Source organism: Pseudophryne corroboree, chromosome 4 (genome assembly GCF_028390025.1).
Source record: "Pseudophryne corroboree isolate aPseCor3 chromosome 4, aPseCor3.hap2, whole genome shotgun sequence".
NCBI lineage: Eukaryota > Metazoa > Chordata > Amphibia > Anura > Myobatrachidae > Pseudophryne > Pseudophryne corroboree.
In genome coordinates, this window is record NC_086447.1 from 925,640,099 (window position 1) to 925,784,277 (window position 144,179).

Genomic DNA, 144,179 nt, shown 5'->3' on the forward strand with positions numbered 1-144,179 from the left:
AGGGCCTTGTGGGGGAACTGTCTTCAGAAAAGAGGATTCCCTGAGTGTGTGGTGTGTCGGTACGCGTGTGTCGGCATGTCTGAGATAGAAGGCTTTCCTAGTGAGGAGATGGAGCAAATAAAGGTGGTGTCTCCCTCGGCGACACCGACGCATGACTAGGTGGATATATGTGGAATGTTTTAAGTGCTAGTGTAAAGTTATTACACAAAAGGTTGGACAAAGCTGAGTCCTGGAATTATGCAGAGAGTCAGGCCCTGCCTGCCCCTATGTCTCAGGGACCCTCGGGGTCTCAAAAGCGCCCACTATCCCAAATGGTAGACACTTATGCCGACACGGATTCTGACTCTAGTGTCGACTACGATGATGCAAAGTTGCAGCCAAATATTGGCTAAAAAGTATTCAATATATGATTATTGCAGTAAAGGATGTTTTGCATATCACAGAGGAACCCCCTGTCCCAGACACGAGGGTACGCATGTATAAGGGAAGGAACCCTGAGGTAACCTTTTCCCCTTCTCATGAGCTGAACGAGTTATTTGAAAAAGCTTGGGAATCTCCAGACAAGAAACTGCAGATTCCCAAAACGGATTCTTATAGCGTATCCTTTCCCGTTCAAGGACAGGATACGGTGGAAATCCTACCCAACGCTAGACAAGGCGTTGACACGCTTACAAGCAGGAGGCTACATTAAAGTCCATTTACACGCACTCTGGTACCTTACTCAGACCGGCGATAACGTCGGCTTGGGTTTGTAGCGCTGTAGCAGCGTGGACGGATACCTTATCGACAGAATACCCTAGATAAGGATACCATTTTATTAACCCTGGGTCATATTAAGATGCTGCCTTATATATGAGGGATGCTCAAAGAGATTCTAGAGTCAACGCTATGTCCATTTCTGCTAGACGAATCCTATGGACCCGGCAATGGACAGGTGATGCTGACTCAAAGAAGCATATGAAGGTTTTACCTTACAGGGGTGAGGAATTGTTTGGGGACGGTCTCCCGGACCTGGTCTCCACAGCTAGGGCAGGTATATATATATATAAAATTGTTTGCCTTATATTCCCTCACAGCCTAAGAAAGCGCCACGTTATTAAATGCAGCCCTTTCGGTCACAGAGAAACAAGGAAGCACGAGGATCGTCCTTTCTTGCCAGAGGTAAGGGCAGAGGGAAAAAGCTGCCAACCACAGCTAGTTCCCAGGAACAGAAGTCCTCCCCGGCCTCTACGAAATCCACCGCATGACGCTGGGGCTCCACTAAGCGAGTCCGCCCCTGTGGGGGCACGTCTTCGACTTTTCAGCCACATCTGGGTTCGCTCACAGGTGGATCCCTGGGCAATAGAAATTGTCCCAGGGTTACAAGCTGGAATTCGAAAAGGTACCCCCTCGCCGGTTTTTCAAATCGGCCCTACCAGCTTCTCCCCCAGAGAGGGAGATAGTTTTAAACTGCAATTCACAAATTGTGTCTTTCACAGGTGGTGGTCAAAGTTCACCTGCTTCAACAAGGGAGGGGGTATTACTCAACCCTAGTTGTAGTTCCGAAACCGGACGGTTCGGTCAGACCCATTTTAAATTTAAAATCCTTGAACCTATACTTGAAAAGGTTCAAGCTCAAGATGGAATCGCTCAGAGCGGTCAGCGCCAGCCTAGAAGGAGGGATCTTATGGTATCCCTGAACATAAAGGATGCATACCTTCATGTTCCCATATATCCACCTCATCAGGCGTACCTGAGATTTGCGGTACAGGATTGTCATTACCAATTGCAGACGTTACCGTTTGGGCTTTCCACGGCCCCGAGGATTTTCACCAAGGTAATGACGGAAATGATGGTGCTCCTGTGCAAGCAGGGTGTCACAATTTCCCATACTGGGACGATCTCCTGATAAAAGCGAGATCACGAGAACAGTTATTGAACAGCGTGTCACTTTCACTGAAGGTGTTACAGCAACATGGCTGGATTCTTAATATCCTGAAGTCAGAGACCTATTGAAGCCAAAACAGGTGTCGGTGCATCACTGCACTCGAATCCTGGGAAAAATGGTGGCTTCTTACGAGGCCATTCCATTCGGCAGGTTCCATGCGAGGAATTTCCAATGGTACCTACTGGACAAGTGGTCTGGGTCACATCTACAGATTCATCAGCGGATCACCCTGTCCCCCTGGGCCAGGGTATCTCTCCTGTGGTGGCTGCAGAGTGCTCACCTACTGGAGGGTCGCAGTTTCGGCATTCAGATCTAGGTTCTGTTGACCACGGACGCGAGCCTCCGAGGTTGGGGACCAGTCACAAAAAGGAAAAAGCTTCCAAGGACTTCGGTCAAGTCAAGACACTTGTCTTCACATCAACGTCCTGGAACTGAGGGCCATATACAACGCCCTTAGTCAAGCGGAGACTTTGCTTCGTGACCTATCGGTTCTGATCCAGTCAGACAACATCACCGCAGTAGCTCATAAAAACCGCCAAGGCGGCACAAGGAGCAGAATGGCAATGGCGGAAGCCGCCAGGATTCTTCGCTGGGCGGAAAATCATGTGGGCGCACTGTCAGCAGTGTTCATTCCGGGAGTGGACAACTGGGAAGTAGACTTCCTCAGCAGACACGATCTACATCCAGGAGAGTGGGGACTTCATCAGGAAGTCTTCGCACAGATTGCAAGTCAGTGGGGCCTGCCCCAGATAGACATGATGGCGTGCCGCCTAAACAAAAAACTACAGAGGTGTTGCGCCAGGTCAAGAGACCCTCAGGCGGTGGCAGGGGACGCCCTAGTGACACCGTGGGTGTTCCGGTCGGTCTATGTGTTTCCTCCTCTTCCGCTCCTCCCCGAGGTGTTGAGAATAATAAGGGAAAGAGGAGTACAGACAATTCTCATTGTTCCAGATTGGCCGCGAAGGGCCTGGTATCCGAATCTGCAATGCTTGCAGATGATCCGTGACCTCTTCCTCTACGACAGAACCTGTTACAACAGGGGCTCTGTCTGTTCCAAGACTTACCCTCGGCTGCGTTTGACGACATGGCGGTTGAACACCGGATCCTAGCAAAAAAGGGCTTTCCGGATCAGGTAATTCCTACTCTGATAAAGGCTAGGAAGGACGTGACAGCTAAACATTATCACCGTATATGGCGGAACTGTGTTTCTTGGTGTGTGGCCGGGAATGCTCCTGCGGAAGAATTCCATCTGGGCCGTTTTCCTTCACTTCCTACAAACGGGAGTGAATTGGGGGCCTAATATTAGGCTCTATCAAGGTTCAGATTTCGGCCCTATCCATTATCTTTCAGAAAGGCTTAGCTTCTCTCCCAGAAGTACAGACTTCTGTAAAGGGAGTGCTGCGCATTCAGCCTCCTTTTATACCTCCGGTGGCGCCTTGGGACCTTAGCTTCCTTAAGTCGCACTGGTTTGAACCACTTCTGACAGTGGAATTTAAATATCTCACTTGGAGAGTGGTCATGTTGTTAGCCTAGGCTTCGGCTAGGCGAGTGTAGGAAATGGCGGCTTTATCTCATAAAAGGCCCTATCTGGTTTTTCCATATGGATAGAGCGGATTGCGGACCCGTCCTCAATTCTTGTCTAAGGTGGTTTCATCGTTTCATATGAACCAACCTATTGTGGTGCCTGTGGCTACACGTGACTTGGAGGATTCCGAGTCCCTAGATGTGGTCAGGGTTTTGAAAATTTACGTGGCCAGAACGGCTAGAGTCAGAAAAACAGAATCACTGTTTTGTTTTGTATGCAGCCAACAAGGTTGGCGCTCCTGCTTCAAAGCAGACTATTGCTCACTGGATCTGTGGCACGATTCAGCAGGCTCATTCAACGGCTGGATTGCCGTTACCAAAATCAGTTAAGGCCTATTCCACTAGGAAGGTGGGCTCTTCTTGGGCGGCTGCCCGAGGGGTCTCGGCATTGCAATTGTACCGAGCTACTTGGTCGGGTTCAAACACCTTTGCAAGGTTCACCAAGTTTGATACCCTGGCTGAGGAGGACCTCCTATTTGCTCAGTCGGTGCTGCAGAGTCATCCGCACTCTCCCGCCCGTTTGGGAGCTTTGGTATAATCCCCATGGTCCTTACGGAGTCCCCAGCATCCTCTAGGACGTAAGAGAAAATAAGATTTTGAACCTACCGCATACCCTCCAACATGACCCGCCCCACTAGGTACAAAATGCTCTGTTTCACTTTCTGGACTTCCCTCTTCATTTATTATTGCCATCACCTGTGAAGAAACAGCTTTCTTATCATTTAACTAGTTCAACACAAGTGATGGAAATCATAAATTAAGAGGGAAGTCCAGAAATAGAGCATTTTGTACCTAGTGGGGCGGGTCATGTTGGAGGGTCTGCTACCGGTAAATCTTTTTCTCCTAGTCCGTAGAGGATGCTGGGCGCCCGTCCCAAGTGCGGACTACTTCTGCAAGACTTGTATATAGTTTTGCTTACATAAGGGTTATGTTACAGTTTTCATCAGTCTCGGTCTGATGCTGTGTTGTTTCATACTGTTAACTGGTTCGTATATCAAGTTATACGGTGTGATTGGTGTGGGCTGGTATGAATCTTGCCCTTGGATTAACAAAAATCCTTTCCTCGTACTGTCCGTCTCCTCTGGGCACAGTTTCTCTAACTGAGGTCTGGAGGAGGGGCATAGAGGGAGGAGCCAGTGCACACCAATACCTAAAGTTCTTTCCTAAAGTGCCCATGTCTCCTGCGGAGCCCGTCTATCCCCATGGTCCTTACGGAGTCCCTAGCATCCTCTACGGACTAGGAGAAAAAGATTTACTGGTAGGTTTAAAATCTTATTTTTTACGCCACAAGGTGTAGAACCGGCCCTGGGTGTAATGTATCGCCGCCAGGGGCTATCTAATTAGCCCCAATAAGCCAGCGCGTGCCGCGGCTTATCTGAGATTTTGTTTCACCTGCCTCCGGCAGGCGAAGCAAAATCCCCGATAACAGCCCCTTTTTCATCTGAAAACGGGGCTATTTCACCCGAAAACACACAGGTTTCACTGAACCTTTGTGTTTTCGGGTGAAACCGCACTTTTTGCCGGCCGATTAAATCAAATAGGCCGAATGCAAAACCCGAAGTAATCCTTTAATTTAATATTTGTTTGTAATGACCTGGATGCAGTAGAATCTGATTCTGCATATGCTGCACGTGTTGCTGTACAGATTTGATTGTGTACACTACCATCAGAGAATGGCTGGTAAGAGTGATGGGTCAAGACTGACCCAGACGACTGTATAGCAGACGGACCCTGATATATGGTGGCCTTTGTTACAGCGGATCGCTCTCAGCGATGTGACTAATAAGGAGCCAGCACTAGTCACCACTGCTGACATTCATATCACCTAGCTACATCTGACTTGACCCAATATTGAAATACAGACAGTAGAAAGGAACAGGGCGTTGATCTTGGGGGTTGCACACAAAATAACATTAAATCTCAAATATTGTTCTGCTTAAATACTAATAAATTAATGACAAAATCAGCAAAATGTTTACAAACACAGACACATATAATTTCTGTACAATAAAGAACAGTTCCCTACATTTTTTACATGTGCGTATTAAAGATAGCTCCAAAAAGAAAACTTTGTTACACTTTCTCCTTTCTCAATTCCCGCCACACCGGCCGGTTTCCATCATAACAGCGCCACTTTCACAACCGATTGATTGTAAGTTGTGGACAGGGGAGTTTTTATTACGCCTGGGGGTCTTTTATCCAACACGAAGGGAAGGCAGGAGGGCGCAACAGGGCAAAGCGTTTATTATAACTGTTTTCTCTCTTCTTGTAAAGCTATCAAGTCACCTTCAATTTTCTTTTTGGCTATTTATACAAAGGGCTTCTAATGGCTTTTAAAAATTGTTATTGTGTTACTTTATTCTGGTTTCCAAATAATTTACACAACTCCTAACCTCGGCCTGGCCTGAAGTTGATATAGCTGTCCTGGAAATCCCATTATGTAAATGGAAGATGTAAATGGGAGAATCCTTTTGCACACAGCTGCTATGTGTCTACTGTCAAGTGCTAATCACAATGGGGGGGAAAAAATGTGTTGAGAAATTTAGCCTTGGATTTCCGAGAGGTGCAGATCTACTAAACGGCCAGTAGATGTCACTCACAACACAACAAAGACGCTTTCTCTCATTTAGTTGTTCACATAAAAATAAGGTTTAATTCAAATCCATTTGTCATTCTGGGGCAGATGTATTAACCTGGAGAAGGCATAAGGAAGTGATAAACCAGTGATATGTGCAAGGTGATAAAGGCACCAGCCATTCAGATCCTAACTGTTAATTTACATATTGGAGCTGATTGGCTGGTGCCTTTATCACCTTGCACTTATCACTGGTTTATCACTTCCTTATGCCTTCTCCAGGTTAATACATCTGCTCCTCTGTTTCTGATCCCATAACCAATAGAAATGTTTAGTTATGTCATTAAATAAAATTATGAGTACATCATTGTGTGCCAACTGGTTAATACATATTGGCCCTCATTCCGAGTTGTTCGCTCGGTATTTTTCATCGCATCGCAGTGATAATCCGCTTAGTACGCATGCGCAATGTTCGCACTGCGACTGCGCCAAGTAACTTTACTATGAAGAAAGTATTTTTACTCACGGCTTTTTCTTCGCTCCGGCGAACGTAATGTGATTGACAGGAAATGGGTGTTACTGGGCGGAAACACGGCGTTTCAGGGGCGTGTGGCTGAAAACGCTACCGTTTCCGGAAAAAACGCAGGAGTGGCCGGAGAAACGGTGGGAGTGCCTGGGCGAACGCTGGGTGTGTTTGTGACGTCAACCAGGAACGACAAGCACTGAAATGATCGCACAGGCAGAGTAAGTCTGGAGCTACTCTGAAACTGCTAAGTAGTTAGTAATCGCATTATTGCGAATACATCGGTCGCAATTTTAAGAAGCTAAGATTCACTCCCAGTAGGCGGCGGCTTAGCGTGTGTAACTCTGCTAAATTCGCCTTGCGACCGATCAACTCGGAATGAGGGCCATTATGCAGTAATTGGACCTCCCAATATATTAATTCCTTGATAGGGTTCATGTTTGGGGTAAACTGCTTATGAAATGCAACAGATACTGTAGCTATGTTTTCTGGAACTGTGTTTGGAATATAGACCCCCCTCCGCTGTAAAACTCTGGGTGGATTCCCATTTTAATTGCTCTCTTGGGAAATCTGATTTGCGTTATTTGTTCCATATATTTTGTGTAACGTCAGACTTTGAGGAAATAATTGTGTGAGCTGTAATGCTCTTTCCTCCATTATTTAATTCATATGAAGATAAAATGACAAACTATTAAAAATTTATACATGTGCCGCAAGGGTGACGCAGTTTAAAATGCCAATCCGTTTTGTGGAGGGGTCTTGCGTATTTTAGCACTGCGCATGAATGTAAGCCTCTAGGTGTGTATAGAAGTCTATGCAACCTTAGGCTGGAAGGGCGTCACCGTCAGTCGCTGGTAACGTTGCGTAATTAGTGGTGTCAGGGCACTCCCACTTAAAATAAGTTTAACAAGGGCTGTGCAGAGATGTGCGTACGCTGGCTTTCGTCTTTCTGATTTCAGACAGATTTCTTGCACCCCGGATAGGGCAGGTACAAATACATACAGACAGAGACGATGACCAAACATATGTGTAGAGGCAACGCGGTCACATATGTGTACAACTCTGCCTAAGGGCAAATATACACAATAGCGTTCAACTTTGTGTCAGCCAATGTATGAGATGGAGAATTACCAGACTGCGCGCAAAAGCCACTCAATGGGATCGTAAATGAGCAAATCATGTTTTTTTTACTATAACGGTGTGAAATACAGAATAATGCCTTATGGGGGTCATTCCGAGTTAATCGCTCGCTAGCAACTTTTTGCTGTGCTGCGATCAGATAACCACCGCCTATGGGGGAGTGTATTTTCACTTTACAAGTGTGCGAATGCTTTTGCAGGCAATGGCACAAAAAGTTTTTTGCCGTTTCTGAGTAGCTCTGGACTTACTCAGCCGCTGCGATCACTTCAGTCTGTCCGGTCCCGGAATTGACGTCAGACACCCGCCCTGCAAACGCTTGGACACGCCTGCATTTTTCCAAACACTCCCAGAAAATGGTCAGTTGACAGTTGACACCCATAAATGCCCTCTTTCTGTCAATCTCCTTGCGATCGGCTGTGCGAATGGATTCTTCGTTAAAACCATTGCCCAGCACCGATCCTCTATGTACCCGTACGACGTGCCTGCGCAATGCGGTGCAAACGCATGCACAGTTTTGCTGGGAATTAACCTGATCGCAGTGCTGCAAAAAGTTTCTAGCGAGCGATCAACTCAGAATGACCCCCTATATGCGGTAAGGTTCCTAATACTGAGATATGATTTGTGAAGGTTGAAACTTGGTTTTTTGGCCATCAATTAAATTATATATAGAGGAAGACGAAGGGTTGTTTCAAAAACTGGGAAATAAAATGTCGGGCACTAGGAAAATATGATCTGCTCAGAGACGATCAAATTCATAATTTTTTTCTATGAACAACGACTGTACCTCCCTGCTAATCAGTTTATGAGAATACAACTTAGAAAAATGAAAATAGAAAAAAAAATATTTGGAATTTGGAATAATGTTGACTTTTAATACTTTTTCTGCGAAATAATAAAATAATGTTTCACAATAACACATTTTATAACGTAAAACCAAAAAAAGTAATTGTACACGAGTTTCTTTTAAATAACTTTTTTTGCCCTTAAAATATTTTTGGTTAAATCTTCTTTGTTTGAACAACTTATAAAATATTTGTAAAGTGATTTGCCAACAATAGAATTTTTGGCCGCCGTTATGGCAAATCGTGCCATGAACCAAGGTGTTGGAGATACACAGGAGAGGTTACAGAAAGGAAGTGCAGTAATGTGCACTAGTTATTAATTGGTCTGGGACTATAGATTAATACATTTACTTTACTTTCTTACTCTTTATTATTCATAAACTTTGGCCAATAATAATACTCTAAGGGCACAATTTCAGTGATTTGCTTCTGAAGATCTTACATACATTGAGGCTAATTCAGGTTGGACCGCAAATCGCGATCCAAACGGAATTTTGACGATAGCCCCACGGGCCGCAGAAAATGTGATCGCTTCTACCTGTCAATCAGGCAGAGGTGGTCGCGGGGTGTGGGGGGTGGGTACAGCAATGCTCTGTTTCCAGGGAGGAGATGGGGCGTTGTGGGGGGCGGATCGACATGGATGGTGTGCGTGGTGTCACAAATGGGGGCATGTCGGGGGCGGGTTGTGGCGTCTGCCGCGACAAGTAAGATGGTGCCGGGTCTCCTGCGGGCGCAGCTAAGCTGTCCATAATTTCTGCTAACAAGCAGCTGCCTAGGGAAGGGGGGGGGGGGGGGGTGCCCAGCAGGTGCAGAGGTCAATACTGGCATAAAGGAGAGTACTGGAAATTTGCTCTATTTCAAGTCAATTAAAATATATTTTTACCTGGAACACTTTTAAGCTCACATTCTATTATTTTATGTCTGGCACTTCGGGAGCTGTATAAAAAAAGGTTAATACTTATTTTGATATATAAATATGTATCAATTATATAAACATTTATCAGTTATTTAAACATGTATCAGTTTTGCAAATTTTGCATAAATGATACGTGTTTATATATCAAAATAAGTAATAGCCTTTTTGTAATACAGCTTCTGTAGTGCCAGACTTAAAATAATAGTAAAGTGAACTTAAAAGTGAACCAGGTAAAAATAGCCCTACAGGGTTCATGTTACCGTAGGTGACTGTGAATTAAAACAACGTAATGAAAATTCAGATATCCACACAGCCACGTTGCTGTAGAGAAAGCTGCCTCTCACTGTACTGAAGCCTGTTAGTGCTGACATTACGTGTATCCTGCACTGCTGGGGGCATTACGTGTATCCTGCACTGCTGGGGGCATTACGTGTATCCTGCACTGCTGGGGGCATTACGTGTATCTGGCACTGCTGGGGGCATTACGTGTATCTTGCACTGCTGGGGGCATTACGTGTATCCTGCACTGCTGGGGGCATTACGTGTATCTGGCACTGCTGGGGGCATTACGTGTATCCTGCACTGCTGGGGGCATTACGTGTATCCAGCACTGCTGGGGGCATTACGTGTATCCTGCACTGCTGGGGGCATTACGTGTATCTGGCACTGCTGGGGGAATTACGTGTATCCTGCACTGCTGGTGGCATTACGTGTATCTTGCACTGCTGGGGGCATTACGTGTATCCTGCACTGCTGGGGGCATTACGTGTATCTGGCACTGCTGGGGGCATTACGTGTATCTGGCACTGCTGGGGGCATTACGTGTATCCTGCACTGCTGGGGGCATTACGTGTATCCTGCACTGCTGGGGGCATTATGTGTATCCTGCACTGCTGGGGGCATTACGTGTATCCTGCACTGCTGGGGGCATTACGTGTATCTGGCACTGCTGGGGGCATTATGTGTATCTGGCACTGCTGGGGGCATTACGTGTATCTGGCACTGCTGGGGGCATTTCGTGTATCTGGCACTGTTGGGGTCATTTCATGTATCTAGCACTGCTGTGAGCATTATGTGTATCTAGCACTGCTGTGAGCATTATGTGTATCTGGCACTGCTGTGGGCTTTACGTGTATCTGGCACTGCTGTGTGCATTATGTGTATCTGGCACTGCTGTGGGCATTACGTGTACCTGGCACTGCTGTGGGCATTACGTGTACCTGGCACTGCTGTGGGCTTTACGTGTATCTGGACTGCTGTGTGCATTATGTGTATCTGGCACTGCTATTGGCATTATGTGTATTTGGCACTGCTGTGGGCACATGTATCTGACACTGCTGGGGGCATTATGTGTTTCTTGCACTGTTGGGAACATTATGTGTACCTGGCACTGCTAGGGTTATTATGTGTATCTGGCACTATACTGGGAGCATTACATGTACCTGCCACTATACTGGGGGCCTTACGTGTACCTGGCACTATTCTGAGGGCCTGATGTATAAGCGGCATTACTGGGGACAGTATGTGTAAGCAGCTATTACTGTTGTCATTATGTGTAATGAGCACTACTGCGGACATTATGTGTAAGGCTGGTAATTGTGTGTGTGTAGAGGGGTGTGTGATAATATATATATATATAGTTTGTTGACAATATAAAGTTGTGAGGCCATGCCCACTTTTTCATTGAGAGGGGGGTACTTCAAAAATTCTCACTCAAAGTGCTAAAGACCTGGAGCTGGCCCTGATTGTATCTCCATATATGAAGGAGCCTTCCTAGGCTAGGATATAAGCCCTCCCTCTTGGTGCCGCTGATCATATATAGGGGCATATTTATTAAGCAATATTTGCAGGATATCCCCCCAAAACACCAATTTTGGGGGGGCTCCTGTGAATATTAAGATTCCCCTGGTAGCAAAGCAGTTGGATATATAGATTTCCCGCTGTAGCTTAATGCCATCTGAAGATAGCGTTAGCCTTCAGTAGCCTATGGGCTGTTCCTCAGATTCCTTGGGAGAGAGATCCTCCAGATCCCTCTCTGACGCCCCCTGCTGACATATGCCCCCACTGCGCATGCGCAGTCCGTGCACAGACGACAATCCAGGAAGCAGAGTAATATGGTAGCCTAAGCTATTGCTCTGCCTGGCTCATCGCAAGAGTCTATTTAACATATTTGCTTGAAAATGGTTATTTTCACATTGCAAATTTAAATGTCAAATACTGATCACAATCCACATTAAAAATGTGTTATACTTTGGCAGTTTTGGCATAACACAAAGAACACAATAACAGTTACCGATACAGTTAGCCGCCACTGCTATGAGGTGACTTATTACTGTGCAAGAAAATGTTTTCCATACAGTCTGCAGTATTCATAAGAAGAATAGCGGACAGCGGACAGTAACAAATACTTTCTGTGCTGCTGGAAAACTTGTGTGATAATAAAACCAAATAACTAAAACAAGGAATCATTTTAATAACTAACAATGACAGATTACAGAGCTGGCCTCTGGGACACCGATGATAACTTTCCAGGCAAGTTTACGAGTTTCCTTCATCGGGCCGCGTTTCATCGGTATGGCGGCCTGACAACTAGGCCTCTAGTGTCATATGTTTTCTTGCTGACAACTAAAAGTGTCCCTTGTATATGACTTGTTTATTGACATATATACACATGCAGTGCCACACTAACTTGTTCTCAAAGGGTGCCAAATAGCCCCATTTTGCACAATATCAGTGCCCGCCCCCACTGGCAAATATGCTTGCACAAATTTGATTAGGGGTGGGGCTAAAATGGCACAATTAAAATAGAATCACAATACTAAGCCCCGCCCTCTCCCAACGGACCACAGGAGGGGAATGCAGGAAGAAAGCCCACTCTTCCAGGGATGCGGGGGACTAGCCAAACAATTGAGTGTCTCCTGCAGGTTCTGGGAGAGTATGTAAATAGGAGCGGCCTCTCCTTGCACTGAATGGACCCTGCGCACATCCAAGTGGCCTCCAGTCACCGCTGCTGCTCTGCAGCTTGACCAGCGGTAACAGTGTCCTCAATATACCAAATTAAATGCTCTGCATGCCTATATGTGGCAGAGCACAGTTGACATTTATTGTCCTGTAAGATGTCAAATTACTGCATGAAGTAGCGTCATGCCCTGAAGCTAGATTCTGTAGTAGAGATTTTGGGTGGCAAGGTTGGGCACAGTCACTTATTGCACGGATCTCAGACCCGCTATGCAGGTACCGATCAACCAACCATTGCTGAAGGGAAGCCAAATGATGTTCTGTGCAGCCTTTTGCCCCCAAATGAAAACCAGGGATGTATAAGGCTTTTGGGGGTTGGGTAGAAGGACCTATGTCAGGCATGGTGGCTTCACATTACACCTCCCGCTCCCACACCTGTCCTGCAGCCATTTTAAAGTGGTAAAGGAAAATGTTCACTACACTGGCAGTTATTGTACATCCAATGGATTTGTATGCAAATTAATGTAACTAGACCTCTAATTCCATTAATTTGCAATGATTTGGAATCATAGCATTACTCTATGTCCTACATCTAGCATTCACTTTCATCAAAACCACTGGCTCTCTCTCCTTGATATGACACAATTTTAGTTATCCATATTTTTATTTCATAACTTCAGTTGTGACTCGAGAACTAGGATGTGATGTGCGCTCAGGTTGAGTAGACCCAGTGCTGGGAGCAGCTGAATTCTCGACATGTTCGGTAGATACGTAATGTAGCTGAGAAATTTATATCCAGTGCTCACCTGTGTCCTGTCGGTGCATTCACAAACTATGACAAAATGGTCCTTCGGGAACAGTGTAATTACCCTAATGTGATGACCTGGTATGAGAGAGTGACTCCTGATGGGGGAGCCACTTATAGTAAGAGTACATATGTATGCCTCACCCTGGTGTAGTGGTTACCGGGGTGTACCAGATAGCAGTGGACCTGCGTGAGTGCAGTGGCAGTGCAGTCACCAGTAAGTGTGGTAAGTGTTAGCAGGGATCCTGCAGTGCTTGGTGGGTAGTGGGTTGAGTCCACACCTCCCCTTATAGAGCATCCTTTGCTGGATACTCAGTGTAGGTCTTGCACTATTCAAGCAGGGGCCTCTTGAGTCCGTGGGGTCCAGTAGTTGCTTCAGATGTTGGCGCAGTGGCAGTATCCATGCTGTGGCAGTGATGGAGGATGTGCAATGGCAGCTTGCTGGTGATCGATGCATTTCACCTAATCAGAGCCTCTCTTTGTTGTGACTCGACAACATAAGCTCCATCAGTCATCATCCTACGCCTCTTGTCTCTGAAAGCCAACAAGTCCCATATCTTTTAATTTTTCCTTTTTTATGTCATGGTACAATAACCTTGCTGGTGACCAACGCGTTTTGCCTAATCAGAGCCTCTCTTGATTGTGACTTGACAACACAAGCTCCTTCAGCCATCATCCTATGCCTCTTGTCTTTAAAAGCCATCAAGTCCCATGTGTTTTCATTTTTCCTTTTTTTCATGGTACAATAACCTTGCTGGTGACCAACACGTTTCACCTAATCAGAGCTTCTCTCGGTTGTGACTCGACAATACAAGCTCCGCTCACTCTACATCATACACCTCATGTCTCTGAAAGCCAACAAGTCCCATGTGTTTTCTTTTTTCAGGGTACAATATCCTTGTTGGTGAGTGGTGACCAACGCGTTTCACCTAATCAGAGCCTCTCTCGGTTGTGACTCGACAACACAAACTCCATCCACTCTACATCATACACCTCATGTCTCTGAAAGCCAACAAGTCTCATGTGTTTTCTTTTTTCAGGGTACAATAACCCTGCTGGTGAGTGGTGACCAACGCGTTTCACCTAATCAGAGCCTCTCTCGGCTGTGACTCGACAGCACAAGCTCCGACCACTCTACATCATACACCTCATGTCTCTGAAAGCCATCAAGTCCCACATGTTTTCATTTTCCATTTTTTTTCGTCATGGTACAATAACCATTATAATGCAATATGATGTTGCGTTTTTAATGAAACTTACTTATATTCTGGGCGCTCCACCTCCCATGAGCCCATGACTCACGCTCGCTCAGTAAGGTTCTCCGGATTGTCTGGATATTTTGTCCCTGAGAGTATATGAGAAAGGAAACGTGACATGTATCAATACATCCTCCGCATAACTTTGAAAATGCCGGTGACGTGGATCCTCAGAAGCTGTTTTTAGTGAGGATATTCTGCTTATTATTGATTTGACATGGACTTGGCCTGAAGCCTTGAGGGTACGCTCCGTATGCATAATTTGCTTTTCCTGTAATTGTCTATTTAGCTTGGCAATCCAAAATAATTTTTTCCTGTAAGAAAGACGGAGACGTCAGTGAAGCATTGCTAGGATTAATTAATGAGGCATAATGAGGCGCATAATAAAAACTCATGAGCTGATACCTTTCCCCGCTGTTTCCTGTCTACTTCCCCAGAAGATTTACATCATGCACTCTGTATCGTGACTCATATTTCTTTAAGAACCGTTTAATCCCCTTTTATTTGACGTAAACAACCTGACCGAGAAAATAATAACAGTATAACCATCTGCTCCGCCGGGTCCTTGACATTTCATTTCATTTCCTAACAATAGGACTTAAAGGAAGTAAATATATATAAAAAAGGGACTAATTATATTGTTCCAGCGTGTTTACGGAGGAACGTTTACAGTTTCTTCTACAAAATGTTCCGTGCTAATCGCCCTCATCTAGTCTACACCCTTGTTGTTTTACCTTTTAAGTTATAAATTCTGATGACAGACAGGCTCTTTTTATTATTATTATTCTGTTTTAATTACGGACGAATGTTCTCAAGAACCCGCCTTTAGAGTTTTATTTAACTCATTAGTGTTATTTATAGCGTATTAAAAATAAACTATCCAATTTATGGCTTTTTTAAAAAAAAGAGGGTAATTTTACACGCCCTAAGGTAACGTCGGACCTGTTGGGTCCATATTTTTTAAATGCTAATGTATTCATAATGGATATGATAAGATGTAAAAAATGACCTTTAACGGGAAATGCACTTAGATATTGCGGATTGTTATCACTTCACTTCTGTGGGACCCTGCGGCGCTATTGTGCCCACGGTGAGTGGCCATTACTGGGGAGGGAACCTACTGATCCCTCTCCCGCCGTCACAAGACCACTGCGCAAATGCACAGTGCGACTTATACACAAGCGTGATCACATCAGGGAGTATTACATAATGACATCATCACTCAACAGCAACAATTATTTACTTTTTAGATCTTTTTTGATTTGGAACGTTCCAGATAATGGTTTTCTGAATGGAAGATCTTATAGCTGTGTGTGGACTGCGCAAGACAGGAAGCGTTACCTACAATCCCACTTGCCTTCTGAGTACTGTACATTCCGCCTGCGCACACCACTCCCGTACTCACTGTCACATCGCCGTGCTCAACTAAATGATTTCACTGGAAGATTAGTCGCATGGAATGAAGGGAAATAAACCGCAGTTGCGACTTTTATGGCTAATGGGTTAGGCATCTACACAGATAAATGATCTGGTCTATATTGTGTAAGGATGACAATAAAAATCCTTTATCAGCCTCCGAGCGCTCGCAAAAACCGCTTTCCAGATGTTGTTTGTTAATTGGGTGTTTTATTGCTTCTCGATCAGAAAACGAAATAAATGACCCAAGAAGACTTCGTGGTATGTACTTACTCCTGGAATCTATATGTTCTGCTGTACACAAGCTGCACGGAATGTGATACAGTATGCAGTATCCTCTGTGTGTAGTTTTATTTTCCTATGTACTTGTTCTTGCTTCAATTCTGGCGCCGGGGTGTGTGTGTGTGTGTGTGTGTGTGTGTGTGAAGGGGGGGTGGAGGGGGTTCCCCATTCTGTGTGGTTTTCAGGTTTTCTTAAAATTTGCCTGGAGAGTTGTTTTATAGCAGAAGTTTTAAATACGTTTTGTTGTTGTTTTTTTTTATTCTGAACAATATCGCCCAGCCACATAATATCAATGAGAAACAGCTTGTTGCAAAGGTTTTCCCGAGGCAGCTTCCTGTATTGCTTGTGCCAAATATTGCTGAATATAAAGGGTATTGAGCATATTGGGTATTGTATCTGAGAAATGCGTTGGTGTGTGAATGCGTAGGGCCGCTGTGGCAACGTTTCTATAACCGCTGCGCAGCCTCTTTCTCCAATTATAGGTCTGGCAACATTCTGAAGCTGCTAGTGATTCACCCGTTTTGCCGCAGGTAGCATGCTGATACGCAGGGTATGGTAGTACAGTCAGTAGCACTGACTGTTGCAAGACCTGCAGCTATCCATTTTGACAGTTGCAGGTGTTGTTGCACATACACAACAGCCAGAGCCGGCCCTAACTAATATGGTGCCCTAGGCAACATTTTGGCTGGTGCCCCCTTGCACAGACGCTAGTTCCGCCTCTCACCCTGTACCCCGTTCCCAGCACCATCACCAATTACCCATAGCAGTCCTCATTTTGGTGATCCTGCCCCCTATATTTTACATAGCAACAATTTGCACATTCAGTGCGCAGTCCAAAACGGGGCGTGTTCTTGCTGGGAAGGGGCCTGGTCACACAGTAATACCCCCAGTTGAAATTACGTCACCCAGTACTGCAACTTTATTCACATTATATCATGCAATAGTGTCTCTTATTTATCACACAGTAGTACCACGTTACTCCTCACAGTAGTGCCCCTTATTCACATTACACCACACCATATTGTTCTTTATTCACATTAGACCACACAGTAGTGCCTTTTCTATACATTATGCCACAAAGTACTGTAGTACACCTTATACACATAATGCCGCACATTAGTAATGCATTTTGTATGCAGATAGAGCCGCAGTCACACACAGAACATAGGCATGCTGCATATCATTTTAATCAGCAGAAGCTGCTTGTGCCCCTAGACATTCCAAATGCCCTAGGCATTTGCCTAGTTTGCCTATGCCTATGGCCGGCTCTGACAACAGCAGAGGTGGCTCTGTCCCTGGATGTTGCGGCTGCCGGCTCCGGGCTGCACAGGAGATCTCGCGATAGTAGCGAGATCTCCCGCATACCCAGTTAGCCGGTCGGGGGAGAGACACAGCACATCAGTACTAGGCTAATGCGTTGTGTGCTCTGGCTGCGATCGCTGGAGGGGGGAGTTTTCACTCCCCTGCTCCGGCAGACAAGATGTTAATACACACACCAGGCATCTCACGCTGCGTGACGTACTGAAGCTAGAAGTATGAGGACGCAGCTGTATGTACAGCTGCTAATAACCTCAATCGGGTATGGATCACAGGGTCGACCCTAATTAGGTTGACAGTCGGCACTGCGAAAGGTCAACAGGGACAAAAGGTCGACGCCACATTTTTTGGTGTCGTTTTTGCCATCACAGCACATGGAATCCCAATGAGGTGCCTCGCTGGTTACTATTCCCAATCGTAGTCACGTGGATGTAACTTTGAAATGGGTGAGGTTAGAACCAGATTGCAGTACATTGATATATTAGAAATGATCACCAAAAAGGTAAGAATAAATGAGGGCTATATAACCAGAAGGCTATTAAATGCATAGATTTGGGAGTTTTTTAAATCCATGTCAGCTTGGACCGTTATTAGATAATTAGTTGTGGTATTCCTGGTCCGTGGCACAAGGACCACCGGGGTGAAAGGAGGGAGGGGTTTTGTAGGGATGTTATATATTGCCTGGCGGTTCTGTTTGCTGCCTCTTTGAATTTCCCGCCCGCCTGCCGTTTTAGCTTTGTTGCTGTGTGTTGTGCTGTAGTTCTCACTCCTGTTCCTTGCGGACTGGGCACAGCTTGCTGTCAGAAGTCACTGAGGACACTATAGATGGTCAGAAGCACTCACCTTAATAGTATGCAGCTGTATGGTGATACCACCCTCTACAGGGAGCCACTTTGGGCATCATAACTATGGGGTGCCCATTTCTTTCAGCTAGTAGGTTCTGCATGACCTTGGAATACTGTGCTTTCCCCATTAATTACTGATTTATTTAGGCTATAGCTGATTGCTTGTCTGTGCCTTCATGGCATCCATAATTAAGATAATGATAATAAAAGCTGCAACCTCTTTCACCAAATACAGGAGTCTGAGTTTTTTTTATAGCTATTGATGGGGTATCAGCAGCACCGGATTAAGGGAGGGGCATCGGGGCGGCTGTCCTGGGCCCCCCACACATTAGGAGCCTGAACACAGTGCATTTTTAATCTGTTGATAGCAAAACCAAAGAGGTAGGGAAGACCATAGGAAGTCATCAATGTTTCAGATCTGAGAGGCTTTTCTACTTGATGCCAGAGTTGCATTGGAAACCAGTATGCTACAATGGAAACCAGTATGCTACAATGGAAACCAGTATGCTACAACGGAAACCAGTATGCTACAATGGTAACCAGTATGCTACAATTGGAAACCAGTATGCTACGATGGAAACCAGTATGCTACAATGGTAACCAGTATGCTACAATTGGAAACCAGTATGCTACAATGGAAACCAGTATGCTACAATGGTAACCAGTATGCTACAATTAGAAACCAGTATGCTACAATGGAAACAAGTATGCTACAATGGAAACCAGTATGCTACAATTGGAAACCAGTATGCTACAAATGGAAACCAGTATGCTACAAATGGAAACCAGTATGCTACAATTGGAAACCAGTATGCTACAATTGGAAACCAGTATGCTACAATGGAAACCAGTATGCTACAATTGGAAACCAGTATGCTACAATTGGAAACCAGTATACTACAATGGAAACCAGTATGCTACAATTGGAATCCAGTATGCTACAATTGGAAACCAGTATGCTACAATTGCAAACCAGTATGCTACAATTGCAAACCAGTATGCTACAATTGCAAACCAGTATGCTACAATGGAAACCAGTATGCTACAATTGGAAACCAGTATGCTACAATTGGAAACCAGTATACTACAATGGAAACCAGTATGCTACAATTGGAATCCAGTATGCTACAATTGGAAACCAGTATGCTACAATTGCAAACCAGTATGCTACAATTGCAAACCAGTATGCTACAATTGCAAACCAGTATGCTACAATGGAAACCAGTATGCTACAATTGCAAACCAGTATGCTACAATTGCAAACCAGTATGCTACAATGGAAACCAGTATGCTACAATTGGAATCCAGTATGCTACAATTGGAAACCAGTATGCTACAACCGGAAACCAGTATGCTACAATGTAAACCAATATGCTACAATGGAAACCAGTATGCTACAATGGAAACCAGTATGCTACAATTGGAAACCAGTATGCTACAATGGAAACCAGTATGCTACAATTGGAAACCAGTATGCTACAACTGGAAACCAGTATGCTACAATGGAAACCAGTATGCTACAATTGGAAACCAGTATGCTACAACTGGAAACCAGTATGCTACAATGGAAACCAGTATGCTACAATTGGAAACCAGTATGCTACAATTGGAACCAGTATGCTACAATTGGAAACCAGTATGCTACAATGGAAACCAGTATGCTACAATGGAAACCAGTATGCTACAATTGGAAACCAGTATGTTACAATGGAAACCAGTATGCTACAATGGAAACCAGTATGCTACAATGGAAACCAGTATGCTACAACTGGAAACCAGTATGCTACAATTGGAAACCAGTATGCTACAATAGAAACCAGTATGCTACAAATTAAACCAGTAAGCTACAATGGAAACCAGTATGCTACAATTGGAAACCAGTATGCTACAATGGAAACCAGTATGCTACAATTGGAAACCAGTATGCTACACTGGAAACCAGTATGCTACAATGGAAACCAGTATGCTACAATTGGAAACCAGTATGCTACAATTGGAAAACAGTATGCTACAATGGAAACCAGTATGCTACAATTGGAAACCAGTATGCTACAATTGCAAACCAGTATGCTACAATGGAAACCAGTATGCTACAATTGGAATCCAGTATGCTACAATTGGAAACCAGTATGCTACAATGGAAACCAGTATGCTACAATTGGAAACCAGTATGCTACAATGGAAACCCAGTATGCTACAATTGGAATCCAGTATGCTACAATTGGAAACCAGTATGCTACAATGGAAACCAGTATGCTACAATTGGAATCCAGTATGCTACAATTGGAAACCAGTATGCTACAATGGAAACCAGTACGCTACAATGGAAACCAGTATGCTACAATGGAAACCAGTATGCTACAATGGAAACCAGTATGCTACAATGGAAACCAGGATGCTACTTTTGCACAGGGAGAAACACTGAGGCAGCTGCAGCTCTCCATTAGACATGCACAAGCCAGACCTGCCTTCTGTACATGCCCCAAACTGCACCTATAATGGCTTAAACCATTGAATGGTTTAGAATCTGTGGTCGCACGCCATTGCAATGCATGTTCCGATGGCTGCAAAGTCTTGATAATTTAATGGCAAATTTCCAAGGAACATCCCTACAAATAGGCGAAACTTTTGCCACTGCAGGTTTCACTGCCTAGGTTAGGTTATACTAGTCTCTGATGGGTCTTAGAATCAGCCTCAATAGAACAACCTGAGGATTTAGGGACATTTTCCAACTATAGTCACTAAAAGCAACAAGCCTCTTAAAAACACTGAATTATGGGTAATGACGGAGACTCTCGGCTTCTGTGTACTGTCCCATACCATGAAACATTAGACAGTCCCTGAAGATATAATATTCCTTTACTTACCGTCAGCTGGGTAAACAAAAATTTGAAGAGCTTCCTGGACCTCCCCTATTTCCTATGTGCGCGCCACGCTTAATTGTATAGCGGCGTCACGCTTACAGCTCACTACATTTGCAGTCGGTTCACCTCCCCATACCAAACATCCGGAAAACCTCTCAGTTTTATATTTTACATGCGGCGATTGCCTTGTAAAAAGCTCGTTTGTACATCATGGTCCTAATCTACCTACCATTCCCCCAAATTTACCATCACAGGTCGGCAGCTGTTAAACATGTGGCACCTGCGCGTTACACACAGAGGGTCCGGGCGACCAGCGGCTTTTATTGGCAGCAGAGCTAATGGTACACTTTAAAAGAGTCCTTGTTGAAATGAATGTATTTTCTTTACAGTTTCAATGGGGCGTAGAGGTGCCACAGTAAAACTTCCTTATGAAATCTTCCAGGACGCTAAAGGGAAACAGACTGACCTCTCTTTAAAAAAAAAACAAAAAAAAACCCTGACTCCATTATTTAATGAGCGCGGCAGACCTGTTTTCGCTCCACGCGCCTGTTACTGAGCCAGGCATGAGATCTACAAGGAAAATCGCACCCGACGTTCTCAAGATGTTGCTGATCCAGGGACTTTGACGTGAGACAATTAGGGATCGCTGCTGCGGCTTACGGCAAATTCTAGAAAAAAAGTTTTAATGGCAAACATAAAACTTTAGCAGCCGCTTCTTGTAGCAAAGTTCATAAAAGCCGAAATAAATAGGAAAAAATTATTATGTGACGACCGGAGGCAAATTCTTCGCTGGAGTTAGCGACAGTAAGTGAATAGGACTATAAACAGCGCTTGTCGTAACTCAATTCTACAGGATGAATATGGCTACTTTGCTGCAGTGTCCGTAATGATAATGTTTCCCTAGCACTAAACTTTGCAAGTGTCAATGGTGCGGCCACCGGCGTATTTATAAACAGGGTGTGTGAGGTGCACACACTGCACACCCTGCACCCATCATTTGCAATACCCTCCGGAATCCCGCGGCGCAGCAACAGCGCTGCAGAAATCACTGGGAAAATGGCGTGCAGACATTTTCCCGGTGTTTCGCGCATGTGCAGTAGGAAAATCACAGGGAAAATTGCTGTTGCGCCATTTTTCCGGAGATCTGTAATCTGTGCTCTAGACTCTGGGACAGCACTGAGAGGAGGGGGCTCAGATGGAGCCTGGACACAAGCCTCTTCCTCTTATATAGTTACGCCCCTCGGTGCGGCCAATGGTGGAGTCTAAGGATGCGCCACTAGATATTGTTGGGTGTATAGACATTAAAAGCGGGGTGTCCTAGTCCTTGTACACTGAGACGCACAGATGTACGCCAGAGAAGGGCTTTGTAGCTGCATCTGCATAAAGTCGCGGCCGGGCAATTGCCAACAGACGCTGCAGCGCGCACGTCTGCGCTCCCACGTCTGAGTCTGCCGCATCAGTTATATAAATAAATATATAAACATAATGGGCCTTACTAGTTCTGGATGCAATTCTGTTGGCACCACCCGCTTACAATTATCAGTCGTATACTGATGGCCAGTGTCACACTGGGGCATAGTGTTGTTTTTTTAGAAGTGAACCAAGAACCCATGTTCATCAGTGGCCCTGCTCCACTAGGTAACTGCCCATCTAATAGAGTAATATTGGGGGTAATTCCAAGTTGATCGCAGCAGGAATTTTGTTAACAGTTGGGCAAAACCATGTGCACTGCAGGGGAGGCAGATTTAACATGTGCAGAGAGAGTTAGATTTGGGTGTGGTGTGTTCAATCTGCAATCTAAATTGTAGTGTTTATATAAAGCAGCCAGTATTTACCCTGCACAGAAATAAAAGAACCCACCCAAATCTAACTCTCTCTGCACATGTTATATCTGCCCCCCCTGCAGTGCACATGGATTTGCCCAACTGCTAAAAAATGTCCTGCTGCGATCAACTTGGAATTACCCCCATTGTACAATATGAGTCTGGAACCAATGGCGCTGGGGAAGAGGGAAGGGGGGGGGGGGGGGGATACTAATTACCCGGGCCCAGGTCTGATGGAGGAACCCAGTGCAGAGGTCATCAGGCCTCACCTGTAGTGCAAGTTCTATTCGGAGACACAATTTGCTGCCACTTGTGCAATAACCTTTCCTGAACTGTTGACTGAGGTCACCCTAGCCTCATACGTCTGTTTTTAGAGGTCTGCCGCCATCTACAGTATCGGGGTTACTTCAGGAGGTGGGAAAACAGAACACATCAGAGATACAGTACCCCTTGTTGATGACCACAGGAGCTATACCCATACAGTAGCTGTGTCTATGATGCCAGACTTACCAAGCTCCAAACAACTTTGCTTCTCAGATCTTGCCCCCGTTAGTTAATGCCATTAGATGGCGCTAGCCGCTGTAACCTACAGTATACCCTAACACTGGCTGTGCAGGCACATTAGGCAAACCTGGCCCGAACCAACAAGTAAAGTTATATCCTTCGATGGGACAGGCTCAGTTGGAGGCATGTGTGACCGGAGCTCTCCCCTTAGTAATTAAGCCCTGGAAAGGCATTCCACAACACTGCAATGTGCGGTGATAAGAAATGCTACTTTTTCAGGGTTTTGCAGCTACTGTATTTGTAATAAAATCGAAGGAGAAGGAGAAGGAGGAGGAGGAGGAGGAGGAGGAGGAGAAGAAGAAGAAGAAGAAGAAGAAGAAGAAGAAGAAGAAGAAGAAGAAGAAGAAGGAGAAGGAGAAGGAGAAGGAGAAGGAGAAGGAGAAGGAGAAGGAGAAGGAGAAGAAGAAGAAGGAGAAGAAGGAGGAGAAGATGATGATTCTGGAAAACGTGGCTTACATATAACTGGATGTTGCTTTGATTTATGCAGGGAGTGTAACTAATTCCTGTAACGCACAAGCTACATTGTATCTTGCAGTAGAGTTACACACTGCTGTCACTGTTCCTTTGTGTGCTCCGGCACAAGACGCAGATTTGCTGTTCGGGGACCCTGGGACTGCTCTTCCCATCAGTGACTTGAGAAATGGGCATAATTCATCCGGAATTTTATTGGCTATGAACTGCTCAGTTGACGTTTTCCTCCACCTGCAAATTCATATGATAAGTAGTGTAAGTGGAGTGGGGACAAGTTAAGATCTCATTACACCGCACAGAATATATAGGTATTCCTTAAAAAAAAACGTTATGCACAAACAGTTCATCATGTATCATTTCTAGCAATGGCAAACTGCTGCCAAACTGATAAAAACAGGAAATTCATAGAAAATATAGATATTTATAGTTATTATGTATTTTCTGGAAAGCTGAATATTAACCATTGCATAATACACAGTATTGTACCAACTGGTTTATTTATATGAAGCATCTCTAAAACTAGTATACAGGAGTTTATAGAACAGTTTATGCAATGCCGGATTACCAAATAGACAGAGCTGGGACCGGCCTACGGGCCCCGCTCCTTTTAGGGGCCCCCGCAACAGTGGATCAAAATAAAATTACAATCAAGCCTTCTTATATTATTTCTAGTGAGGAGCAGGTTCGGTTCCTCGGAAACCGAACCCACCCGAACTTCACCCATTTTACACGGGTCCGAGGCATACTCGGATTCTCCCATATGGCTCGGTTAACCCGAGCGCGCCCGAACATCATCATCCGGCTGTCGGATTCTCACGAGATTCGGATTCTATATAAGCAGCCACGCGTCGCCGCCATTTTCACTCGTGCATTGGAAATGTTAGGGAGAGGACGTGGCTGGCGTCCTCTCCGTTTATTGTTGAACTTGATTGTGCTTTATTGCTTAATTGTGGGGAGGACTGGGGAGCAGCTGTATGTTATAGGAGGAGTACAGTGCAGAGTTTTGCTGATCAGTGACCACCAGTTTTATCCGTTCTCTGCCTGAAAAAAACGCTCCATATCTGTGCTCAGTGTGCTGCATATATCTGTGCTCACACTGCTTAATTGTGGGGACTGGGGAGCAGCTGTATTATATAGCAGGAGTACAGTGCAGAGTTTTGCAGACAGTGACCACCAGTATACGTTGTCTACCTGAAAAACACTCCATATCTGTGCTCAGTGTGCTGCATATATCTGTGCTCACACTGCTTTATTGTGGGGACTGGGGACCAGCAGTATTATATTATATAGGAGGAGTACAGTGCAGAGTTTTGCTGACCAGTGACCACCAGCAGGGCCGGCTCCAGGCACGTTCGACTAGAGCGGCCGCGCGGGGCGCCACCCTTAATGGGTGCCGCGCGCTGGCGCCGCCATCTTTGTGCCTGGAGCCAGCCTGCAGTGCTCCCTGCGTGCGGCGCCGGCGTCTGACGATAGACGCCGGGCAGCCGCGCACACGAGTTTTAGAAGAGCCGCCCGTGTCCTCAGCGGCACTCCCCCTCTTGCCACCACCGCAGGTATCGTGAAGCTGCAAGCAGTATATGGATTGGGCTCTGTGTGGGGGCACTGTGGGGGCATATCTTTCACTGTGGGGGCAATTATGTGTCTGGAAATGTGGGGGCATGTCTGCACTGTGGGGGTATATCTTTCACTGTGGGGGCGTTTATGAATCTGGCACTGTGGGGGCATATCTGTCACTGTGGGGGCATTTATATATCTGGCACTGTGGGGGCATTTATGTATCTGGCATTGTGGGGGCATTTATGTATCTGGCACTGTGGGGGTATATCTGCACTGTGGGGGCATTAATGTATCTGGCACTGTGGGGGCATATCTGCACTGTGGGGCATTTATGTATCTGGCGCTGTGGGGGTATATCTGCACTGTGGGGGTATTAATGTATCTGGCACTGTGGGGGCATATCTGCACTGTGGGGGCATTTATGTATCTGGCACTGAGGGGCCATATCAGCACTGTGGAGGCATTTATGTATCTGGCACTGTGGGGGTATATCTGCACTGTGAGGGCATTAATGTATCTGGCACTGTGGGGGCATATCTGTACTGTGGGTTCATTTATGTATCTGGCACTGTGGGGGCATTTATGTATCTGGCATTGTGGGGGCATTTATGTATCTGGCACTGTGGGGGCGTTTATGTATCTGGCACTGTGGGGGCATATCTGCACTGTGGGGGCATTTATGTATCAGGCACTGTGGGGGGGGGGGGCATTTATGTATCTGGCATTGTGGGGGCATTAATGTATCTGGCACTGTGGGGGCATATCTGCACTGTGGGGACATTTATGTATCTGGAACTGTGGGGGCATATCTGCAGTGTGGGGGCATTTTATGTATCTGGCACTGTGGGGGCATATTGGCACTGTGGGGGCATTTATGTATCTGGAACTGTGGGGGCATTTATGTATCTGGAATGGTGGGGGCATATCTGCACTGTGGGGGCATTTTATGTATCTGGCACTGTGGGGGCATTTATGTATCTGGCACTGTGGGGGTATATCTGCACTGTGGGGGCATTGATGTATCTGGCACTGTGGGGGCATATCTGCACTGTGGGGGCATATCTGCACTGTGGGGGCATTTATGTATCTGGCGCTGTGGGGGTATATCTGCACTGTGGGGGCATTAATGTATCTGGCACTGTGGGGGCATATCTGGCACTGTGTGGCCATTTATGTAGCTGGCACTGCTGGGGGGGGCATGTCACGTGTAGCTGGCACTGCTGGGGGGGCATGTCGCGTGTAGCTGGCACTGCTGGGGAGCATGTCGCGTGTAGCTGGCACTGCTGGGGGGCATGTCGCGTGTAGCTGGCACTGCTGGGGGGCATGTCGCGTGTAGCTGGCACTGCTGGGGGGCATGTTATGTAGTGTTCCCGCTAGGCGTCTGTGGCTAGGCAATGTGTCTCAGTTATCTCCCTGGTGCAATGTGTCTCAGTGCTGTGCCTGGCGCAAAGTGTATAGGAGGTTCTACCTGGTGCAGTGTGTATTAGCTGCACTACTGTATGGTGTAATGCAAATTGCCACTATTATGTGGCCACGTACCTTCCCCACGAAGTAACTCCCCTTAATTTTTGCTGCGCGCCTTTGGCGCGCACTGTCCATGCTTTGACATATAGGTATGGGAACAACAAGCAGTATGTACATCATTTTGCCCTCCTAACTTAAAAATGTGCCCTCCCTGTTATCAGCACCATGCCCTAAAAAGTGAACACTATCATGTGTAGCTGGCACTGCTGGGGGGCATGTCATGTGTAGCTGGCACTGCTGCGGGGCATGTCATGTGTAGCTGGCACTGCTGGGGGGCATGTCATGTCTATCTGGCACTGCTGCGGGGCATGTCATGTGTAGCTGGCACTGCTGGGGGGCATGTCATGTCTATCTGGCACTGCACATTGTGTATCTGGCACTATACTGGAGACATTGGCCCTCATTCCGAGTTGTTCGCTCGGTATTTTTCATCGCATCGCAGTGAAATTCCGCTTAGTACGCATGCGCAATAATCGCACTGCGACTGCGCCAAGTAATTTTACAATGGAGATAGTATTTTTACTCACGGCTTTTTCATCGCTCCGGCGATCGTAATGTGATTGACAGGAAATGGGTGTTACTGGGCGGAAACAGGCCGTTTTATGGGCGTGCGGGAAAAAACGCTACCGTTTCCGGAAAAAACGCAGGAGTGGCCGGGGAAACGGGGGAGTGTCTGGGCGAACGCTGGGTGTGTTTGTGACGTCAAACCAGAAACGACAAGCACTGAACTGATCGCAGATGCCGAGTAAGTCTGAAGCTACTCTGAAACTGCTAAGTAGTTTGTAATCGCAATATTGCGAATACATCGGTCGCAATTTTAAGAAGCTAAGATACACTCCCAGTAGGCGTAGGCTTAGCGTGAGCAACTCTGCTAAATTCGCCTTGCGAGCGATCAACTCGGAATGAGGGCCATTGTGTGTAAGGAACACTACTGTGGCTATGTGTAAGGCTGCTAATTGTGTGAAAATATGTTTATAGTTTGATGATATGAAGTTACGAAGCCACGCCCACTTTTCCAGAGGCCACACCCACTTTTCCGGGAGCATGCGCGCCTTCGGTGCACGCATGGGGGGGGGGGGCTTTTAAATTTTCTCACTCAGGGTGCTAGTAGGCCTGGAGCCGGCCCTGACCACCAGTATACGTTGTCTGCCTGAAAAACACTCCATATCTGTGCTGCATTGTAGACAGTATATAGTAGGAGTACAGTGCATAATTTTGCTGACCACCAGTATATAATATATAGGAGTACGGTACAGAAGGCCACTGCTGTACCTACCTCTGTGTCGTCAAGTATACTATCCATCCATACCTGTGGTGCATTTCAGTTTTGCACAGTTTGCTGACCACCAGTATAAAATATATAGCAGTACGGTACAGTAGGCCACTGCTGTACCTACCTCTGTGTCGTCAAGTATACTATCCATCCATACCTGTGGTGCATTTCATTTTTGCACAGTTTGCTGACCACCAGTATATAATATATAGCATTACGGTAGAGTAGGCCACTGCTGTACCTACCTCTGTGTCGTCAAGTATACTATCCATCCATACCTGTGGTGCATTTCATTTTTGCACAGTTTGCTGACCACCAGTATATAATATATAGCATTACGGTACAGTAGGCCACTGCTGTACCTACCTCTGTGTCGTCAAGTATACTATCCATCCATACCTGTGGTGCATTTCATTTTTGCACAGTTTGCTGACCACCAGTATATAATATATAGCATTACGGTACAGTAGGCCACTGCTGTACCTACCTCTGTGTTGTCAAGTATACTATCCATCCATACCTGTGGTGCATTTCAGTTTTGCACAGTTTGCTGACCACCAGTATATAATATATAGCAGTACGGTACAGTAGGCCACTGCTGTACCTACCTCTGTGTCGTCAAGTATACTATCCATCCATACCTGTGGTGCATTTCAGTTTTGCGCAGTATATATAGTAGTAGGCCATTGCTATTGATACTGGCATATAATTCCACACATTAAAAAATGGAGAACAAAAATGTGGAGGTTAAAATAGGGAAAGATCAAGATCCACTTCCACCTCGTGCTGAAGCTGCTGCCACTAGTCATGGCCGAGACGATGAAATGCCATCAACGTCGTCTGCAAAGGCCGATGCCCAATGTCATAGTAGAGAGCATGTAAAATCCAAAAAACAAAAGTTCAGTAAAATGACCCAAAAATCTAAATTGAAAGCGTCTGATGAGAAGCGTAAACTTGCCAATATGCCATTTACGACACGGAGTGGAAAGGAACGGCTGAGGCCCTGGCCTATGTTCATGGCTAGTGGTTCAGATTCACATGAGGATGGAAGCACTCATCCTCTCGCTAGAAAACTGCAGTGCCACTCCTAGATGGGCCAGGTGTTTGTGTCGGCCACTTGGGTCGCTTAGCTTAGTCACACAGCTACCTCATTGCACCTCTTTTTTTCTTTGCATCATGTGCTGTTTGGGGACTATTTTTTAAATCTGCCATCCTGTCTGGCACTGCAGTGCCACTCCTAGATGGGCCAGGTGTTTGTGTCGGCCACTTGGGTCGCTTAGCTTAGCCATCTAGCGACCCAACACTAGACGGGAAGAGCTTGCGCCTTCCACCATTTGCACGCCCCCTGCAAGTGCTGGAAGGAGCACCCGCAGTCCAGTTCCTGATAGTCAAATTGAAGATGTCACTGTTGAAGTACACCAGGATGAGGAAATGGGTGTTGCTGGCGCTGGGGAGGAAATTGACAAGGAGGATTCTGATGGTGAGGTGGTTTGTTCAAGTCAGGCACCCGGGGAGACACCAGTTGTCCGTGGGATGAATATGGCCATTGACATGCCTGGTCAAAATACAAAAAAAATCATCTCTTCGGTGTGGAATTATTTCAACACAAATGCGGACAACAGGTGTCAAGCCGTGTGTTGCCTTTGTCAAGCTGTAATAAGTAGGGGTAAGGACGTTAACCACCTAGGAACATCCTCCCTTATACGTCACCTGGACCGCATTCATCAGAAGTCAGTGACAAGTTCAAAAACTTTGGGTGACAGCGGAAGGAGTCCACTGACCACTAAATCCCTTCCTCTTGTAACCAAGCTCCTGCAAACCACACCACCAACTCCCTCAGTGTCAATTTTCTCCTTACACAGGAAAGCCAATAGTCCTGCAGGCCATGTCACTGGCAAGTCTGACGAGTCCTCTCCTGCCTGGGATTCCTCCGATGCATCCTTGAGTGTAACGCCTACTGCTGCTGGCGCTGCTGTTGTTGCTGCTGGGAGTCGATCGTCATCCCAGAGGGGAAGTCTGAAGACCACTTGTACTACTTCCAGTAAGCAATTGACTGTCCAACAGTCCTTTGCGAGGAAGATGAAATATCACAGCAGTCATCCTGCTGCAAAGCGGATAACTCAGGCCTTGGCAGCCTGGGCGGTGAGAAACGTGGTTCCGGTATCCACCGTTAATTCAGAGGCAACTAGAGACTTGATTGAGGTACTGTGTCCCCGGTACCAAATACCATCTAGGTTCCATTTCTCTAGGCAGGCGATACCGAAAATGTACACAGACCTCAGAAAAAGAGTCACCAGTGTCCTAAAAAATGCAGTTGTACCCAATGTCCACTTAACCACGGACATGTGGACAAGTGGAGCAGGGCAGACTCAGGACTATATGACTGTGACAGCCCACTGGGTAGATGTATTGCCTCCCGCAGCAAGAACAGCAGCGGCGGCACCAGTAGCAGCATCTCGCAAACGCCAACTCGTTCCTAGGCAGGCTACGCTTTGTATCACCGCTTTCCAGAAGAGGCACACAGCTGACAACCTCTTACGGAAGCTGAGGAACATCATCGCAGAATGGCTTACCCCAATTGGACTCTCCTGGGGATTTGTGACATCGGACAACGCCACCAATATTGTGCGTGCATTACATCTGGGCAAATTCCAGCACTTCCCATGTTTTGCACATACATTGAATTTGGTGGTGCAGAATTATTTAAAAACGACAGGGGCGTGCAAGAGATGCTGTCGGTGGCCCGAAGAATTGCGGGCCACTTTCGGCATTCAGCCACCGCGTGCCGAAGACTGGAGCACCACCAAACATTCCTGAACCTGCCCTGCCATCATCTGAAGCAAGAGGTGGTAACGAGGTGGAATTCAACCCTCTATATGCTTCAGAGGATGGAGGAGCATCAAAAGGCCATTCAAGCCTATACATCTGCCCACGATATAGGCAAAGGAGGGGGAATGCACCTGACTCAAGCGCAGTGGAGAATGATTTCAACGTTGTGCAAGGTTCTGCAACCCTTTGAACTTGCCACACGTGAAGTCAGTTCAGACACTGCCAGCCTGAGTCAGGTCATTCCCCTCATCAGGCTTTTGCAGAAGAAGCTGGAGACATTGAAGGAGGAGCTAAAACAGAGCGATTCCACTAGGCATGTGGGACTTGTGGATGGAGCTCTTCATTCACTTAACCAGGATTAACGGGTGGTCAATCTGTTGAAATCAGAGCACTACATTTTGGCCACCGTGCTCGATCCTAGATTTAAAACCTACGTTGTATCTCTCTTTCCGGCAGACACAAGTCTGCAGAGGTTCTTCAAAGACCTGCTGGTGAGAAAATTGTCAAGTCAAGCGGAACGTGACCCGTCAACATCTCCTCCTTCACATTCTCCCGCAACTGGGGCTGCGAGGAAAAGGCTAAGAATTCCGAGCCCACCCACTGGCGGTGATGCAAGGCAGTCTGGAGTGAGTGCTGACATCTGGTCCAGACTGAAGGACCTGCCAACGATTACTGACATGTCGTCTACTGTCACTGCATATGATTCTCTCGCCATTGAAAGAATGGTGGAGGATTATATGAGTGACCGCATCCAAGTAGGCACGTCAGACAGTCCGTACGTATACTGGCAGGAAAAAGAGGCAATTTGGAGGCCCTTGCACAAACTGGCTTTATTCTACCTAAGTTGCCCTCCCTCCAGTGTGTACTCCGAAAGAGTGTTTAGTGCAGCCGCTCACCTTGTCAGCAATCGGCGTACGAGGTTACTTCCAGAAAATGTGGAGAAGATGATGTTCATCAAAATTAATTATAATTGATAATCAATTCCTCCGTGGAGACATTCACCAGCAGCAATTGCCTCCAGAAAGTACACAAGGACCTGAGATGGTGGATTCCAGTGGGGACGAATTAATAATCTGTGAGGAGGGGGATGTACACAGTGAAAGGGGTGAGGAATCGGAGAATGATGATGAGGTGGACATCTTGCCTCTGTAGAGCCAGTTTGTGCAAGGAGAGATTGATTGCTTCTTTTTTTGGTGGGGGCCCAAACCAACCAGTCATTTCAGTCACAGTCGTGTGGCAGACCCTGTCGCTGAAATGATGGGTTCGTTAAAGTGTGCATGTCCTGTTTATACAACATAAGGGGGGGGGTGGGAGGGGCCCAAGGACAATTCCATCTTGCACCTCTTTTTTCTTTCATTTTTCTTTGCATCATGTGCTGTTTGGGGACAATTTTTTTGAAGTGCCATCCTGCCTGACACTGCAGTGCCGCTCCTAGATGGGCCAGGTGTTTGTGTCGGCCACTTGGGTCGCTTAGCTTAGTCACACAGCGACCTCATTGCACCTCTTTTTTTCTTTGCATCATGTGCTGTTTGGGAACTATTTTTTTTAAGTTCCATCCTGTCTGACACTGCAGTGCCACTCCTAGATGGGCCAGGTGTTTGTGTCGGCCACTTGGGTCGCTTAGCTTAGCCATCCAGCGACCTCGGTGCAAATTTTAGGACTAAAAATAATATTGTGAGGTGTGAGGTGTTCAGAATAGACTGAAAATGAGTGGAAATTATGGTTAGTGAGGTTAATAATACTATGGGATCAAAATGACCCCCAAATTCTATGATTTAAGCTGTTTTTGAGGGTCTTTTGTAAAAAAACACCCGAATCCAAAACACACCCGAATGCGACAAAAAATTTTCAGGGAGGTTTTGCCAAAACGCGTCCGAATCCAAAACACGGCCGCGGAACCGAATCCAAAACAAAACACAAAACCCGAAAAATGTCCGGTGCACATCACTAATTATTTCCAAAAGATAGAAAAAAATAAATCAACTCAAGGAAACAAAAACTAAATGAAAGACTCTCTGTATTAATGTAAAGTACCCATTAACAACTCAGGCCGCCCAACCGCAGACCTTGCATCAGGTTAGGTCTTGTGTCAGAGCGTTCCTACTCACCTCACCTCCCTCTTCTAACAAACCTGCGCAGGTGTCTCATTAATTGAGGCGATTTGGCAATGAAGACCCTTTTGCATCTAAATAGTCCCTTATCTTGGGGGCTGCAGCTTGCAGGCTGGACACTGAAATTAAATATACTGATGGAAATAAATTTATTCTTGTGAGCAATCTGGAATTTTTTCTCTTTTTTCATTCTTGCAGTTACCGACTGTGCGACAGCGTTTGTTTTGGGAATTGGAAACACCAGGTTGCAAGGACGGAATGAAATGATCTTGAAAATACATGTAAACAACTTTAATGCTTTAATGTTTTAGAAAGACCATAAATACTGTACATAAAAAGAAAAAAAATATTGTAGTGTAGAATAAGTCCAATCTGAATGATGATGATAAGCATTGTCTGGCCTTGTAGAACCATCTGGACTCCTCCCGAAGAAAATTATAATAATGAAAAACTACATAATAATCGCCTACAGCCTGTCCTGAGACCGACATGCGTAGTAGGAGCAGAGGGTCCCAACGGCTCTCACACTATGGGGGCCAGCCGAGGCGAGGCCGGGAGATGGGCAAAAGATGTCCAGGCCGGGAAAACTGAAAGGGTGTGGGGGGGAGGTAACAAGAATACTAGACTCAGAACAAATTACAATTAAAAATGAATAAGAAAATAATTCCTCTCTGGGCGCCGCAAATGAGCTGCACAGGAAAGTACTAAATAGAACACCAATCTATACAACCTTGTAGAAAAAGAAAAAAGTACGATCTCACTTTTGCGCTCAATGTCCAGAAAATTCAGTTTTGCCACAGTGGACCGATGTAGTTCATTCAATATGAAAAAGAAAAAAATGCAACATAGTATAATACTGCATTGAGACCAGATCTTTCACCACTGTGTAATACAGGGAATGGAAATGTGGATATAGTCCCAAAACTGGAAAGTTCAAGCTTCCACCTCTTTTTCAAGGCACCCAATGTGATATGCAGGATTTATGGTGATGGACGCTTACATGTAAGCTTACTTCTGTAAGACGTGATGAAAACTCATAAAGGTTTCTTTTGTTGGCCTTGCGATCACTTCATATAGGTAGATGGACCCCAATATCCCTCGTAACAAATCAAAGCCAGAGATACAATCCAATTAGGACAAGGACACTCTTTATTAGAGTACAAACAAAAGAGTGAACAGAAACAAACCATACCATGTGGGAAAAGGCAGGATGGTGTTAATAGCCAATAGCAATGGGTCCGGATACCAATAGCTATTTATCCCCCACTATGGATAGTCAAATCTGTCACCCACAACAACACACTGTGTCGACGCGTTTCGACGCTATGCAGCGTCTTTTTCAAGATTCACAGTGTGTAATAACCCTGAAGTGCAGCGTGTCCTGTCTGTTCAGGTAGAGAACAGACCTCTACCTGAAGCAGAAGCTGCTGATGCCCCTAGGCATATCAAATGCCCTAGGCAATTGCCTAGTTTGCCTATGCCTATGGCCGGCTCTGCCTGCAGAAAATCATTTATAAACTCTATTGTTGTGTAAATCAATATAGTAGCCTTACTCTTCCTCTCCTCGCACAGTGTACGATATAAAGGAGACTCTACCTGACTATCTGACCCTGTTACATGTTTACCCTCTTTGCCAAAAAGAATTTACATAAGTGGGAATTAAGCTTGATTTGAAGTGGAGGGGGTTTACTAGACAGGGTCCAAATGGATGGGGTACCAGTAGATGGGGTACCCATAATCAGTGGATGGGGTACCAGTAGATGGGGTACCCATAATCAGTGGATGGGGTACCAGTAGATGGGGTACCCATAATCAATGGATGGGGTACCAGTAGATGGGGTACCCATAATCAATGGATGGGGTACCAGTAGATGGGGTACCCATAATCAATGGATGGGGTACCAGTAGATGGGGTACCCATAATCAGTGGATGGGGTACCAGTGAAGGGGATCCCAGTGGATCAGATAAGAGTAGGGGAAGTTTTAGTAGACAGGGTTAAAGTGGATGGGTTCCAGTGAATCAAATTTCAGTGGAGGGGCCATGTCAGTGGATGAGTTACCAGTGGAGGAGCTTCCAGTGGATGGGATATTAGTGGAGGAGGTACCAGTGGATGGAATACCAGTGGTGGAGGTTTAAGTGGATGGGGTACAAGTGAAGGGCATTTCAGTGGTTTGGGAACCATTGGCAGGGGTTTTAGTGGATAGGGCACCAGTGGAGTGGGTTCCAGTGGATGGTGTACCAGTGGAGGAAGTATCAATGGCTGGGGTACCGGAGGTGGGGTTTCCAGTGAATGGGGTACCAGTGTTGGAAGTACCAGTGGATGGGGGTTTCAGTAGATGGGTCACCAGTGGAGGGCGTTCTAGTAGATGGGGTACCAGTACAGGGGGTTCCAGTGGATGGGGTACCAGTGGAGGAAGTACCAGTGGAGGGGGTTCTAGTAGATGGGGTACCAGTACAGGGGGTTCCAGTGGATGGGGTACCAGTGGAGGAACCAGTGGATAGGGTACAAGTGGAGGAGGTTCCAGTAGATGGGGTACCAGTGGAGGAGGAACCAGTGGATAGGGTACAAGTGGAGGAGGTTCCAGTGGATGGGGTTCCAGTGGAGGAGGAACCAGTGGATAGGGTACCAGTGGAGGAGGTTCCAGTGGATGGGGTACCAGTACAGGGGGTTCCAGTGGATGGGGTACCAGTACAGGGGGTTCCAGTGGATGGGGTACCAGTGGAGGAACCAGTGGATAGGGTACAAGTGGAGGAGGTTCCAGTAGATAGGGTACAAGTGGAGGAGGAACCAGTGGATAGGGTACAAGTGGAGGAGGTTCCAGTGGATGGGGTTCCAGTGGAGGAGGAACCAGTGGATAGGGTACCAGTGGAGGAGGTTCCAGTGGATGGGGTACCAGTGGAGGAGGAACCAGTGGATAGGGTACAAGTGGAGGAGGTTCCAGTGGATAGGGTACAAGTGGAGGAGGAACCAGTGGATAGGGTACAAGTGGAGGAGGTTCCAGTGGATGGGGTTCCAGTGGAGGAGGAACCAGTGGATAGGGTACCAGTGGAGGAGGTTCCAGTGGATGGGGTACCAGTGGAGGAGGAACCAGTGGATGGGGTACCAGTGGAGGAGGAACCAGTGGATAGGATACCAGTGGAGGAGGAACCAGTGGATGGGGTACCAGTGGAGGAGGAACCAGTGGATAGGGTACCAGTGGAGGAGGTTCCAGTGGATGGGGTACCAGTGGAGGAGGAACCAGTGGATAGGGTACCAGTGGAGGAGGTTCCAGTGGATGGGGTACCAGTGGAGGAGGAACCAGTGGATAGGGTACCAGTGGAGGAGGTTCCAGTAGATGGGGTACCAGTGGAGGAGGAACCAGTAGATAGGTTACAAGAGTAGGTGGAGGAGGTACAGTACCAGTGGTTAGTAACAAGCGGAGGTCGTTCCAGTAGATGGGGAACCAGTGGAGGAGGTACAATCAGGGCCGGACTGGCCCACAGGGGAACAGGGGAAACCACCGGTGGGCCCTACTACCTTGGGCCCTCCTCCTCCTCTAGGGATCAAGTTCCAGACTATCCTAGTGCACTGGATTTATGCATTATACATATGTTACATTATACTTCACAATAATTTGGTATATTATATAATTACCAAGGGGCACAGCACATGTAATGGTTAGCCAAACCTCTGTGGTGGCTGGCCACGCCCCCACTGGAACCTGGCTCCACCTTTAAGCATGGGCCCCTACAGCAGCATTCCCGCGGTGAACCCTTCATGGCCCAGTGCGACACTGGGTACAATACCAGTGGTTAGGGTACCAGTGGAGTGGGTTCCATTGTGTTATGATGAAGTGTGTAAACCTAACACTAGTCTGGAAAATCCCTTTAAAATCTACACCAAGTTTTCTCAAAAATGTTTTATCAGGCACTCCTGTGAGATGCCACCTGTTTACCAAGTGCCCCACATGTGCTTATACATACAACGTATCTCATGTGCATTTATAGGAATTGAAGAACCACATCATGTATGTAAACGCACTCCCCAATCTAAGTAGGGCTAAGTCACTCCTAAACGTTTTATAACTATCCCCACTGATGCGTTTTCTATGTCTAAGTCGCTGCTGCAAACGCTCTAGCCTATTTTTCCCCGGCCACGCCTGTGGCTGACGCTACTATCGGCTCTTCCCCTGGTGTACAGCCGTGTGTCTGAGTGCGCATGGGCTGAGATCTCCACCTTATGCGTCTTTAGATAAAACAATCGCTTGCTGCAGCTGTACATGTTACCATCGGTTGCACAATCACAACTTGCTCCTGACCCATGCCCGAGGCAGATTCTCCATCAGAGTACGGCCTCCAATGTGAGCGATTAAACTTCTGAGTACACAATCACCTCAGTGACACGTGACACTCCCCTAACACGCCCATAAGATGGACTCTTAGTGCGATTATCACAATTGCGTGCGACTTAGAGCTTAATATCACACGCTTGTTTCCTTGTGCGTAGCGAGCAGACCCCGATTGCTGCAGGAAAGGCCGTCGCCTCCATACTGAATGTACTTGATTCCTATCTTGCCTGCTAGGAGTGGACCGTTCGTGCACTCCCCGTGGGCCAGCAATAAAGCAGTAATTCACTACTATTGCCTAATGCAGTCACTTTTGTGAAGAATTATGCTCAATGTCTTATTATGTTATAATGGAGAACATAAAGTAGAAAAAAAATATTATTCACTGGGGAAGGAAAAGCCTCTTTGACTTATAGAAGCCGGAGAGTGGAGGCCACGTGGTCGCCTGCACCTGCGTTGTATGACAGCACTTATACAATTGTTTGGCGTATTCAATGCAGAAAAAATGAAAAATACCATTGACTTGAACACAGCTCTGCGTAGCTCGTATTCCCAGGCCTTTATTGCTCGTGAGGCCATGTAACACAATTCATAAGCTGAACTCTACTCCTTCAATCAACTGAAATCCATTTAATCTTTTATTAGGATGACTAATACTGGAACTTGCTGACATACGTTTCACATATTGCAACAACCTTTTCCTTTATGTTGCGTTTGCAGTTCCCGGGGCTCAGGACTGGGGATCTAGATTTGCTGTTATTAAAATGAGAGCCGGCAGAAGTCAGGCAGTAAGGGCCACCGGCGGCCCCGCGGTGCAAAGGTTGCTCTGTGACGTCAGGCTCCGACTCTGACGCAGATGTACCCATTTAGCACTCCTGCGGACGTTGCAGGTTTGCGTCATCTTCAGGGGTGCAGCTGTTTGCACCAGATAAGTGGAGGGAGGCTGGTCCGCTGCTGGGTGCAGTAGTACCCGGCTACTTTTGCACCAGCATGAAAAACTTGTGGGGTGAGAGTATTTAAAATGGGATCCCAGACTAGTAAAAGTTTGGATTGATGTTTAACCCCTTCATAACTGAAGAGTTTTCACTACCTTCATGACCAGACTTATTTTTACATTTTGTATGATCTGCCAGATTCCCCTAGAAGTGCACTTTAGTACAGAGGTGCTGCTGGTTGGTGTGAAATGCAGGGATTAGGTGAGAGCCGGAACGGTTCGGATTTCGGAACACAGGACTGGTTCAGACTGCACCAGCCACCTGCAGCGACCTCAGCTTCTGTGAAGCTCTTTGTGCGTGTCTCCCTGCACAAGGGATGGGCACAAAGAGCTCCACAGCCCACAGCTGCAAAAATTGCTGTAGGGAGCCGGCTCGGTCCAGCGTTCCAGAGTCCGTTCCGGCTGTGCTGCTCCTATTCCCTGTGCCCGAGTGAAGCAGCGGCGGATTGGGGGGGCTGTAACATCTCCCTGCACCATTTACTGTGTGTCCTACACAGGGACACGCCCAAGAAAGCTCCACAGCATCACAGGTCGCTGCAAGGACCTGGTCCGGGGTTCCGGAGCCTGGACCGTTCCGGCTTTCACCCAATTCCCGAAATGCGTCTCATTAATAGATTAGGGATGACGCTCGATCGCTGGGATGGTAGAAGGGCACTTCCATGCCCTGTTCCAGCACCCACCACCGCCTAGAGCACGGCTTCACGCCACTCTCAGCCGATGCCCTACACAACAAGTAAATGTGTAAATGTCACATGGAAGTACAGCTTCCAGCCTCTTTAGAGTCGCCCTTTTCCTAAAATGAAACTGTATTTTTCATTTCACTCCTATAACAGAGCCGGTTGCCTATTCTCGTTAATGCCGTATACCGGTCATGCATACTTGGTGGAGTTCTGTCTTCTGGAAAGAGAGGAAAAGTCTGTGTTCTCTCGCCGAGCAAATGATCCCAATACAAATATTTTAATTATGGGAAAACAGAGATTATTACCGTACAGCTGTATTTTACTAATGCGCTGACCCCCTCATCGCAGCTGTTCGGGCCTGCTGCTAAGTGATGCTGGTTCTTGTGAATATCATTCTGTTGCTGGACCGACACTACGGAATACCCAGGCCGACTGAATCCTGCGAAGGTAAAGAAAAACAAAACGTGATGAATAAAACTCTGGACGCCCCTCGCTCTCCCAGAGCCGACGTTACATCTGACACAACAGGAATGCGTGTAGGGAACTTGTCGTTTTCACGCAGCGTGCTAGAAACGACTTAATAACATGTCACAATAATGCACTAAGTTGTTAGAAATGTGCTACAAGGTTAGAGAAATCCCTCGCAGAAACACAGTGCACAAGGGCGCCAGGAAACAAAGTATTCATTTCACGTTCCTCCATTAGCCTGCCACCTGTTAATCCGAGCATTACTCTCCGCTCTGCCTAAAAGGCTAATCTGCGGGACATTTATGTCAACAAACTTGAACTGAATGCTGCCTAATTATCCCATTGAAGCCGTGTCAGCCGACAGTCCAGCTTGAGTCTCCTCGCCTGGCAGACGTCCAATGAAGTCAAGCTGGCGTACGTCAGGACTCACCACATGGGTGTATTTCAGGAGCAGAGGAATTGCCAGAAGTGGCTCACAGCCCCAATATTTATTAAGCTGTACCCATTGCATGTACAGTAGGTGCTGGAGTATCCTCCTGGAGACTCCCGAAAAGGCGGTGGAATTTCCTGGATCCCTGGGAGGGGAGCCGCTTTAGGTCGGCAGTAAGTAGGTCGACAATGTTTGGGTCGACCGCTATTGGTCAACAGTAAATAGGTTGACAGGGTCTCTAGGTTGACAGAATCTTTAGAGCGACATGTTCTAGCTCGACAGGTCAAAAGGTCGACAGGAGTTTTTCACATTTTTTTTTCTTTTTTTTGAACTTTTTCATACTTAACGATCCACGTGGACTATGATTGGGAATAGTAACCTGGCGAGCGAAGCGAGGGGACACGGTGCATTAATTGGGGTTCCCGGTCACTGTACGGAGAAAATGACACCAACAAAAAATCAAAAACTCATGTCGACTTATTGACCTGTTGACCTAAAGACCCTGTCAACCTTACATACCACACCCCCCTGGGAGACCTGGAACTTCTCCCGGCTGGGGGCGTACCTGCCTGCTCATTGCATCACCAAACACCGCCAACCCCTGCGAAACACTGCGAGCCTTATGTAATCGCAGGGGAAGGCGTCGGCGCAATTCCGGCGATTTAGAATGTATTTTAAAAACCGTTTGGTTTTGTCATATAAAATTATTTCTGATCGCCAGAATTGCGCCCATGCGTACATCTTGCAGGGTATTGTGTTATGCCCCGTGAATGATAATACTGTATCATCGTTACTATGACCGTGCGTCCGGTCACCGAGCCACGCCCATATTTTTCCTCCAACCCTTACTTTGTGGTGCTCACTGTTCAGAAATCAAATGCGGAGATTAAACCGTCTTCTTTCCATTATACTGTATATCAGTTACTGGTCCGGGAGGTGCTACTTACCTGTAACGTCACAGATACCAACAGCTAGAGAGTATTCAGAATAAAGAGCCCTAATATCACTTACCTGGCCTCTTACAGTGGCTATAAAGGGTACACAGTACCCATATACAATACGTAAGGAAAATGCTACTTTATTATTAGTGTTAGTTTATACAGTCAATGGTCACTTTTATTTTTTTTGCGGTTTTTTGGCCCGGAGATGGACGCAGTTTGTACAGCGCCTGCGTTTTTGGATGCAGCTGCTGTACGGAAATATGTAAAAGCAGCAGAAGGCGTCTTGTGTAAAAAAACTAAGGTGCCTCCTGTGTGCTTGTGTGACCCACTGCTGCAACCGAAAATGCAGCATCGGATCACTATCGTAAACATCGGCCATCGGAATAACCCTCAGGTAACGCAGGAACCCATCCTGCCAGGACCTGGAAGTCTGCATGCGAAGACACAGCCTCTGGCTTCTCCACTCCCAGAAAATGGGGGCGACATGCCCTGTTTTCTGTAAGCGCTGTCTGGCTCCGCCCACCCCCTGTCCCCAAACACCAACAGCCTGTCAATCTGGGTGGGAGATCATTTTTTCACAATTTATCTTTCAATAAACACCAACTGTGAGTCTTCAACAGCCGATTTCAGTCAGAAATCCTACTTCAAATACCATGAGTTATTCCTTTAAACTATAGTATCCAGCTTATCCAGCTTAATGACTTTACTACATGGGCCCTTCATATGCCTACTCCCCTCAGCCACCCACCTACCCCCGAAGGGCTGTTACACTTACTTGTGTGACTGGTGCTGCATTGTTGCATCTCTCCTCCACTAGCCCACGGCCACAAACTTGTGCCATCCAGGGACATATGCATATATGCAGAATAGTAGGGATTGTGTAACATAAGGAAAATGAGACAACTTGTTTTAGATGTATTTAATGCTCAATGTGAAAATGAGATTTTGCCGTCCAGGGCAGAGGTGCTGCACCAGAGCTAACGGATCAGAATATGTAAATGAGTCACAATCTCATTTACATACTACAGCCGTAGGCAACGTGGATGTCAGAGAACCACAAACAGGGAGACATAGGGATTTGACTTTCTGGTGTGTAATAGTTTTGCAGTTTCCTCTGCCTACAGCTCATATAATAAATCTGACTAGTGTACGATGGATGGTTTTATTTCATAACCCCATAACTGAAGGCGCATCTATATTTGATGAATTACCTTTTTCAAGATTTGTTTACAGGTCTCCGGTGCATCCAGAACGTCTCTTTGTTCTAGATATTACTGCTATAAATACTCAGAGTCACATCGGGACTTGTTCCAAGAGCTTATACCTTTCCTCTGACCCGGTAGTACTGGGATTATATGTGTAAGTGTACTCTAGCAAAGGAAATAAGGGTCAGCGCCACATCATTACACAGCACACAGGCCTCCAGACACGGGATTCGTTATATGCACAGTTGTGTGACCACGTTGTGGAGACCTTTCTCCTGGTAACAATGTGAATTAGCAGGTCATTAAATCTCACTTTCCATTCTCCAAACTGAAGATGGAATGTCTGAGAGTTTGGAGCAAAGAGTGTGGAGACCACGAAAGCAATTCTGTTCCTGTGCGCGGTCCAAGTATGTCACGTGTGATCTCTATTGGCAACTGCTGGCGGTTGTTTGCTAAAAAGAAAACCTAATGTAAATATGTGTCTATTTCCTTGTTTTTGTTGCGTGCATCTGCACCAGCAGCAGATCCGATGTTTGTGAACATCGCCGGATTAAGGCTTGGGGCTGCCCAGGGCCCTTAAGACAGGGGGGCCCTGGTGGAAGGGTGGGGGGTGTATATTAGATTGTGCATACCTCCCAACATGACCCATTTCAGGGGGGGACAACATGCTCTCTAGCTGGACTTCCCTCTTAATATATGATTGGCGTCACTGGTGTTGAACTATTTAATTGATAAGAAAGGTGTTTCATCAGCAGAGATTGTGATCATAAATTAAGAAGGAAATCCAGGTAGAGAGCATTGTATCCCTCCTGGAATGGGTCATGTTGGGAGGTATGGATTGTGTATATTACATTTAAACCAATTGTGTATTTTAGATTTAAACTAATACTGTAGTTCAATAATACCTGGACACTGTTTATAGCTCCACTAAACGGTCAGACAACTATTTTATAAAGTTTCTTGTAGTGGAAAAACAACAACTTAAACAACCTTAAAATACACGTAGAACAGTAAAATCTATCATTTATCTTGTCACATGCAAGAATAGCAGCAGCTTCTGTACTACTTACACGTTGGGACAGGACTCAGGAGGACTCTCTCTAGACCCTCATTAGATAACAGGTTACACAGGACCCAGAAACCCAGGTAGGGAGGAGGAAAAGCTGGGATCCCTGGTCACTTACAGCTCTCTCCACCCTCCTATCTCTCCTCTTGTTGGAAAGCTCCATAGGTAGGTCATGAAACCTGATACTCCTGTGTCTGCCTGCATACTTTCCTGCTTGCATTCTGGCTCTCTGGTTCTGCTGCTGCCCAAGAGGGAAAGCTATTGATGTCTGTTTCCTCCAACATGGGGGCCTCCTGACAAAGGGGGTCCTGGGGTATAGTATGCCCTGTGGGCCCTATTGACCTATGGCCAATGAATCAGTGAACTATTATTGGGCAAGTTCCAGATATGTACTAAGCCTTGGAGAGAGATAAAGTAGCAGCCAATTGGATCCTAACTGCCATGTTATCTAGTGAGATTTAGTATACTTAAGAAAGGACATTTTTTTTCACCACACAACGTATTTCAGGTTGGTTCAGCACTGCGGCAGGATACACTACCATACAGCCAGGAGTTCTTGCTGTATCCTCTATGTGGCAGATGGCGCTGACTATACAGCAACTAAAATGCAGTTGTTTTATGTTTTCATGGTCAGCTAGTGCATTTGAACCTTTACAGAAAATAATGTAAACTTACAAATATAAAATCACAGCCACACTAGGGCTGGTGTCACTCTGTGCAAATCGGGACTTTGCGCGCATCCAAAAAGGGGCATGACCTCCTGGGAAGGTTCATGGCCTTTCATCACTCTGGGGTCACGCCCAGCACTCCTGGAGATACTCAGCTGTCCCCAGAGACTCTCCCTAACACTAACACGCTGCTCTGCCTAACACTAACCGTCCCCTCCAGCCACCTAACCCTCCCCCTAGTGACTAAACCCAACCCTAATACTCACTGTCATCGTGGTTTTGACCATCAGAATGCCGGTGCTGGGATTCTGACCGTCGAGAAGGTGACCATCGGGATCCTGACTACCTCTGAAGTATCTATTATGGGTGCAGTGTGTGTGGTGCACAAGGGCCCACACCGCATGCGCTGCGCCCATTTTCTGAATACACACCCCTCCAAAGTCCCACGCCAACATCAGCAGAGCTGTTAAAATACTGTGAAAATGGCGCTGCGGTCATTTTTATGTATTTCTGCGCATGCACAGCAAAGGAATCACTAGGAAAATGGCCGCCCGACATTTTCCTGGAGATCTGCACATGCGCAGTACAGTTTGAGCCCTCTAGTGCTCAGACTGTCAGCTCTGCCGACAGAGAGGAGGGGGCCCAAACGGAGGAGGCTGGACGTGGGCCTCCTCCTCTCTTAAAGAATCCCTGCTGACTACTTACCTGTTATACATACCCATATTTGTTGGTGCAACCTAGCTTGTGCAGGGTGTGAATGCCAAATTGCTTTCTCACAAATATTTAAAATGGCCACTCTAATATATACTGCAGACGCCAGGCGCATCTTATTACCATATACGATAAAAGTGCGCTGTACATCGCAAAACACTGCATCCCATAAGAGAAAACAATACACCCACACATTATCTGAGTTCCAAAGCTCATTGATGTATATATTTGTTATTAAAAAGGATATGGATTCAATATATTACAATGTACAGTATGCACATAATTACATGGTTACAACTCACACAGTAAGCAGTTAAAACATACAGTTACAGTTACAGGCCAGCGATACAATTACCATTTCCTCAATGCATCTTCCTCTTAATATCTCTCTCTCTCTCAGCAAATAAATACAGGAACTGATCTGGCAATAACTTCATCATCGTCTAGTCCAAAACAGCAACTGAACTCCTGTGTGATCAGCAATGTGTTATCTAGTTTTTGGGGGAGGGGACTTACTCATTCATGATGAGTCACTAGTCTCTTTGTATATGCTAATCAGGTTCAGCCTTGAAGACATCCAAAGGGCTGGCCTGCGCTTCCTGTCCACTACCTGTTTGGAATATCTATTGTTCTAATAAAAGTGATTTTAGCTTTTATACATTTAATCATAATTATTTGTTGCAATGTCCTACAACTTTATAACAAGTATCAAATTAATCTACACATTAATCTGGTTGCTTAAATACCAAATATGACAGGTGTATCTGGTTTCGTTCAAATAATACACATACATGACATTACTTCATTATATAATTTTAAATCATCATGATGTCTGGCGCTTGATATTATTATATTTATGTACTGTATGAAATAAGTGTCGAATCCATCTCTGTGGCATGTCCGTGTAAATGCGTGTGTTACCATATATTGCTGTGCTCGCTGCGCGTATTTGTGTGTACGCTGCGCGTATTTGTTGTTTGCACTCATAATGTGTGTAGTTTGTATGTTCTTTTTATGTAATATTTTTGACTTCGACAAGGGGCTGCTACAGGACTGAAGCATACAGACATAACTGAGACATAGACTCACTGACAGAACAGACAGACACACGAACAGGGCTGAGGGACAGACAAACAGACGGTGAGAGAAGACATGCTCACAGGTCAGAGAGACACACTGACAGTGCTCAGTCACCCTCTTTCCTGTGCAGACCAGGACAGAGCCCCATAAGGGAAGTTCCACCTTCACAGCACGCCAAGTGTCAGCTCTGCTGCTTCCAGTACGAGTCTCACCCCTCCTGTCCTGCAGAGCCCGAAACTCTTGCATGACAGGGAATCTATACACTCATTTTCAGCAGTCATGTGGTCAGCGACATAGCAGTAGTCCCCGCAGACGCCGCGGTGGCTTGTGGGCACCGGTGAAATCTGTTCCCAGAGTAGCCTTGTGTGTGCGGTGGATGTCACGGATATAGAGGGTCATTCCGAGTTGATCGCTCGCTAGCAACCTTTTGTAGCACTGCGATCAGGTTAAAACTTGGCAAAACTGCGCATGCATATGCACCGCAATGCGCAGGCACGTCGTTCGGGTACAAAGCGGTTCGTTGCTGAGCGATGGATATAACGAAGAATCCGTTCGCACAGCCGATCGCAAGGAGATTGACAGGAAGAAGGCGTTTGTGGGTGGCAACTGACCGTTTTCTGGGAGTGGTAGGGAAAACGCAGGCATGTCCAGGCATTTGCAGGAGGGTGTATGACGTCAATTCCGGTCCCGGACAGGCTGAAGTGATCCCAGCGGCTGAGTAAGTCCAGACATACTCAGAAACTGCACAAACTGTTTCTGCAGAGCTCGGCTGCAAAGCCGTTTGCAGTCGCACACTTGCAAAGCGAAAATACACTCCACTGTGGGCGGCGACTATGCGTTTTAACATCTGCTAAAAGTAGCTAGCGAGCGATCAACTCGGAATGAGGGCCGTCATGCGGCGGACGCGCCCGCACTCCCAGAGTCCCGCCGTCTGCACTTAGAGGAGGAGAAGGTGCTAGGGAGAGTGAGCAGTGGAGGAGGGTAAGACTCGGAGGAGGAAATAGAGGAGATCTTGCTCTGGCTGCTGCCTTCTTGCTGACAGGCCCACCCAGCTGCCTGCCCGATGTGGGAGTGCTTCCACTGGCACTATCATGGCTACTTGTCATAGAACAGGTGGGATAGGGCATACCTAGAGTAGATGGCAGACTGGTGTGTATGGTGAGGGAGACATAGGGGAGGGGGTCGTCAGAAACTTTTTTGGCAGGGCGGAGCAAAATATATAGTTATGCCGCTGCAAGTGGTGGTGGGAGACTTCTGGGCAACAGGAAACACCCCTTATGGGTATCACTGAGCCCAGCAAGTGATCATCATGTTAGTCAAGCTGAATGGCATGCTGGGCAGTATCCTGGCAGTGCCATCTGCTGAGTAATAAAGAGCTGCTGTTATTGTATGAGCCCTACCAACCCACCGCTGTCACTGACCCTTGGAAGGGGCATTAAATTATTGGTAACTTACCCTTTCTTTAGCACGCACATTTAATATAATACTCAGTGTACACCATGGGAAAGTGCCCTGCTGGGGAGACTGCAATGGAAGGTGGGTCTCCCGCATGGTCATCTGTTACTTGTAGTTGTTCCTACATGTTGCCGCCTGAGTGGTATAGCGCTGTGTGAATGTGCTGGTTCTGATTGTGCTGCTGCTGTTTGTCTCACATAAACCTGCTCCATCTGCATCCTTCTCTTTCCTGGGACACATCTGCTGTGCTGAAGGCTATAGAGCAGGCATGTCCAAACTGCGGCCCTCCAGCTGTTGTGAAACTACACATTCCAGCATGCCCTGACACTACTCTGACAGCAAAACTGCTGTCATCACTAATATATATATATATATATATATATATATATATTAGTGATGAGCGGGTTCGGTTCCTCGGGATCCGAACCCCCCCCCCCCCCCCCCCCCCGAACTTCACCCATGTTACACGGTTCCGAGGCAGCCTCGGATCTTCCCGCCTTGCTCGGTTAACCCGAGCGTCATCATCCCACTGTCGGATTCTCGCGAGATTCGTATTCTATATAAGGAGCCGCGCGACGACGCCATTTTCACTCGTGCTTTGGAGATGATAGCGAGAGGACGTGCAGCGTTCACTCAGTTTCTGTGCTCAGTGTGCTGCAAATATCTGTGCTCAGTGTGCTGCAAATATCTGTGCTCAGTGTGCTGAAAATATCTACGTTCTCTGCCTGAAAAAGGCTCCATATCTGTCCTGCATTGTAGTATATAGTAGGAGGACAGTGCAGAATTGTGCTGACCACCAGTATTATATAGCAGTACGGTACAGTAGTCCACTGTTCTACCTACCTCTGTGTTGTCAAGTATACTATGCATCCATACTTGTGCTGCATTTTAGTTGTGCGCAGTATATAGTAGGAGGGGACAGTGCAGAATGTTGCTGTGACCACTGACCACCAGTATATAATATATAGCAGTACAGTACAGTAGTCCACTGCTCTACCTACCTCTGTGTCGTCAAGTATACTATGCATCCATACCTGTGCTGCATTTTAGTTGTGCGCAGGATATATTAGTAGGAGGGGACAGTGCAGAATGTTGCTGTGACCACCAGTATATAATATATATAGCAGTACGGTACAGTAGTCCACTGCTCTACCTACCTCTGTGTCGTCAAGTATACTATGCATCCATATCTGTGCTGCATTTTAGTTGTGCGCAGTATATAGTAGGAGGGGACAGTGCAGAATGTTGCTGTGACCACCAGTATATAATATATATAGCAGTACGGGACAGTAGTCCACTGCTCTACCTACCTCTGTGTCGTCAAGTATACTATGCATCCATACCTGTGCTGCATTTTAGTTGTGTGCAGTATATAGTAGGAGGGGACAGTGCAGAATGTTGCTGTGACCACTGACCACCAGTATATAATATATATAGCAGTACGGTATAGTAGTCCACTGCTCTACCTACCTCTGTGTCGTCAAGTATACTATGCATCCATACCTGTGCTGCATTTTAGTTGCGCGCAGTATATAGTAGGAGGGGACAGTGCAGAATGTTGCTGTGACCACTGACCACCAGTATATAATATATATAGCAGTACGGTACAGTAGTCCACTGCTCTACCTACCTCTGTGTCGTCAAGTATACTATGCATCCATACCTGTGCTGCATTTTAGTTGTGCGCAGTATATAGTAGGAGGGGACAGTGCAGAATGTTGCTGTGACCACCAGTATATAATATATATAGCAGTACGGTACAGTAGTCCACTGCTCTACCTACCTCTGTGTCATCAAGTATACTACAAAAGTTTAGTAAAAATGACCCAAAAATCTAAATTAAAAGCGTCTGATGAGAAGCGTAAACTTTCCAGTATGCCATTTACAACACGGAGTGGCAAGGAACGGCTGAGGCCCTGGCCTATGTTCATGGCTAGTGGTTCAGAATCACATGAGGATGGAAGCACTCATCCTCTCGCTAGAAAACTGCAGTGCCACTACTAGATGGGTCAGGTGTTTGTTTCGGCCACTTGGGTCGCTTAGCTTAGTCACACAGCTACCTCATTGCACCTCTTTTTTTCTTTGCATCATGTGCTGTTTGGGGACTATTTTTTAAATCTGCCATCCTGTCTGACACTGCAGTGCCACTACTAGATGGGCCAGGTGTTTGTTTCGGCCACTTGGGTCGCTTAGCTTAGCCATCCAGCGACCTTAGTGCAGCTCTTTTTTTCTTTGCATCATGTGCTGTTTGGGGACTATTTTTTTGAAGTGCCATCCTGCCTGACACTGCAGTGCCACTCCTAAATGGGCCAGGTGTTTGTGTCGGCCACTTAGGTCGCTTTGCTTAGTCACACAGCTACCTCATTGCGCCTCTTTTTTTCTTTGCATCATGTGCTGTTTGGGAACTATTTTTTTGAAGTGCCATCCTGCCTGACACTGCAGTGCCACTCCTAGATGGGCCAGGTGTTTGTGTCGGCCACTTGGGTCGCTTAGCTTAGCCATCCAGCGACCTTGGTGCACCTCTTTTTTTCTTTGCATCATGTGCTGTTTGGGGACTATTTTTTGAAGTGCCATCCTGTCTGACACTGCAGTGCCACTCCTAGATGGGCCAGGTGTTTGTGTCGGCCACTTGGGTCGCTTAGCTTAGCCATCCAGCGACCTCGGTGCAAATTTTAGGACTAAAAATTATATTGTGAGGTGTGAGGTGTTCAGAATAGACTGGAAATGAGTGGAAATTATGGTTACTGAGGTTAATAATACTATGGGATCAAAATGACCCCCAAATTCTATGATTTAAGCTGTTTTTGAGGGTTTTTTGTAAAAAAACACCTGAATCCGACAAAAAAATTTCAGGGAGGTTTTGCCAAAAAGCGTCCGAATCCAAAACACGGCCGCAGAACCGAATCCAAAACCAAAACACAAAACCCGAAAAATTTCCGGTGCACATTGAAAGGGTTAAAGCTCGTCTCTGCTTCAATGTCATAGAATTGCTTGTGTTATAGAACTTAATGTTCCAGCACATTCCTTGCTACTGTCCTTGTCTCTTATCTTTTTCTTATACCGTGTGAACAACCTCCCTATTTGAAATACAAACTTGCCCATATATGCATATCCTTCCACTGCGGCAGTTCCTAGCCAATCATGTTATGTTAGCCCCTTTTTGTGTTCTGTCCAATTAGTTATTGACTTGGGATATACACGCCCTAAATCCTTTCTTTTATATACTTTTGTTAAACGAACAATAAACAGTGTGAATCTTTACTGCTTGTGTTGTGCATGTAACTTGTGGCTAAAGGTTTACACTCACAGACGTCTGAGAGGCCATCACATCGAGGGTTAAAGAATATAGGGGCATATCCTTTCAAGTGGGGGCTACGTCCGCGATTCAGTGATCGTCCCCAGATGGTAAGATAGAGAATTTATTGTCTGTCTTTGCCATACGGGATTGCGGTCATACACTGAAGCTGAATCCGTGTCAGTGTTCTGGGAACACGTGACCAAACATCTTTAATGTCTGGGACTTAAAGATACGTCTGAGAAGGGACCAGGGGTCCAAGCGCAATTCTCCAAAGACGTTAGTATCTGGGATACTTAAAATAGACCTGGGAGTCTATACATAACGTGACGTTAGTATCTGGGATACTTAAAAATAGACCTGGGGTCTATACGTAACGTAGAGAATACCTCGATTTGATCGTCTATATATTCTTGTATGTTTGTAGTGAGATAAGTTCTTATATTTGGTCCAGACGGCTGGTAAGTTTTCGTCTGCCAGATATCTTTACTCAAACACTTTTCCTGCTTCCTGTTTAAAACGCTGTATTTTTCTGACATCTTGTACGAATGGTAAGTATCGTACACGTCAAAAGATTTCATGTTCTCACTATACAGATAATATTGTGATATTGTCAATGACTAATTAACTGGTTAGCTGATGCATGTATAGTAAGTAGAGTGTTGTAAATTTTAGATATTTTCTTTTAAAGTTGTACTGTTGATTTATATTACTGTCTGACAATGGGCTCTAGTCAGAGTAAAAAAAACTACATATCCCCCGCCCCTCCCTGGTGAGACATGCAAGATGTATGTCGCCCGCAACTCTACCTCAGAGTATTACTTAGTTAACCCATGGGTGGATAATTTAGCGGGATGGACAGAGAAAGCAGGACAGGACCCATTCCTACGGGAAGGCAGTAATTACCCTTTCTATATGGAGGATTAAAAAAAAAAAAAATATCAATTCCCAACAGCACAGAAGCGAAGAAGTGATAAACTGTAAATCTTTGAAATCCCTCTCGCCTCCCCCTTGCATTCCAATGTATCCTGCGCTTGAGGACACAGATCTCTTGGCAGCAGTAACCCTTTCACACCAGATGGGATCGCCTCCAACTCCACTGCTGGAGGGTGCGTCCACTAGCTCTATCCCTAACGCACCAGTAGCCCAGAGTTTAGATAATAGTAAAACACTGTCCCAAGCCCACTATTACCCTCGATGGCTGTATATCTTATTAGCGCAAAGCTTGCAAAGGACGCAGCTATACACATATGAAGGAAGTCTTTAAAACCCGTGCTCCTTTGCCTGTGCTTTTTTGCCTGTCGCTGTAGCTTGTAAACAGAAACCTTCGGAGTCTGTTACTGAGTTTTGGAAAAGGTTTAAGGACTGCTGGACAGATGACGCTGGCTTACCTTTGCTTAACTCAGAAAGCTTACTCATTTCCACCTTCATTAACAACCTTCTGTCATAGTTTCTGTTAAGCAAAACGTCTAACGTCTCTTCCTGGACTTCTGATAGTACGATAGATTTAAAAAGAAAAACATCTGTATGAGAAAGAGGCTGCAGGGTGTTTTGATGTAAAGAAACCTGCACTCACTCATAACTATCAGAACTCCAGACGCTTTGACAGACAGAACCAACCCCGCAGTCAGGGAAGATTCCAAAGACCCCGCGCACTGACGGGACCCGGAGGAGGGTATCCCAGCCTTTATTCAACTCACCCGTCATAGTAAAGATTCACCTCTGCTGCCACTTATTATAAATGGAAGTAAAATTCCCTTTTTAGTGGACAGCGGTGCAACAACCAGTGTTTTGTGTTCTGACCTATGCAGTATCCCCTCTCACCAGAAAAGATAGAAGGTCTCCGCCCCATGATACAGCAATTCTTACAACAGGGTATTCTCAGACATATTGTATCACCATACTGTACTCCTGTGAACCCTGTTGCCAAAGTTGATGGCAGTATAAGATTTGTACAGGATCTCAGAGCGATCAATCAGTTAATTGTCCCAATTGCACCAATTGTTCCAGATGTAAACTCACTCATTTCTGCAATCCCTGCAGATGCTGCGTTCTTCTCTGTAATTGATTTGAAGAATGCCTTTTTTCAGCATACCTGTAGATTCACAGACACAATTACTTTTTGCCTTTTCTTTTAAGGGTAAACAACTTACCTGGTGCAGATTACTGACGCACCTGTTGTCTCCAGGCCACATTGGGGCCCTGGCAACCTCACCATGGTTCAGTCCTGCTACAGTATGCAGATGATCTGCTGCTCTGTAGTCAAACTGAGGAGGCCTGCCGAGAGGATGGTGTTTCATTACTAAACTGGCTTTGTGAATGTGGACACAAGGTGTCCAAAATAAAAATGCAATGGTGTAAAAAGCATGTTGATTACTTGGGTTTTGTGCTCACTCAGGGAGAGAGGAAAATCAGTCCACAACGCATACAGTCTGTATTGGGCCTGGTCACCCCAACTACCCAGAGGGAACTACTGTCCTTCCTGGGTATGGTAAATTACTGCAGACAGTGGATTTCTGATTGCTCTTATTATGATAACATTTTGAGACAAGCCACACTGAAGGACAAACCTAAAACTGTACAATGGTCACAAGAAATGTTAACTGCATATGAAAGTTTAAAATGTATGTTGATGAAAAGTCCGGCACTTGGCCTCCCCAATTATGTACTACCTTTCCATCTATATGCAAGGGACAATTGTAAAACCATGGCGGGGGTGCTCACACAGTTTCATGGAGGGAAGTTGCGCCCCGTGGCATTTTTTTCCAAAGTCATGCCAGTGTCTGTGCAAGGTATGCCTGCCTGCCTCAGGGCTTTGGCAGCCTGTGCAATGGTTGCAGAAATGGCCACTACCCTCACTTTAGGCCACATCACAGTACTCCACACCACACATGATGTCCTGGCAATACTTAAAAGCTTGCACACACAGCACATGTCAGCACAACGCCTTAGTGGATATGAAGTACTCCTTTTGAGTAACCCTACCCTTACCATTAAGTACACTGCTAGTTCTTCTGGCCCTGCACCCATTCTCAATGCCCTTTTAGGCTTGAAAGGTCCCGAGGATGAACCACCCGACCTACATGACTGTGCTGCTTCCATTGAAGCTGAAACTTCAACCAGACTTGACATGTCTCCCGTTCCCATACCAGGCGCAGACATAGTTTTTGTTGACGGCTCCTGTAGTAGGCCCAATGACAATACATACCAGGCTGGCTATGCCATTGTCACCCTCCCTGACACTGTGTTGGAAACCCTGCCAATACCTTATCAGTCCGCGCAAGCTGCAGAACTCATTGCACTCACTAGAGCATGTCCCTCCCTTGACAACGTCCATCTGCTCACTCAACTTCAAGCTGCTGCGACTAATACTGATCTCTCCGACTGGACTTACCCAATTCTGCAGAAAAAATCCTAAATCAGGATTAATCTGCAAAGAGGGGAAACCCTGTATACCCCAGTCCAGTGCCCCTTTGCTCGTTGCCCAGTGCCGTGGTGTTGGTCACCGTGGTGAAGCCACAACACTCCTCCTACTAACCAATGATTTTTATGTTACTAATGCCAAATCACTTGTGGACCAGTATGTTAGCAGATGCATCACTTGCCTCAGGAACAACCCTAATAAAGCTAAACACCAGCATCTTGAATACCCCACCACCCCTTTTACACACTTACAAATTGATTTTACCCATATCCCTAGTACAGGTAAACAAGAATATGCCCAGGTCATTGTAGATATGTTCTCCCGCTGGCCAGAAGTATTCCTAACTAAGTCAGAGGATGCCAAGATAGTAGCAAGAATCCTAACACAGAAAATCATCCCTAGATGGGGGTGCCCCCTGCAAATAAATAGTGATAAAGGCTCAGCCTTTACAGCCAAAATCACACAGGCCTTAGTAAAAGCTCTGCAGGTGGAGTGGAAGTTTCACATCCCGTACCACCTGCAGAGTTCAGGGGTCGTAGGAAGAATGAATAGGACCCTCAAAGACAAACTAAGGAAGGCCACAGGAGGTACCTTCCACAAGTGGAAGCAGGTCCTTCCCATTATCCTAGCAGAAATCAGAATGACCCCACAGAAAACTCTAGGATACTCACCCTTTGAACCCTTTGAAATACTAATGGGTAGACCCTTCCCCACACCCTGGGCTAAGAAACCACTAGTAATACAGGAAGGAGATCTAGAACTCATCAGAGAAGAGTATGTCAGGTCCCTGATAACAAAACTGAATGAAATTGAACATGAGGTTGTTTGTAAAAACCCTTTGAATCCACAGGAACCTACACACCCCTTTAAAGTCAGAGACAGAGTCGTGGTGAAGGTGCTCCCCAGGAACAAGAGCCCAGGAGACTTCACCTATGGTCCAGAGACAGAGGTCGTAGCAGTTACCCGAACAGCAGTCCTGACAGAGGAAAGTCCTACCTGGATCCATGCATCCCGAGTAAAAAAGGTTCCTAGACCAGACCTAGAGAGGGAAGCAAGTGATTCCAGTGAGGTACGAACCGGGGCAGACAGCCCTGACCTCCCACCTAGCGAAGACAGAAGAACAGAAAACGATGAAGAACCTGCCCCCTATCTTTACCCTGGGGACTATCTTGATAGCCCTACTGGCCCATTTTTCCCCTCTCAATGACTGAGGTTGATATAACTCAGAATAAGGGAAACTGACACTATGGTATAACTCTTCCACCACATACACCGCAACCTACATACTAGATTATTTCCAATTCCCCCAACTAGCTGCTGTCCAAAAGTCTGTTGACTACCAGATCCGCGCTGACACCACAGACAACCTAAGCCCCGAGGTACCCTATATTTGCGTTACAGGCCATAACTGGGGAAATGATTGCAGCTCATGGTCCGCGGCTGCCTGGAACACAGGTACCCCATGGGGCTATAAGCCCGCTGAAGCCTTAGATGAAAAGGGTAAACACGGAACATCATTAACTCAACGATTAACCCTTCTTAAAATGCCCAACAATTACTGCAACTCCCGCTCAGGCTAAAAATTGCGCCATTGGTGTGCAGAAAGACGTAAGCTTTGCAAGAATCATATAGTATAACAATAATGATTCTAAGAGGGGATTGAAAGGGTTAAAGCTCGTCTCTGCTTCAATGTCATAGAATTGCTTGTGTTATAGAACTTAATGTTCCAGCACATTCCTTGCTACTGTCCTTGTCTCTTATCTTTTTCTTATACCGTGTGAACAACCTCCCTATTTGAAATACAAACTTGCCCATATATGCATATCCTTCCACTGCGGCAGTTCCTAGCCAATCATGTTATGTTAGCCCCTTTTTGTGTTCTGTCCAATTAGTTATTGACTTGGGATATACACGCCCTAAATCCTTTCTTTTATATACTTTTGTTAAACGAACAATAAACAGTGTGAATCTTTACTGCTTGTGTTGTGCATGTAACTTGTGGCTAAAGGTTTACACTCACAGACGTCTGAGAGGCCATCACATCGAGGGTTAAAGAATATAGGGGCATATCCTTTCACACATCACATATATATATATATATATATATATATATATATATATAATTCAGTCTTATTACATATTACAATCACAGTGAGTACTTCCAGAACTGATGGTCCCTGGGACTGGGCTGTGCAGAAGTGCAATGTTGTGTTGTGTACCTGCTGCATTCAGCACAACATCACACAGAGTACAACACACCACACACCACAACTGACATCCAACCCAACACACTGAACCCTTTTCCGCCCCATGAAAGCCAAAACATCTGATCTAATTACTGTCTCAGAATATGGGGAATAATCAGATGGTAACACTGTATGTACGGTTTGTACCTTCTCCGATGGCAGCTCTAGACATGACGTGTTTTCCTACACACTTTACATCCTTAACGTTCTCACTGCTCATTAACAGGTTCACTTGATTCTCTCCCAGGGATTTGGCAAAGTTCACCATTAGTCTCTGTGAAAATAGTTTGGAAGTGACCTGCCGGATAGAGCCTGGGTCCCCCCGGGACAGCGAGACAGTCTTAATTAGTGTATGCAGAGAGAAAATTGTGTTTAAGATGGTCTCAGGAAGTGGCTCTAGAAAGACGGAATCATTACAACTGTCTGCAACGCCTGGTTATGCACACTCTGCAAAGTATATTCATGTATATAACCTTTATGTTTGTTTTATGTGTATGAAAGAAAGAAAGAAAGAAAGAAAGAAAGAGAGAGAGAGAGAGAGAGAGAGAGAGAGAAAGAAAGAAAGAAAGAAAGAAAGAAAGAAAGAAAGAAAGAGAAAAAAAAAAGAATATATCCACTCACAAATAATGATAGTAAATTGTATGATAATAATACACACATTGCGTCCAGTACTTGCACATAAATACTAGAGATGAGCGCCTGAAATTTTTCGGGTTTTGTGTTTTGGTTTTGGGTTCGGTTCCGCGGCCGTGTTTTGGGTTCGAACGCGTTTTGGCAAAACCTCACCGAATTTTTTTTGTCGGATTCGGGTGTGTTTTGGATTCGGGTGTTTTTTTCAAAAAACACTAAAAAACAGCTTAAATCATAGAATTTGGGGGTCATTTTGATCCCAAAGTATTATTAACCTCAAAAACCATAATTTACACTCATTTTCAGTCTATTCTGAATACCTCACACCTCACAATATTATTTTTAGTCCTAAAATTTGCACCGAGGTCGCTGTGTGAGTAAGATAAGCGACCCTAGTGGCCGACACAAACACCGGGCCCATCTAGGAGTGGCACTGCAGTGTCACGCAGGATGTCCCTTCCAAAAAACCCTCCCCAAACAGCACATGACGCAAAGAAAAAAAGAGGCGCAATGAGGTAGCTGTGTGAGTAAGATTAGCGACCCTAGTGGCCGACACAAACACCGGGCCCATCTAGGAGTGGCACTGCAGTGTCACGCAGGATGTCCCTTCCAAAAAACCTGAACCACTAGCCATGAACATAGGCCAGGGCCTCAGCCGTTCCTTGCCACTCCGTGTGGTAAATGGCATATTGGCAAGTTTACGCTTCTCCTCCGACAATTTTATTTTAGGTTTTGGAGTCCTTTTTTTACTGATATTTGGTGTTTTGGATTTGACATGCTCTGTACTATGACATTGGGCATCGGCCTTGGCAGACGACGTTGCTGGCATTTCATCGTCTCGGCCATGACTAGTGGCAGCAGCTTCAGCACGAGGTGGAAGTGGATCTTGATCTTTCCCTAATTTTGGAACCTCAACATTTTTGTTCTCCATATTTTAATAGGCACAACTAAAAGGCACCTCAGGTAAACAATGGAGATGGATGGATTGGATACTAGTATACAATTATGGACGGGCTGCCGAGTGCCGACACAGAGGTAGCCACAGCCGTGAACTACCGCACTGTACTGTGTCTGCTGCTAATATATAGACTGGTTGATAAAGAGATAGTATACTCGTAACTAGTATGTATGTATAAAGAAAGAAAAAAAAACCACGGTTAGGTGGTATATACAATTATGGACGGGCTGCCGAGTGCCGACACAGAGGTAGCCACAGCCGTGAACTACCGCACTGTACTGTGTCTGCTGCTAATATATAGACTGGTTGATAAAGAGATAGTATACTCGTAACTAGTATGTATGTATAAAGAAAGAAAAAAAAACCACGGTTAGGTGGTATATACAATTATGGACGGGCTGCCGAGTGCCGACACAGAGGTAGCCACAGCCGTGAACTACCGCACTGTACTGTGTCTGCTGCTAATATATAGACTGGTTGATAAAGAGATAGTATACTCGTAACTAGTATGTATGTATAAAGAAAGAAAAAAAAACCACGGTTAGGTGGTATATACAATTATGGACGGGCTGCCGAGTGCCGACACAGAGGTAGCCACAGCCGTGAACTACCGCACTGTACTGTGTCTGCTGCTAATATAGACTGGTTGATAAAGAGATAGTATACTCGTAACTAGTATGTATGTATAAAGAAAGAAAAAAAAACCACGGTTAGGTGGTATATACAATTATGGACGGGCTGCCGAGTGCCGACACAGAGGTAGCCACAGCCGTGAACTACCGCACTGTACTGTGTCTGCTGCTAATATAGACTGGTTGATAAAGAGATAGTATACTCGTAACTAGTATGTATGTATAAAGAAAGAAAAAAAAACCACGGTTAGGTGGTATATACAATTATGGACGGGCTGCCGAGTGCCGACACAGAGGTAGCCACAGCCGTGAACTACCGCACTGTACTGTGTCTGCTGCTAATATATAGACTGGTTGATAAAGAGATAGTATACTCGTAACTAGTATGTATGTATAAAGAAAGAAAAAAAAACCACGGTTAGGTGGTATATACAATTATGGACGGGCTGCCGAGTGCCGACACAGAGGTAGCCACAGCCGTGAACTACCGCACTGTACTGTGTCTGCTGCTAATATATAGACTGGTTGATAAAGAGATAGTATACTCGTAACTAGTATGTATGTATAAAGAAAGAAAAAAAAACCACGGTTAGGTGGTATATACAATTATGGACGGGCTGCCGAGTGCCGACACAGAGGTAGCCACAGCCGTGAACTACCGCACTGTACTGTGTCTGCTGCTAATATATAGACTGGTTGATAAAGAGATAGTATACTACTAATATTATATATACTGGTGGTCAGGTCACTGGTCACTAGTCACACTGGCAGTGGCACTCCTGCAGCAAAAGTGTGCACTGTTTAATTTTAATATAATATTATGTACTCCTGGCTCCTGCTATAACCTATAACTGGCACTGCAGTAGTGCTCCCCAGTCTCCCCCACAATTATAAGCTGTGTGAGCTGAGCAGTCAGACAGATATATAATATATATAGATGATGCAGCACACTGGCCTGAGCCTGAGCAGTGCACACAGATATGGTATGTGACTGACTGAGTCACTGTGTGTATCGCTTTTTTCAGGCAGAGAACGGATATATTAAATAAACTGCACTGTGTGTCTGGTGGTCACTCACTATATAATATATTATGTACTCCTGGCTCCTGCTATAACCTATAACTGGCACTGCAGTAGTGCTCCCCAGTCTCCCCCACAATTATAAGCTGTGTGAGCTGAGCAGTCAGACAGATATATATAATATTATATATAGATAATAGATGATGCAGCACACTGGCCTGAGCCTGAGCAGTGCACACAGATATGGTATGTGACTGAGTCACTGTGTGCTGTGTATCGCTTTTTTCAGGCAGAGAACGGATTATAAATAAAACTGGTGGTCACTGGTCACTATCAGCAAAACTCTGCACTGTACTGAGTACTCCTAATGCTCCCCAAAATTAGTAAATCAAGTGTCTCTCTAATCTATTCTAAACGGAGAGGACGCCAGCCACGTCCTCTCCCTATCAATCTCAATGCATGTGTGAAAATGGCGGCGACGCGCGGCTCCTTATATAGAATCCGAGTCTCGCGATAGAATCCGAGCCTCGCGAGAATCCGACAGCGTCATGATGACGTTCGGGCGCGCTCGGGTTAACCGAGCAAGGCGGGAAGATCCGAGTCGCTCGGACCCGTGAAAAAAAACATGAAGTTCTGGCGGGTTCGGATTCAGAGAAACCGAACCCGCTCATCTCTAATAAATACTACCCTTTTTTGTACCCAAACTTCCCTATATTGACCCTGACAGTTTTGGGCCCAGCTGTGAGCTGCGCTGCACTCCCAACTTGTTCTTTACCTCAACTAATGAGTAACCAATGTCATCTATATGGTACTACATGTCCCAGCATCTACTTGCAGCCATTGACAGGAAAGTCCTGCTGTTACTTGATGAACCGCAAAGACCAGCCATCACTTATTGTCAATAACACATATTTCCACAGGAACAATAAAAAAGTTCAATATAAAAAACTCCCCACACTCTTCATCATCACTTTATTATGAAATTAAATCTCTTTTTTTTTTTTTTTGTATAATCTGTTTTTATTGAAACAAATACAGACTTATAACAACTTGTCAACATATCTGAGTATCAATCAACGGCATAATAAAGTGACAAATTTGAGCATGGACAAATTGGTAGCCGAGTGTTCAATATAGTTATAGTCTATATTAACAGTTTGAGCTAAGAAACAAGATAGAGCATAGGTATAGAACAAGAAAAAGAAAACAACAAAAGAGAGAGGTGACTGAACCGAGTATGCTGAGAAAAGGAGGGTAGAATATGTGTAATGAATTGATAGCTTTAAACATATTGGTCCGGAACCTTTGTCAAATAGCGAACAACAGAGTGGCCCCTACCACCCGCTCATTTCGCAGAGGAAATGTAAGTCTTATACGACTCAGAGGTCTTGTATTCTATCCAAGGCAACCACATAGCAATAAATTCAGAGCGTCTGTCTCCAGCGCTCAATAGTACATCTTCCATATTCATGTAATAGTCTTGTCTGGAGAACCAGGTATACCGTGTAGGAGGACTAGCGGATCTCCACAAAGTGGGGATTACTGCCCGTGCGGCATTGCCAAGGTGTCGTAGTAAAGATGACTTGTAAGTAGAGATGGGGGTAGTGGAGTGGTTTAGCAACCAAAAGGCCGGGTCAGTTGGGACAGGAGCATGTAGGATATCACCAGAAATAGAAATTACGTCATCCCAGAAACTTTTAATAAGGGGGAAGGTCCACCAGATGTGCAACAGAGCGCCTAGGTCCCTATGGCACCTCCAGCAGGCAGGTGAGATAGATGGGGAAATGACGTGTAGGAGGGTAGGGTGTCTGTACCATCTCATCAGGATCTTGTATTGTGTTTCTCTGACCTGTATACATATGGAGCTCTTATGGGCTTTAAGAAAAATAGAGTCCCATTCCCTGTCTGAGAGTGAGATGTTCAGATCCCTCTCCCATTTTTGGGTGAAGAGGGGAGGGGTTGGGGAGTCAGACGTACATAGGAGTCTATACAGGGTGGACACAGTATGTAAGGGATTCATGGGGGCCACACACATTTTTTCAAACGCGGTCAGCTCCCTTGACGCCTGACGGTACATATTATCCGTGTATAGAAAGTGTTGGACCTGCAGGAACTTCCAGAAGTCCGCCAGTGGGATCTCCCACTTCTCTCGTATCTCCGAGAACTGCTTAATCCCAGACGGGTGAACTAGCTGACCTACTCTAAAAAGTCCCTCTAACGCCCAATTTTGATAATACCCCAGTGAGAGGCCAGGTGGGAAGGTCGGGTTGCTCAAAAAGGAGGTGAGGGGGCCAAAAACAGAGGAAATGTACGATCTTCGCCGTATCCCTTTCCAAAAGGAAAGTGTAGGAGAAATAGTCGGGTGAGGGTGTAGCAGTCTGGGCAAGGTCGGGAGCCAGGGGAAGATTTCTGGGAACAGTTGTAAGCATAAACCCTCCAAGACCACCCATTGTTTAATCTCCCGGCTCCTGGTCCAATCCAAGACTCTGTTTAAGAGGATTGCCTGGTAATAAGTTTTAATATCTGGGAGTAGGAACCCACCTTTTTGAGGCAGGCGAGTCAGGATGGATCTACTAATTCTGGGTCTCTTACGACGCCAAATAAATTGCTGAATCAGAGATCCCATAGTTCGGAACCAGGAGTCAGGGATCTGAATTGGCAAGGTCTGGAGGAGATATAGCAGTTTGGGTAATGTGTTCATCTTTACAACGTTGATTCTACCTAGCCATAAATCTTTTTTCATCTTCATCATAATCCAGTTGGAAATTCTACAGTCTTTGTAATCCAACGTCCTGGACGGCACTTGCTATGCAAGCACCCCCCACCCTCCTCTCCCTGTGGTGAACGCATTTCACCATCCGTCCAGTTTTCACTGCGCCTGCCTGGAACACACATTTAGTGCAGATATACTGTACTTGGTTTTTGCAGCATTACTGTGGATCAGATACAGTATACAATGCAGTGTACAGTATACAGTATATAATGCATATCGTTTTTAAAATGCCATTTGATTATTAACAGGAGAGTTTAATAAATCAAGGTGTGCATTGGATGTCAGAATAATTATCTGGAATATCAAATAACCCATAATATTCCGCATGCTCTCCCAATGCGAGAATTTCCCGTACTGAGATCCATTTGTTATTAGTGACATTTGGAAAACGCATGTATGTGATAACCGGGAGGTCCGACATATTATAATGCGGTAACAGGAAAAAGTGACTATTCTGAGTGTATCCACTTGGGATAAATCGGGACAATTATGTAAAGTATATACAAGTAGTGCCTGTCAAGCGAATACTTTTTCTTCAACTTACACATAAGAGTATAATTATCTGTTTTCCAATAACGTCTGATAATTGTTTTACCATGTTTAGTCCTATGTATGTTCAAACAAAGAGAAAATTATTAACTATATGAACTAAAAGACTAATTTTAAAACTTTTTAATATATATATTTTTATATGTAACATCTGTAATAATACAACAGCCGGTTGGTTAAATGGGCATTCTCTAGCTACCCTCATGTTTCAATATATTCCCCAATAAAATGGACAATTACATAAAATTGTGCCTGTCAAGAGAAGAGCTTTGCTTCACCTTACACATAAGACTATAAAAATCTACTTTCTAATAAAATCCAATAACTGTTTTAAATTGCAGGTTCCACCGCAGAAGGACAAAGTTCCTGGCCGGTGAAAATAATTAATTTACTTTATTCATAATTCAGTAAAAAGCTACATTATTTTCTTCCAATTTAATTCTAGGGAAAAAAGTAGTGTAAAAAAACAAAAAAAAACCTCATTGCAAAATCCAACATAAAAGTGAAATGAAAATGGTAAATGAGGTAAAAATTTTCTTCAGAATTTTTTTTTTCATTGGAGAATTTTATATATGCAATTCAGTACACAACAACAGAAGTCGCGGCTGCAAGAGACCTAATGAGTATCGAAACATATGATGCGACTATGGAGAAATAATCAGTAACAAAGTAAAACGTCATAATACAAAATAATAAAATACATGAAAACATCAAAACATGAGCGACGAGAAGTCATTTAAAAAATTTTTTTGCATTAAATAATAAAAAACAAGATTAACTTTAGTAATATACAGTGAGCGCTAAGGGAAGTTCTTATTTTGTGTCATTTGTAACAAAATTGTATATCTATTGCATTAAGTGTGACGACATGCCTTCCCAAAAAGATGAAGCAAAATATCAAAAAGTTTTTGGATGTAAAAACTGGATTATTATTTTTTAACTCTAAAGAATAATAAAAATCCACCATAAGGGATTGTAACACGGATAGATGTAGATGTCATGTTTATTAACCGACAAACCATTCGCTGCTGTAAGTGGAGATTTACTACAATGTATGGGGCATATGTACTCAGCCTTGCAAAGTGATAAAGTGGAGAGAGATAAAGTAGCAGCCAATCAGCTCCTAACTGCCATGTTACAGGCTGTGTTTGTAAAAAATGACAGGTGGGAGCTGATTGTTTGACACTTAATCTCTCTCCACTTTATCACTCTGCAGGGCTTACTACGTATGCCCAATGAAAAGTAAAAATTGAGATGTTGCCCATAGCAACTGTAGGTAGCACATTCTGGGAAGTGATAGCTATAATGTGATTGGTTGCTAGGGGCAACCAACACCTCTACTTTTCCTCTTTAGGAGTTTTAGTAAGTCCATTCGTTCCCCACTAATTGTATCTGTGCCTGTTGTTATTATTATTATTATTATTATTATTATTATTATTTTAAATGCCTGTTACATTAATCTAGGAGGAATTTAATTTGGAAGTAAAGCAAAAAAGCAAGTAACTGTGCACCTGGGCAAAACTATGCTGCACTGCAGGTGGGGCAGATGTAACATTCAGAGAGAGTTACATTTGGGTGGGGTGTGTCCAAATTGACATCTAAATTGACGTTTTTAAAAATACTGCTGTCTAACGTGTGGGCTACATGCAAAAGCTGCCAGTATTTACCCTGCACAGAAAACATAAAATATTTGCTCCCCTTGCATTGGAACATAGGGGGTCATTCTGACCTGATCGCACGCTAGTTTTTTCTCTCGCTGCGGTGCGATCAGGCCAGAATTCTGTAAAACTGCGCATGCGTATGCACTGCAATGCACAGTGTGTCGTACGGGTACAAAGTGGATCGTTGCTGAGCGATGGATTTAACGAAGAATCCATTCACACGGCCGATCGCAAGGAGATTGACAGGAAGAAGGCGTTTGTGGGTGGCAACTGACCGTTTTCTGGGAGTGGTTGGAAAAACGCAGGCGTGTCCAAGTGTTTGCAGGGCGGGTGTCTGACGTCAATTCCGGGACCGGACAGGCTGAAGTGATCGCAGCGGCTGAGTAAGTTCTGGGCAACTCAGAAACTGCACAAAACTTTTTTGTACCGCTCGGCTGCAAAAGCATTCGCACACTTGCACAGCTAAAGTACACTCCCCTATAGGCGGCGACTATCTGATCGCAGCGCTGCAAAAAGTAACTCAGAATGACCCCCATGGTTTGTTCCAGATATAAAGTCACTTGCTGTTTTGCTTTACTTCCAAATCAATATCAGGCCCAGAGACTGCAGCCCTGGTAACTCATGCAGACGCACAGCTGGTCCTCAGGCATGTGTTGCTGCTTAATGTGAATTAAAGCAACTACCTTATCCCTAGCGCAGAAAAGAATGCGGTCAGATAATTACTCAGCACAGAGAGCAATCTGGACCTTTACCTTGTTAGGACTTATTTGTCTGACCAGATGCATCTCCCTAATCTCTTCTAGCTGTTGGCAGAGAAATGGTTTCATACCTTTATTTCACAACATGTTTTGCTTTGGAAAGTTTAGATTTTTTATTATTACAAAAAAAAAAAAAAAAAAATTCCGATTTATGGTTCTGTGTTGATTTCTCCCACTATAATCTTTTGTCTGTCTTCACAATGAGAATCTCAATTACAGTTATCTCCGAGAGGGTGTACGTGTCTCGCTCGGCTTTTGTTCCGTATCCTGAACAGCAGTCATCCTATGATTCCATTATTCTAAATATCTATGACGAAGTTGGACTGTTTCCTGTGAAAGCAAGTTTTCATTCATCGTTTAACGGCATCAAGTTCATGAAGTTTGTCCTAAAAAATAAAAATAAAATTTAAAATCACTGCCAAAAGCTGCCTGCACCTGCGCCGTTAATTTCATTATGATATCCCGGCTGTGGGGTTTCCGGCGGTCTGCAGACTGACGCCGGAATACCGGCGGCGAGCGCGTGTCCCCTCATGGGCCCACTGTTCGGGTCCGGTGCCAGTCACCACACTAATCTATTCCCCCTCGGGTGGTGGCGTGGACACCTAGCATTTCATCGGGCATTGGAATTATGGCGTCGGTATCCTGACGCCGGGATCCGACAGCCGGCAACGTGATTGCTTCCCGCTCAAAGCAATTGCAAGTGTTTAAGGTGCAGACATGGCTTGCGCAGTGGCGGTAACTTAAGAAGCACAAAGGCAGCTCTCCTCCCGGGCACATACAGTAGGTTGTCGGAGTGAGGTGGCAATGTTTGTGAAGACAGAAACACTCTAGGGTTTCTTGCGAGACTGTGCCCCCTCCAGCTACCTGTTTGGCTCTTGTGGATGTCTATCGTGGGCTAAGAACCTCCTCTTCCAGGATACCAGATTGCACATGCGAACTCTCCCCGATACAACCTAATCTTGCAGGCTACTGGACTGCTCATGCACCCGCTCCTGAGACTCCCCCTAATTTATCATGGGGGATGTAGTCTTTGTTCTGTGTCCAAATAGCAGCGGCTAAATTGGAGCACTGGAAATGCAGAGGGATTGCTATGCCGCCCCCAGCTAGTGTCACCCCTAGGCAAATGCCTCACGTGCCCAGTGGGAAATCCAGCACTGGTGGTCCCCATATACTGGAAAGTTGGGAATATTGTATCAATCAGGTGATGACTAGGTTTGGGCTGGAGAAACAAGAGAGAAATTAACAACTTTAAAGAAACCAAGGGTGGCAACCGGACGTTAGCATGCAAGAGTAACGCAACATGGGTGTTTCTTGTGCGTGTAGCGAGAGTTGTGACCTGTTCTGTGTTGTGCATATGCAGTGTGCGCGCCATTTTCCGCTGCATCTTCCGCATTAAGCATGGGATAGGAATAAGTGTCATTACTAATAGCGATGGCTGATCTCGTGGCCACGGGGCCTTGTGATCGCATAAATACATAGAACCCAGAATATGGGCAGATGGCTGCATAGAACTTGTGATCACTGTTGGAACCCAGAAATGCAACTGCAATACATACAGCTCGGAATTGGGCCCAATGTCTTGCTCATTGCTGTTGGAAGATGACTTCTATTGGTCCATGGATGCTCTAGTAGGCCTTAGTGAAGCTGGAAGTTATCCAGTAGTTCGGCCTCAACAGAACCAGTTTTGTGTGGCCAGGTTTACTCCTAGGAGAATAATCTGTAGGTGACCCCAGTGAAATTCACTAGGTTTTATTCATGTACTAGTTCCTTGCTCTCCCCAGATGTCCATGAGAATTCCAGCTTAGGTAGGAGCCTTTCAGACACATGGAAGAGCGCTATCCTGCCTGCAACTGGGATGGGATGTCCAAACTGCATCATCAAGACCCACCCACCCTGAAGAACATCATCGCGTCACGCCTACCTATTCTTTAAGCGTCTTGTCTCCTCATCTCCTGCTAGTAAGATATGGAAAGTAGACATGTATGACCTTGTCCTTGTGAGATGAGCTACGGTACATTCTGGTGTCTCACTACAGATCACACATCAAACCTGAATGGATCATATGCAGAATGGGGATCATTGATGTGAATGTACTATACGTGTGCAACAAGTATTCATTTGTTCGGATCATAAAAGAGAACAAAGACAGTACAGGTTGAGTATCCCATATCCACAATGCTTGGGACCAGAAGTATTTTGGATATCGGATATTTCCGTATTTTGGAATAATTGCATACCATAATGAGATATCATGATGATGGGACCCAAGTCAAAGCACAGAATGTATTTATGTTTCATATACACCTTATACACATAGCCTGAAGGTCATTTAATACAATATTTGGAATCATTTTGTGTATTAAACAAAGTTTGTGTACATTGAGCCATCAGAAAACAAAGGTTTCACTATCTCAGTCTCGCTCAAAAATTTCTGTATTTCGGAATATTTGGATATGGGATACTCAACCTGTATTGGTTTATTTTGGTCCCGATTTTGTTAGTGCTGTATTGTGCTAGTTTTTGGCTTTTGCCCCTAGAGATAGTTATGTTTTATGCTTTGTTGTCCAAAATGCAGACTCCTGGTCCCTATAAATGAACAGAATCAGTGGAATGTCCAACTAGAATGGTTTAATACCGGACTGCAAGGGTAAATGCAGGATTTAGTCAGGGGGGTTTCCGTGTGTGTATGTACGTATATATGGATATGTGTATGTATGTGTATGTATATGCAACAACATACCCTCCAACATTTTACACAGAAAAAACTGTACAAATTAGGAAAGGGGGCGTGGTCACGTGTAAAGGGGACATGGCCACGCCCCTTTTCCTATACTTTCAATGGAAGTTTGGAGAGCCAAAAATCGGTACAGACCATAAAAAAAGGTCCTGTACCTGCCAAAAAGGTGCAGCTGGAGGGGATGTGTAGCCAAAGAAATCTGTGAACAAAAGAAGAAGAACAAGAGCCTATGGTGTAGTATTTCTTTCCAGGATGCGCAAATAACACGCAAATAATGGAGTTGCGTACCAGATTATGGCTTATGTTGGAGCATATCAATCCCCTGCTTCATAATCCAAATACGATTTCAGAATCAGGGTCTTTTCAATTGAATAATTGCATTACTCATAACCTAAGCATGTCCACGTTTTAACACTGGCCTTTCTTATAACAGGATCACCACCACAGTGACGGACAGACAAACATATTCTGGTATGCAACTCCATTATTTGCGTGTTATTTGCACATCCTGGAAAGAAATACTACACCATAGGCGCTTGTTCTTCTTCTTTTGTTCATGTATATTATATACAGGCTTGGACTGGTTCACAGGGGTACAGAGGAAACCACTGATGGGCCCCTCTGCCTGGGGGCCCACCTCCTTCTCTAAGGACCAGGTTCCAGACTGTGCACTCGAATTATACATTATACATATGTTACCTTATACTCGGCTATGGTGTATTTTCTACATTGCATTGCTGTTATTAATCTGTTATTAATCTGGAGCTTTATCATGCATGCAGCAGCTGAATTTACTGTATATATTTATGAAGGGGCCCAAAAGTTGCACTCTCTAATGGTTAGTCAAACCAATGAGGTGGCAGGCCACACACCCTCTGCAGACTGGCCACACCCCTAACATGGGCCCCTATCACGGCATTCCCCGGTGGGCCCAACATGCCCCAGTTCGACACTGATTTTATATACACTGCTCAAAAAAATAAAGGGAACACTTAAACAACACAATATAACTCCAAGTCAATCACACTTCTGTGAATCAAACTGTCCACTTAGGAAGCAACACTGATTGACAATCAATTTCACATGCTGTTATGCAAATGGAATAGACAACAGGTGGGAATTATAGGCAATTAGCAAGACACTCCACAATAAAGGAGTTGTTCTGCAGGTGGTGACCACAGACCACTTCTCAGCTCCTATGCTTTCTGGCTGATGTTTTGGTCACTTTTGAAAGCTGGCGGTGCTTTCACTCTAGTGGTAGCATGAGACGGAGTCTACAACCCACACAAGTGGCTCAGGTAGTGCAGTTCATCCAGGATGGCACATCAATGCGAGCTGTGGCAAGAAGGTTTGCTGTGTCTGTCAGTGTAGTGCCCAGAGCATGGAGGTGCTATCAGGAGACAGGCCAGTACATCAGGAGACGTGGAGGAGGCCGTAGGAGGGCAACAACCGAGCAGCAGGACCGCTACCTCCACCTTTGTGCAAGGAGGAACAGGAGGAGCACTGCCAGAGCCCTGCAAAATGACCTCCAGCAAGCCACAAATGTGCATGTGTCTACTCAAACGATCAGAAACAGACTCCATGAGGGTGGTATGAGGGCCTGACGTCCACAGGTGGGGGTTGTGCTTACAGCCCAACACCGTGCAGGACGTTTGGCATTTGCCAGAGAACACCAAGATTGGCAAATTCGCCACTGGCGTCCTGTGCTCTTCACAGATGAAAGCAGGTTCTCACTGAGCACATGTGACAGATGTGACAGAGTCTGCCTGCAACATCCTCCAGCATGACCGGTTTGGCAGTGGGTCAATAATGGTGTGGGGTGGCATTTCTTTGGGGGGCCGCACAGCCCTCCATGTGCTCGCCAGAGGTAGCCTGACTGCCATTAGGTACCGAGATGAGATCCTCAGACCCCTTGTGAGACCACATGCTGGTGCGGTTGGCCCTGGGTTCCTCCTAATGCAAGACAATGCTAGACCTCCATCCACCAACGCCACGTTGCACCACAGACTGTCCAGGAGTTGGCGGATGCTTTAGTCCAGGTCTGGGAGGAGATCCCTCAGGAGACCATCCGCCACCTCATCAGGAGCATGCCCAGGCGTTGTAGGGAGGTCATACAGGCACGTGGAGGCCACACACACTACTGATCCTCATTTTGACTTGTTTTAAGGACATTACACCAAAGTTGGATCAGCCTGTAGTGTGTTTTTCCACTTTAATTTTGAGTGTGACTCCAAATCCAGACCTCCATGGGTTAATAAATTTGATTTCCATTGATAATTTGTGTGTGATTTTGTTGTCAGCACATTCAACTATGTAAAGAACAAAGTATTTAATAAGAATATTTCATTAATTTAGATCCAGGATGTGTTATTAACTTATTTTAGTGATCCCTTTATTTTTTTGAGCAGTGTATATATATATATATATATATATATAGCACACAAATTCATACATACACACAAATCCCCCCCTGTGTGCGCCACTGGCCTATCACCACGAAAAGTAGAGTAAAGAGCAGTTTAATGCACTTTATGAAACTCAGTTAAAGTTAGCACCCAAAACAAGGAATTCTGGCCCTCATTCCGAGTTGTTCGCTCGCTAGCTGCTTTTAGCAGCATTGCACACGCTAGGCCGCCGCTCTCTGGGAGTGTATTTTAGCATAGCAGAATTGCTAACGAAAGCAATTTCCTTGCAGTTTCTGAGTAGCTCCAGACCTACTCCTAGACTGCGATCACCTCAGTCCGTTTAGTTCCTGGTTTGACGTCACAAACACGCCCTGCGTTCGGCCAGCCACTCCCCCGTTTCTCCAGCCACTCCCGCATTTTGACCTGGAACGCCTGCGTTTTTTAGCACACTCCCTGAAAACGCTGAGTTGCCGCCCAGAAACACCCACTTCCTGCCAATCATACTACAATCACTCGAGCGACTGGAAAACGTCACTCGAGCTTGGGTAAAACTACAAAGTTTTGTGTGAAAGTACCATGCGCGTGCGCATAAATGCCATTTTTTCACCTAATTGCTGCGCTGCGAAAATCGGCAGCGAGCGAACAACTCGGAATGACCACCTCTGTGCGTGTATCTATGCATCTTTTTCACATGGAGTTTTATTGTTTATCTAGAACATGTCCACATGCAGAAGAGTCTCGCTCTATACTGACATTTACTGGCCACAAGTTGTACCGTTTTGCAACACTAATCAGTCATATCAGTCACTAATCCCCTTATGACAACATTTATTTTTCTGAATTTAAATCCTCTACTATCTCTATGAGTGGGCTACACTCCGAGACTCTCAGGTGTATATTAAAAGTCCAAGGCAGTGTCTAGATGAAGTGAATAAATGTACATATGCAGAGCGCTTCCCAAAAACCGCTGCTTCAGATAAACGCGCTGCGACTTGGCTGCTCATGAAGGTGAAAGTAGAAAAGGTGCTGAATTTAGCACGTGGCCTAAATTACAACTGTGCCAATGATCCATTAACGTAAATTACATACGGTAGAATTGATCCTATTACAGAAAAGCTTTAGCGCGCACCCACTATACAGTCGGTCACAGTTGCGCAGTTGGCCGTTGTATTTTGAGTCGCACTGCGCGCATGCTTAGCGATGGCGGTCTCAGAGAGGATTTGGATGCAAAGTGATTGACAATCACTGTCGTTTATGGGCGGTAATGTGGGCATCTCTGTACAAATCCCAGCAGCTGCGGCATTAGCATCATCTCGCAGTGCCGCTGCGTACAAAGACCCAGTCACAATGGGATTTGCGCCCGCCTCTGAACCAGGCCCTTGGTGTATTTAATGTCCCTGCGGCTCCCACACACTGAGCAGTGAGGCGGCCTGTCTGTGATATGCTGGGTGCGGGGAATGGGGTACGTGGGTGCTGATGGCAGAAGCGGGCCTGTGAGCCGGGACACTGTAATATTACTGGCCGGTAGACGGGAGAGACGTTATAAATAATATTATGTTGGGAACATGGAAGATATTGTAATAGTGAATAATTAATGAGGAGGCAGCGACGTTCCTTGTAAAACACTTTAATTTCACTTTTATGTCTCATGGAACATGACACAAATTCACCACGTTTTATTTATTTTTCTCTTGTTGCTTATTTATAAGGACATTGGAGGTCATTCCGAGTCGTTCGCTCGGAAAATTTCTTCGCATCGCAGCATTTTTCCGCTTAGTGCGCATGCGCAATGTCCGCACTGCGACTGCGCCAAGTAAATTTGCTATGAAGTTTGGATTGTTACTCACCGCTTTTTCTTCGCTCAGGCGATCGTAGTGTGATTGACAGGAAATGGGTGTTACTGGGCGGAAACAGGCCGTTTTATGGGCGTGTGGGAAAAAACGCTACCGTTTCCGGAAAAAACGCGGGAGTGGCTGGAGAAACGGAGGAGTGTCTGTCTGGGCGAACGCTGGGTGTGTTTGTGACGTCAAACCAGGAACGATAAGCACTGAACTGATCGCAGATGCCGAGTAAGTCTGAAGCTACTCTGAAACTGCTACGAGATGTGTAATCGCAATATTGCGAATCTTTCGTTCGCAATTTTAAGAAGCTAAGATTCACTCCCAGTAGGCGGCGGCTTAGCGTGTGCAATACTGCTAAAATCGCCTTGCGAGCGAACAACTCGTAATGAGGGCCATTATTATTACACATCTTATTAAGAAGCAATTCCCTACTATGTGGTAAGGGATATAGGGCCTAATTCAGTATGCGACGCATCAGCCATGCGATCGCATACTGATGTTCCAGTGCACAGTATTGTGCATGCACTCACAGTGAGATGCGATTGTGGGGCCGAACGGAGGTGACGATGCTGCATTGCGGGGGCGTCGATTCGGAATTGAATAGGCGTGGTGATGAAAATAGGGACAGGTTCAGGTGGCCGCGTGACGTCACACGCGGCCGCTGTGACCCGGAAAATGGCCGCCCTGCACCTGCCTTCCCAGCCTGGCTGCAGAGGCAGGGGAGCTTCCACAAACCAGCGATACTATCGCAGTTACATTGGCGATTGCATCACTGGCGGCATTTGCATGGTGGGGGGTCTTATCCTGCGCTGGGCGGCCCTCAGCATTCGATCCCAGCCAGTTGCAGTTTTGCCATTTTAGTAAAACTGCAACTGAAGCTGAATGAGGGCCTTGGGGCCTAATTCAGCCTGGATCGCTAATCTGAGAAATCACAAATCGAGCGATTAGCCAACGACTGCACATGCGTAACGTTCACCTTGCGCACATGTGAGGGATAATAGCAGCAAAAAATGCGTACAGATCCTAATCGCATTGTAGCCGCTGTTTGACTGACAGGAAGCCAGCGTTTCTGGGCGGAAACCTGCCGTTTTTCTGGGCGTCAGCGCAGACCACTTCCAGCCCGTCTCAGACGCAGATCAGTGGCAGCCTTAGACCTACTTACATTTGCTCAGACGGCAAAAAATAATCGATGTTCTGGAAATTGTGTATGCCTCTGCGAGTGGCTAGTGATCTGCACCAGGCATTTTTTCCTTCTTTCAGGGGTGCATATGCATAAACCCCCGCCACATTAGCCGCAGGGATTGTCCCATTAGCATAAGGATGCCCGTAACCACAGCCACTTTGCGTGCGACGCAGAATCAGCCGCAGAGTGTAAGCTCCACTGGGTCATGCGAATGACCAAATATTCTCCGTAGAGCGCTGCGGAATATGAGTGCGCTACAGAAATGACTGATAATAATAATAGTAATGTTCTTTACACAATGCCCCACATCAGCGCCTTTCCGTGCCCATCTGGCAGTAGCAAATGTTACCATGGGGGCCGAGAATGTCACGGTTATGCCGGCGATTATACCTGACGTTTTCAATGTTCCGCAGAAAGATGTTCATTAAAACCTTTTCTTACGCTGTAGCTGCAGTGGGCTTAAATATAAAAGAAAGCTGTTTAAGTAGCTGTTCATGTTTTACAATGTCTCCAAGCTCTTACAGATGTTTAGCTGGGGCGGAAAGAGCGGAGTACAAGGAGATCTCCTGAAAGGAGCCGGGCGCTGTGCAGGAACATGTGTTGCAGCATAAACATTTGACATTACACTGGGTTCAGGCAATAACGATTCTTGCAGGTACTGTCTCAATCCGCCCGTCCAGCTCCTTCCAGTTGTAACAGCTGCTTCCTTTATTCCTATTTTCTTAACTCCAGGCTAAGCTGTTTGCAAGGAATACTCCTTGTCTCCCGGGGCCACTTACAGGCCAGAGGGAAAGGTCAGGCATGATATTTGTGCTATTTTGGAATGAAGCTTACAGCAGCACTTTACTGTGCCCGGAATGTGGGCATGGGAGAATGTCTTCATCACGTAATAGTAAGCAGGTAGGTGGCCATCTGCTGCTAGGCCACTGTACCCGTCACTTGCACACGGAGTGATGTCACTGGTTCCTGCGCGAGGTCATGCACTGTGTGCAGATGGAACAGTTTCAGCCATTTGGTAATTAATATGCAAAGTCATCCAGATGTCCCCCCTGAAATTCGCAGAGTAATTTACGTCCCTCTGAGAAATAAGTCCAAACTCTGCGCACTACACAACAAGCGTCCAGTGGTCTGTAGCCTTATGAAACGATCTTACAGCCCACCTGCCACTCAGTCTTCCAGCCTGGTGTCTGAATATTGTAATCTTACTCTGTACTCATGTTGTGTACACACTTTGTACATACTGTATTAGGGTTACTCAGCCAGGGGCAGGTTCTTAGTAGCAGCAGGGTAGCGTCTAGTTTCCCTTCGTGGAGAGGACCTTTCCCATAAGCCCCTGGGTCCATGTCACAAACTATTTGGAATGGTTACCTGTGGCGAGCTGAGCGAGACACCGAGCCTGAAACGTGGCGCCCGCAAGGGTCCAATGGTGCATAGAAAAAACAAAATAACCTCAAACGAATGGAGAACGGAGAAAACATTTAGGTGCTGTAAGGGCGGAAGTTATCTACTGCCCTATCGTGCTGTCACTTCCAGGTCCTGATCACGAAGGGAACATAGACACAACCGTGGCAGCACGGATCTCTCTTCATGGATGCAAACGGCTAGTTTCTGCAAACAGCGCAGGCGCCGGTTACTTTTTCTCCGTCGCGTAACTTGGCTGCATCAGTCTTTCTGTAAAACAGGTCGATGAGGGTCAGGAACTGGGCAGTGGCAAAAAACTATCACATGGAACCATCCTGACTTGCGGGAGTGCCACACATCCGGGGAAGGGAAGTCTGTTCAAGAACGGACACCTTGTTCCCAGCATGGGGCTGGTGAACTGCAAAAACCAATGGCTGGCGTAAAATCAATGGGCGACACTGGTTTCCAGTTTTCACATGCACATTACCCCGCATATCAGGCTTCCGCAGCTGCCCTCCACAGTGCCGGTGGCTCAGAATCAGCCCCTTATATACACAGGGCCGAGAACCCCGGTTATTGCGGGGGGCAAGCCATTGCGACTTGGGTCCAGGCTTGTGTGAAAAGGTTGATGCGGGTCTTGCAACCCAGGTCTGATGCGGGTCACGATCAGGGTTATTCCCAGGTTGGCTGCAGTGTGAAAGGTAGATCCGGGTCATGCCTAAAAGGCTAGCGAATGGCTCTCTCAAGAGTGCTTGGAAATGACGTCATCGGGTTTGTTAAATCAGAGGCCCCCGCACATGTGATGTCATTACTGCAGCAAACAAAGCTGTACAAGCTTTATACGCCGACAATAAAATAAACAAATATAATTTTAGAAGAAACTTTCGTTGAATAAAAATAAAAAAAAAGTTTTATATCCTTATATCTTCTTCTTTCTTGCGCCGTGGTAATCCGTGCTTTGAATACAACCTTAATTAGTAGTAAAATACGCTTTATAAAACTACTATATGATTATAGACAAATTTTGATTAGTAAACGTGTAATGAAGTTCTCCCCATCAATGTTGCTACATCTGAAGTGCAGTGTTCCTCCGGCGAGTACAACAAGCTGACACTTTGTCTCATGGTCGACGCACTCAGGAACAGGCATTACAGGCTCAGCCATCATTACGCCTGGAGTTGAATGATCTCTACAAGTATTACCTCCAAATTTAATGAGCAGGATTCTGTGGCAAATCCATTGGGAGCCCCCAGACAGAATCTCTTTGTAGGTCTGATGAGAGATCCATTGATCTTAGGTTTCACTTAAACACACAGAGATAATGAGTTTTGTAAGTGTAAACTGTGTGTCCACAGACCGGATGCTCAGGGTGTGACATTGGGTCCATCTGCTGCCATTCCCAATTCCCTTATTATAATGTCACCCAAGGCTTCTCCGGATGGTCCACCAAGAGTGGCAAGATGTTGTGTAAGATATAACGGTGGCAAGTTGTCTCCGCCATACCGCCAAATTCTCTGCCTCACATTGCTCCCCCAAATAATAACCAGGGCTAGTGGGGCTTGATAAGCTGAGTTCTGGCTGGTGGCCGTCCCCTTTACCTGCTCGTGTGGGTTGGTCATCCAGAGATATCTAGGACCACTGCCGGTCCCATCCCCACCAGGATGACATGCAACACCTGTTAGATATAAAACTGGTAAGAAGAGTTGTTTGGGTTACACCTGTTTCGGGATACGGTCATTAGGTCGACCACTATTGTTCGACATGCAATATTGTTCGACTTGTGATAGGTCGACACGAAAAAAGGTCGACGTGAGTTTTTCACATTTTTTTTTGACTCTTTCATACCTTACAATCCACGTGGACTACAATTGGGAACGGTAACCTATGCCGAGAGCAGCGGGAGCGGAGTGAGGCACTTTGCGAGGGGACATGGTGCCCTAATTGGGGTTACCGGTCACTCTACGAAGAAAACAACACCAAAATAAAATGAAACAAACTCATGTCGACCTTTATTCATGTCGACCGATCACACGTCGACCTAGAAACCCCATCGACCTACTGCATGTCGACCAATAGTGGTTGACACAACAACCCATACCCCCTGTTTCATTTGGTTCCTCACCCACAATCTCTATGACTGCTGGACAGTGCAGAATCACTGGGGGCTTCCCATACCCACTGTTATAACGAGCAATCCCGTTTTGTTTTTTTTTGGGGGGGGGGGTTTAAGGAAAAGTCCCTGAATAAAGCAGGGATAATGGGGGTCATTCCGAGTTGTTCGCTCGCTGGCTGCTTTTAGCAGCATTGCACACGCTAAGCCGCCGCCCTCTGGGAGTGTATCTTAGGATAGCAGAATTGCGAACGAAAGATTAGCAGAATTGCGAATAGATAATTGTTAGCAGTTTCTGAGTAGCTCGAGACTTACTCCTACACTGCGATCAGCTCAGCCCGTTTCGTTCCTGGTTTGACGTCACAAACACGCCCTGCGTTCGGCCAGCCACTCCCCCGTTTCTCCAGACACTCCCCCGTTTTTCCCTGACACGCCTGCGTTTTTTTAGCCAACGCTGAGAAAACGCTGAGTTACCGCCCAGAAACGCTCCTTTCCTGTCAATCATTTACCGAACACCAGTGCGACTGAAAAGCGCAGCAGACGCTACAGCAAAACAGTTAAGTTTTTAGTAAAATAACTAAGCGCGTGCGCTCTGCGTACCATGCGCATGCGCAGTAAGCGACTAATCGCAGTATAGCGAAAATCGGCAACGAGCGAACAACTCAAAATGACCCCCAATAAGTAACATGTACATTTTGCAGCCAATTAGATGTTAATAATAACGGACAAATAATAATAATAATAATAATAATAACGGTCTCGCTCTGTCTATTTGAACCCCCTCACGGCAGCCGTCCACGTTCCCATCACCGGTCGCTGCTCAGTCTCCGCTAACATTTATTATTAGTTATGGCGGCAGGGACTATTTTTATTTGCTGTGAACGCTGTCAGACGTACTCTCTCGGGTGACATTTATTAGGTTCCTACAGTATAAGGTCACGCCACGCGACATGTATTTTTAAGTTGTTTCGTCAATAAATAAACGCGAACACTTGCACGATTGCAGCTACACAAACTTTCAGAGGGAATTTTCTCAGACCACAAAGTGTATAAATAGATATATTTAGATCCCAGTGATAAAACTCTTCTCTTCGCCCTCACTGCAGAGATAACAAAACTCTATTATCTCTGCAATTTAACAAAATACATAGGACAGCATGGTTCGGGATGCAGTCAAAATGGTGGCTGTCGGTATCCCGCCAGTCGAAATACCGGCGCCAAAATACCGACATTAGAACCCCAACGCCGGAACTCCGAAAGGGCCAGTAGACCGACACCGGAATCCTGACAGTCGGCATCCCAACTGTAAGTATAGACGCCGGGTTAGGTTTAGGGCCAAGGGTGTGGGTTTTAGGTTTAGGCACCACCGGGTAGGGTTATGGTTAGGCTGTGGGGGGTGGGGGGCAGGAGGTTAGGGTTAGGTTGAGGGGAGGCATAGAGTTAGTCATCCCTGGGGGAGGGGTTAGGCTCAGGCTGTGGGGGAGGGAGAGTTAGGTTTAGGCAGCAGGAATGGGAACTAAGGTTTAGGCACCAAGGGGGTAGGGTAGGGTTAGGCTGCGGGGAGGGAGGTTTCGGGTTAGGGGGTAGGGGAGGCGGGAGAACAGCATGCACTCATCCCCGTCGGCCTTTAAAACATAGGGATCCCGATGACGTTATTATGACCGCCAGGATGCTAAACTCTGGCATTTAATACTGAGCCTCTGCCCCATGGTTCAGCTGCTACGGAAATACTAGCCCAGAGCAGAAAGGGTTAACTTACAGCTTCCCCAGGTCAATCTCTACAGACATGTGTATGTGGTCGACTCATTACCAGGGGTTCCCAGAGGGGGGAGGGTACTGATTACCCAAACCAGGGTTCGTCTGGGAGATCTGGAGGGGGTGTAAGCCGTCCATGGATGAGGAGAAATGCCCTTTGTAGGTGCACGTCACCGCACCACAAACCATAATATCTCAGGCACAAATTAATGAGTGGGTGTAGCAACACCTGTATGTGCGGCCACACGTCCTCTAGCACCCATGCCCACCTTATGTCTCAGCAGCCCTGGTCACTGAGGAGCAGGACTGATAGACCCCCAACAGTAGGGGATCCGGTCTCTAGGTTGACAGTAACTAGGTCGACCACTATTAGTCGACACTCAACAGTAACTATGTCGACAGGGTCTCTAGGTCGACATGTTCTAGGTCGACAGGTGAAAAGGTCAACATGAGTTTTTCACAATTTTTTTCTTTTTTTGAACCTTTTCATACTTTACGATCCACACGGACTATGATTGGGAACGCTAACCTGTGCCGAGCGCAGCGGCAGTGAAGGGAGGCACCTTGCCTGAAGAATGGCGTGCGAAGCGAGCCATGCGAGAGTACACGGTGCACTAATTGGGGTTACCGGTCACTGTACGGAGAAAATGACACAAAAAAAAACTTTAAAAACTCATGTCGACCTTTTGGCCTGTCGACCTAGACCATGTCGACTTAGAGACCCTATTGACCCAGAGACCCTGTTGACCTAGAGACCCTGTCGACCTAGTTACTGTCGACCAATAGTGGTCGACCTAGTTACTGTCGACCTTCCATATCACACCCCAATAGTAGATAACAATTCCTAAAAACAGATTCCTAAGAGTCGAGGGCAGCAGTAAGTATAGAGTAGTAAGTTGCTACAATTGCACTGAGAACTGGACCCATACTGCGAAAAGTCCAGATTTTCAGAAGACTTCCAGTTTTTTCCCAAAAGGGATGCAGAATAGACGCTACACTGTGGTACCGCTGCGGCGAGGCTTTTGTCCATGGTGTTATGGCTAAAGATTGTGCATAAGGTTGAAGTGACATCACTACACCTACAGCCCCCCACAGAGTATAGTAAGAACATAGACACACTCATCACAGGTCTTATAGAGGAGGAGGAGGGGATTACTAATGCAAATGGTTTAAAAGCTACAAACATACGTATAAAAGAGAACACATGGGGGAGGTGTATCAATCCTTGGAGAGAAATAAAGTGGAGAAGTTGAACATAACAACAAATCTTATTTTAGATTTGTTAAAGGGGTTCAGTATGATTTTCCGACAGCCATTGACTGACAGTCAAAATACTGACACAGTCAAAATGCAGACAATTATTATGCTGACATGTTCAAAATGCCGACACAGTCAGAATACCAACATGTTCCTGGAACATTGTCAGATGGAGTTCCATGCTGAGAACATTTTATCAGAAAATTTGGTGTTCTACCCACAGAACATTCTGTGCCAGAACATTATCTAAACTCTGGTGCTCTGTGCCTGAAACCCCACAATTTGGGAGGAACTCACCTGCTCCAGAACACCCCCCCCCCCACCCCCCCCACCCCCACACTAGGGCATGTCCAGTACATCACTATTTGACCACCTTTGTCTGGAGCAGAAAGCATACAAACTCCATGCATTAATTAGTAGAGAGGTCAGTGTTTCCCAAACTTTGGGGAGGGTCAGTATGGGACAGCCCGGTTCTAGCTATGGGGGTAATTCAGAGTTGTTCGCTCGTTGCCGAAGCAATTAAGGCAAGTAATTTAGCACAACACTTAGTAGATTTACTCTCGGCCGAACGAAGAACTTTCATCGTTGAAGTGATCGGAGTGTGATTGACAGGAAGTGGGTGTTTCTGGGCGGAAACTGGCCGTTTTCTGGGAGTGTGCGGAAAAACGCAGGCGTGCCAGGATAAAATGCGGGAAATTCTGGAGAAACGGGGGGGGGTGGCTGGCCGAACGCAGGGAGTGTTTGTGACGTCAAACCAGGAACGAAACGGGCTGAGCTGATCGCAGTGTAGGAGTAAGACTCGAGCTACTCAGAAACTGCTAAGAATTTTCTATTCGCAATTCTGCTAATCTTTCGTTCGCAATTCTGCTAAGCTAAGATACAACCCAGAGGGCGACGGCCTAGCGTGTGCAATGCTGCTAAAATCTGCTAGCGAGCGAACAACTCGGAATGAGGGCCTATATGGGGTAAGGTGAGTTTCTTAAAAAGACTGAAAAAATAGCGTTTTCTTCTTGGAATACAATTCCTGTTTGGCTGAGAAAGGAAACAGAACCTAAAAAGCTCTGGACGGTTCTGTAATACGAAACATAAAACAATTGGCTTATTATTCACATTAACATTTTCTCCTGCGCTGAACAGTTAAACAAACAATAGTTCTATTTCTTCTTTTCCAAATGCTGCAAATTCTGGCGTGCGATTATAATCAGGTGACGTCTTTAATATTATTAGCAATGTTATGTCTAGCGTCGTTACAACATTGAAAACAATCCTGGAAGGGTTTCCTGTAGAAATGTAGTGTCTGAAACTGAAAATACAGACGCAGAATTATTTTAACACTTGTATTGACTACGGAAATCCAGCCGTATTGTTCCCTGGACAGCGCGGCTCACAGGCGGTTTGCACTCACTGGGCTGGGCGGGTGCAACGTTCCGATGAGCCACAATGGCGGGAGAGAGTACCAGGGTTTAGTACAAGGACAAAAGGGCTGCACGCCAAGAGGACTCATTTACTAAGCTGCAGCATGTCCATGACAATCCATAACATCCAACCAGACACATCAGAAGCCTTGTGCAACCGCTAAAGTATATGACAACAAGGGCCTGTGTAATGTCAGCCCCTGTGATGGTGTAGTGTCGTACCTGTGCCTCTAGACGATGCTTGCGGATTCAGGACCTCTCGTAGCTTCATCCCTAGGAGCCTGTGGCAGGAGAATGGACACCCCAAGGAGGACCCCACGGATAAAGGAAATGCAAATGGACGGTGACAGCAAGCTTATTAACTCAAAAAAGAAAAGAATATTCACCATTTCAATGAATTCAAATGTTGGCTTAGTAAATCAAATTTACGTCAGAAGGCACATTTCAGAGTCTCACATATCATTTGCATAATAGACAATAGTGTATCACACCGTCAGCCTAAGTGCTCTGCAGAACATCAATACTGAAACTGTCCTTTAGAACTAACTTAGCTCAGGAATATTCAAACAGTATACGAAAACACCACTAGATGGCGCTGTGGGTGCAGTAAAGGCAGTTTCTGGCCCTGCCCACAATCCGGAGAAGTTCAAATATCAGTAAGATCTATAATAGTCACGACAATATATTCAAGTTATTTCTCCACGGTTTGGTTTGGCAAGCCTTACATATGGCAGACAACCGGGATAGCCCCGATTTAGGAACTTACTGATGACCACCAGTGATAACTCAGGGACGTGAATAAGTAGTCCTTGCAGCTTGGCAGATAGCTCAGTCCCTGGTAGAGCTGAATAGGATACTGAGGTATATTTAGTCTACTGAGGCTGAGGATTTTGCGTGACTTAGAGTACTGTTCCTGAATGGAACTCTTGTGTCATGCAAAGGCACCAATAAGTCTACAACAAAGGGTCTGCAGGTTAAAGGGCTCTCATCAAGTCCCTATGGCCATAGATATTGCAAGTATTTATTATGCATGTGCACTCCCTGCTAAGGCACCCCCAATTCTCTGTCAACGTGTCACCCTGAGGGAGGAAGGGTCTGGGGAGCTGTCAGTATTAATGGTACCTGGCTCCTTTGTACACTGGTAGCGGTGGTGACGCTGGGCTCCTTCCCTGTGGACTGCCCCCCCCCCCCCCCCCCCCCGCGCTCCGGGTCGCGGTCTCTCTCTTTCTATACCGAGCTCACACATGGCTTGCCCCTCTGGTCCTGGGCCTCTGGTCACAGCTGCAGCTGCTGGGCTCCCCCTTGGCTCTGCTGCGGCTGGCGGCTCTTCTCTCCCCTCTTGGAGGCAGCGTGTCCCGACTGGCGATGGGCTGCTGCAGCTGGCGGCTCTGGTCTCCCCTCTCGGCGGCATCGTGTCCCGACTGGCGGTGCACTGCTGCGGCGGGCGGCTCTGTTCGGTGCGACTGGCGGCTGTTAACAGCGGACGGGTCCCGGGTCACGGCTGCAGCTCTCCTCCTCACAGCGCGGCTTACGGTCTGGCTCGGCCGGGGCTCTCCTCCTGTGTGCGGCGGTGGTCAGCAGTCGTTCCCCCCTCTGGCTGCGTGGCAACTCTCCCTTTTATGACGGGTCCTCCCTCTTCTTTTCCGCGCCCAATGCAGCCAATCACACGGGATTCCAGGGCTTCCCGCTTTCTGGCATCCGGCAGACGGTCCTGGGTCCTAGTGCCCCAGATGTTGCAGGCACCAGGTAAGGGGTTTTTAACCATAACAGTGCCTACTACTAAAAAGTCTCTCAGGCAGCACTGGCTGCCATTAGAGCTGCAATGACATGCAGCAGGGATACTCAGACGTGGGTGTCACACCTGATTATGGGTTGCAAACAAAGTGCTAATATGAATATACATACGTCTTATTGCATATGAGTAGCACCGCCTCACCATAAGCAGTGGCAGCTGTCATCATTATTTCCGGAGTTTGCACCTACCCCATGCTGGGGGCAAGAGATTGGTGCCCCCACGGCATACGCAGGACGCAGAATATGGTTACGCACCTGCTATATTCCCACAGGGCTCCCACGGAGGAATACAGAATATTTGCATGGATGTTATGTTGATATCGTGCAAGCCAACAGTCACAGTGTTGACAGCACATTTTAGTGCTTGATACGGGTTTAGGGTTAAGATTAGATTTAGGGTTTGGGTGGGTTTAGGTTAGGGATTAGGGTAGGGTTAGAGTAGGGTTAGGTTAGAATTAGGGTAAGGTAAGAGTAGAGTTAGGGTAGGGTAGGGTTAAGGTAGGGTTAGGGTAGGGTTAGAGTAGGATAGGATTAGAGCAGGGGTAGGGTAGGGTAGGATAGAGTAGGGTTAGGGCAGGATTAGGGTAGGGATAGAGTAAGGGTAGGGTTATAGTAGGGTTAGGGCAGTTTAGGGTAGGGTTAGGGTAGGGTTAGAGTAGGGTTAAAGTAGGATTAGTATTAAGGTTATGTTTAGGTTAGGGTCAGGTTGAAATGCACAATGTTGACATTATGATTATGTTGAAATGTTGACAGTTCACATACCATACCACCCCCCCACCCCCACCCCCCACAGGGCGGTTATTTCCATTAGTACATTCAGTTGACACACAAAACACCTATTGCAAGTATGGAGAGAACTTCAGAAATCCACTGGAACTGGCCGGAAATAACCATAGATGCATTTGTTCTGCGCAGTTGACTTGCTAAATGCAGCCACATTGGGACCTACTTGGGTCCTTACAGGCAGGGGTGTAGCGAGGGTGGCTCCGGTTAAGCGCAAGGGCACACCGCCGCCTGACCATCTCTCCTCCCTACGCCTGCTATATGGTGGGCTGCTGTACAGGCAGCCACAGAGCAGGAGGAGGAGAAGCAGAGGGGTGCCCCAACCACTCTACTTTATCTGCCCCAGCTGTAGCAGCACCCCTCTCTTTTCCGGCTGCTAGAGCACCTCTCTCTACATTGATGCTGCAGCACCTCTCTCTGCCCCAGCTTTTTCTGCATTAGAAGCTGCAGAGTAACATGTATAAGCATTTCAACTGTGGCATAACGTGTATAAATGTCTCTACTGTGTTGTAACGTGTATAAGCGGCTCTACTATGGTGTAACTTGTATAAACGGTTCTACTGTGCTCTAACATATATAATTGGCTCTACTGCGGTGTATCATGTATAAATAGTTCTACTGTGGTGTAACATGTATAAGGGACTCTACTGTGGTGTAACATGTATAAGGGACTCTACTGTGGTGTAACATGTATAAGAAGCTCTACTGTGGTGTAACGTGTATAAATGGTTCTACTGTGGTGTAACATATATAATCGTCTCTACTGTGGTGTAACGTGTATAAACAGTTCTACTGTGGTGTAACGTGTATAAACAGTTCTACTGTGGTGTAACGTGTATAAACAGTTCTACTGTGGTGGTATGTGTATAAGGGGCTCTACTGTGGTGTAACGTGTATAAGCAGCACTACTGTGTTGTATAACATGTATAAGGGGCTCTACTGTGTTGTATAACATGTATAAGGGGCTCTGCTGTGTTGTGTAACATGTATAAGGGGCTCTACTGTGTGGCATAAGGTGTATAAAGGGCTCTACTGTGCAGCATAATGAGAATAGTGGACACTACTAAGTGGTGTAATGTGACTATCGGACAATACTGTGAGGTGTAATCTGAATTGGTACTATTCTGTGGCCATGCCCCTTCCCAGGGCCGAAACTAGGGGGGGGGGGGGCTAGGGGGGCATGTGACCCAGGCGCAGGATTTAGAGGGGCGCTGAGAGAGACCCGGCGGCAGTGCCGTTTCTACTCCTTATCGCCTCTTCCGAGCGCTCCTGCTCGGGTTGCGGAGTTTCGCGGAATGACGCGTTGCGTCGTGACGTCACGACGCAAACGCATCATTCCACGAAGCCCCGCCCCCCGAGCAGGAGCGCTCGGGGAGAGGCGATAAGCATGAAGGAGGAGGCGGCCGGCGCGAGGGACGTGAGGCGGCGGGACCGAAGAGCGGGAAGACGTAAGTATTCTCTCTCTCTCTCTCTCCCCCCCCTCCTTCCCCCCAACTTGAAACCTGCCTGCCGCTGCCGCACTGTGTAAAATGGGGACACCTGCCTATGGGGATACCTGCCTGCCGCACTGTGTAAAATGGAGGCACCTGCCTGCGTACTGTGTATTATGGGGGCACCTGCCTGCGTACTGTGTAATATGGGGGCATCTGCCTGCGTACTGTGTATTATGGGGGCACCTGCCTGCGTACTGTGTAATATGGGGGCATCTGCCTGCGTACTGTGTAATATCTGGGCATCTGCCTGCGTACTGTGTAATATGGGGGCATCTGCCTGCGTACTGTGTAATATGGGGGCATCTGCCTGCGTACTGTGTAAAATGGGGATATATGCCTGCCGCGCTGTGTAAAATGGGGATATCTGCCTGCCGCACTGTGTAAAATGGGGATACCTGCCTGCAGTGTTATTGTTGGTAATGTAGATGTAGTGTAGTGTAGTGTAATGAAGAAATATATAGTACAGCATATAGGGTATGTAGTACAGTGTATAGGAGCATGTAATGTAGTGCAGCATATAGGGGATGGTGTAGTAGTGTAGTGCAGCATATAGGGGATAGTGTAGTAATGTAGTGCAGCATATAGGGGCATGTACGTAGTGTAGTGTATAGGAGCATGTAATGTAGTGCAGTGTATAGGGGATAGTGTAGTAATGTAGTGCAGCGCATAGGGGCATGTACGTAGTGTTAGGAGCATGTAATGTAGTGCAGTGTATGGGAGATAGTGTAGTAATGTAGTGCAGCATATAGGGGCATGTACGTAGTGTAGTGTATAGGAGCATGTAATGTAGTGCAGTGTATAGGGGATAGTGTAGTAATGTAGTGCAGCGCATAGGGGCATGTACGTAGTGTTAGGAGCATGTAATGTAGTGCAGTGTATGGGAGATAGTGTAGTAATGTAGTGCAGTATATAGGGGCATGTACGTAGTGTAGTGCAATATAAAGGGCACTTAGTGTAATCATGTAGTGCAGTAATGTGGTGCAATGTGTGGGGACACACAGGGGCTATGTGACAGATGCTTAGGACATTTGGGGCACATGAGGCGCAATTTTGTTCAATGGTATCCCCTTTCTAAATATTTGATAACATGATAATTTTTTGTGTAATGCGGGGGGGGGGGGGGGGGGGGGCGCCAAAATGCTTCCTTGCCCCGGGTGCTGACAAGTCTAGTTTCGGCCCTGCCCTTCCCCATGACGGCACGCCCCTATATTTTTGGTGTGCACCTTCAGCGCACACTTTCCTTAGTTTAAACATGGGGACCCCAAAAGGAAACTTTAACCCTGAGCTCCACAAGGTCTAGAACCGGCCCTGTTACCAATTTAGGATTTTTAAATATTTTTTTCTTTTCAAATGTAACATGCACCCAATTTAGTAAAGGGAAGCGGGCGCCGAAACATATCCTTTCTCCAGGCACCATGGCACCTAGCTACACCTCTGCTTACAGGGGAACAGCACTTGTACTGGGTGGTCTTCAGTATGCCGGCTGTCGGGATCCCTGCGCACAGTATATCGACGCCGGGATCCCGACAGCCGGCATGCCGACACTTATTCTCCCTCCCGCAAGGGGCTCATTTGCGCTCGCCACACTGTCGGTATGCCGGCGGTCGGGTTTCCGGCGCCGGTATGCTGGTCGCCGGGAGCCCGACCACCGGCATACCATACTACACCCCTTGTACTGGTTTTATCTGATGACTTGTGACAAATACCTCTGTGCGGCCAGGCCAATGTACTGTAGGTATTACATTGTCACCTTCAGGGATCATGATGTCACTGTATACTAACACGGGAGGAGAGTTACAGCCAAACTCCACTCCAGCTACTCTCTCTTACTACCTCCTCCAATAGGAAACGAAAATCCAGAGATGAGCCATCACAATTTCCTCCTCACTCATCACACAGGTACCATCACACGTGACCTCGCTGACCTCCTTTCTCCTGACACTCACATTGCCTTTTCTATAGCTACCGCCTGTCTGTGTTATCAGTCCGGCCGATCCCTACCAACGAGGGCTACAGCAGAGTTCCTCTACGTGGCTTACACCAGCAAGAAACCACATGTTAATGCAAAGATACAACGTGTATCATTGATGAGCCAGTAGAATTCATTAACTTACTATATAGGGGAGATGTACTTAGCCTTGGAGAGTAGTAAAGTAGAAAGCACCAGCCAATCAGCTCCTAACTGCCATGTAACAGGCTGTGAGGGAGTTGTACTGAGCCTTGGAGAGTGATAAAGTGGAGAGATACACAACCAATCAGCTCATAACTGTCAATTTTCAAACACGGCCTGTAACAGTGGCAGTTAGGAGCTGATTGGCTGGTACTTTATCTCTCCCCACTTTATCACTCTTCAGAGTTGGCAAAACCCGTTATGTGATTATGAAATCTCTCCCCTAAGCTGTGTAGCGCACACAATTATAAAGACTGTACCTATAACTTTAGAACATATATACATCAATTCTATTACACCACACTCATGTAGCAGCAGACTGTAGAGATCTGAACTCTAGATTGTAGGGGGTCATTCTGACCCGTTTGCTCGCTGCGTTTTAAGTTAACGCAGCAGAGCGAACGGGTCCCTACTGCGAATGCGCCGGCGCCGTAGTGCGACGGCGCATGCCAGACGGCCAAAGGCCGTTGCAGGGATACGATCGCCTCCGCCTGATTGACAGGCAGAGGCGATCGCTGGGCGGAACGGCGGCGTTTGGCCGCCGTTTCGTGGGTTTGGTACGGCCAATGCAGGCGTGGCCGGACCGAACGGTGGGCGGGCCTCATCGGCTGCGTGACGTCACACGCAGCCTCTGCGGACCGGGGAGCGATGAGTAGCTCCCGGCCAGCACGCTAAAGCTGCGCTGGTCGGGAGCTACTCTTGAAGTGCAAAGGCATCGCTGCTGTGCGATGCCTTTGCACTTCTGCGAGGGGGGCCGGACTGACATGCGGGGCGGGCTAGCCCTGTGCTGGGCGTCCCCCCGCATGTCAGGGAAAAGATCGTAGCTGTGCTAAATTTAACACAGCTACGATCAACTCGGAATGACCCCCCTAAGCTACTAAATGCACGCCCATCTCTGCACCTTCTTCCTAGTTAAACTTGTATGTAATGTAATTGGCCTGTATAGTTTTTGTACATAGTTACCTATTGTCCTGTCCTATAGAGTGTTATATCACCTTACAAATAAACTATGGGCAACTACTACGCCTAACTGTGACCAGGACTTGCAACGACCTCCGGTCTAGTGTTCGCACTCTCCATGTTAGGTAACCCAGCATATTTTATATAGAAAATATTGCATGGTTTCAAAACGTAGAGAGGTCTCACCCCTGCAGCGCCTCTCCAGTGGTCCATAATGCTGCTTTTAAAATGATATATGTATTTAAAATGATATGTTGAAGGGCAGCATAGATGGTGTAATGGTTAGCATTGCAGCCTCACAGCACTGACGTCATGGGTTCCATTCCCACCATGGCCCTGTGTGGAGTTTGTATATACTCCCCGTACTTGCGTGGATTTCCTCCGGGTACTCCGGTTTTCTCCCACAATCTAAAAATAAACTGGTAGGTCCAGGGCCGGCTCCAGGCCTACTAGCACCCTGAGCGAGAAAATGTAAAAGCGCCCCCCCCCCCCCCCCCCCCCCATGCGCGCGCTCCCGGAAAAGTGGGTGTGGCCTCTGGAAAAGTGGGCGTGGCCTCATAACTTCATATCATCAAACTATAAACATATTTTCACACAATTAGCAGCCTTACACATAGTCACAGTAGTGTTCCTTACACACAATGTCTCCAGTATAGTGCCAGATACACATAATGTGCAGTGCCAGATAGACATGACATGCCCCCCAGCAGTGCCAGCTACACATGACATGCCCCGCAGCAGTGCCAGCTACACATGACATGCCCCGCAGCAGTGCCAGCTACACATGACATGCCCCGCAGCAGTGCCAGCTAGCCAGCTACACATGACATGCCCCGCAGCAGTGCCAGCTACACATGACATGCCCCCCAGCAGTGCCAGCTACACATGATAGTGTTCACTTTTTAGGGCATGGTGCTGATCACAGGGAGGGCACATTTTTAAGTTAGGAGGGCAAAATGATGTACATACTGCCTGTTGTTCCCATACCTATATGTCAAAGAATGGACAGTGCGCGCCGAAGGCGCGCAGCAAAAATTAAGGGGAGTTACTTCGTGGGGAAGGTACGTGGCCACATAATAGTGGCAATTTGCATTACACCACACAGTAGTGCAGCTAATACTAGAGATGAGCGCCGGAAATTTTTCGGGTTTTGTGTTTTGGTTTTGGGTTCGGTTCCGCGGCCGTGTTTTGGGTTCGACCGCGTTTTGGCAAAACCTCACCGAATTTTTTTTGTCGGATTCGGGTGTGTTTTGGATTCGGGTGTTTTTTTCAAAAAACCCTAAAAAACAGCTTAAATCATAGAATTTGGGGGTAATTTTGATCCCAAAGTATTATTAACCTCAAAAAACATAATTTACACTCATTTTCAGCCTATTCTGAACACATCACACCTCACAATATTATTTTTAGTCCTAAAATTTGCACCGAGGTCGCTGTGTGAGTAAGATAAGCGACCCTAGTGGCCGACACAAACACCGGGCCCATCTAGGAGTGGCACTGCAGTGTCACGCAGGATGTCCCTTCCAAAAAACCCTCCCCAAACAGCACATGACGCAAAGAAAAAAAGAGGCGCAATGAGGTAGCTGTGTGAGTAAGATTAGCGACCCTAGTGGCCGACACAAACACCGGGCCCATCTAGGAGTGGCACTGCAGTGTCACGCAGGATGTCCCTTCCAAAAAACCCTCCCCAAACAGCACATGACGCAAAGAAAAAAAGAGGCGCAATGAGGTAGCTGACTGTGTGAGAAAGATAAGCGACCCTAGTGGCCGACACAAACACCGGGCCCATCTAGGAGTGGCACTGCAGTGTCACGCAGGATGTCCCTTCCAAAAAACCCTCCCCAAACAGCACATGACGCAAAGAAAAAAAGAGGCGCAATGAGGTAGCTGACTGTGTGAGAAAGATAAGCGACCCTAGTGGCCGACACAAACACCGGGCCCATCTAGGAGTGGCACTGCAGTGTCACGCAGGATGTCCCTTCCAAAAAACCCTCCCCAAACAGCACATGACGCAAAGAAAAAAAGAGGCGCAATGAGGTAGCTGTGTGAGTAAGATTAGCGACCCTAGTGGCCGACACAAACACCTGGCCCATCTAGGAGTGGCACTGCAGTGTCACGCAGGATGTCCCTTCCAAAAAACCCTCCCCAAACAGCACATGACGCAAAGAAAAAAAGAGGCGCAATGAGGTAGCTGACTGTGTGAGAAAGATAAGCGACCCTAGTGGCCGACACAAACACCGGGCCCATCTAGGAGTGGCACTGCAGTGTCACGCAGGATGTCCCTTCCAAAAAACCCTCCCCAAACAGCACATGACGCAAAGAAAAAAAGAGGCGCAATGAGGTAGCTGTGTGAGAAAGATAAGCGACCCTAGTGGCCGACACAAACACCGGGCCCATCTAGGAGTGGCACTGCAGTGTCACGCAGGATGTCCCTTCCAAAAAACCCTCCCCAAACAGCACATGACGCAAAGAAAAATAAAAGAAAAAAGAGGTGCAAGATGGAATTGTCCTTGGGCCCTTCCCACCCACCCTTATGTTGTATAAACAAAACAGGACATGCACACTTTAACCAACCCATCATTTCAGTGACAGGGTCTGCCACACGACTGTGACTGAAATGACGGGTTGGTTTGGACCCCCACCAAAAAAGAAGCAATTAATCTCTCCTTGCACAAACTGGCTCTACAGAGGCAAGATGTCCACCTCATCATCATCCTCCGATATATCACCGTGTACATCCCCCTCCTCACAGATTATCAATTCGTCCCCACTGGAATCCACCATGTCAGCTCCCTGTGTACTTTGTGGAGGCAATTGCTGCTGGTCAATGTCTCCGCGGAGGAATTGATTATAATTCATTTTAATGAACATCATCTTCTCCACATTTTCTGGATGTAACCTCGTACGCCGATTGCTGACAAGGTGAGCGGCGGCACTAAACACTCTTTCGGAGTACACACTTGTGGGAGGGCAATTTAGGTAGAATAAAGCCAGTTTGTGCAAGGGCCTCCAAATTGCCTCTTTTTCCTGCCAGTATAAGTACGGACTGTGTGACGTGCCTACTTGGATGCGGTCACTCATATAATCCTCCACCATTCTATCAATGGTGATAGAATCATATGCAGTGACAGTAGACGACATGTCCGTAATGGTTGTCAGGTCCTTCAGTCCGGACCAGATGTCAGCATCAGCAGTCGCTCCAGACTGCCCTGCATCACCGCCAGCGGGTGGGCTCGGAATTCTGAGCCTTTTCCTCGCAGCCCCAGTTGCGGGAGAATGTGAAGGAGGAGATGTTGACAGGTCGCGTTCCGCTTGACTTGACAATTTTCTCACCAGCAGGTCTTTGAAACCCAGCAGACTTGTGTGCGCCGGAAAGAGAGATCCAAGGTAGGTTTTAAATCTAGGATCGAGCACGGTGGCCAAAATGTAGTGCTCTGATTTCAACAGATTGACCACCCGTGAATCCTTGTTAAGCGAATTAAGGGCTCCATCCACAAGTCCCACATGCCTAGCGGAATCGCTCTGTCTTAGCTCCTCCTTCAATGTCTCCAGCTTCTTCTGCAAAAGCCTGATGAGGGGAATGACCTGACTCAGGCTGGCAGTGTCTGAACTGACTTCACGTGTGGCAAGTTCAAAAGGTTGCAGAACCTTGCACAACGTTGAAATCATTCTCCACTGCGCTTGAGACAGGTGCATTCCACCTCCTATATCGTGGTCAGTTGTATAGGCTTGAATGGCCTTTTGCTGCTCCTCCAACCTCTGAAGCATATAGAGGGTTGAATTCCACCTCGTTACCACCTCCTGCTTCAGATGATGGCAGGGCAGGTTCAGGCGTTTTTGGTGGTGCTCCAGTCTTCTGTACGTGCTGCCTGTACGCCGAAAGTGTCCCGCAATTTTTCTGGCCACCGACAGCATCTCTTGCACGCCCCTGTCGTTTTTTAAAAAATTCTGCACCACCAAATTCAAGGTATGTGCAAAACATGGGACGTGCTGGAATTTGCCCAGATGTAATGCACGCACAATATTGCTGGCGTTGTCCGATGCCACAAATCCACAGGAGAGTCCAATTGGGGTAAGCCATTCCGCGATGATCTTCCTCAGTTGCCGTAAGAGGTTTTCAGCTGTGTGCGTATTCTGGAAACCGGTGATACAAAGCGTAGCCTGCCTAGGAACGAGTTGGCGTTTGCGAGATGCTGCTACTGGTGCCGCCGCTGCTGTTCTTGCGGCGGGAGTCCATACATCTACCCAGTGGGCTGTCACAGTCATATAGTCCTGACCCTGCCCTGCTCCACTTGTCCACATGTCCGTGGTTAAGTGGACATTGGGTACAGCTGCATTTTTTAGGACACTGGTGACTCTTTTTCTGAGGTCTGTGTACATTTTCGGTATCGCAACCCTAGAGAAATGGAACCTAGATGGTATTTGGTACCGGGGACACAGTACCTCCAACAAGTCTTTAGTTGGCTCTGCAGTAATGATGGATACCGGAACCACGTTTCTCACCACCCAGGATGTCAAGGCCTCAGTTATCCGCTTTGCAGTAGGATGACTGCTGTGATATTTAATCTTCCTCGCAAATGACTGTTGGACAGTCAATTGCTTGGTGGAAGTAGTAAAAGTGGTCTTACGACTTCCTCTCTGGGATGACCATCGACTCCCAGCAGCAACAACAGCAGCGCCAGCAGCAGTAGGCGTTACACGCAAGGATGCATCGGAGGAATCCCAGGCAGGAGAGGAATCGTCAGAATTGCCAGTGACATGGCCTGCAGGACTATTGGCATTCCTGGGGAAGGAGGAAATTGACACTGAGGGAGTTGGTGGGGTGGTTTGCGTGAGCTTGGTTACAAGAGGAAGGGATTTACTGGTCAGTGGAGTGCTTCCGCTGTCACCCAAAGTTTTTGAACTTGTCACTGACTTATTATGAATGCGCTGCAGGTGACGTATAAGGGAGGATGTTCCGAGGTGGTTAACGTCCTTACCCCTACTTATTACAGCTTGACAAAGGGAACACACGGCTTGACACCTGTTGTCCGCATTTCTGGTGAAATACCTCCACACCGAAGAGCTGATTTTTTTGGTATTTTCACCTGGCATGTCAACGGCCATATTCGTCCCACGGACAACAGGTGTCTCCCCGGGTGCCTGACTTAAACAAACCACCTCACCATCAGAATCCTCCTTGTCAATTTCCTCCCCAGCGCCAGCAACACCCATATCCTCCTCATCCTGGTGGACTTCAACACTGACATCTTCAATCTCACTATCAGGAACTGGACTGCGGGTGCTCCTTCCAGCACTTGCAGGGGGCGTGCAAATGGTGGAAGGCGCATGCTCTTCACATCCAGTGTTGGGAAGGTCAGGCATCGCAACCGACACAATTGGACTCTCCTTGTGGATTTGGGATTTCGAAGAACGCACAGTTCTTTGCTGTGCTTTTGCCAGCTTGAGTCGTTTCATTTTTCTAGCGAGAGGCTGAGTGCTTCCATCCTCATGTGAAGCTGAACCACTAGCCATGAACATAGGCCAGGGCCTCAGCCGTTCCTTGCCACTCCGTGTGGTAAATGGCATATTGGCAAGTTTACGCTTCTCCTCCGACAATTTTAGTTTAGGTTTTGGAGTCCTTTTTTTTCTGATATTTGGTGTTTTGGATTTGACATGCTCTGTACTATGACATTGGGCATCGGCCTTGGCAGACGACGTTGCTGGCATTTCATCGTCTCGGCCATGACTAGTGGCAGCAGCTTCAGCACGAGGTGGAAGTGGATCTTGATCTTTCCCTAATTTTGGAACCTCAACTTTTTTGTTCTCCATATTTTATAGGCAGAACTAAAAGGCACCTCAGGTAAACAATGGAGATGGATGGATTGGATACTAGTATACAATTATGGACGGACTGCCACGGTTAGGTGGTATAAAAAAACCACGGTTAGGTGGTATATATTATAATAATAATACAATTATGGATGGACGGACTGCCTGCCGACTGCCGACACAGAGGTAGCCACAGCCGTGAACTACCGCACTGTACACTGGTTGATAAAGAGATAGTAGTATACTCGCAACAACTAGTATGACACTATGACGACGGTATAAAGAATGAAAAAAAAACCACGGTTAGGTGGTATATATTATAATAATAATACAATTATGGATGGACGGACTGCCTGCCGACTGCCGACACAGAGGTAGCCACAGCCGTGAACTACCGCACTGTACACTGGTTGATAAAGAGATAGTAGTATACTCGTAACAACTAGTATGACACTATGACGACGGTATAAAGAATGAAAAAAAAACCACGGTTAGGTGGTATATATTATAATAATAATACAATTATGGATGGACGGACTGCCTGCCGACTGCCGACACAGAGGTAGCCACAGCCGTGAACTACCGCACTGTACACTGGTTGATAAAGAGATAGTAGTATACTCGTAACAACTAGTATGACACTATGACGACGGTATAAAGAATGAAAAAAAAACCACGGTTAGGTGGTATATATTATAATAATAATACAATTATGGATGGATGGACTGCCTGCCGACTGCCGACACAGAGGTAGCCACAGCCGTGAACTACCGCACTGTACACTGGTTGATAAAGAGATAGTAGTATACTCGTAACAACTAGTATGACACTATGACGGTATAAAGAATGAAAAAAAAACCACGGTTAGGTGGTATATATTATAATAATAATACAATTATGGATGGACGGACTGCCTGCCGACTGCCGACACAGAGGTAGCCACAGCCGTGAACTACCGCACTGTACACTGGTTGATAAAGAGATAGTAGTATACTCGTAACAACTAGTATGACACTATGACGACGGTATAAAGAAAGAAAAAAAAATACCACAGTTAGGTGGTATATATTATAATAATAATACAATTATGGATGGACGGACTGCCTGCCGACTGCCGACACAGAGGTAGCCACAGCCGTGAACTACCGCACTGTACACTGGTTGATAAAGAGATAGTAGTATACTCGTAACAACTAGTATGACACTATGACGACGGTATAAAGAATGAAAAAAAAACCACGGTTAGGTGGTATATATTATAATAATAATACAATTATGGATGGACGGACTGCCTGCCGACTGCCGACACAGAGGTAGCCACAGCCGTGAACTACCGCACTGTACACTGGTTGATAAAGAGATAGTAGTATACTCGTAACAACTAGTATGACACTATGACGACGGTATAAAGAATGAAAAAAAAACCACGGTTAGGTGGTATATATTATAATAATAATACAATTATGGATGGACGGACTGCCTGCCGACTGCCGACACAGAGGTAGCCACAGCCGTGAACTACCGCACTGTACACTGGTTGATAAAGAGATAGTAGTATACTCGTAACAACTAGTATGACACTATGACGGTATAAAGAATGAAAAAAAAACCACGGTTAGGTGGTATATATTATAATAATAATACAATTATGGATGGACGGACTGCCTGCCGACTGCCGACACAGAGGTAGCCACAGCCGTGAACTACCGCACTGTACACTGGTTGATAAAGAGATAGTAGTATACTCGTAACAACTAGTATGACACTATGACGACGGTATAAAGAAAGAAAAAAAAATACCACGGTTAGGTGGTATATATTGTAATACAATTATGGATGGACGGACTGCCTGCCGAGTTCCGACTGCCGACACAGAGGTAGCCACAGCCGTGAACTACCGCACTGTACTGTGTCTGCTGCTAATATAGACTGGTTGATAAAGAGATAGTATACAATACATACAACAATATACTACTATACTGGTGGTCAGGCACTGGTCACCACTAGTCACACTGGCAGTGGCACTCCTGCAGCAAAAGTGTGCACTGTTTAATTTTAAATTAATATAATATTATGTACTCCTGGGGGCTCCTGCTATAACAACCTGCAGTGCTCCCCAGTCTCCCCCACAATTATTATAAGCTTTGCCTTTTATACATTGATGTGCAGCACACTGGGCTGAGCTGAGTGCACACAGACTGAGTCACACTGTGTGACTGGCTGCTGCTGTGTATCGTTTTTTTTCAGGCAGAGAACGGATATAGCAGAGAACGGATATATTATATTAAAATAAATAAAAGTTAACTAACAACAACTGCACTGGTCACTGTGGTAAACTCTGTCTGACTCTGCACAATCTCTCTCTCTCTTCTAATCTAATTTCTAATGGAGAGGACGCCAGCCACGTCCTCTCCCTATCAATCTCAATGCACGTGTGAAAATGGCGGCGACGCGCGGCTCCTTATATAGAATCCGAGTCTCGCGAGAATCCGACAGCGTCATGATGACGTTCGGGGCGCGCTCGGGTTAACCGAGCAAGGCGGGAGGATCCGAGTCTGCTCGGACCCGTGAAAAAAACATGAAGTTCGTGCGGGTTCGGTTTCAGAGAAACCGAACCCGCTCATCTCTAGCTAATACACACTGCACCAGGTAGAACCTCCTATACACTTTGCGCCAGGCACAGCACTGAGACACATTGCACCAGGGAGACCACTGAGACACATTGCCTAGCCACAGACGCCTAGCGGGAACACTACATGACATGCTCCCCAGCAGTGCCAGCTACACGTGACATGCCCCCCAGCAGTGCCAGCTACACGTGACATGCCCCCCAGCAGTGCCAGCTACATAAATGGCCACACAGTGCCAGATATGCACCCACAGTTCAGACACATAAATGCCCCCAAAGTGCCAGATACATAAATGCCTCCACAGTGCAGATATGCCCCCCACAGTGCCAGATACATAAATGCCCCCACAGTGCCAGATACATAAGTGCCCACACAGTGCCAGATACATAAGTGCCCCCACAGTGCCAGATATAAAATTGCCCACACAGTGCCAGATATGTCCCCACAGTGCCATATATAAAATTGCCCCCACAGTGCCAGATATGCCCCCACAGGGCCAGATACATAAATGCCCCCAGTGCCAGATACATAAATACCCACACATTGCCAGATGCATAAATGCCCCCAGTGCCAGATGCATAAGTGCCCCCACAGTGCCAGATAAATGCCCCCACAGTGCCAGAAAAATGCCCCCACAGTGCCAGAAATGCCCCCACATTGCCAGAAATGCCCCCACAGTGCCAGAAATGCCCCCACAGTGCCAGATATGCCCCCAGTGTTCCAGATATGCCCCTACGGTGCCAGAAATGCCCCCACGGTGCCAGAAATGCCCCCACAGTGCCAGATAAATGCCCCCACAGTGCCAGATAAATGCCCCCACAGAGCCAGATATGCCCCCAGTGTGCCAGATATGCCCCCAGTGAGCCAGATATGCCCCCCACAGTGCCAGAAATGCCCCCAGAGCCAGATATGCCCCCAGTGTGCCAGATATGCCCCCAGTGTGCCAGATATGCCCCCAGTGTGCCAGAAATGCCCCCAGTGTGCCAGAAATGCCCCCAGTGTTTCAGATATGCCCCCACAATGCCAGAAATGCCCCCACATTGCCAGAAATGCCCCCACAGTGCCAGATAAATGCCCCCACAGTGCCAGATAAATGCCCCCACAGAGCCAGATATGCCCCCAGTGTGCCAGATATGCCCCCAGTGTGCCAGATATGCCCCCAGTGTGCCAGATATGCCCCCAGTGAGCCAGATATGCCCCCAGTGAGCCAGATATGCCCCCCACAGTGCCAGAAATGCCCCCACAGAGCCAGATATGCCCCCAGTGTGCCAGATATGCCCCCAGTGTGCCAGAAATGCCCCCCACAGTGCCAGATAAATGCCCCCACAGTGCGATCCATAAATGTTCGACCCCCCCCCCCCACCAAATACCTGAGGCGCTGAGAGGGGGAGGAGGAGTGCTGGCGGGAGTGCGGGCGGGAGAGTGAGGGTCCGAGTGAGGGTCCGGGTGCGGGTGGGCGGGCGGCCACTTGTGTGCGCTATGCGCGGCGCCAGCGTCTGACGTTAGACACCGGCGCCGCGCAGCGCGCATAGCGCACGCCGCACACACGGACGGCGGGACAACGCTGCACACACAGGGCCGGCTCCAGCTTCGAATATGGCGGCGCCAGCGCGCGGCGCCCATTAAGGGTGGCGCCCTGCGCGGCCGCTCTATTCGAACATGCCTAGAGCCGGCCCTGGGTAGGTCAATTGGTGCCCAACACAAATTAACCCTAGCGTGAATGTGTGTGCGTGTACATGTGGTAGGGAATATAGATTGTAAGCTCCACTGGGGCAGGGACTGATGTGAATGGCCAAATAGTCTCAGTAAAGCGCTGCGGAATATGTGTGCGCTATATAAGTAACTTGTAATAAATAAATAAATAAATAATAATAATAATAATAGTAATAATAATAATAATATATGTCCAGCTACTTGTGGTTTGCTGAAAGCACCAACCAATCAGCTCTCTGGACACATAACCGCGATGTCATGTTTCCAGGTTATCGCTGGACTGGTATACAGAGAATTCGGTGACCCGGATGGACTGGCCGGCTCAAAGTCCAGATCTTACCCCACTGAGAACCTCTGGGATGAATTGTAGAGATAGGTGCGTTCAACGCCGACTCGACCTCCTTCAGTGTCATGGTTGGTCACTGTACTTAAGGCGGAATGGCGGAACATACCGCCTGCTGTTGTCCAGGAACTTGTGGACAGTTTGCCAAGAAGGGTGTCTGCAGTAATCACCGCACGTGGTGGCCCTACACAGTACACTGACGTCAATAAATCTTGTTCATCTATATATATATATATATATATATATATATATAAACAGTATACATGTGCATGCTAGGATAACTTCAAGTGTGTTGAATGCTTGGGTGCGATTGTTGGGAACATCGGTAAATGCAGAGGAATAATAATGAATGGAGATCAGGCTTTGCCAAATCAGGTCCTTCTGTTGTAAAGACAGAGGGGGTAATTCCAAGTTGATCGCAGCAGGATTTTTGATAGCAATTGGGCAAAACCATGTGCACTGCAAGGGAGGCAGATATAACATGTGCAGAGAGAGTTAGGTTTGGGAGGGTTATTTTATTTCTGTGCAGGGTAAATACTGGCTGCTTTATTTTTACACTGTAAATTAGATTGCAGATTGAACACACCACACCCAAATCTAACTCTCTCTGCACATGTTAAATCTGCCTCCCCTGCAGTGCACATGGGCCCTCATTCCGAGTTGTTCGCTCGCAAGGCGATTTTAGCAGAGTTACACACGCTAAGCCGCCGCCTACTGGGAGTGAATCTTAGCTTCTTAAAATTGCGAACGATGTATTCGCAATATTGCGATTACAAACTACTTAGCAGTTTCAGAGTAGCTTCAGACTTACTCGGCATCTGCGATCAGTTCAGTGCTTGTCGTTCCTGGTTTGACGTCACAAACACACCCAGCGTTCGCCCAGACACTCCTCCGTTTCTCCAGCCACTCCCGCGTTTTTTCCGGAAACGGTAGCGTTTTTATCCACACGCCCATAAAACGCCGTGTTTCCGCCCAGTAACACCCATTTCCTGTCAATCACACTACGATCGCCGGAGCGAAGAAAAAGCCGTGAGTAAAAATACTATCTTCATAGCAAAAATACTTGGCGCAGTCGCAGTGCGAACATTGCGCATGCGTACTAAGCAGAAAAACGCTGCGATGCGAAGAAAATTACCGAGCGATCAACTCGGAATGAGGGCCATGGTTTTGCCCAATTGCTATCAAAAATCCTGCTGCGATCAACTTGGAATTACCCCCAGAAAACAAAACAAATTTGTGTAACGCCCTCATTAAGGAAAAGGCTGCACATGTGAGATGATCACAGAGAACGTCAGGGATGTGACATCCCATTCCTCCCTAACTGGTGCTAATTATCAGCAATAACTTAGCCGGCCGGCTGAGCCCGGAGGCCAGAGGTCAGCCAGTAATATCACACATGGCGGGATCGGGTTCCCAAGCTGGGATTCTGAACAAACGATGGTCGTAACAAGGCTTTAAACACTCAAAAATAATTAGGTTTATGAACTTCAGCGAAAGCTGCGCCACCGAGATTCAGTCCAGAGCACGTCGCAAGCGCAGACTTTGCGATAATTTTAATTGAACGCTTCAAACTTTCATTTATTTTGAAACGGTTCCTTTAGAATGAAATAAATAAATATTAGGGTAATAAAATAAAGACAGCCCTGACTCGCTTACAGGGTGATAAGTGGGTTCATGGATCTGCAGCAGCGTGTCAGGCAGCTAGGATAAGATCACCCAGATATACGCAGCAAATTGGTCGCCCGGATCACAGCTGCTGAGTATCAGGTTTCGGAGTCACCTGCCCTTACTAAATACAGGAACCCGCCTGTCAGACCCAGCCTGGTAATTGCGCTGTTACATCCACCTCTCCAAAATACGACTCCTCTCCGAGAGCTTCACTTTATGCAGATTTATGTCATTATTTAGCAGCAATTCGCGAGCGCCGATACGTGAAATTGTTCCACGTTAAAAATGCTTTAACTAACTTTTACAAGTTTTTTTAATTAAAAGATAATAAAATCATAGCTTTTATTCTCTAAAGCAGAACTCTGTGACTTACCGGCGGCTGGTTAACTACAAGTGTCATCATACCCTGTCCCATGTTTTCATGTTAAGGTGTCATTTTTTAACATTGGTGAAGGACCACCGAAAAAAAACAACAACCCAGAAACATTTCATATCGTGGCGGTTGGCGGTTTGGAATGTGTATTCACACTTGCTGTATTGATCAATCCGGCGGTTTTCACAGTCGCAGTATGACACAGTATTATTTGCACGCGCGTGCATTAGGCCATGCGCGTACAGGTATAGGCTACAGAATAAAGGTGGTATCAATCTTGGAATAAATGTGGAAATACCGACTATTGGTGACGTTAGATAAAATGTTCAGAGCTTGTTAAACAGGGTGCGACCGTAGTCGCTGCGGAGAACGATGGAGACTACGCTTGGCACCTTTATTTGGCCTAATGCAGCTGACAGCGCTGGAATCTTAGGCTGCTGAAAAATAGTCCTGAGACTTAAAGTTTGCGGAAAATGCAATTTCTGCATAATTTTAAGGATCAGGGTGGGATTTACTACTCATCGCATTGTGTATTCCATCTATTGGATACAGGGGGTCATTCCGAGTTGTTCGCTCGTTAATTTTTTCTCGCAACGGAGCGATTAGTCGCTAATTGCTCCATACAGGGTCATCTCTGTAATGGGTGCAGCAGGAAATGCTGCATGCCATGCAGTCACCACTGAGGCAAGGTGGGCCCACCCCACCCACCCTTTACCCAGATAACTTAGCGCTCGCCTATATGGGCCTATGCAGATTTGCGTGACTCTGGCACTAACGCCAGTCTGTGCGTGGAGAGGTATGACGGCGGAGGGAAGGGATTGTGTAACAAAGGGCGGACACAGAAGGCATGGTGTGACAGGGCGCGGGCACTCACTGACCTGAGAAAGCCGAATCATTTGTGGACGCTCATGAGCAAGTACAAATAGAGGCTGAAGATGACAGCTTGTGATTGGCTGTTTGTGACGGTGTCGCTGGGGACTGGTGCCTGATTCGCCGCATGACGTATATTACGCTTTTCTGTGCGTCTTTAAGCAAATAATTTGCTCCCACTCACCTGACCCTGCAGCTGTCATTTTCCTGGTGTTTGGCGTATGTGCCATAAAGAGATCACCGGGAAAATGTTCACCGCGCCATTTTCCCGGAGACCTGCACATGTGCAGTAGTCTCTAGCATACCTCTATAGTCTACTAGTGCTCAGCGCTGCTGGAAGCCGCATAGAGAGCAGGGGGCCTGGACAGAGGCCGCACAAGGAACCTTTCCTCTGTTAATATCTAGCCTTGGAGAGAGATAAAGTTGAGAAAGCAAAGCAACCCATCAGGCTACTGTTGTTTATCTAGAAGAGACTTTGAATTGTATTAAGACCGAATTTATCAAACTGAGCCTTATTAATGAAAAAAAATCATATTACTTACTGTTAGTGAGTGCTGTCCAACTTTATTACCGACCTGTGAGTCTGCAGCAAAGTTCCCGGGCACATTAATTCTCCATTGCACCGTGCGATATTTGCAGGAGGAGTGGTCTGGCGCTGGAATTAATGCTTCGGACTCTCAGAAATGTGAGCAAGGCTTTAAAGTCTCGTACGTTGTGATCACAGAGTGTCTGCTAAGATACAAACTTAAGTGTAATTATCGGTTCTAAGACCTTTCATAATATGAGAGCAGAAGAGAATTGTCAGGTTGTTGATTAAGACACAGCTGTCTGTTTGGACTCGAAATGCCCAATTATAATTTATCTGCGCTCGCCAACTGGCTGTCGTCTTCATTCGGCTTGTCGTTCAGCCCCAGAGAGGTGCAAAGTTACACGTAACCTTTATTCGCAGACTGCCTGGACCTGAAGTACGGGTAAATAAGGTCAGGAGGGCAAATGACGGGAATCGCGCGGGGGTGTTTGGGAACTTGGCCCAGATGATATAAATACACTGAGACGTTTAAAAGCTGCGATTAAATCATATTTAACAGAACATATACAGTAGTAACAGATCTCAGCTACGTACAAGGTAATTAAGTAATTTATATGTTAGAAAGTTCATTATATATAAGGGCTGACACACGGTTCTCTGGCAGCGGTACAGGACATATAGGAGCCTATTATTAAGCAATCCTCTATCCTCTACTGTGCATTATTTATAATGCAAAAAAGAACCAGATTTTTTGAGTGTATATACTGTATGTACAGTATATATCAGGGGTGTTTTAACAGAGGAGGGGGCCCCTTTGCAGACTCCAGGTTGCCCCCTCCTCTCCACGGCGCAGTAGGCTCTGGCATTGTGTCGGAGTCTACTGCGCATGTGCAGGTCTCCGGAAACATGGAACTCGCCATGTTCCAGAGCCTAGTTTCACTACTGAGCATGCGCGGCGGCCATTATGGCTGTGATTTTTGCCGCGGCTGCAGCACCTGACACAGCACTCCGGAAAGGTAACCATAACATGTATGATAAAAATACTAGAGATGAGCGGGTTCGGTTTCTTTGAATCCGAACCCGCACGAACTTCACTTTTTTTTTCACGGGTCCGAGCGACTCGGATCTTCCCGCCTTGCTCGGTTAACCCGAGCGCGCCCGAACGTCATCATGACGCTGTCGGATTCTCGCGAGACTCGGATTCTATATAAGGAGCCGCGCGTCGCCGCCATTTTCACACGTGCATTGAGATTGATAGGGAGAGGACGTGGCTGGCGTCCTCTCCATTAGAATAGATTAGAAGAGAGAGAGAGAGAGAGAGATTGTGCAGACAGAGTTTACCACAGTGACCAGTGCAGTTGTTGTTAAGTTAACTTTTATTTAATATATCCGTTCTCTGCTATATCCGTTCTCTGCCTGAAAAAAACGATACACAGCAGTCACACAGTGTGACTCAGTCTGTGTGCACTCAGCTCAGCCCAGTGTGCTGCACATCAATGTATAAAAGCTTATAATAATTGTGGGGGAGACTGGGGAGCACTGCAGGTTGTTATAGCAGGAGCCAGGAGTACATAATATTATATTAATTTAAAATTAAACAGTGCACACTTTTGCTGCAGGAGTGCCACTGCCAGTGTGACTAGTGGTGACCAGTGCCTGACCACCAGTATAGTAGTATATTGTTGTATACTATCTCTTTATCAACCAGTCTATATTAGCAGCAGACACAGTACAGTGCGGTAGTTCACGGCTGTGGCTACCTCTGTGTCGGCAGTCGGCACTCGGCAGGCAGTCCGTCCATCCATAATTGTATAATTATATACCACCTAACCGTGGTATTTTTTTTTCTTTCTTTATACCGTCGTCATAGTCATACTAGTTGTTACGAGTATACTACTATCTCTTTATCAACCAGTGTACAGTGCGGTAGTTCACGGCTGTGGCTACCTCTGTGTCGGCAGTCGGCAGGCAGTCCGTCCATCCATAATTGTATTATTATAATATATACCACCTAACCGTGGTTTTTTTTTCATTCTTTATACCGTCATAGTGTCATACTAGTTGTTACGAGTATACTACTATCTCTTTATCAACCAGTGTACAGTGCGGTAGTTCACGGCTGTGGCTACCTCTGTGTCGGCAGTCGGCAGGCAGTCCGTCCATCCATAATTGTATTATAATATATACCACCTAACCGTGGTTTTTTTTTCATTCTTTATACCGTCATAGTGTCATACTAGTTGTTACGAGTATACTACTATCTCTTTATCAACCAGTGTACAGTGCGGTAGTTCACGGCTGTGGCTACCTCTGTGTCGGCAGTCGGCAGGCAGTCCGTCCATCCATAATTGTATTATAATATATACCACCTAACCGTGGTTTTTTTTTCATTCTTTATACCGTCATAGTCAGTCATACTAGTTGTTACGAGTATACTACTATCTCTTTATCAACCAGTGTACAGTGCGGTAGTTCACGGCTGTGGCTACCTCTGTGTCGGCACTCGGCAGGCAGTCCGTCCATCCATAATTGTATTATAATATATACCACCTAACCGTGGTTTTTTTTTCATTCTTTATACCGTCATTGTGTCATACTAGTTGTTACGAGTATACTACTATCTCTTTATCAACCAGTGTACAGTGCGGTAGTTCACGGCTGTGGCTACCTCTGTGTCGGCAGTCGGCAGGCAGTCCGTCCATCCATAATTGTATTATAATATATACCACCTAACCGTGGTTTTTTTTTCATTCTTTATACCGTCATAGTGTCATACTAGTTGTTACGAGTATACTACTATCTCTTTATCAACCAGTGTACAGTGCGGTAGTTCACGGCTGTGGCTACCTCTGTGTCGGCAGTCGGCAGGCAGTCCGTCCATCCATAATTGTATTATAATATATACCACCTAACCGTGGTTTTTTTTTCATTCTTTATACCGTCATAGTCAGTCATACTAGTTGTTACGAGTATACTACTATCTCTTTATCAACCAGTGTACAGTGCGGTAGTTCACGGCTGTGGCTACCTCTGTGTCGGAACTCGGCAGGCAGTCCGTCCATCCATAATTGTATTACAATATATACCACCTAACCGTGGTTTTTTTTTCATTCTTTATACCGTCATAGTCAGTCATACTAGTTGTTACGAGTATACTACTATCTCTTTATCAACCAGTGTACAGTGCGGTAGTTCACGGCTGTGGCTACCTCTGTGTCGGAACTCGGCAGGCAGTCCGTCCATCCATAATTGTATTATTATAATATATACCACCTAACCGTGGTTTTTTTTTCATTCTTTATACCGTCATAGTGTCATACTAGTTGTTACGAGTATACTACTATCTCTTTATCAACCAGTGTACAGTGCGGTAGTTCACGGCTGTGGCTACCTCTGTGTCGGCAGTCGGCAGGCAGTCCGTCCATCCATAATTGTATTATAATATATACCACCTAACCGTGGTTTTTTTTTCATTCTTTATACCGTCATAGTCAGTCATACTAGTTGTTACGAGTATACTACTATCTCTTTATCAACCAGTGTACAGTGCGGTAGTTCACGGCTGTGGCTACCTCTGTGTCGGAACTCGGCAGGCAGTCCGTCCATCCATAATTGTATTACAATATATACCACCTAACCGTGGTTTTTTTTTCATTCTTTATACCGTCATAGTCAGTCATACTAGTTGTTACGAGTATACTACTATCTCTTTATCAACCAGTGTACAGTGCGGTAGTTCACGGCTGTGGCTACCTCTGTGTCGGCACTCGGCAGGCAGTCCGTCCATCCATAATTGTATTACAATATATACCACCTAACCGTGTTTTTTTTATACCACCTAACCGTGGCAGTCCGTCCATAATTGTATACTAGTATCCAATCCATCCATCTCCATTGTTTACCTGAGGTGCCTTTTAGTTCTGCCTATAAAATATGGAGAACAAAAAAGTTGAGGTTCCAAAATTAGGGAAAGATCAAGATCCACTTCCACCTCGTGCTGAAGCTGCTGCCACTAGTCATGGCCGAGACGATGAAATGCCAGCAACGTCGTCTGCCAAGGCCGATGCCCAATGTCATAGTACAGAGCATGTCAAATCCAAAACACCAAATATCAGAAAAAAAAGGACTCCAAAACCTAAAATAAAATTGTCGGAGGAGAAGCGTAAACTTGCCAATATGCCATTTACCACACGGAGTGGCAAGGAACGGCTGAGGCCCTGGCCTATGTTCATGGCTAGTGGTTCAGCTTCACATGAGGATGGAAGCACTCAGCCTCTCGCTAGAAAAATGAAACGACTCAAGCTGGCAAAAGCACAGCAAAGAACTGTGCGTTCTTCGAAATCCCAAATCCACAAGGAGAGTCCAATTGTGTCGGTTGCGATGCCTGACCTTCCCAACACTGGATGTGAAGAGCATGCGCCTTCCACCATTTGCACGCCCCCTGCAAGTGCTGGAAGGAGCACCCGCAGTCCAGTTCCTGATAGTGAGATTGAAGATGTCAGTGTTGAAGTCCACCAGGATGCGGAGGATATGGGTGTTGCTGGCGCTGGGGAGGAAATTGACCAGGAGGATTCTGATGGTGAGGTGGTTTGTTTAAGTCAGGCACCCGGGGAGACACCTGTTGTCCGTGGGAGGAATATGGCCGTTGACATGCCAGGTGAAAATACCAAAAAAATCAGCTCTTCGGTGTGGAGGTATTTCACCAGAAATGCGGACAACAGGTGTCAAGCCGTGTGTTCCCTTTGTCAAGCTGTAATAAGTAGGGGTAAGGACGTTAACCACCTCGGAACATCCTCCCTTATACGTCACCTGCAGCGCATTCATAATAAGTCAGTGACAAGTTCAAAAACTTTGGGTGACAGCGGAAGCACTCCACTGACCAGTAAATCCCTTCCTCTTGTAACCAAGCTCACGCAAACCACCCCACCAACTCCCTCAGTGTCAATTTCCTCCTTCCCCAGGAATGCCAATAGTCCTGCAGGCCATGTCACTGGCAATTCTGACGATTCCTCTCCTGCCTGGGATTCCTCCGATGCATCCTTGCGTGTAACGCCTACTGCTGCTGGCGCTGCTGTTGTTGCTGCTGGGAGTCGATGGTCATCCCAGAGGGGAAGTCGTAAGACCACTTTTACTACTTCCACCAAGCAATTGACTGTCCAACAGTCATTTGCGAGGAAGATTAAATATCACAGCAGTCATCCTACTGCAAAGCGGATAACTGAGGCCTTGACATCCTGGGTGGTGAGAAACGTGGTTCCGGTATCCATCATTACTGCAGAGCCAACTAGAGACTTGTTGGAGGTACTGTGTCCCCGGTACCAAATACCATCTAGGTTCCATTTCTCTAGGCAGGCGATACCGAAAATGTACACAGACCTCAGAAAAAGAGTCACCAGTGTCCTAAAAAATGCAGCTGTACCCAATGTCCACTTAACCACGGACATGTGGACAAGTGGAGCAGGGCAGGGTCAGGACTATATGACTGTGACAGCCCACTGGGTAGATGTATGGACTCCCGCCGCAAGAACAGCAGCGGCGGCACCAGTAGCAGCATCTCGCAAACGCCAACTCGTTCCTAGGCAGGCTACGCTTTGTATCACCGGTTTCCAGAATACGCACACAGCTGAAAACCTCTTACGGCAACTGAGGAAGATCATTGCGGAATGGCTTACCCCAATTGGACTCTCCTGTGGATTTGTGGCATCGGACAACGCCAGCAATATTGTGCGTGCATTACATCTGGGCAAATTCCAGCACGTCCCATGTTTTGCACATACCTTGAATTTGGTGGTGCAGAATTTTTTAAAAAACGACAGGGGCGTGCAAGAGATGCTGGCGGTGGCCAGAAAAATTGCGGGACACTTTCGGCGTACAGGCAGCACGTACAGAAGACTGGAGCACCACCAAAAACGCCTGAACCTGCCCTGCCATCATCTGAAGCAGGAGGTGGTAACGAGGTGGAATTCAACCCTCTATATGCTTCAGAGGTTGGAGGAGCAGCAAAAGGCCATTCAAGCCTATACAACTGACCACGATATAGGAGGTGGAATGCACCTGTCTCAAGCGCAGTGGAGAATGACTTCAACGTTGTGCAAGGTTCTGCAACCTTTTGAACTTGCCACACGTGAAGTCAGTTCAGACACTGCCAGCCTGAGTCAGGTCATTCCCCTCATCAGGCTTTTGCAGAAGAAGCTGGAGACATTGAAGGAGGAGCTAAGACAGAGCGATTCCGCTAGGCATGTGGGACTTGTGGATGGAGCCCTTAATTCGCTTAACAAGGATTCACGGGTGGTCAATCTGTTGAAATCAGAGCACTACATTTTGGCCACCGTGCTCGATCCTAGATTTAAAACCTACCTTGGATCTCTCTTTCCGGCGCACACAAGTCTGCTGGGTTTCAAAGACCTGCTGGTGAGAAAATTGTCAAGTCAAGCGGAACGCGACCTGTCAACATCTCCTCCTTCACATTCTCCCGCAACTGGGGGTGCGAGGAAAAGGCTCAGAATTCCGAGCCCACCCGCTGGCGGTGATGCAGGGCAGTCTGGAGCGACTGCTGATGCTGACATCTGGTCCGGACTGAAGGACCTGACAACCATTACGGACATGTCGTCTACTGTCACTGCATATGATTCTATCACCATTGATAGAATGGTGGAGGATTATATGAGTGACCGCATCCAAGTAGGCACGTCACACAGTCCGTACTTATACTGGCAGGAAAAAGAGGCAATTTGGAGGCCCTTGCACAAACTGGCTTTATTCTACCTAAGTTGCCCTCCCACAAGTGTGTACTCCGAAAGAGTGTTTAGTGCCGCCGCTCACCTTGTCAGCAATCGGCGTACGAGGTTACATCCAGAAAATGTGGAGAAGATGATGTTCATTAAAATGAATTATAATCAATTCTTCCGCGGAGACATTGACCAGCAGCAATTGCCTCCACAAAGTACACAGGGAGCTGACATGGTGGATTCCAGTGGGGACGAATTGATAATCTGTGAGGAGGGGGATGTACACGGTGATATATCGGAGGATGATGATGAGGTGGACATCTTGCCTCTGTAGAGCCAGTTTGTGCAAGGAGAGATTAATTGCTTCTTTTTTGGTGGGGGTCCAAACCAACCCGTCATTTCAGTCACAGTCGTGTGGCAGACCCTGTCACTGAAATGATGGGTTGGTTAAAGTGTGCATGTCCTGTTTTGTTTATACAACATAAGGGTGGGTGGGAAGGGCCCAAGGACAATTCCATCTTGCACCTCTTTTTTCTTTTATTTTTCTTTGCGTCATGTGCTGTTTGGGGAGGGTTTTTTGGAAGGGACATCCTGCGTGACACTGCAGTGCCACTCCTAGATGGGCCCGGTGTTTGTGTCGGCCACTAGGGTCGCTTATCTTTCTCACACAGTCAGCTACCTCATTGCGCCTCTTTTTTTCTTTGCGTCATGTGCTGTTTGGGGAGGGTTTTTTGGAAGGGACATCCTGCGTGACACTGCAGTGCCACTCCTAGATGGGCCCGGTGTTTGTGTCGGCCACTAGGGTCGCTTATCTTTCTCACACAGTCAGCTACCTCATTGCGTCTCTTTTTTTCTTTGCGTCATGTGCTGTTTGGGGAGGGTTTTTTGGAAGGGACATCCTGCGTGACACTGCAGTGCCACTCCTAGATGGGCCAGGTGTTTGTGTCGGCCACTAGGGTCGCTAATCTTACTCACACAGCTACCTCATTGCGCCTCTTTTTTTCTTTGCGTCATGTGCTGTTTGGGGAGGGTTTTTTGGAAGGGACATCCTGCGTGACACTGCAGTGCCACTCCTAGATGGGCCCGGTGTTTGTGTCGGCCACTAGGGTCGCTTATCTTTCTCACACAGTCAGCTACCTCATTGCGCCTCTTTTTTTCTTTGCGTCATGTGCTGTTTGGGGAGGGTTTTTTGGAAGGGACATCCTGCGTGACACTGCAGTGCCACTCCTAGATGGGCCAGGTGTTTGTGTCGGCCACTAGGGTCGCTAATCTTACTCACACAGCTACCTCATTGCGCCTCTTTTTTTCTTTGCGTCATGTGCTGTTTGGGGAGGGTTTTTTGGAAGGGACATCCTGCGTGACACTGCAGTGCCACTCCTAGATGGGCCCGGTGTTTGTGTCGGCCACTAGGGTCGCTTATCTTTCTCACACAGTCAGCTACCTCATTGCGCCTCTTTTTTTCTTTGCGTCATGTGCTGTTTGGGGAGGGTTTTTTGGAAGGGACATCCTGCGTGACACTGCAGTGCCACTCCTAGATGGGCCAGGTGTTTGTGTCGGCCACTAGGGTCGCTAATCTTACTCACACAGCTACCTCATTGCGCCTCTTTTTTTCTTTGCGTCATGTGCTGTTTGGGGAGGGTTTTTTGGAAGGGACATCCTGCGTGACACTGCAGTGCCACTCCTAGATGGGCCCGGTGTTTGTGTCGGCCACTAGGGTCGCTAATCTTGTCATGTGCTGTTTGGGGAGGGTTTTTTGGAAGGGACATCCTGCGTGACACTGCAGTGCCACTCCTAGATGGGCCCGGTGTTTGTGTCGGCCACTAGGGTCGCTTATCTTTCTCACACAGTCAGCTACCTCATTGCGCCTCTTTTTTTCTTTGCGTCATGTGCTGTTTGGGGAGGGTTTTTTGGAAGGGGCATCCTGCGTGACACTGCAGTGCCACTCCTAGATGGGCCCGGTGTTTGTGTCGGCCACTAGGGTCGCTTATCTTTCTCACACAGTCAGCTACCTCATTGCGCCTCTTTTTTTCTTTGCGTCATGTGCTGTTTGGGGAGGGTTTTTTGGAAGGGACATCCTGCGTGACACTGCAGTGCCACTCCTAGATGGGCCCGGTGTTTGTGTCGGCCACTAGGGTCGCTTATCTTTCTCACACAGTCAGCTACCTCATTGCGCCTCTTTTTTTCTTTGCGTCATGTGCTGTTTGGGGAGGGTTTTTTGGGAGGGACATCCTGCGTGACACTGCAGTGCCACTCCTAGATGGGCCCGGTGTTTGTGTCGGCCACTAGGGTCGCTAATCTTACTCACACAGCTACCTCATTGCGCCTCTTTTTTTCTTTGCGTCATGTGCTGTTTGGGGAGGGTTTTTTGGAAGGGACATCCTGCGTGACACTGCAGTGCCACTCCTAGATGGGCCAGGTGTTTGTGTCGGCCACTAGGGTCGCTGAGCTTAGTCATCCAGCGACCTCGGTGCAAATTTTAGGACTAAAAATAATATTGTGAGGTGTAAGGTGTTCAGAATAGACTGAAAATGAGTGTTAATTATGGTTATTGAGGTTAATAATACTATGGGATCAAAATGACCCCCAAATTCAATGTTTTAAGCTGTTTTTTAGGGTTTTTTGAAAAAACCACCCGAATCCAAAACACACCCGAATCCGACAAAAAAAATTCGGTGAGGTTTTGCCAAAACGCGGTCGAACCCAAAACACGTCCGCGGAACCGAACCCAAAACCAAAACACAAAACCCGAAAAATTTCAGGCGCTCATCTCTAAAAAATACCAATGAAATAGTTATATACAGTATACTATCTCCTATATAATAGCCCAGATCTGTGATCTTGTGATTCATTTGCTAACGCTGGGCGGAGTCACAACAGTGGGCGGAGTTAGTCAAATGAGTCACAGATCTGGCCAAATCTATAGGACACTAGGAGCAGCTGCAGAAGCAGATAGTATGGACATGGCACAGGCAGGGTGCATACCTCCCAGCTTTCACACACACACACACACACACACACACACACACACACACACACACACACACAGTGAAAAGGGGGCGTGGCTTCGCGGGAGGGCCCCCGTTTTCGTCAGTGAGGGGGCATGCCCAGCGCTCTGTGAGCTGCTGGCATGCCCCCAGGGGCTGATTATGAGTCCGGGGGGCACAGGGTACTTGAGACAGGGGAGCCCTATCTCATTGCTGTGCCTGCTGTGGGTTGGGGGCGTGGCCTAGTCGCGGGACGCGAGGCCACGCCCCATTATGCAAATTCCGGGTTTTTTTTTTTTTTTTTTATGGAATTTTGGCCCCTCAGCTAGAGGTAAATCCAGAGGGGGTGGTCGCTCCCCCTACACACCCGCACAGGCAGAAGAAAGCAGGGAGACTGCTGCCTCCCTGTAACACCACAGACCTGCCAATACGCAGCAGCGTGTGCTGACTGTAGCACAATGCTGCCGCTGTTGCTGGCAGGACGGGGGAGCTTCTGAGCTGGGACAGAGCTACTCGAGCCGGGGGGCCCCCTAAAACTGTGGGGCCAACGGTACGTACCGCCTGCCCCCCCCTTAATCCGGCTCTGCTGCTGGAACCCCCCCTTAATCCGTACCCCCTGATGCCCCCTCTCCCTCTGTCTCCACTATTCACCGCTGCTCTGCTAAGCAGAACAGCGAGTACAGGAGCTTTCCAACTGCTCCCCCCCCCCCCCCACTGCAGGACACTGCGACCCGCGGGTGGGACAGCGGGACAGACCCCAAAAAATATGACTGTCCCGCGAAAATTGGGACATTTGGGAGGTATGGGGGTGTGTGAGGGGGTATGCCATACTTGACCCCCACATCAGCATACTCAGCAGGGTCTCTCTGGCGGGGAGGAGCGTCACTTTCTGGCACACTCCACGCTTCTTAGCTGTAGTTTTGTGGGTCACCAGCCGCTGTGCACTTTCCGTACTGCCTCTGTTATCTCCAGCCCCTGCGACCCCACCGCTAGCTGCAGCGCTGCCACCCGCAGTGAGTTGCGCCCAGCTCCTTCACACACTTTAGCCGGCGGGTAGCGCTGCAGAAGTCCGCGCTGCTTGCAGGCTCTGACCCCCTCCTCCCTCCAGCATCAGCGTCTCCTGGGAGCTAACCAGTCACTCCCAGTCTCCCCTTACCATAGTGCCCAGCAGCCGTGAGGTCCGCGCCACGTGCATGCTATGACCCCCTCCTCCCTCCAGCCGCAGCATCTCCTGGGGGCTAACCAGTCACTCCCAGTCTCACCTTACCACAGTGCCCGGCAGCTGCGCGAGGTCTGCGGTGTGTGACTGAGGAGGGGGGGAGTGATGCGGATGGGCAGAGGAAGCAGGAATACAGCCTAAGAGAGTCAGCCATGCCAAGTCTCCACCAGCAGCAGATGCCAACAGGTTGGAGTGGAACAGCAGCAGCCAGCAGCAGTGACTCCGGTAAGACACATCTGTCTGTCACCACTGTTCTGTCCCTAATACCAATCTCTCCCGTGCCCTGTGTTCTGTCATGTCCCTGTCACCCCTGGCCTTGACCTGCCACCCTTATCCTGGCCCTTTCACCCTTATCCTGGCCCTTTCACCCTTATCCTGGCCCTGTCACCCTTATGCTGGCCCTGCTACCCCTATCCTGGCCCTGTCACCCCTGTGCTTGCCCTGTCAACCCTATACTGGCCCTGTCACCCCTGTCCTGGTCCTGCCGCCCCTACACTGACCCTGTCACCCCTATCCTGTCCCTGTCATTTCTGTCCTGGCCCCGTCGCCCATGTCCTGGCCCCGTCACCCCTGTCCTGGCCCCGTCACCCCTGTTCTGACCCTGTCACCCCTGTTCTGACCCTGTCACCCCTGTCCTGTCCCAGTCAACCCTGTTCTGACCCTGTCACCCCTGTCCTGGCCCTGTTACTGCATACCCTCCAACTACCTTTTTGGCAGGTACAGTACCCGCAGCACCTCCAGACCTCTCCCCAATGCACCACACCTCCGCACCTTCCCCTCCACCACATGCGGCACTCCACCCCTCCCCCACATGCTGTGCCTCCAGACCCCCTACACCACCCGCGGCTCCCACTCCTCCGCCCCTTCACCACCCCCAGCAATCTCCAGGCCCCCTCCACCATTCACCCCCCTTATATGTCTCCCCCACACCTGCCCCCCTCCACCCGCAGCATCTGCAGACACCCTCCTCCATCCGCGGTCCCCCCCCTCACCCACCCCTCCCCCACCAATGGCACCCCCGCACCTGCCCCACCACCACCTGCAGCACCTCCGGACCTCCTTCCCCATCTGCCGCAACACCCGTACCTGCCCCTCCCCTACCCATGGCGCCTGCGGACCCCTACCCCACCAGTGGCACTCCCGCCCCTTCCCATCCCACAGCACCTCCGGAACCCTTCACCCATCTGCAACATCCCCACACCTGCCCCTCCCCCACCCATGGCACCCCTGCCCTTCCCCCACCTGCAGTGCCTCCGGACCCCTCCCCCATCTGCATCCCCCACTCCTCTGCCCCTCCCCCACCCGCAGCACCTCCCAACCCTTCCCCATCCGGGCCCCACCCCCACTTCCGCCCCCCCTCCATCCGCAGCATCTACAGACACCATCCGCAGTACCCCCCGCACCCGCTACATTCTGTACATTGTGGTCTGCAGGTGCTGTTCACGCCGTCGCAAGGGGCTGCGCCTCCTTCACCATCGCACACCCTTTCATTGTGCAATATTTAACCACTAACAAAGGAATGCAGGTGATACTCCATATAACACAAATATTGAACCCCAGAAAGGCATGCAAGGGTTAAGGGGGCGTAGCCCCTTGCGACGTTGTGAAGAGCGCCCGTAGGGCGCGATGAAGCACCTAGTATATATATATATATATACATATGGAAAATTCAGCACTCACCATAGCAAGCTCACTTGTCCTCACAACATCAAAAAATAAATGATGGGGGTTTAGTTAGTGAATTGGCCAATGCACGGAAGCCTGCAAACCGCTCGCCAAGGTACCCCACCTTCATGCAGGTCCTACACTATCACAACGCCTTAAAAATTAAAACCTGCCAACTGTATCACACCTAATATACTGCAAATATGCCCACTAGGTTTAATGTGTATCTGCCATGCATCTTATGGCTTTTAAAGGTACACTAGTCACCTGACACTGGCTGATAAATTACTAAGGAGCAGCTGACACAGGTTTAGAACAAGTGAGATTACACAGGGGTGCATGAAAAGGCCCGTGACCATGGTTAATAAGAGTTAACCAAAGATTAACACCAAAATATACAAACAAATATAGAAAACCACAGCACTCACCACCCCAGGTGGGTAGGTGGCCATGGGCTGCATGCACCCCACCCTATGAGTGGTGAGTGCAGACACTGCACCCCGCTTCTGGGTTGGCGAGTGCTGTGGTTTTCTATATTTGTTTGTATATATAGAGAGAGAGAGAGAGAGAGAGAGATTCTATAAAGGCACACAATGTATATGTATACAGACGTCCAGAGTCGGCCCTAGGCATAGGCAAACTAAGCAAATGCCTAGGGCATTTGGAATGCCATGGGGCACAAGCAGCTTCTGCTGATAAAAATGATATGCGCCATGCCTATATTCTGTGTGTGATTGCGGCTGTATCTGCATACGAAATGCATTACTAATGTGCGGCATTATGTGTATAAGGTGTACTACTTTGTGACGTAACGTATAGAAAGGGCACTACTGTGTGGTGTAATGTGAATAAGGGGCACTACTGTGAGGAGTAACGTGAATAAGAGACACTATTGCATGATATAATGTGAATAAAGCTGCAGTACTGGGTGGTGTAATTTCAACTGAGGGTATTATTGTGTGGCCATGCCCCTTCCCGGCAAGAAGACGCCCCGTTTTGGACTACGCGCTGAATGTGCACACTGTTCCTATTTAAAATATAGGGGGTAGAAGCACCAAAGTGAGGACTGCTATGGGTGAGGGGTGATGGTGCTGTGAAAGGGGTACAGGGTCAGAGGTGGAACTGGCATCAAGGGGGCACCAGCCAAAATTTGCTTAGGGCATCATATTTGTTCGGGCTGGCTCTGCAGACGTCCTTCTGTCTAAGAAATAAGGATTTTCTGCAGATTCAGATGGTGTTAATTAAGTTATTTATTAAGGGATTTAACAGATCACGTTAAGTGCTGTAGAGATCAGTGACTTGTTCTCTACAATGCCATGACGTACTAGTGGCAAAGGCAGGATTTGCATGGGGGGGGGTTTCCAGAACTGGGTGGAGCCAAGTAGGGGGGCGAGGACTGTGGTGACCCAGTATATGCTGGGTCTGTAAAACTATTCACAATGCCAATATAATTCTGCACATCTACGGACCAAGAACAATAATTTGGTATATGATTTGCCCTAATCAGACAAGAGCATCATAGACCCCATACTTCTATGATGCTGTTGTCTGAGCAAGGCAAATCATATACCAAATTATTGTTCTTGGTCCGTAGATGTGTAGAATTATATTGGCATTGTGAATGGTTGCTTCGTTCCGGAGTTATGTGGCAAAACATCTGCCTGACATTTACAATGCATCACCATTGTGCTCTGGAAAATGTGACAGTTGGTGAACTCTCCCTGTGCACCTGCTGGGTGACCTGGAACATGTGACCTGCCGGAATCTGTGACAGTTATTTGCAGCCACCCACTAAGCAGGGACTTTTCATTCAACTCCTAACGGGGTTGAAAGGGGTAAAATGTTCCTCCCAGCAAACCATTGCTCGGTTGAAACCGGGCACATGAGCTAATTATGTTTATTGCAGAATATTGCACACATTAAGTTTCTAGATAAATCATTTGAAATCAAATCTATATTCAGTATGCGAGTAAAAAAAGAAAAGAAAAAATGGAAGGATGCGATCGCATAGTAATTGACATGCGGTGGGCGGTCGGGAGCGGCGTTGCGGCATTGCCGGGGAGTGGCGCAGGGAAACACAATAACAGACATTGAGCTTAATTCAGAAATGGATGGTTATTGCTGCAGCAGCTGCAAATGTGGGAAAATATGCAATGTTGCAGCTGCCTGGATTTGTATTGAGGCGCCCACCGGCAACTCTGCAAGTCCCAGCGGCTGTTTATAAATACGCAGGGCCGGGCACAGATTATCGAGTACTAAGTACCCCTTTAATAGGGCAGCACGGCTGCAGGAAGTAAGATTCCAGACCTCTCCGCTGAGTATGGGATCCTAGTCCAAAGCTGAGATGCCCCAAAATAGTCCCGACTTTTCTGCATTTTTGCCGCCATTCTCCCAAACGGTCCCTGACTGTTAGTTACTTTAGGAATAAATCCTCACTGCGACCTCTGTCACATGACCATGATGGCTGCACATGCGCAGTCGGATGATGATTGAATAAGGCCCAGATTTCTCAAAACTTGGAGAGTGATAAATAGCGCGGTGATAAAATACCAGCCAATCAGCTCCTAACTGTCATGTTACAGACTGCGTTTGAAAAATGACAGGAGCTGGTTGTTTTGTACTTTATCTCTCTCCGCTTTATCTCTCTCCATGGCGTAGTAAATAGACCTCGCTCTTGTACACTAACTTGGAGTACCTGGATTTAACGTGGCGTGGGTTTAACGTCTGCGAGCACCTAGTACCTTACGGAGGGGACACCTCAGGGCAAAAGCTGCAGCTAAAGCCTAAAAATAATGACTACAATTTTATTTTCCCCAAAAGTCATATTGCAGAATTTTTAATGGCTATGGGCCGGGGCATAACCAGAGCCTTTTCATTTTATTCCCCATAGTGGTGCCCTAGCTTATTGTATGCCCCATAGTCGTGTCTTACAGTAGTTAATGTTATACCCCGTAGTAGTGCCCTATAAAAATGTATGCCCCATAATAGTGCTCTAGTTCACATGGGGCCTGATCCGGATGCAGACGCAACTTCGATGGTGTCGCAACTGAGCGATTATTGTCAGACTGCGAATGCTTTGCGGCCAAAGTGCGCACCTGCCAAGGCACCTTTGTGATGCCTCTCATCGTGAGGAATCAGTCGCAGACTGACAGAAAGGGGCCGTTTGGGGGAGGTAACTGGGAGTGTCTGCATAAACGTAAGTGCGTCGTGTATCCTGCTTCCGGATTCGCGGGTGTACCGTACACATGCGGTAGTGGCTGTGGCCAAGCTCCGCCTTCCAGACAGCCCCCCATAGAAACCTATATCGATAGTTGATGCGGCCTCATCGTTTTAAATACTTGACGAGTATTTTTGGTGGATCTCCCGCAAATACTCTTTAACATATAAATAAAATATATTCCCTTTGTGTATTGTAAGGAGCAGTGCACAGGACCGCTGAGAGATCTATGGGGGCTATGTACCCCTATGATCTATGGCCTATGTATCGGGCATATCAGGACCGTCTTCACTTTGTACCCGCCATTCCACATCCCGTCACCGTTGACATTGCGTCGTCTCCTGTAAATTCTATTTCCCTGACCCATGCCGTTATTCAGCTATGGAATTCTGTGACCACTAATAATTATTAATTTACAGCAGGAAATACTTTATGCCACTTTATAAATCCCAGATATTTATTATACAGGTTATCAATATATTCTCCTTTCATACCGGAAGCAGATACACAGTATACTACAATGTGAATGTTAAGCCAAAGCGGGGAGACTTCCACCTCTGATCTGCGTACTCCTGCCGATCCCCCCCCCCCGGTGGTTCCTGGAAGCGGAGTGATCGGCAATCGCTGAGCCTGACAAGAACTATTATATAGGAAGCAGTTATCAGACCACTGGAACCCCAAGACCTCCAGGTATTCCCCGGCACCAGAGTGCTCTAGCAAACGCTCACTGAGCAGCAGAATGTATCGGAGCAAATAAAGAAAGATGAGAGTCAGACTGCATACAGTATATCACTCTATCACCTCTATCACCTAAAAGTCACACAGCGACAGAACACTCACCCTCCGGAGTCCGGCGCCACTGTCCGCAGCGCTGGTAAATTACTGTGAAAATGGCGCAGCGGGCATTTTCACGGAGTTCTGCGCATGCGCAGCAGAGAAATCACTGGGAAAATGGCCGCAGCACCATTTTCCCGGAGATCTGCGCATGCGCAGTAGAGTTTAAACACACGCTAGTTCTCAGACTCTCAGCGCTGCCGTCTGTCAGGAGGGGGACTGAACGGAGGAGGCTGCGCCCGGGCCTCATCCTCTCCTAAAGCGCCCTTGTCGAAAGGCCAAGCTTTGCAGCATTTGGTCCAGTTAGTTTACCCGTCTTCATGGAGGCTTGCTCCCAGAAGGGAAGTCTTCCGATCTCCCTCCCGCAGCCTCCACCTGGAGGCGGAAACTAGAACCGTAGCATGGCAGCCATGTGATCTGTACTACTGCACAGGACTATGGTGTATATTCTACAGTGCATTGCTGCTATTAATCTGGTACATTATCATGCATGCACTAGCAATATCTCCTATATAATAGCCCTATTCTGTGATCTTGTGATTCATTTGCTAACGCTGGGCGGAGTCACAACAGTGGGCGGGGTTAGTCAAATGAGTCACAGATCTGGCCAAATCTATAGGACACTAGGAGCAGCTGCAGAAGCAGATAGTATGGACATGGCACAGGCAGGGTGCATACCTCCCAGCTTTCACACACACACACACACACACACACACACACACACACACACACACACACAGTGAAAAGGGGGCGTGGCTTCGCGGGAGGGCCCCCGTTTTCGTCAGTGAGGGGGCATGCCCAGCGCTCTGTGAGCTGCTGGCATGCCCCCAGGGGCTGATTATGAGTCCGGGGGGCACAGGGTACTTGAGACAGGGGAGCCCTATCTCATTGCTGTGCCTGCTGTGGGTTGGGGGCGTGGCCTAGTCGCGGGACGCGAGGCCACGCCCCATTATGCAAATTCCGGGTTTTTTTTTTTTTTATGGTATTTTGGCCCCTCAGCTAGAGGTAAATCCAGAGGAGGTGGTCGCTCCCCCTACACACCCGCACAGGGAGAAGAAAGCAGGGAGACTGCTGCCTCCCTGTAACACCACAGACCTGCCAATACGCAGCAGCGTGTGCTGACTGTAGCACAATGCTGCCGCTGTTGCTGGCTGGACGGGGGAGCTTCTGAGCTGGGACAGAGCTACTCCAGCCAGGGGGCCCCCTAAAACTGTGGGGCCAACGGTACGTACCGCCTGCCCCCCCCCCCCTTAATCCGGCTCTGCTGCTGGAACCCCCCCTTAATCCGTACCCCCTGATGCCCCCTCTCCCTCTGTCTCCACTATTCACTGCTGCTCTGCTAAGCAGAACAGCGAGTACAGGAGCTTTCCAACTGCTCCCCCCTCCCCCACCGCAGGACACTGCGACCTGCGGGTGGGACAGCGGGACAGACCCCAAAAAATGGGACTGTCCCGCGAAAATTGGGACATTTGGGAGGTATGGGGGTGTGTGAGGGGGTATGCCATACTTGACCCCCACATCAGCATACTCAGCATGGTCTCTCTGGCAGGGAGGAGCGTCACATTCTGGCACACTCCACGCTTCTTAGCTGTAGTTTTGTGGGTCACCAGCCGCTGTGCACTTTCCGTACTGCCTCTGTTATCTCCAGCCCCTGCGACCCCACCGCTAGCTGCAGCGCTGCCACCCGCAGTGAGTAGCGCCCAGCTCCTTCACACACTTTAGCCGGCGGGTAGCGCTGCAGAAGTCCGCGCTGCTTGCAGGCTCTGACCCCCTCCTCCCTCCAGCATCAGCGTCTCCTGGGAGTTAACCAGTCACTCCCAGTCTCCCCTTACCATAGTGCCCAGCAGCCGTGAGGTCCGCGCCACGTGCATGCTATGACCCCCTCCTCCCTCCAGCCGCAGCATCTCCTGGGGGCTAACCAGTCACTCCCAGTCTCACCTTACCACAGTGCCCGGCAGCTGCGCGAGGTCTGCGGTGTGTGACTGAGGAGGGGGGGAGTGATGCGGACGGGCAGAGGAAGCAGGAATACAGCCTAAGAGAGTCAGCCATGCCAAGTCTCCACCAGCAGCAGATGCCAACAGGTTGGAGTGGAACAGCAGCAGCCAGCAGCAGTGACTCCGGTAAGACACATCTGTCTGTCACCACTGTTCTGTCCCTAATACCAATCTCTCCCATGCCCTGTGTTCTGTCATGTCCCTGTAACCCCTGGCCTTGACCTGCCACCCTTATCCTGGCCCTTTCACCCTTATCCTGGCCCTTTCACCCTTATCCTGGCCCTGTCACCCTTATGCTGGCCCTGCTACCCCTATCCTGGCCCTGTCACCCCTGTGCTTGCCCTGTCAACCCTATACTGGCCCTGACACCCCTGTCCTGGTCCTGCCGCCCCTACACTGACCCTGTCACCCCTATCCTGTCCCTGTAATTTCTGTCCTGGCCCCGTCGCCCATGTCCTGGCCCCGTCACCCCTGTTCTGACCCTGTCACCCCTGTTCTGACCCTGTCACCCCTGTCCTGGCCCAGTCAACCCTGTTCTGACCCTGTCACCCCTGTCCTGGCCCTGTTACTGCATACCCTCCAACTACCTTTTTGGCAGGTACAGTACCCGCAGCACCTCCAGACCTCTCCCCAATGCACCACACCTCCGCACCTTCCCCTCCACCACATGCGGCACTCCACCCCTCCCCCACATGCTGTGCCTCCAGACCCCCTACACCACCCGCGGCTCCCACTCCTCCGCCCCTTCACCACCCCCAGCAATCTCCAGGCCCCCTCCACCATTCACCCCCCTTATATGTCTCCCCCACACCTGCCCCCCTCCACCCGCAGCATCTGCAGACACCCTCCTCCATCCGCGGTCCCCCCCTCACCCACCCCTCCCCCACCAATGGCACCCCCGCACCTGCCCCACCACCACCTGCAGCACCTCCGGACCTCCTTCCCCATCTGCCGCAACACCCGTACCTGCCCCTCCCCTACCCATGGCGCCTGCGGACCCTACCCCACCAGCGGCACTCCCGCCCCTTCCCATCCCACAGCACCTCCGGAACCCTTCACCCATCTGCAACATCCCCACACCTGCCCCTCCCCCACCCATGGCACCCCTGCCCCTCCCCCACCTGCAGTGCCTCCGGACCCCTCCCCCATCTGCATCCCCCACTCCTCTGCCCCTCCCCCACCCGCAGCACCTCCCAACCCTTCCCCATCCGGGCCCCACCCCCACTTCCGCCCCCCCTCCATCCGCAGCATCTACAGACACCATCCGCAGTACCCCCCGCACCCGCTACATTCTGTACATTGTGGCCTGCAGGTGCTGTTCACGCCGTCGCAAGGGGCTGCGCCTCCTTCACCATCGCACACCCTTTCATTGTGCAATATTTAACCACTAACAAAGGAATGCAGGTAATACTCCATGATATAACACAAATATTGAACCCCAGAAAGGCATGCAAGGGTTAAGGGGGCGTAGCCCCTTGCGACGGTGTGAAGAGCGCCCGTAGGGCGCGATGAAGCACCTAGTATACTATATATACAGTATTTATTAGGGGGCCCAGACCATGCACTAATGGTTAGACCTCAAACCTCTGTGGTGGCTGGCCACACCTCCTCTGGAGACTGGCCACACCCCTAAGCATGGGCCCCTACCACTGCATTTCCCTGGTGGGCCGTTCAAGTGTCAGTGGCAGGAATGGTAAAAGTTGACGTGATACTTCACTGTGCCTGTCTCTGTCGACATACGCAGACCCAGCTTGCGCAATAGCAGTGAAATTCGTTGCAAATATTTGGGTTTTCATTTTCATGAATTAAAAATAAGTTAGAATAAGTTAGAAATAGATAACGGAAAAAATTCTAAAAAAAAAAATCTGACTTTATATTATTTTTTAAATCTTTAAAATACTGTATAATTGAAAAATACTTTATTCTTAAGATGATGTCACCCTATATCCTTCAATGGGGGACCCCCCCCAAGTCAAGTGCCTATGCTGCTGAACGGGTGCAGATCTAACTGAGGGGCAGATTTATTAAGCCTGGTGAAGTGATAAATTGCACGGTGATAAAGTACCAGCCAATCAGATCCTTACTTCCATGTTACAGGCTGTGTTTGAAATATGGCAGTTAGGAGCTGATTGGCTGGCATTTATCACCTTGCACTTTATCACTTCACCAGGCTTAATAAATCTGCCCCTCAGAGTGATGTATTTTATCCTCCCACAAATTCTGCTATGGGACCCATCCCTAAATTAGAAGAACCCAAAATACAACCTTTCATTAATTTTACTCCTACATTCCCAAATTGAGATCCACCACACTGTATGCCAAATCCTTCATGCTGTGCCTCTGAAGGGCTGACCACGCCTCCACACAGTTATGCCCCTCCCACTGTTTGCCGGGCCTCACCCCCTCCACTCTTGGTTTGAGTATGGTATTAATAAAGACAACTTGTAAATGGTTTCATGAATAAATAAATGTAAGTTTCCTAAAAAAAACACATATATTTTGTTTCCATCTGCAAATTTAATTTATAGTTCAGCAAAAAAAATAGAATAAATACATGAAAAGTGATTAAATGTGATCAAATGTTTTTACCAGCCTTGGATCATCCACCAGTGAGGAAGAATATTAATGCAAAATCATTTCTCTATAACCGCCCTGGGAACCTACAACAAAATCCCGGCTTCTGCGCTGTGTACACATTTTCTACATATTGCTCAATTAACGTCAGTATATCTCCAGATGGAATAACACATTAGAACGCGGCCTGATGGAAGAGTTCCCTCGTTATGGGATTGCAATAACACACACATACCACCGCGCAGTTTAACGCATCAAATGGCTTTTGCAAGATGGCGCCAAACAGCAACGCAAAACAAATGAGCCTCTTACGTGATGTGTAAAGTTTTTTATAAGGTTGATGTGTCCTGTTATAAACATCAAAACTGCAGTTCATTAATCTTTAGGGGTTTTTTTATTGTTTTTTTTCTTAAACTTCCACTTGAGATGTTAACTTGGAAACTGTATGCTCTCTCCGAATTTTCCACATTCAGAAGAATGGCACGTTCCTCCGGGAGACAGTAAATTGAAAATAAGGCTGTTTCAGTTGGCCTACAGGATGCGCCTGCAAATGTAGACATATTGAAATGGTGAAAAAACCTGTTTGTGCCCATTCATATGAAGTGAGCGTATTAGAATGTTCTGCAGCCCCCGGGGATGGCAGAAGGATGGAGTCACGGCAAGAAGATCTAGATGGATTTGACATAAGCACATTTATGTGAACTGAACGCTTTCTCCTCTTCCCTATGGTTTAATTGTATACTCCACCGCTCTCTCCAAGAGGCAAGAGAGAAAGTCAGAGTGAATCCCTGTAACTCTGCTTCTGACTGGAACAGACCTTAAACAGGTGTTAGAGAACACAGAGGAACTTTAAACATTTTTAATGAGGAACTTTCTCACACAGCGGCCAGTTTACTGTCATCATTATGTGTTTCACGTTGAAATGTGCAGTATTTAAAAAAGTAAGGTTGCGATTATCTGGCATGTCTGTGTAACGGAATATTATGGGGCGCATTCAGAGTCGCACGCTGCCGGGAAGGCTTTACCGCCTTTTGGCGTACTTTATCTGAATGCTAGTATCAGCCCTTCTCCTGGTGTGCAAGCGTGCTTGTGAGTGTGCAAGGACTGGAACGCCGCTTTGTGCGCCTTTAGATGCAACAATCTCGCTCATTGCGTCTTTAGATGCAACCATCGGACGCACCATCGAAATTTGCACCATGACAGTATGGCCTCCAATGTAAGTGAATAAGCATCTGAGTTTGCACTCAGTCATATGACCCTCCCCTGAGACGGATGTCTTTAAATAATAAATTACTGCATACAATAAAAGGGAAAAAAACACAATTATAGGGAAAAGAAAAAGAAAAAGCTTCTATAGACTTTAACATAAACGCTGGTGCAAAATAACAAACACACATGGGGGGGAGTGGAGGGGGGTATCATGGCCGTGGTTCTATCAAACCAATTATTTTTAAACAATGCTTATTAGTTACGAAAGGACCCTTGTCAGACCTCCCAACTGACCCAAGTTCAACAGGGCAGCCCTGAATGGCAGATCTTGAAAGGGGTGGGGCTTATGCAAAATAGGTAGAGCTTCACCTCGAAGTGGGCGGACTACGCATTATTTTGGTCAATCGGTGTAGGTTTTCCTTTGCCCCAATATCGCATGTTTGAAGTTTGCTAGACGCACCTTGTCACATTTGTCAGATTAGTTGAGGGTATCTTATTTATCCAATCATTAGTGGGTGCTATATCCCATAGAAACCCACAGACATGGTTCATATTGGTTGCTGTGGGTTACAGACCATTTTTTTTCTCATAACCCCTTTGTGTTATTAAAATATGTATTTTGTATTAAAAGTGTCGCCTTCATTTTTCTGCATATTTGTAAGTATTGCGCAATTGCTGTCCTGGAGTAATCCTTGACTCCTCCCTCTTCTTCACACCACACATTCAGCACCTCTCACAAACCTGCTGTTTTCATCTCAAAAATATTTCCAGGATCAGACCCTTTCTGACCCAGGATGTTACGAAGACTCTTATCCACTCACTGGTCATCTCCAGACTAGACTACTGTAATCTGCTCCTGACTGGCATTCCTGACAAATACCTCTCTCCACTCCAATCTATCCTCCGTGCTGCTGCCCGACTCATCTTCCTCACCAAACGCACTACGTCCACCTCTCCTCTCTTACAAGCCCTTCACTGGCTACCCTTCCCTTTCAGTGGCAAACGCAGGATTTAGCGAGGGGGGTTTCCGTGGGTGGGTGGGTGTGTATGTATATGCGCAGGTATGTGTAATAAATATATATATAGATATATACACACACACAAACATACATACATATATATGTACGGAAGCAGGACGGCACTCATTGAGACTGGTAAACCATAGAAAATCAGCACAGGACGCTGAAGCTGTTTGTCAACGTTTCACAGTTAGACTCCTTTAAAAGAGTCTAACTCTGAAACGTTGACGTACAGCTACAGCGTTCTGTGCTGATTTTCTATGGTTTACTAGTCTCTATGAGTGCCGTCCTGCTTCCGTACATTTTATCTGATTCTGACGTGCCATTCATCATTTGCAGAGATATATATATATATATATATTTATTTGTGTGGTCGTCTGGCACTCTGGATGATAAAAAGCAAAGATGCCAGGGTGGCCTCCTGAAATTAATATAACCGGTAATCCTCCTTGGGTCCTGTGATAGGACCTCTATTGGAAGAAAAATAGGCGGCACTCCAAGGACTTAAATAAAGTCAAACTGTATTAAGAAAAAATAATTTCATGGATCAAAAATCAACGTTTCAAGGCTCTACAGCCTTTCCATCAGGTTATGCATTATAGGTGAGGTGAAAAAAAACAGAGGTATTTTGTTTATTGAGCTCACCTATAATGCATAACCAGATGAAAAGGCCAAAGAGCCTTGAAACGTTGTTTTTTGCACCATGATATTTATTTTTTGAATACAGTTTGACTTTATTTAAGTCCCTGGAGTGCCGCCTATTTTTCTTCAATAGAGGTCTTATCACAGGACCTAAGGAGGATTACCGGTTTTATATATATATATATATATATATATATATTCACAAACTCACACATGTAAACACACATACATACACTCACACATGTAAACACACATACATACATACATACATACTGTACATACAAGCACACACACAAACCCACATACATACATACATACATACATACATGCATACATACATGCATTCATATCATACAAAAACACACTTAAAAACAATGATTTCAAACTTACTTACAGAGGGGCGGCCACGGCAGCGTGAGGCAGAGTGAGGGGGAGGGAGCTGCTGTGGCTGAGCATGCGCAGCCAGCAGCTCCCCCGGCACCCGGGACATTCTCTAAGCAGAGAGCTGCACAGCTCTCTGCTCTTGCTGCAGCTCCGTCCGCGATCGCGGTCGCGGCTTTTGCTTTTGTTGAGACGGAGACAGCTGTGTCTCCGTCTCAAAACATTTTTTGGGGTTATCAGGGGGGGTTTCCAGGTACTCGGAAACCCCCCTTGTGTGCGCCACTGCCTTTCAGAATCCAATAAAAGCTTCTCACACTCACTTACAAAGCCCTCACTCACTCCTCTCCCACTTACATCTCTGACCTTATCTCCCTTTACTCTCCCACCCGTCCTCTTCGCTCTGCTAATGCACGCCGACTCTCCTGCCCACTGATTACTTCCTCCCACTCCTACCTTTATAAGATTTTTCACGTGCTGCTCCCTTCCTCTGGAATTCCCTACCTCTCCCCCTCAGACTCTCCACCTTTCTACAGAACTTCAAATGGGCTCTCAAGACCCACTTCTTCACCAAACCCAGCCAAATCTCATCCTAACCCTCTGTCCCACGTTCTCTATATACCCCGTCTGTGTCACCCCTGTCTATTTATGTCAGTGTCGTCTGCTGATGTAGCTATGTTTATTTACCCTGTACTTGTCCTATATTGTCTTCAACTGTAAGTTGCTGTTTTCCTGTTTTGATTATCCGTTTATGTTCTCTGTAACTGGGCGCTGCGGAACCCTTGTGGCGCCATATAAGTAAAGGATAATAATAATAATAATATTAACAACTATATTATCCGGATTTTTTTTTTCTTCTGCTCTATTTATATTCTCTCACATATTATTCTTTAAAGAAATATGACGTGTCATGGATACTATTATCACTATACAGTTATCGTGTAAAATGTGTGTGTTACACCTATATTTTTCTTTTTCCTAATAAACATATTTCAGAAAAAGAAATATGACGTTACTATAGTTGATGCACCTAGAAGTCTCCATTCATGAATAAGTCGTGCATAGCGAACAGTAAATGTTTTTGTATTGAACATAGACACAATTAATGTATGGGTGAAATAAATTTCCCGTGTTTATACTAGCGGCGGAGGAAATTTGCACACATTGGAAAAGTTGCCTCCGCGCCCAGGCAGAAGAATTTTGTTGATGATGTCTTTCTACCTTCCGAAAAAAATTAAAAAGTGAAAATTAAAGCCTGAAAGCAGGAGGGAAATAGATGTTTTCTTTCGCTTGCACCATTATATAGGAAACAGCGGCAACGTCTTCTGGAAGCTTGCAGACCACCAACTGTCTGGAGAACTGTCTATTAAAATAACTGCCTTGGCTGACTCTGCAGAGTGTCCCGGTGTAGTTTCCCCATGATCAATAGCATGTGGTTAGGTGGACCAATGAGAAGACGTTCTCCTGCTTCGTTTGGTCTTGCACGCTGCCAACTAAGTTTGGTGAGAACCAGAGTGAAAATCTTTCCTTTGAAACTGAAAGTGTAAGAAGTGAATAAATTGCTTGGTTTGGACTCTTCTTTATTGGGATGTCCTCTCCAAGACCACCGGTATACTACAGTATATACCCCCCCCCCCCCCCTTTCCCTGTCAATGGGAGTTATAACCTTCATCAATGTTGGCTCTGAAAGCAGTGGAAAGAGTGTTTGCCAGCGTGCAAAGCTCCCCCATCTCCGACCATTTAGCTTTTATTAACCACGAACAAGCATAAGCAGGCAGAATTATGTTATAATGACTAATTTGTAAGACTTTCTAACATAAACATTTACTGCCTTCCTCTGAACCAGTCGCTTAACCCTCAGTAGAGTGTACAATTCTGTAATGAGCCAGGAGGCCACAATGACCAATCTCGGTAGCACGCTGAAGCTTCAACCAATCAGAACTCAGGAACAGTCTACGGGCCTAATTCAGACCTGATCGCAGCAGCAAAATCTTTCTCTAATGGGCAAAACCATGTGCACTGCAGGTGGGGCATATGTAACATGTGCAGAGAGAGTTAGATTTGGGTGGGTTATATTGTTTCTGTGCAGGGTAAACACTGGCTGCTTTATTTTTACAATGCAATCTAGATTTAAGTTTGAACACACCCCACCTAAATCTAACTCTCTCTGCACATGTTACATCTGCCCCACCTGCAGTGCACATGGGGCCTAATTCTGAGTTGATCGCAGCAGCAAATTTGTTAGCAGTTGGGCAAAACCATGGGGGTAATTCCAAGTTGATCGAAGCAGGAATTTTGTTAGCAGTTGGGCAAAACCATGTGCACTGCAGGGGAGGCAGATTTAACATGTGCAGAGAGAGTTAGATTTGGGTGTGGTGTGTTCAATCTGCAATCTAAATTGCAGTGTAAAAATAAAGCAATCAGTATTTACCCTGCACAAAAACAAAATAACCCACCCAAATCTAACTCTCTCTGCACATGTTACATCTGCCCCCCCCTACAGTGCACATGGTTTTGCCCATCAGAGAAAAAGTTAGCTGCTGCGATCAGGTCTGAATTAGGCTCTATGTAAGATAAGATACTGTGTAACCGTGCTTTCAGGACATTTCTGTGTACAATGTATCAACGTCTTGGGCACAAAGGTTTCTGATATCTTACTGAATGAAACAGACATGTAATAAAGATTTATATTAATGGGAAGAGAGTGATGCAATGTTGCTTTATTAAAAAAAAGTTCTACTTTTTAGTCATATGCTGAATGGAGATAGAGGCCCATTTATAAGTTATTATTTGTTGGATATCCCGCGAAAAACCTTACCCACAAATTCTAAGTAATACTGGGATGTAGGTACAGATGTGTCTTCATACATCTAGCCTTAATACGCCTTGCAGCGTGAAATGCCTGGCGTGAGAGAGCCTCCAGGTCTGCTAATATCGAGCGTCTTTTTTTGCTGAAAATGCATTTTAGTCGCAACGCAATGCAGCTATGACGCAAGAGGAGACTGCGCTAATTAATGTGATATACAGGTGAAACTCAGAAAATTAGAATATCGTGCAAATTTCATTTATTTCAGTGATTCAACTTAAAAGGTGAAACTAATATATTATATAGACTCGTTACATGCAGAGTGAGACATTTCAAGCCTTTATTTGTTATCATTTTGATGATTGCGGCTTACAGCTTAAAATAACCCCAAATCCAGAATCTCAGAAAATTAGAATATTACATAAAATCAATAAAAAATGGATTTTAAATACAGAAATGTCGGCCCCCTGAGAAGTCTAATCATGCATGTGTACTCAGTACTTGGTTTGGACCCCTTTTGCATGAATTACTGCCTCAATGCGGCGTGGCATGGATTCTATCAGCCGCTGGCACTGCTGAGGTGTTATTGAAGACCAGGATTCTTCAATAGCGGCCTTCAGCTCTTCTGCATTACTCGGTCTCATGTCTCTCATCTTTCTTTTGGGGTCTCCGTCACCTCCCTGGGGTCTCCACCTTCTCACCTGCCAGAAAGCAGGCTGTCCTGTGCGCCTCCTCCTCCTCCCTGCAATTGGAAGGACCTCCGGCTGTGTTGCTAGGGGGAGGAGGAGTTTAGCTTCCGGGACCAGAGCTGTCTGGAAGATGGTATGCGGGGGGGGGCGGGAGGGAGGCGTCAGCGGCGGGATGCAGCGGCCGGCGAAAACGCGGCGGCTGGGGGTTAGTACATATGAAAATGCTATAAAACGGGGCTTTTATCGCACTTTCCCTTTAGTACATCCCGCCCTTTGCATGCAATGAGTCTATATAATATATTAGTTTCACCTTTTAAGTTGAATTACTGAAATAAATGAACTTTTGCACGATGTTCTCATTTTCTGAGTTTCACCTGTATGACACTAGTATACTTTGTGTGAATGAGGCTGTATACGGAGCAGAACAGAACTTTTATTGGAAAAAGATGCGGCTGCTACATTGTAGCACTTTGTATGCAGACGCAGAGACTCCGTCACACACAGATATACAAGTGTCGCATATCAAATTAATCCTGCGTGCTAGTGGCATTGCAATGCGAATAAGATCCCTTTTTGGCACAAAAGCAAAAAAGACGCCCTTTGCTAGAAGATTCTCACGCGACATGGCATACCTCCCAACTTTTTAGTAGAAGAAAGAGAGACCCTTGGCGCGCCGTATCCGTGTCCCGCCGGGAAAAGGGCCATGGTCTCCAAAAAAGGGGCGTGGCTTCGCGGGAGTGCCGCGATCGCGAGCCACGCCTCCGATTTTCGTCACTGAGGGGGCATGCCCAGCGCTCTGTGAGATGCTGGCATGCCCTCTATCCCTTTGCCTGCACTGAATAGACGCTGTGCGCATGCGCACAGCGTCTATTCACCGCTGCTCTGCTAAGCAGGGCAGCGAGTGACAGAGCTTACCAACTGCCCTCCCCCCCACACCGCAGGACACTGCGGCCCGCGGGTGGGACAGCGGGACAGTCCCCAAAAAACGGGATTGTCCCGCGAAAATCGGGACAGTTGGGAGGTATGAGTATTATTAATGGCTGTCTAGCGTCCTCTGCAGCCTGCTGTCTTCCTGGTGGCACTTGTAAGTGCTTAATAAAAGTTTACTTTATTTCAATTATAGTACATATATATCCATGTGCATACATATATACACATGTATATACATACATATAACACACACACACACATATGATATATATACATGCGTATATATACGTGTACTGTATGTGTATATATATATATATATATATATGTATGCATGTTTAATATGCTATGTGTATATATATGTATGTATGTATGTATGTATGTATGTATGTGTGTGTATATATATATATATATATATATAGGTGTATATACGGTATATATATGTGTATATATATATATATGTATAAATATACACACAGACACATTAGTTTTACGGATCCAACATATACTTGGTCACCTCAGTCCCCACCCCCATGCTTGGCTCCACCCAGTTCCGGAACCCCCCCCCATGCAAATCCTGCGTTTGCCACTGCTGGACACATCTGCATGGGAGGGCTGCAGAGATTCCTGCTGTGGTCCTCCATTTTCAGCTGCAAAAAGGAGCCCGCATAGGTTCCTAGCCCCGGCAGCTAATACCATTTTCAGGGCACACTGTATGGTGTAGGAGACCTGGATAAAGGACGTTGTCACATGCTGCCAGACCATCTGATCTTCCTAGGCCACACCCATTCTGACACCCCAGTGCCCCCTATGTGTCAGGGCCGAATCTCTGTAATGATTCGCTACCTTCAAGTATGTTGATCGTCTAGTTTGCAAAACCTTCATCTGAAAATGAATCTAAAACAAATCCGGCCTGCAGCGAATGAATACAGAATTACTTTGCTTGTCCTATAACGTCACTGAAGCCGTAAGGTAAAACTCATCTGACCCCTGTGGCTTAGGAATTCCTTCTTCAGGAGCGCTCCCGCCCAGACTGCGGACAGTATGCGTGCTCAGCCATTGCCCCTCCATACAATACTTGCAATGTTCCGGAGCGTTTTATTACATTCATAAAAGTTTTTCAACTTCCCCAAATCACAGTCATCTCACCAATAGCCGTAAAATATCCGAATCTATGTATTTGTATAATACTGATGTGAAATATGTGTGGCTGCGTTTCTCATTGTGTAACTGAGAGTTTTCTCACTTCATTTGCCAACTGAAGCGAAAAGGTTTAATCTTTCCATTATTGCCGTCTCTCTCAGTATAGGGTAGTGTTAATGAAATCTGTGCATCACATGTTACTATACTGCCAGAAACAACCAGTCTTTACCAAACTCACATCTGATGGTTAGACAGAATCTCTGTTCTGTTTTATACTGAATGAGAAAGTTGAATGCTTATAGCCTGCTTGCACTAGGGGCTAATTCAGACCTGATCGATTGCTAGCTATTTTTTGCAGCGATGCGATCAGATAGTCGCCGCCTATAGGGGAGTGTATTTTCGCTTTGAAAGTGTGCGAACGCATGTGCAGCCGAGCGGTACAAAAAAGTTTTGTGCAGATTCTGAGTAGCTCAGAACTTACTCAGCTGCTGCGATCACTTCAGCCTGTCCAGGGCCGGAATTGACGTCAGATACCCGCCCTGCAAACGCTTGGACACACCTGCATTTTTCCAACCACTCCCAGAAAACGGTCAGTTGCCACCCACAAACTCCTTCTTTCCATTAGTCACCTTGTGATTGGCTGTGCGAATGGATTTATTAAATCCATCGCTCAGCAATAATCCGCTTTATATCCGTGCGACGTGCCTGCGCATTGTGCTGCATACGCATTGAGCTGCATAAGCATGCGCAGTTCTGACCTGATCGCTCAGCGAAAAAACCAAGTGCGCAATCAGGTTTGAATGAGGCCCAATATGCATAATTCCCAACATTGGAAGTTGTGAGACAGGGGGCGTGGCCAAGTCATGGAGTGGGTGTGTCTGCATTACAGAAGGAGCATAACCACACCCCTGGAGGCAAGCCTAGTGCCCCTGGGGCATGCACCCAACCTCCCTCCTATCACCCTGTAAGTGCTGCATGCAGCACTCACTCACTGCTGTTCCGCTAGGCAGGGTAGAGGTGAACGGACATATCTCCCCTACTGCACCACTCACTCACTGCTGTCCCGCTAGGCAGGGTAGAGGTGAAACGGACATGACTCCTCAACTGCACCACTCACTCACTGCTGTCCTGCTAGGCAGGGTAGAGGTGAACGGACATGACTCCTCAACTGCACCACTCACTCACTGCTGTTCCGCTAGGCAGGGTAGAGGTGAAACGGACATGACTCCTCAACTGCACCACTCACTCACTGCTGTCCCGCTAGGCAGGGTAGAGGTGAAATGGACATGACTCCTCAACTGCACCACTCACTCACTGCTGTCCCGCTAGGCAGGGTAGAGGTGAAACGGACATGACTCCTCAACTGCACCACTCACTCACTGCTGTTCCGCTAGGCAGGGTAGAGGTGAAACGGACATGACTCCTCAACTGCACCACTCACTCACTGCTGTCCCGCTAGGCAGGGTAGAGGTGAAACTGACATGACTCCCCAACTGCACCACTCACTCACTGCTGTTCCGCTAGGCAGGGTACAGGTGAACGGACATGACTCCCCAACTGCCCGGTGAATGGGACGTATCTCTCAAATTGCTGAAATCAGGATGGTTGTGAGGTGTGACTATATAAATATCCAAACAGGGAAGTGATAGCACCTATAGGGTATCATAAATACAATAGATACAATGTAATGCAATGATGTATCATAAATACAAAGATATGTAAATTGACTTGCAAACAAAAAATATAAAAGCGCTGCCCTATTCAGTACTTAAATAAACTGTACACATATTCAGCACTCATTACATATATACAGTATACGTATTTTAATATTCTCAATGAGATTTTTACTATACAGTATCTATGGACCTGATTCAGTAAGGATTGCACATTCTGTTAAGTAACACAATTTGCAATCCTTTTGATCGTATGCTGGGAGCCGCCCATTGCAGGGCGAGGCTGCTCACCATGCTATCAACCCCCCCCCTCCCCCCCTGAGACCACCCTGAAATTATGGTCGCACCACAATTTCAACATGGTAGCTAATAATAGGGTAGCCTCCAACCGGCGCAGCCTGGCTGCACCAGTAGGGGCAAGAGTATGGGAGGAAAAAACAGAAGGAAATCTGTATTGTTGACGCACTTAGAGAGTATGGGTTTATTTAAAACATAACCTTTATTCGATATACATTAAAATACGTTTACATATTTGTCCTGAGCTACCGTGAAACATAAGAGTTAAAATCACAATACTAACGAATAAGTGAAAAGACTGAAAAAATAAGTGAATAAAGAATTAAAAAGCGTGTCCATGTGTGTTTTTCATTTAATTGCTGGAAGTTGTTAGAATAACTTGTGTATTAATTATCTTTATCCAATATAATGAGGGTTTATCACAAGTTATTAGTATTTGGAACCCACTGTACTGTATTAATAATTCGGACAGACAGACTTCATGTGTGTATATTCTTCACTCCATAGAGGTTATCAACTAAAGGATACTCTCCAGACGCGGAGACTACAGGGTCAAATATATGTATATACATAGGAGGTTAGCTACACTTATGTGTTATTGATATAATCTCAATTTCCCATAGTTGGAATCACAAGTCTCTATAAAAGATATAAATCTCTATATATCAGGAGTCCTTCACATTAATCATCTATACCCATGCAAAGTACACTGTATATGTGAGCCAGGTTATCCCCAAAGGTTATAGTGATATCCACCCCGTGGAAGGCAGCCAACATGTATTAGGGGTATGGCAGCCCCAATTTTGTAATGAATTGTTGATATTCAAAGGTATTGTAGCTTCAATTATGTTTAGAGGTTAAGCAGCCTCATTTTACTGAAAAAAATACTTATGTTAAGGGTATAATAGCCCAATTTATAAAAAGCAGCTGATGTGCGTTAGGGGTGTGGCAGCCCCAATTTTATAAGAGATTGTTGATGTTCATGGGGTGTGTTGGCCCCAATTATGTTTAGGGGTTTGGCAGCCCCACTTTTCCCGGGAATAACTTATATGTACATTAGGGGTATGGCAGCCCCAATTTTATAAGGGATTGCTGATGTTCTAGGGGTATGTTGGCCCCAATTCTATTTAGGGGTTTGGCAGCCCCACTTTTCTAGGAAATTGCTTTTATTAGGGGTGTAGCAGCCCCAATTTTCTAGAGAGCAATCTGCTTAGAGACGCAGCTTATTTCCTGTGCGTTTGTATCCAAGCTCTGGGTGTAAAGTGGCCCACATACACAGTAGACTAATATGAATGAAATAAAGATTGACAGATATAGCGTTTTTTATATTCATATAGTGTAATACATATACATGATTGTGCTCAAGCTACCTCTGACATAGAGAAATTGATCAGTCGTTTCTAATAAATTTATTACATCTATCAGAAATCCTGATATATAGCCAATGTGTGAAAGGACCTATATAGGTGTCTTAAGAGATATATACCATAATATCATGTATTTCAATTGTCACTTGTGTCCTAGTCAGATCACTATGACTGTTTTGATAATCGTATATGTTATAGGGTTTAGAATTTTAACATAGCTTTTATTGCTGATAGCTGTTTCACTGATCTTTTGGAATATACAGATATCAATTTGAAATAGAGTGACAAATAACAGTCTTCAAGAATAAGGAGACTGTATTAAGCTGCAGCCTAACCCACTCCAACTGCCTGGACAGCTGGAGATGTGTCAGTAATTTTAGACACTGTGCCAATAGCTACAAATCTCAGCAGCAGTTGTAATTGTATATGATTGCAACATTTCTATAGAATTTAGAAGCTGAGATAAGACTAACACAATATTGCTACATAGAAGTGAGTTGGCAAATTTGTAAAGCCAGAAATAGTGATGCTTAACTCAATACATTGAATATAACATATTGTAGCAATTTAATTGGCAACACATAGGAGCCAGGTGATATCTGTATATTCCAAAAGATCAGTGAAGCAGCTATCAGCAATAAAAGCTATGTTAAAATTCTAAACCCTATAACATATACGATTATCAAAACAGTCATAGTGATCTGACTAGGATACAAGTGACAATTGAAATACATGATATTATGGTATATATCTCTTAAGACACCTATATAGGTCCTTTCACACATTGGCTATATATCAGGATTTCTGATAGATGTAATAAATTTATTAGAAACGACTGATCAATTTCTCTATGTCAGAGGTAGCTTGAGCACAATCATGTATATGTATTACACTATATGAATATAAAAAAACGCTATATCTGTCAATCTTTATTTCATTCATATTAGTCTACTGTGTATGTGGGCCACTTTACACCCAGAGCTTGGATACAAACGCACAGGAAATAAGCTGCGTCTCTAAGCAGATTGCTCTCTAGAAAATTGGGGCTGCTACACCCCTAATAAAAGCAATTTCCTAGAAAAGTGGGGCTGCCAAACCCCTAAATAGAATTGGGGCCAACATACCCCTAGAACATCAGCAATCCCTTATAAAATTGGGGCTGCCATACCCCTAATGTACATATAAGTTATTCCCGGGAAAAGTGGGGCTGCCAAACCCCTAAACATAATTGGGGCCAACACACCCCATGAACATCAACAATCTCTTATAAAATTGGGGCTGCCACACCCCTAACGCACATCAGCTGCTTTTCATAAATTGGGCTATTATACCCTTAACATAAGTATTTTTTTCAGTAAAATGAGGCTGCTTAACCTCTAAACATAATTGAAGCTACAATACCTTTGAATATCAACAATTCATTACAAAATTGGGGCTGCCATACCCCTAATACATGTTGGCTGCCTTCCACGGGGTGGATATCACTATAACCTTTGGGGATAACCTGGCTCACATATACAGTGTACTTTGCATGGGTATAGATGATTAATGTGAAGGACTCCTGATATATAGAGATTTATATCTTTTATAGAGACTTGTGATTCCAACTATGGGAAATTGAGATTATATCAATAACACATAAGTGTAGCTAACCTCCTATGTATATACATATATTTGACCCCGTAGTCTCCGCATCTGGAGAGTATCCTTTAGTTGATAACCTCTATGGAGTGAAGAATATACACACATGAAGTCTGTCTGTCCGAATTATTAATACAGTACAGTGGGTTCCAAATACTAATAACTTGTGATAAACCCTCATTATATTGGATAAAGATAATTAATACACAAGTTATTCTAACAACTTCCAGCAATTAAATGAAAAACACACATGGACACGCTTTTTAATTCTTTATTCACTTATTTTTTCAGTTTTTTCACTTATTCGTTAGTATTGTGATTTTAACTCTTATGTTTCACGGTAGCTCAGGACAAATATGTAAACGTATTTTAATGTATATCGAATAAAGGTTATGTTTTAAATAAACCCATACTCTCTAAGTGCGTCAACAATACAGATTTCCTTCTGTTTTTTCCTCCCATACTCTTGTCTCAATACACTGTAGTTGACAGCACCCCCTGATAATATATACTAAATAATATATGTGATACAATATTAGGGGTTCATCAAGTGAGTGGACGGTGATGAACCACTTACACTCACAGATAATATAATAAACAACATATTACGAGTGTGCAGATATCCAGTCTTTGTGCACCAGTAGGGGCCCTGCCGCCATTTTTGTGACCGCAGTGGCCGCATGTGACATCACGTGGCTGCCCTGATCACGCCCACGCCACTCTTTGACCACCGCCACTCCTGTGTTTAAGCCACACCCTGCACTGCTCCGTCTATGCCTAGGAAACGGAGCGTTGCCCCCCCCCACGCGCACAGTAAATGTGGGCGCATGCGCAGAACGGGCCCTGCTCACCACAGGTTCTACTCCCACTCTATGAGTGTCATGGACACCCACAAGTCGGGATTGTGCGGGGGACTGGATGTAGGCGTCGGCATTGACTCCGGCGGTCTCCTGACCATCAGTCACATAGCTACATCCCGCGTGGACACCTATGAGTGGGAATAGCCCCTGTTAGCTGGCATTTCGGCTGGCGCCATTGTCAGCGGCCGTCATTCCGACGTCAGTCTCCTGACCGTCAGGATCCCGACTGCCGATATTAACTGCATCCCATCTTAATGTACTGTGGGTGTGTGGGCTATTTATTTAACGTTGGGACAAATCATTTAATGGTGGGTGGGGGTTATTTAATAGTGATATATAGTGGGGTCTATTTCATTTACGGTGCTGTGATGGAACTATTACTGTAATGCAGGGGTGGTTTAGGGGCTTCTAATTGTGGAGATGAGTGTGTGGAGAAGAAGTGCTATTTATTAAAGGTGAATATTCTTTATTTAATATCTGGGCTGATTGTGAGCGATATAATGACACGTCTCTACTGGCGTCTGCACTCCTTTCACTGCTTGATACATAAACCTCTGTATCTTTCTACTTAACTCTCTTACAACTTTCTTTTCACAAGCCCACAAAGCTACAGTATTCATCTGTCTATGATGTCAGGTGAATGTATATCCGTAAAAGCACCATTAAATGAATATGAATAGAATAGCTTCTAATCTGCAGTGTTTCAATAGATGCGGCTGCCAAATAGAACACACCACGGGATCGACGGTGGCGCTGGGGATCGGCAGTGAATTCAGTTTTCCAATAGACATAGAAATGACCTAGAAACTGTCTCTTAATATGTTTTGCCCATTGTCTTATATGATTCATGTTTGTTGAATACATTTGCTGTTTCTTTTGTAGCTTCCTTTGCTCCTTTAAGCCAAACCACCAGTACAGTTTATCATCAGACAGAGGGGCTTATTCAGATCTGATCGCTCGCTAGGTTTTTTTTGCAGTCCTGCGTTCGCATAGTTGCCGCCCATAGGGGAGTGTATTTTAGCTGCGCAAGTGTGCGATCACATGTGTAACAGAGCGGTACAAACAGAGTTGGGGGGTATTTCAGAGTTGATCGCAGCAGCAAATTTGTTAGCAGTTGGGCAAAACCATGTGCACTGCAGGGGGGGGGGGCAGATGTAACATGTGCAGAGAGAGTTAGATTTGGGTGGGTTATATTGTTTCTGTGCAGGGTAAATACTGGCTGCTTTATTTTTACACTGCAATTTAGATTTCAGATTGAACACACTCCACCCAAATCTAACTCTCTCTGCACATGTTACATCTGCCCCCCCCCCCCCCCCTGCAGTGCACATGGTTTTGCCCAACTGCTAACAAATTTGCTGCTGCGATCAACTCTGAATTAGGCCCTTTGTGCAGTTCCTGACTAGCCCAGGACTTACTCAGCCGCTGCGATCACTTCAGCCTGTCCGGGAACCCTCCCTGCAAACGTTTGAACACGCCCGTGTTTGATGATCTTCTGGTTGCCGAATGTTGGGATCCCGGCGCACAGTATACCGGCGCCGGAATACCGACACCCGGCATACCAACACATATTCTCCCTCGTGCCACCATGCCCGCAGCGTGACGAGCGCAGCGAGCCCGCAAGGGGCTCATTTGCGCTCGCCATGGTGTCGGTATGCCGGTGGTCGGGCTCCCAGCGCCGGTATGCTGGTCGCCGGGAGCCCGCCCGCTGGCATACCATACCACACCCCTGTGTTTTTCCAGCCACTCCCAGAAAACGGTCAGTTGCCACCCACAAACGCGTTCTTCCTGTTAATCACTTTGCGAACGCCTGTGCGAATGGATCCTTCGCACAAACCCATTGCTGAGCGGTGATTCTCTTTGTACCCGTGCGATGCGCCTGTGCATTGCAGTGCATACGCATGCGCAGTTTAGACCTGATCGCCCGCTGTATGAAAACGCAGCCTCATAGTTACCTACTTTGCTGCCTCCTCCTCCGGGAGGAGGCAGCATTGTAGGTGTATGGGGGGGCGTGGCCGGCACAGGATAGGCGGTCCGGGGGCGTGGCCTGCAGCAGGATGGGCTGTCCGGGGGCGTAACATCAGGGTCGCGTCATCGTGACTCCGCCCCCCCGCTGTGCCGAGAAACGAGCCGCTGCAGAGCTACGATGACGCGATTCAGCGCGAATCGCGTCATCGGACCCCCTCGGGCCGCCCGCTTGTTCTCTACTGCGGGCGGCCGAGGGGGAAAGCGGGAGGCTTGCCCACCTTTCCGGGGGGCCGGGAGGGTCACCCGATTTTTGGGAGCCTCCCGGCCATTCCGGGAGGGTAGGCAAGTATGCGCAGCCTAGAGATCAGGTCTGAATTAGCCCCAGAGTTGTTTCATTCTGTTACCCTGGGATCTGACACAAAGCTGCTCGCCAAACACAATTGTATCCAGTGCAGACAGCACAGTAAGACTGGTGTTGTCTCCCACGGCAACCAGAATAAACAACTCTGCTTGATTCTATAAATACGACAATGAAAATCACAGACAGGAGCTACAGTAGGAAGCGTAAAGCGTTTTGGGTTCCCCGAGAGGAGCTCAGACGACATCGTTGAGACCGTTGCTGTTTATATAGACAATGTAGGAAGATTCTGTAGCCAATCTCTGGTTCCTGCGTCATGTTGGGTAAATTCATCTGGAACGTCGGCCTATACACGTTGCGTTACAGTGACAGACAGGGATAATGATCCATGCGCACATGCTCACTCTATAATATCTTACATTGTTAGGGAGTCATTATTGTATAATGGTTCCTGATAAACCCGTCTGCACAGAAATCCCTCCAGACGTTGACATTTCAATCACTAGCAGTGGTGCGATTATAGGAAACACAAATCTCCTCTGAAAGCGTGGAACAGCAGCCGTCCAGATGCCGAGCCGTCTCCTCCGACGGGGGGATAAACCTCACATGTGCAGGCCTTATTATTTTTAATGGACACAAACATATAAAGTACATCATTCCTCTAGACCCGTGTGGGTTATGTGCATATGGTTTACATATGTAAGCATTGTAGTGCAAGTAGGACGATGGGATATAACCTTTGCGCTACTCTGTTATTTATTGCATGAAAACAGTGTTAAATCTATTACTTTTGTCATAAAACTCAATATAATGTCCACGTATAAATATGGACAGGACACAGGAGCACTTTTTGAAAATACCAACCCCTACAGCAGAGCAGAACAATACCGCAACACTGCTATATAGAGTCAGATTTGTATATAGCAACGAAGATTCTTTGCATTACAGTTTGATAGAATCATAGAAGAAAACCCCGTATGTCATGGTGACCTGAATTCAGAGGTCAAGTCCTGAACAATACATCAACTTGTAACTGTCATCTAGCACAGTGTATGAAGTGACAGTTGGAAGCAGGATGGTTTCTATGGGTAACTTATCCACTTTTTCTCTCTCCGAGGCTTGATACTTCTCCCCCTCTGTTTTTTTAAGTATATGAGTAGATTTGCCAAAGCTTGGAGAGAAATAAAGTGGAAGGAGATAAAGTAGCAACTAATCAACTCCTGACATTTTTTAAACGCTGCCTGTAACATTTTTGATGTCTCTCAATGCACTCACTGTACGTACAGATGGCATACGCTAATATCAGCCTACATTTCTGTGCCATGTGAACAGTGGAAATAACATATCTACAAAAAAAAACACAGATACACTTTGGTGGGGAAAAGGGACAGCTTTATAAATTAATTGAAAAGGAAGGAAAAGGTATGGGTGAAAAAAGAATGGCCCTACATACAGTATCAAGATCTTGCAAAATAATTCAATAAAAGATGTAGATGGGGAAAATTGCCAGCCCATCACTAACAATTCAAGGCATAGATGGAGCCAACTTCCAGCCCATCACTAACAACTCAAGGCCTAGATGGGGCCAACTGCCAGCCCATCACTTACAACTCAAGCATTAGATGGGGCCAACTGCCAGCCCATCACTAACAATTCAAGGCTTAGATCAGGGCCAACTGCCAGCCATCACCAACAACTCAAGGCATAGATGGAGCCAACTTCCAGCCCATCACCAACAACTCAAGGTTTAGATTGGGGCCAATTACCAGGCCATTACCAACCATTCAAGGCTTAGATTGGGACTATCTACCAGCCTATCACCAACAACTTAAGGCTTAGATGTGGCCAACTGCCAGACCATTACCAACAACTCAAGGACTAGATGAGGCCTACTGCCAGACCATTACCAAAATCTCAAGGCTTACAGAAGGGCACCTGCCAGCCTATCACCACCAACTCAAGGCCTAGATGGTGCCAACTGCCAGCCCACCACCAACCACTCAAGGCCTAGATGGGACCAACTGCCAGCCCATCAACAACAACTCAAGGATTAGATGTGGACCAACTGCCAGCCCATCACCAACCACTCAAGGCTTAGATCGGGCCAACTGGCAGCCCATCACCAACAGCTGAAGGCTTAGATGTGGCCCAACTGCCATCCCACCACCAACAGCTCAAGGCTTAGATGTGGTCCAACTGCCAGCCTATCCCCTACAACTCCAGTCTTTGATGGGGCCAACTGCTGCATTGGAAGATTTTCACCCATCACATTTTTAAACCTTACTCCTATCCAGCGGCGGCTCCTATGTTGTTGGAGGAGGAGGGCTGCAGCTGGCGATGCTGCCGGTGCTCCCCTCCTTGTCCCTGCTGCTTGGGACCCAGCGCCTGTGCTATGTGCAGTTCACAGATGCTGGGACCTGGGGCTCGCGCAGTAGCGGCGACGGTACTGGGCATGCGCAAAACCGAGCTTCTATGGACTGCATCAGCTGCAGCCCATAGAAGTCGGCTAGGGCTGACAAGGCAGGGAGCTAGCTTCCTACAGGAAGCTAGTTCTCTGCCTCTTGCAACCCGGCCTGGCAGTCAGGGAGGGAGGTAACACCTTCCAATGGGACTTGCTGTAGTATGTGTGACTGGCAGGTAGGCCTTCCAATATGAAGTCACTGCCAGTCACACTGAAGCCAGTGCAGTCTCACGGAATGCAGCTGGCTTCACTGACAGTGAGTTGGGTGGTGGATTTTACCTGGGGGGGCTGCAGTCCTGCAGCCCATAGATAAAAACCACCACCGCTCCTATCCTGTATTCTGACACAGCCTAATAGCTAAAATTCTAAGACGCCTAATTTTTTCCATAGAAATTTAAGCGAATGATATATAAATGTACTGTTTTACCTTATTACTGAGACTAAGGGTAACGTGTGGCCTTTTTGAAGGTTAGGGGGCGACCCGTGGTTGTCAATAGCTGACGTTTGTGGTATGTACAGTGGACCTGATCATTTACGTACATCTCTAATTTTTGTTGTTCTGCCCATGCACAAAACAAGACCCGTTTTGTGCATGGGCAGAACAAGTCCTGCGTGATTGCTCGGAGTCCCCCTTTAGCCACAGCAAGATTACTGTGCTTCGGTGTTTGGGGGAGGGGGGTAGAGGAAGCGACTGGGACTGCTTAACAAACGGGGGCGTCACCTCACATTAGCAACTGACAAACAATTAAGACTTCAACAACAGTAATGACAACAGTATTAGAAATAAGGTTTCAGAAATACAATTTGTTTGCTGGAATCTTCATACTTTTTCCTCTCCATCTAATTCCCGCAAACACACAGCCAGATTTTAACACCTCCCTCGTAAAAAGTATTTAAAAAAAAAAGTCTAGCG

At 46.7% G+C, this 144,179-nt stretch overlaps 1 long non-coding RNA gene across 1 annotated transcript; it reads right to left on the bottom strand.

Annotated features, from left to right (window-relative positions):
* Positions 1 to 11,960: 11,960 nt before the first annotated feature.
* Positions 11,961 to 102,990, bottom strand: LOC134910714 (uncharacterized). The gene is made up of 4 exons (XR_010176267.1): positions 102,627 to 102,990; positions 39,708 to 39,841; positions 24,094 to 24,339; positions 11,961 to 14,840 (listed from the first exon to the last, which is right to left on the bottom strand). It is a non-coding gene; the product is annotated as an uncharacterized LOC134910714 (long non-coding RNA).
* Positions 102,991 to 144,179: the final 41,189 nt, after the last annotated feature.